At 37.4% G+C, this 144179-nt stretch overlaps 2 protein-coding genes and 1 long non-coding RNA gene across 5 annotated transcripts; 2 read left to right on the top strand and 1 right to left on the bottom strand.

Moving 5' to 3' along the window:
- Nucleotides 1-7875: 7875 nt before the first annotated feature.
- On the bottom strand, nucleotides 7876-93962 carry SLC30A7 (solute carrier family 30 member 7). Of its 2 annotated transcripts, XM_032303836.1 has the most exons (12): nucleotides 93676-93960; nucleotides 93356-93457; nucleotides 78723-78836; nucleotides 74505-74592; nucleotides 73678-73804; nucleotides 65450-65593; nucleotides 61703-61753; nucleotides 57909-58044; nucleotides 28263-28353; nucleotides 21975-22124; nucleotides 13527-13617; nucleotides 7876-10396 (listed from the first exon to the last, which is right to left on the bottom strand). In XM_032303836.1, exons 1-11 carry the CDS (start codon nucleotides 93753-93755, stop codon nucleotides 13570-13572), a joined length of 1131 nt encoding a protein of 376 aa, XP_032159727.1. In that variant the 5' UTR covers nucleotides 93756-93960; the 3' UTR covers nucleotides 7876-10396; nucleotides 13527-13569. The 2 variants fall into 2 exon arrangements, with proteins under 2 accessions (XP_032159727.1, XP_032159728.1); XM_032303837.1 differs by lacking the exons at nucleotides 7876-10396; nucleotides 13527-13617; nucleotides 21975-22124; nucleotides 28263-28353 and adding an exon at nucleotides 46307-47078 and having other exon boundaries at nucleotides 93676-93962.
- Nucleotides 93963-94837: 875 nt separating this feature from the next.
- Nucleotides 94838-114201, top strand: EXTL2 (exostosin like glycosyltransferase 2). 2 transcript variants are annotated; one of them, XM_032303838.1, is made up of 5 exons: nucleotides 94838-95218; nucleotides 97452-97530; nucleotides 109141-109568; nucleotides 110213-110283; nucleotides 112683-114201. In XM_032303838.1, the coding sequence occupies exons 2-5, from the start codon at nucleotides 97526-97528 to the stop codon at nucleotides 113169-113171; spliced, it is 993 nt and encodes a 330-aa protein (XP_032159729.1). In that variant the 5' UTR covers nucleotides 94838-95218; nucleotides 97452-97525; the 3' UTR covers nucleotides 113172-114201. The 2 variants fall into 2 exon arrangements, with proteins under 2 accessions (XP_032159729.1, XP_032159730.1); XM_032303839.1 differs by lacking the exon at nucleotides 97452-97530.
- LOC116568287 lies at nucleotides 97564-99408 on the top strand. The gene is made up of 2 exons (XR_004276535.1): nucleotides 97564-98861; nucleotides 98966-99408. It is a non-coding gene; the product is annotated as an uncharacterized LOC116568287 (long non-coding RNA).
- Nucleotides 114202-144179: the final 29978 nt, after the last annotated feature.

The raw sequence follows: 144179 nt of genomic DNA on the forward strand, positions 1-144179 counted from the left end.
GAGAGAGATCACAAGTAAGCAGAGAGAGAGAGGGAGAGGGAGGAGGAAGCAGGCTCTCTGCCTAGCAGAGAGCCCCATGCAGGACTCAATCCCAGGACCCTGAGATCATGACCTGAGCTGAAGGCAGAGGCTTAACCCACTGAGCCACCCAGGCAACCCGGTGGTTTTAGTTTCTTACAAATTAAATCCTGTGAACTGGCAAGATCAGTTCTAGGTATTTACCCAAAAGAAGTGAAAACATTGACAAAAATTATACAAGAATGTTTATAACTGCATATATTTATTCATAGCCCCAAACTAGAACCAAGCAATGTGTCCATTAATAGGAGAATGGATTTTAAAATTTTGCTGTATTTTACAATGGAATATTACTTAGCAATAAAACAGAACAAACCATCGACTTCTACATGAATTTAATCATTTAAAAAATTTTTTTTAATTTAAAGATTTTATTTATTTGACAGAGATCACAAGCAGACAGAGAGGTAGGCAGAGAGAGGGGGCAGGAAGCAGGCTCCCTGCTAAGCAGAGAGCCAAATGTGGGGCTTGATCCCAGGACCCTGGGGCCATGACCTGAGCCTAAGGCAGAGGCTTTAACCCACTGAGCCATCCAGGCGTCCCTCCTACATGAATTTAAATACAAGTGAAAGAAGTCAGACACGAAAGAGACTTATAATTCCATTTATATGAAGCTTAGCAATAGGAAGAAATAATCAAAACAGGGTTTGCCTGTGGAGAGAATGAAGATTGTCAAGGGATAAAAGGGAATCTGAAGGTAATGGAAATGTTCTGTATCTTGATTGGGGGTTGGTTGTATGGATATAACCATTTACCAAAACTCATTCAAATATATAGATTTAGGATCTGTGTATTTTTCTGTATAAGGATTGTTAAATACAATAGGGTACCCAGTTAAATTGAATTACAGGTAAATAATGAATATATATTCATTTTGAATATATATATCCCATTCCATATTTGGGACACATTTATGGTAAAAGAATGGTTATTTATTTGAACTGAAATTTAATGGGGCTCCTTTATTTGCTAATTCTTGTGACACTGTTCTGTGTGTAATTTAACCTCAATTTAAATGAAATTACAGTGGCACCTGGGTCGCCCATTCAGCTAAGTATCTGCTTCTCGATTTCAGCTCAGGTCATGGTCTCAGTCAGGATCTTTTTTTTTTTTTTTTAAGATTTTATTTATTTATTTGAGAGAGATAGATCACGAGTAGGCAGAGAGGCAGGCAGAGAGAAAGGAGGAAGCAGGCTCCCCGCTGAGCAGAGAGCCTGACATGGGACTTGATCCCAGGACCCTGAGATCATGATCTGAGCCAAAGGCAGAGGCTTAACCCACTGAGCCACCCAGGCGCCTTTCAGTCAGGGTCTTGAGATCAAGCCCCACTCTATGTTGAACATGGAGCCTGCTTATGATTCTCTCACCCTGGGGCACCTGGGTGGCTCAGTGAGTTAGGCCTCTGCCTTCGACTTGGGTCATGATCTCTGGGTCCTGGGATTAAGCCCCACATCCGGCTCCCTGCTCGGGGGAAGCCTGCTTCCTCCTCTCTCTCTCTGCCTGACTCTCTGCCTGCTTGTGATCTCTGTCAAGTGGATAAAATCTTAAAAAAAAAATTCTCTCACCCCTTCTGCCCCTCCACTACTCCCACATTCTCTAAATAAATAAATGAAATTGTAAAATGAAAAGTGTGCATTATGCATCAGGAAAAGGAACACTATTATCTTTGGTCTACTATCTTGAAATCCTAGTATTTGATAGTTAAATTAGAAACACCTGAATACTACGTTTATTTGTTTAGTAGTTTCTAGCTCTTTAATAGTAAATTCTCAAACAGTGAAACCACCCCTATAATCTAGATGCACAGAGTTTCAACACCAAAAAAACTCCTTCCCACTATCCCTTTATATTCAAGCCTCTACCCACCCACCTTTTAGTGACTATATATAGAGTTAAAAGATTCCCATTCTGGTTTTTTTTTTAATTATCTTTTTTAAAGATTTTATTTATTTATTTGAAAGAGAGCATGAGAGGAGAGAGGTCAGAGGGAGAAGCAGACTCCCTGCCCAACAGGGTGCCCAATGTGGGGCTCGATCCCGGGACTCTAAGATCATGACCTGAGCCAAAGGCAGTTGCTCAACCAACTGAGCCACCCAGGTACCATTCAGGTTTTTAAGTGACACGAGTTTTTATTTTTGCAGAGTAGATACTCAGGAGTGGGATTCCTGGGTCATGTGGTAAATGTATATTTATAAGGAATCACTGAGATGATTTGCAGAGTGACTCTATTATTTTGCATTCTCACCAGTATTGTAAAATAATTCCCATTGCTCTGTATCTTTGCCAGTATTTCATATTGGGAGTATTTTTTATTATAGCTATTCTGATAAGTGTGTTGTGGTAGTTTTAATTTGCACTTTGCTAGTGCAGTGATGGTAACATCTTTCACATGCTTATTTATCATTTTTATATCCTATTTTTTATATGCTATATATCCTATATCCATTCATGTCTTTTGTTTTCTTATGCTTAAGTTTTGAGCATTCTTTGCATATTCTGGATACAAATTCTTTGTCAGATAGATATGTGATTTGTAAATATTTTCTTCCAACACATAGCTTGTCCTTTTATTCCCTTAACCATCTGGTAAAGCAAAAGTTCTTTATTTTGATGAAATACAGATTATGAGTTTTTTGTGTAGATTATATTTTGTTACCATATCTAAGAAGCCATCATCAAACTGAAAGAGATGTAGATTTTGTCCTATGTTTTCTTGTAAAATTCTTAATAGTTTTGCATTTTGCATTTATTATTATTTATTTATTTATTTATTTAATTTTTTAAAAAGATTTTATTTATTTAACAGAAGGCAGAGGCTTTAACCCACTGAGCCACCCCGATGCCCCTGCATTTTGCATTTAGATCTAGTTTTAGGTTTTATTTTTGTATGAAGTGTGAGTTTTAATATTGTTTCTTTTTTTTTTTTTGCATACAGATGTCCAATTACTCCAACACCATTAGTTTTTATTTTTATTTCTTTAGCTTTCACCATTAGTTTTTTAAGACTGTCCTTTCTTTATTGAACTGTTTTTGCACCATTGTCAAAAATAGTTGGCCATATTTGTGTGGATCTTTTTGCTGTTTTGTTAATTTATGTTTCCCCTCTGTGATACCACATTATCTTGACTAGTTTGGGTTTATGGTAAATCTTAAAAATAGGGAATGTGATTCCTCTCATTTTATTCTTCTTTTTTTGAAATTGTTTTATCTATTCTCATTCTTTTGCTTTTCCATATAAATGTTAGAATGAACTATTGTTATCTATAATAAAGCTTGTGAGATTTTGATTGAAATTATTTGACTATGATGTGTTTAGGTGTGGGTATTTTGGGATTTGTCATTTTGGGAGTTTCTTATAGCCTCTTATAGCCTCTTGTAGGTTTATTTGCCAGGTTGGGAAGTTTTCAGCCATTATTTCAAATATTTTTCCAGCACTGTCCAGTTCAGGATGGTATGCAGAGTCTTTTCTTTCCAGGGGTCTGATAACAAATGTTAGACATTTCTTCTTATGCCACAGGTCCCTGAAATCTGTTTTTTGTTTTTTACTCCAGTTTATTTTCTCTGCCATTCAGAGTGGATAACTTTTATTGCTCTATCTCCGAGTTCCTTGACTCTTTTCCCATCTTCATTTTCTGTTGAATCCCTTCTGTATGGTTTGGGTTTTTGTTTGTTTGTTTTTGTTTTGTTACTGGTATAAAATTTCCATTTGTTTCTTTATATCTTCTATTTTCTGTCTTAATATTTGTTGCAAGATTATTTCTGATGGCTTGTTCAAGTATTTTTATAATGGCTGCTTTAGAGTGTTTGTCAGATAATTATAGTATTAACGTCATCTCAGCCTCATCTGTTGATTTTTTTTTCTTCCACTAGTTGAAATTTTTATGGCACTTTGTGGAGTAATTTTTTATTGTAGTGGGACATTGTGAGTATTATGAAATTCTGGATCTTGTTCAGATTCTATGGAGAATGGCAATTTGTTCTAGTAGGAAATCAGCCTGATTAGGTTCAGAATGTAATTGCTAATTAACTTCTGTGGGCTATGGTTCCTGTATCAGTTCAGTTTTCAAGGATTGCTTTTTTCTTTGGATTTATTTCAGGTTTGTGCCCCTCAGTAAGGGACCTAGACAGTTTGGGGCCTAGCTGATTGGATAGTTTAGTTCTGAAGATGTTCTGGTATGCTGAATAGGGTCATATCCAAGCATTAGTGACTTGAGGGTTCATAAACAACTTTATGCGGTTGCTTTGCTGTGTCCTTCCCATGCCATGATCTCTGCTGCTTCCTGGTTTCCTAGGGTCCCCTTCTCAAACCTCTGGCCATAAACTTGGGTTTCTTGTTAATCTACATTGTTGCTTTGTCTCATACCTTCATCCTTAGCCTACATCCTAAGCCATGTGGAGGGACAGAAAGAAAAATAGCAGAGGGACTTGTTCTACACTTTTGAAACTACAGGTCCACTAAACAGAGAAAACTTCCCTCCTCTTGTATATAGCTCTTATGGGATTTCATCATTTTTGGCCACCACTGCAGAACTGCTTGGGGGAGAAGTCTTTGGACGCCAATAGGAAGTCTTTGCTCCAACTAACAGAACTATAAATGTAGTAACTTAGTGTTGTTTCGAAGTTCTGTAGAAATCTATGATCTGCGTAGAGATTATTGCTCAAGGGGAAGTAGTATGAGACACATACAGGACAGATAACCCCTGTAAAGTTGAACAACAGTTTGATCTAACTTAATGCCTATGGTGGGAAAACAGTGATGGCTCATCAGACAGTTACTATTTTACTTATCATTTTGGAAGTGGTACTATATTTTCAAAAGTCCAAGCCAAATGGTAGGGTTTTAATTGTTGTGAAACTATGATTAGATGTGAATCTGAATTTCATGTTTATTTATACAATGTTACCCTTTAAAAATACTACTACTGTCCGCCTATATTCAGGAGATACTCTTTTGAATGCCTTTGTTTTTATATTTTTTGTTTTAGCAGTTGCTGTCTTACAAAAAGAATGCAGTTTTCTTTAACAATGCATACAGAACCATTTTCCAAGGAGGAATTAATCTTCATATTAAATTCATTATTTTTTTCCAATAAATTTTGATTGCCTAAAGTGTGCCAGACTCAAGGCATTTGAGTATTATCTGTTAACTTTATTATTTCTCTTGGTTATAGGAATTTAGCAGATTAAGTTGAAACGTACATCTAAATGTTAGTAGTATGTGCTAAGCCTGAACATTATGGTAGAGTTTTTTGTTTTGGTTTTTGTTTTAAACCTGAAATAGGGCTGATTGAGCTAATAGATTGTTTGAACGAACTGGAATCCCATTGATAAGCAGTTTTCTTTTTCTTTCATTTCTTTCCTTCCTTCCTTTTTTCATAACGAAAAATATTAAAGTGCTGTCCTTCTATCTGCATCCATTGGACCAGTTGGTCTCTGCCTGTCTGCTCTTTCTGTGGTTTAATGACAAGTTTATTGTCATACTGTAGGTAATGAGATTGGATAAGGAGGAGAGGAAAAGCATTACAGTTTCTAAAGTTGTTCAGAGGATTTGTATTTGATGAGCATTAGGAAGGTGCTCGATTCCTGAGCTGGAGGACTGAAAGTGGAAACTGAGAAGCTTACCTAGTCTGTCAGTACAACATATGGTGGCTTCTGTGGGGAAGGAAACAAAACTCTAGATAAAGATTGGGTAGTGAGGTGTTATAATACATAACTTGCTTATACCAGCATGTAAACAGAAGAGGCTGCTCTGAGGGAGTGGTGATGGGCCACTGCAGAGTTCTCTTAGGTGAGAGGCTAATTCTAGAGAACACGGGAAAGACAGGGAGTCCCTCATAGGTGCTCGAGATCTAGGTCAAAGTCCAGTGTGCAGAAGGGCCAGCAGAAGGTAATCAGGAAGCCAGCATAGAGGAAATGTTTCCAGAGTATCTGGGTCAAAAAGTCTGATTCAGCAAAAATTCCTCGTACTTCCTGCCTAAGGCCAGAATTGTTTGTGCTGACAGTTGGAGGAGAGGGTGTCATGGACATGGCTCAAGCCATGGCTCAAGCCAGGCATTCCACAGTGACTGCATGGAGTCATCAGTGATGTCCTAGAATAAGGCATTGGGAATGAAAAGGTGAATATAAAATATTTCAAAGGAATGAAGGGAAAGACTTCACAATAGGGAATCTAGGAAATGAAGGGGAGAAAGGCAATGTTTAGTTGTCCAGGAACTAAGTAAGGGATTCTGACAGAAATTGGTGGTTGTGAAGCTACTTGAGTGGAAAAAATAAATTATTTTCTCTTTGCTGATGTTGAGATGTTAGTAGTTCTGCCATGGATGTGACAAGAAGCCACTAAGGGCCTTTGATTAACTTCTACAAAATAAAGAGGACTGAAGCCATATTAGTAGGAGCTATGGAAATAGTTAGAAAGGACACATTAGAAGCACATTCAGACCACATATGAGGTATTCAACAGCACACACACTGAATATAAAGCTGTTATTGTGTGGCAAAGATTGATAGTAAAGAGGCAGCTTTGATAGAAGAGTATGTTTGAGAAGGTGGGATAAATGGGATCTGGGGTTTTGTGGAGAGGTAAAAAAAATAAATTAAAAAAAGCTTTTTTATTGCTTCTGATTAGAGGGGGAGAATTTTGGAAAGATAACAGAGGCTCATGTTGGTTTTAGTCTTTATTTCCTATAAATTGAGGTCATGCATAGAGAATGAGGTAAAAGAAGAATTTGGAGTTAATGCAAATATCTGGAAATAAATACTGCAAATGTCTTTATAAAGTAAAGTAACGGATAAGAACCACAAGGAGGACCTTCACATATTAAGACCTTTCCAATTTCCTAGTATCTCCTCCCTCTGGTGAGTTCTCCCATTTTCTGGTCCTGAACACCATTCTTTCCCTTTCATTCCTCAAGTCCTCTAGCTCTGAATCCAGTAATTGTTAGGTTCACAATATTCCTTTCAATTGATCAAACTGATAGACAGAAATCAGGTGAAGATTTTGAAACAAATTTTATTGGAAGAATTTTGATACAATTATTTATTCTTTTTAAATACACCTGAAGTTAAAATATATACATGAATATCTTCAAGTAGAAAAAAAAATGAAATATACATGATGGATTCATTGTATATTTAGGCAAATCATAATTGCTCACTTTAGCACATCCAAACCAAATTACAACACAGTCCTTGAAATCTGACATTCCAATCTAGCCTTGTATTCAAATGTTTGTTTAGAAATGTCTTGGTGCCAAAATCTTCATATAGAAATCAAATCCAAAGTCAAACTTGGCCACGTGATTAGAAACCATTAAAGACAGGGAGGTAAAGTGTTGTAGGGGTGTTTGGAATATATCGAGAAGGGATTTGGCAATTTTTAATTCACAGTATTTCCGATATTAAAGATCAATTCTGTTTATTGATCAAACTCACAAGTGTTGGGGCAAAATATCACTTGGGAAGAAGTATCACAGAATTTTTGCTATTAGAGGAAAATGTGATTATTTGGCAAACTCCTGACAGGATACATCTAGTTCAAAACAGAATCTTCACTGAGGCTAACTGATACATGGTATGTGGTACCTTAAACAAAATTCCAATATTAAAATTCAAAATAAAGCTTTTTCCTTTTTTACTAGTAAAAAGGGGGAAATTTTACCATGGCAGCAGCAATTAAAAGATGAAAAATAAGAAATATAGAGAAGCTCTACTAAAATTTGGTATTTAGAGGGGAAAAAAGAAAAAAAGAAACTGTTCTAGGAATATTTAAATCACTAAATGAATGTATGTAGTGTTTTGTTTGTTTGTTTGTTTTTTAGAAGCACCTTCAGGTTATACCCCTGAAAGAGTTTTGGATAATAATATATCTGGAGATAAATGAAACAAGGTATGTCATACACAGATCCTTAAAGTAATATCAATATGGCAGTTTTCTATAGAAACCAAGGAGGCAATGTGGTTTCTCATTTGGCAATACATAATGTAAAAATTCAAGTGACCCAGCTTCCAGTCTCAGTTCTGCCAAATTTCTATCCAAAAACATGGATAACACCTCTTTATGTCTACTGTGCCTGGATTAAAATAGCGAAGCAGCTCACAAGGCTCCTTGAAAAATAATGGCCAAAGTGCATACAAAGTCACTTTTTTGTGCAAAAATGCCAAAGAAAAGGTGAGGTGTCTTCTGTAATAATAAATCACTGATTCTATCTGTCCCCAACCATGAGTTTTGTATTCACTACTACCTACAATATTTACTCACTAGGTAATCATTTACTGAGCATGTAAGTGGAAGTTCATACTAAGTTTGGGGATAATGAGATAGATGATGAGACAAAGACATTCTTTTCTACAAACTTTCCAATATCATCAGATTTGCCAAGTACTAAATTTTCAAAGCCACGGAAAGAGTTCAAAATTCAATACTATTACTAAGCATAGACTGCTACTAATTATGAAATAGATTTCTTCCTCGGAAAGGTATCTATAAAATGTAATGTTGTACATCCTCAGATCCCTCTCAAGCAGCACAAATTATTCTTGGAAGATAATTCCCTCAACAATCATGTTAACCTCTCTTAGCCAGGATGGAATCCGTTTCTCTTTACTTACAGACTGGCAAGGACTCGCTTCTGAGTCAGTCCCTTTTTTAAGCAACTTTGAGCATCAATAAAACTTTCTTTTGTAAAGGTTTTAAAAATTCTTAAAGGAGTTCTGATTATTCTTTTTAGTCTGCAGTTTAAATTCAATGGCAAAGGTAGGAAATAAGCATGAGAGCACTGAATGAAGGAATGAGTTTAAGCAATGTCTATGTAACAACTGCTACCCCATAATCAGTTTTGTCATGCTAATTGTTCACTGATTTTATTGGAGAGTCTGTTCAAATCTGCTACAACCTCTTGTATTTTTTTTTACCACTGTAGAATGATATACATAAAACGGAGCCGTCATCAGAAAAAGCTCTGGATTTAAAGTCAGTGCGTTACCACTGGCTATCCCTTAGGCAAGTCATTTAAATTCTCCCACAACAGCTTCCTCATCTGTAAAATGCGGTGATGGTTACGAATTCCTTCCCCAGGGAGGGAATTTGAAAATGCTCCGTCTATCATAAAAGCATGCAAAATTTCTTTCTTTATTGAAATGTGAGGCTTTCAAATGTGACAACATGGAGAAGACCATACAAAGACACAGAAATACTTAATGAAGGTTGAATCCCACCCTTTCCATATAATTTGTAGTTGGGAAATAGTTAAATACAAACCAAAGATGTCCTCATCAAAAAGACTCACATCCATTTGGCCTTTACATATAATGATACTTCTCAGCAGATACCTTTTTTGATACATAATTTTTCACTGTAAATAAGTCTATCTCCATGGTAGAGATCTGGATCACTAAGGCTGCTGGTGGGTCATGTCTTGAGACAATCTTCTTCTATTAATAAAACTTTTAATGACTGTTCTCAAAAAATAAAATTTCTCTCTCTCTCTCTTTTTTTTTTTTTTGCCAAAGTTCTTGTGAACTGGAAAATTATTTCTGTTTTGAAGATGGTAACAGAAAGAAAAAAGTTCAATTTTATCAAGGTAATGCTTTTACGTTGAGAGTAAGCAATTTAACATTTGGGGTTCTGGTAAGACTTCAAAATTTCACCCTACTGAATTAAAAGACTTGTTTTGTTCTCTATTTCATTTAATGCCAAATTTTGTGTGGTTCTGAGGATAAATGTTAAAAATCCAAAAACCTCCCCAGTAAATGAAAACTGAAGTATCAAGACCGAAATGATATGACCTGTGAGAATTAGCCTGGTTTCTAGAAAGTACCAGCTCACAGACTATAAACAAAATAAAGAAACTTAGCAATCCTTAAACTGGATTTAGCCTTGGGCAATTAACAGAAAAATTCACTCACAAGTTAAAAGTATCCAAAGTACAGAAATCATCATATTTTAAAAATCAGGAACTGGTTTCATAAGAGTAAAAAAGTAAAAGTACAAAAATTATTATTTTCCATAAAGAATATTCTAAGCCTCATAATGGAAGTATGGAAATAATATTCTGAACTTCATATTTATGAAAAATAAGACAATAAAACTCCATTATAAAGTGCCTTAATGTACCAAAAATGGAGGTCAGCTTTCCTTTATTTACAAATGCTTTTTCATCACATTTACAGAAAGGCAAATATTACACTGGTGAGGCAGCACAGTAGAATAGAAAGAACTTGACTTGGAGTCAGAAGACCTGGATTCTAGTCTTGGCTTTGCCACTAATTATCTCTGTGACCTTGAGTAAATGACAGCATTTCTGGGCTTCAATGTTCTCATCTGTAAAATGAGAGGTAGAACGAGACTGCTTTTAAGGACAGTCCCTTAGATGTAAAATTCTGTGTTCAGCAATGACGTATTTTTGTTCTTAAATCCCAGCATTATATGAGGATGACACCATATTAGTAATCTTTATAAAATTGATAATTCCATAGGTAAAAACATTATAGAACTCTGATCAACTGCATTTGGAGTCACCAATTGGGCTGTTTTATAAGGTGCACAAGTCACAGTATTTTGGTTACTGGTGTCTACACGGAGGCTTTGAAGAATGCTGAAGCATCTGGAGACAAGGGACATTCCGATGTCACTAAACGTCTGCTGCTACTTGCTTATGCCTCTGCAGAAAACCGCTTGGCGATGACAGGAATACAGAGATACAGTTGAACTACACACTGTCCTTCACAAAGTGCACAGGGAGTCAGCAAAATAAAGCCACACATATGGTAAGCCCTTTGAGTAATATAATCTAGATTTTAAAAACACAAAACTAAAACAGGTGTATTTCTGTTTGGGGATGTTTACTAAGCAAGGTAAACGTTCCCAGAGCAAAACAAATTTGTTCTCCAGGGAATACTCTGATTTTTAAAATACCAGCAAACTTATACTCAGAGACTCACTGCCTAACCTTAGAGACATCTCCCATCTATTACAACAATCAGGTAGTTTCTCAGTGAAATTACCTACTTTAGCAATAGACCTGTGCCAAAAACACAGGTGAGACAGAATATTTGTTAGAATGAGAACAAAATTGCTTTTTCTCACACTCATTTGTTACTGCTGCACACACAGGTTTCAGGACATTTAATTGAAGCATAAATGTTAATGCCAACCTGCCAAATGATACGAGCTGGAAATCTCTTAAATAAGGTGCAAAATTAGAGTTCCATATCAGTCTAATCATCTGTATGCTCGATGCCTTATCAAAGACAAAACACATATGTATGCACTTGTGTATTCAGAGTATAGTTAAAATGATGCATACTTTCACATAGAATGGAGGGCCTGATGAAAGGCAGAATTCGACCTTCAGAATGCACTGTCAGGTATACAGGCCAGTGCAAATACTGTCTCCATATGTGAACAATCAGTACAATTAGATATAATACTAGCTTTTAAAGGCACACATCCTTCATCTACATCTGACATTTTCCACGATATGCCAAAATGCACAGAATATCCCAGGCTTGGTAGCGGATACAAACTTCCAAATGGCCATTTACACATATAATGAAAAAAACAGTATATTATCAGAACATTTCTTTTTATACTTTCCCTCCCCAAACTCTCAAGAACTGTTTTAGTTAAACACATTCTACTGCAGGAATTCTTAGCTTTAGAACTGCCTGGCAGCAAGTAAACATGTTTTGAAAATACTGCTTAATCTGCAAAAAGGGGACTATCAACAGCTCATAGCAATCTGCAGCAGTTTGGGAAAGCATAAAGAAAGTAGTCCAGTTCTCCTAATACACTTTAGTTCATAAATTGTAGATCAGAAATAAGGAGAAAGATATTCTAAAACTTACACAAAATCAACAGCGATTTCTGCCCCATCAGTGAAAAGTGCTTATTATTGGCCTACATTCTAAACAATCACATTTCCATCCTGCAGAGTTTTTTCCCCCCAAGAATTCTCGTTTTTTTTTAAAGTTAAGAGGGAACATACATTGTGATAAAATGAAGAACAATGGGTAAATAGCTTTCCAGATCAGTATTTCTTCAAAAACACAGAGAATATTTGAGTGTTCAAGCACTTGCATCTCAAATCACAATTTTATTTTTCAAATACACAAAAACCTAGAAATCAACTTATTAACTTCTAAGACACCTGTTTTATCACAACTGATCTGTATCTTCAATAGTTCAAACAATAAAATGTTGCTTTTAGGATTTCTGAAAGCAACTGTATTTGTGCAATGCTTGCACAGGAAAACAAATTGTATGACTTGGCATTTGAAGAATGAAAAAACAAAGTAACATTGTCATAACCATTTCTGCCTTCCCTCTACATTGCCTTTCGTTAATAAAATCCATAGGGGCTCCTGGGTGGCTCAGTGGGTTAAGCGTCTGACTCTTGATTTCGGCTCAGGTCACTGTCTCAGGGTTGTATGATAAAGCCTGGTGCCAGGCTCCATGCTGGGCGTGGAGCCTGCTTAAGATTCTTTCTCTCCCTCTCCCTCTGCACCCCCCACTAGAAAAAAATTTTTAAAAAAATCCATAAAAATAGCAAGGAGACACACAGGGAAGTTTTCACAGACACAGTAGCTTTCAGAGAAATTTGGGATTTAGCAAATGTTTTAAGTAAGTCAGAACAATCATCTATATAACATGTGTTTGCAGAGTTCTGAAAACACAGTCCATAGCATAATGTGATAACTGAATTTGATTTAAAAAGCAAAGTAACACCTACTTTTTGATGAGACCGAGTAGTAAGAGAAAACTTTTCATGTATTTAAACCTAGGCTGGAAGTACACACAAAGACAATCAGTATACATCACTTAGAAGAGTCTTACACTTTGTACAGATTATAGAATTATCCATTGGAAAAAACCATTCACATGACCTTTGATGGTACATTTTTATGCTGGCAAATACATTTTCTGATACAAAGGCACTTTGAAAACCCAATATGGTTTGGTTCATAAGTTTGCAAGGTACAAACAATTTTACAAACATATGATTATACTGAAGAATGTCAACCATTGTGACATTACATATAAAACGATTTCCATTTTTTTTTTAAATAACACTAGTTTTGTGTAAATGAAAGCAGTGGTTTCCAGCAGCTTCAGTGAAGACTTTCCAGATGACTGGACGCCCAGCATCTGGATTTGTACTGGCTAGGATGACGACTGGGAGTGAGGGCATTTTTGAAATGGAAAAAAAAAACAGTAAACAAAAAACAACATTCTGGGACAAAACTACAAACGTCAGAAATCAAAATGGTTTGGAGGGAAGAGCACAAAAGACAAGACCAAAAGTCCAAGAGAGATCCTCTTAATTTTGCTCCCTTAGGTGTGCACTCTTGGCCGAGCGCGGACACTACCTGGTCTACTTGGCGCTGGGGAATTGTAGTGATGAGTTTTCTGTTTTAAAAAGCTAGCTACAACATTTTGAATTGTACAGTACCGGAAATATTAGGTCCCCCAAGAAGGATAACTTCTTTCATTTGTTACATGGCCGCAAAATCAATCTGTACATAAAGCTGTCTCACTCCAGCCTGAAAAGTTAAAAAAAAAAAAAAAAATCAGAAAATCGAACCAACCAATAGCAGCCTATACATTTTAGAAAAGTAACAGAAAACAAAACAAAACAAAAAAATCTCATTTTTTTGAAAAAAGAAAGCATTATTTTTCTTTTCTGTCTCTGGAAAATAATTCTCCATTCTTCATCAGAAAGGGCCAGTCATTCTATCTTAGAAATAATTATATTCATAATTGCAAAAAGATCCTCCATTTACCTCTACAGAAGCCATGCTCTTCATTATAAACAGTGTCCAAGTGAAATCCAGAACAGTAAGGTTACCCAGCTACTGGTACTCTGCTAGCAAACAGCACAGTGCTTGCCTAACTGGCTACTAAAATCATAAACTGATTCAGTCTCAATCTTCCTATGACAGACGATGAGCAAACACTTAAGGAGGACCATCTGTTGGTTATTTAATTACATTCTAACGCCTCTCTTCAATTTTGGATATGAACCCGCTATTCAAGGACTGCTCTCAAAATTGCTCCCAGCTCTCCTATATTATCAATTGTTGTACATTTGTTGCCTACGATTCCTTTTCTCTGTTCTCTCTTGAACGCATTTCAACTGAACTTTTGCCACCCAGCACTTTGCAGAGCTGTTGGTCAAGGTCACCTCCAAGTTGCTTGGACCAGTGCTCACCTGTCCATCCTCTAAACATTTACTCTAAAGGCAAGGACACAGGCACATACTCTTCCCTACTGAAACACTTCCCTCTTGCTTGGCTTTCAGAGAAGACTCACTGGTAACCTTCTACCTCAATTATCAGTCTTCCTCAGTCTCCTTTGCTGGTTCTTCCTCCTACCTTTGAGCACTTAATACTGAAATACTTAAAGGCTCAGTCCTCACAGATTCCTTCTTTTTCTCCATTTGTTCCCTAGCTGGTCTCGTCTAGTATCCAGACTTTTAGTACGATGTGCATGCTCACACCTCCCACACTTGCACCCCCCCACTGGGACCTACCTGCCATCTACTTCACAGTTCTACCTAGATGTCTGACCTCCTCCCTGAAAGCCTGGTGATCTTGTATATTCTATGGCTCAATGCCATCCTCAGTGTTACAACATAAAGACCTTTCTTTCTCTCACACCCATTAGGAAATCCTGTTTGCCTTACTTTCAAAGTAGCCCAATCCCAGAACCTGACCATTTTACATCACCTCCATTGCTATGTTTACTGTCACTCACCCGTTATAACATAATCTCTACATAACAAGGATTCCGTCTTTTTTTTTTTCCATTGCTGATTCCTAGTACCTGAAATAGTGCCTGGCCCATAGTAATTGCTCAATAAATGATTACTGGAAGAACAAAAATTCTATTAAATTCCTTTCAAACAAAAATAACTTTTAAAAATTAAAGCATACAGTAGTTACAATAAGCATTTTCTTGCCAGTATCAAAGAATAAAAGGTAAATTAGAATATTAATGGAAAGAGAAAAAAATCAGGGATTAACACTACAGTAAATTCTAGCATGGCCTTTTTTTCTTAGCATTCAAATGGGCGCACAACACGAATCAATGTGTGAGAGGAGCAGGAACTTCTCAAATGGGATAAAAAGCTGAGTAGACCCTAGAAGCTTATCAGCACAGAAGAGGTTTTAGCTTTCTTGCCTCATTAAAAAAAGTAATAAAGGGGCGCCTGGGTGGCTCAGTGGGTTAATGCCTCTGCCTTCAGCTCAGGTCATGATCTCAGGGTCCGGGGTTCTCTGCTCAGTGGGGAGCCTGCTTCCTCCTCTCTCTGCCTGCCTCTCTGCCTACTTGGATCTCAGTCTGTCAAATAAATAAATAAAATCTTAAAAAAAAAAAAGTAATAAAAAGGAAAAAAATGATAGTAATAATAATAATAATAATAATAATGAAATAAAATTTAAAAATCCTTGCTTTGGTCAAGTTAAAGCTCTGCAAAACTGCTTGTTATTCAAATTTATGGAAACTACATTTAAGAGCAGCCTTTCCTTAAAGAGGCTTACGGCAGAAAAAAGACAACTCAACATCTGCATGATTTTGAGCTAAGATTTAAAATCAAATCTCAGTTTTTCTCATTTTAAAGCATTGATTCATACCAAGTTTCCCTATCTCATAAAATTGTTCTTTGTTCATCTAATATTTGACATGTATTTAATAAACCCTTGTTACATCCCAGGACTGTATATGAATATATGAGAAAGGATTTCATATGCTGAAAAGGCTATTTAAATAAACTATTATGACTCGTTGTACGTATATCTGATTTACTCAACTGAGATGGTCTCTGAAATAAGTAAGGAACTCTTCTGCAAAATTCTTCTATATCTAACCTTAAGAAAAAAACTACTGCCCCAAGTAAATTGGCTTAATTCCTTTTCTCCTTTTCTCTTTTAACAAAATTGTTAATGAAAGTAAAATGGGCAAAGTAAGTTGGTTTCCTATTACTATCCCTGCCACTTCCCTCAGCCCCAGCCTAACACAGTGAAGACAGTAATAAGAAATGAAGTTAGCCCAAGGCAATTTAAAAAAAGAGGAAAAACAAAGAGTCTAGGTAAATTGATCTTTGCATAATCATGAGTTAATTACTCAAGCTTGTATCTTTCCCCTGAGGGGGTACAGCTTTCCATAAAAAGTCAGTCTAACAGAAAAAGTCATTTTGCTTCATCCAGCTGTCCTGAGGGGGATGGCTTCAAGTTTTCCACCCTCCCATATTCCTTTCTCAATTTCCTTCAAAGTAGAAAGAAAAGCAGAATTTCCAAAGAATCCTATAGTGAGTCACCTACTCCCTGAATGCAAACTAGGTTTTCTATAGTTTATCCACACCATAAACACAAGACAAATACTCTAGCAGATCAAAACACGGCTCCGTTGCAGCAAACACTACTGCTGGGATGGCACTGGGAGCTGGAGCCTGGTCTTTAAAAGCCTTGTCTTTAACAAGTGAAAACCATATAAGATTGTGTCTTATATCATGGGAGTCATGTAAACCATGATTCAGTCAATACTTTTTGAATCATTAAGACATTTTTAACACAATACGCTCCTAAGACAATAAATGTGAACCTGGTGCCATAGACTTAGGATACCCTCATTATCAATATTCATCGCTGCGGAAAGGAAACAAATCAGGAGTAAAAAAAAAAAAAAAAAAAAAAGAAAGAAAGAAAAGAAAAAAATCACGCAGGAATACGGCTACAGAAAATTATTGGTTTGTCTATATTCTCTACCAATTCCACAGAAACTTTATACTTTAGTTTTCGACTGAACATATAACATTAATCTTTATCCCTTTAAAATGAAGTCTTGAAAACTGCCTTCGTCCTCCACGTGAAACCTAAATCGTCTCAGAATTAGTGAAACAGTGAGTGAGTATGATGAAACGGTAAGTCATGAGCAGTAACTTGGGCCTGGCTTCCTTTTTCTATAAACTACAAATAGCAGCACCTGTTCTGCAGGAGGCTGGGGCGAGGCGTTAAGCAGCTGTCGCAGCGCCTGGCACATGCTGGGCTCTCACTGAAGGCCCGGCTGCTGTTGCTGCTGCTGTTTCTGCTCTCTACCAACCAACCAGTGAGGGCTTAAACCTTGTGGCTTAATTAAAAACAACGAACCTAGGGGCCTGTTGGCCTCCCATCCCATGGCCATTTACTCCAACCTCCTCAGGAGGTTAAGTTCTGGTGGGCATCAAGCACACAGGATGAAGAAAATGGAAAACTGGCTAAGGAGAAGTTGCAGAGTTGGCAAGCAGAACTGACACTTAGGACAGATGAAAACCTTCTACAGACAGGAAAACAAACAAAGGGTGGAAGACTAGCTAGCCCCCAGAAAAGGGGTAAGTAGCTTCTCCCACTCTCTGCCCTTCCCCTCCAGCAGACGGAGGCTGGGCGGGGTCAGCAGTCAGGCCGGAAGGGATCAAGAGCATGGAGGCTGGTGAGGCTCCTGAAACTCGGGGAACTCCCATCTGGGCACAGGAGGAGGCTTTCTGGTTCCTTCCTGGGTATCAGTGTGAACTTCTATTTTGAGGCTAGAGACTACAGCACCAAAAGCTGAAGCAGGAATCAGGGGGTTCAGGACTTAATATGCAGAAGAGGAGAAAAGATGAGGAAATCACAATAGAAGTTCTATCAGGGGGGCGCCTGGATGGTTCAGATGGTTAAGCCTCTGCCTTCGGCTCAGGTCATGATCCCAGAGTCCTGGGATCAAGCCCTGCATCAGGCTCCCTGTTTGGTGGGGAGCCTGCTTCTCCCTCTCCTTCTACTGCTTCCCTTGCTTGTACTCTCTCTTTGTGTCAAATAAATAAATAAGATCTTTTAAAAAAAAAGTTCTATCAGGGAGCAAAGTAGGTTTGTCTTCTGTGCTTTGTGGAACTGAAGAGGGTACAAGCATATTCTAGATTTTTCTTCTAACATTATTTCTAACAAAATAGTATACTAAAAAATTAACAGATGGTATCAGTAAGTTTAAAAGACACATAAAATGTTAAACTGCCATCTTAATCTTAATCTTCTGGTTCATATATTAAATACAAAAAATATCTATTTCATCAATTCCTGAAGGATAACTCCTTTTTAAAGAGTTAGTGCAGGGGAGAATGGAAGAGAGAACTTTTTCTATGTCAACAGAAAACCTTGTAGTTTAAAAACTGGATTATCCCTTACCTAATAATCCTTAAGGAATCTTAGTTCACCCAGTCACTTATTTTACTCTCTAGTAATGCACAGCTTTAGCTGGCCATTAAAGACTTATACCAGGAAAAATGAGAATAAAACCATGCTTAATATTCAGTTCTAAAATAGTCATGCAGCTTCGAGTTTTATCAACAGAAAAGAAAGCTGTAATTCTCAAACTGATGTTGGTTTTTTCAGTTTTAAAGTTGTCTTCACAGATATTTTAACAAGGACAACTTTTTAAACCAAAACTATCATTTAAATTCTGATTTAAGATCAGTTATAAGGGTGTCTGGGTGGCTCAGTTGGTTGATCATCTGCCTTCAGCTCATGTCAAGATCCCAGGGTCCTGGGATCGAGTCCCACATCGGGCTCTCTGCTTAGCAGGGAGCCTGCTTCCTCCTCTCTCTCTCTCTGCCCGCCTCTCTGCCTATTTGTGATCTCTGTCAAATAAATAAATAAAATCTTAAAAAAAAAAAAAAGATTGTATCAGTCATTTGCACTTTAGTGAGAATGGTTAATCAGAGATTTTACTCAAACAGGTCATGATCTCAGGGTCCTGGGATCCAGTCCTGCTGAGCAGGGAGCCCGCTTCCCCGCATCTCTCTGCCTGCCTCTCTGCCTTCTTGTGATCTCTCTCTGTCAAATGGATAGGTAAAATCTTAAAAAACAGCAACAACAACAAAAACCAAAAAGTATTAACTTATTACTGAGTAAATCCTTCTTTTAGTCTTTCGGAGCTTCAATTCTGCATATGTTGGAACTAAAATAATGATCACTAAGCAATTTGAAAATAATGAAAGGTATGGAATATAAGTCATTAGTAGGGTGATTCCTCCTCCCCTCTGGAAAAAAATGTGTTGAACCATCTTCACTGTAAGGCCCTACTCTGCAAGGAATGAAATAGAGTGGGCTTGACCTTGGTTGATGAAAGGGCTGAAAATATTCTTCAGAGCTTAAAAATTTCAAAACCCCAATACAGATTCCAAAACCAAAGAAGCAGCTGAATAAACTTTCAGCTTCAGCCATTTTAAAAGCCAAGATGTCTAAGGTTTCCAGAAGAAGCCTCCTCCACCTACTGCAGTTGCGACTTCAGCAGTTCCTAAGCCCGGACACAGCTGCTTGCGCATTTCTAAACCTAGAAACAGCATTCCTTTTCAGAGGGAAAACCATGACTAAGTGCCCAAGTCTTAGGAGAGTACTGCGGCATGTCCGAGAGGTCAACAGAAGCTCACACTAAGGAGGGCAGAAGGACTAGGAGACAGGGGAAAGGAGAGAGCGATGATCTAGAAATGACAGTGAAAAAGCAAGGTTATTGCAGCCACATTCTCCTTTTGCCTCTAAAACTCCTCCTGTTTTGAGATGTGAGAAGGATTCAGACATACTGTGCAGGTCTTGCATGCCTCATTACGACATGACAGTCATACAGACTTCAAAGTGTCTGTTAAAGAGACCCAGTTCTTGAAATTCTGGAGTAAGCGGTACAGCATACAGCTTCCCAGTAGAGTAAGTCTTGCTGTTGCCTACATAAAATTATTTCATTATTTATCCCCAAAGGAACATAACCATACATTTCTCATTATTAGAGAAGAGAGATCATTTAATTTATGCTAAGATCCTGAATTTAAACTGCATATTATGTTCTGTTTTCCATGTCTGAAGATACAATGTGTCTGTTGCTCTTCCTCTCATCCTTTTCCCCACCTTCTTTCCCTCTTTGTGTGTGTGTGTGTGTGTGTATCTCTATTTCTATATATCATTACCACCTTTCATGCTGTGGTTAAACAGACCAATGGGAACCCAACCATATTTTTTCATACTTAGCACATGTAAAGATGGTGTTGGTCAAATACAGTTTGAAGAATTTGTTTATTTAACAAATTTTTTATACACATACATTTTTCTTAAGCATTGAGAATGGAAAATCATGACGTTCGGAAGAAACCTGCAGATAAATATGTGTATCACAAGATGAAGTTATGCAGCTTAGAGGGGTCTTTAGGCTTCAGAGAGAAAGTAACAACTAAATTGGGCCTTTATGTTAGAGGAGAGGATCTTTGTCCCACACAGAAAAGTAAACAGTCTACAGGGGTATGAGGTATATAGGAATGAATACTGGGAGGCTTGAAAAGTTAATGGGGTCATACTAGAAAGTTTGGGTTTTATCCTGGTGACAATGGGGAACCTCCAGTTTTTGTTTTTTTAACTTATTTTGAAAAATAAAATCAACTATCTTTAATATTTTTGCCACATTTGCTTTATTTCTCTATATTTACTTATGATCTTTGTACTTCTGTTGAAACATTTGAAATTAGACATCCTGATCCTTTGCCACTAACTCCTTCATGGATCTGGTAAGAATGGGGACATTCTTCGATAACCACAATCCATTATCACACCCAAGAAATCTAACACCTACACAATTATTATGAACTATTATGCAGTCCATATTTAAATTTCCCAATTACCCAATAATTTCCTCTGTGCCTGTTTTTTTCCCCCCAATCTAAGATTCAGTTAAGGATAAAACACTGCATTTAATTGTGAAGTCTCCTCTAATCTAGCATAACCTCCCACTGTTCTTCCCCCCTTTGTAGGCTAACAGTCTCGTACAAGTTTCTACAAGCTGGGTTTCTCGGGTGGTTTGCTACTGATTAGACTCACATTAACCATTTCCGGCAGAAGTACCACACACTCTCACTGCATCACACCAGAGGCACAGGCCAGTTTTTAAGAACACATTTTTAAGGCATGGAAACAGTTCCTCATTAGATCTACGTGTTAGATAATTTTGGCAGCAGTGTCAACAACCAGATTTTTCACCAAATATTTCCAGCAAACTAGAATGAAAAAAGAATTTGTATTCTCTCACTCTCTCCTTAGATGTTGTTGACGTGATGTTCTTATTCTCCCAACAGATACCTAGTTGATTATCAGTCATATGACTATGTCAACTTCAGACAGCATAGCATCAAGTAAAGTGATTTGGCTGCAAGCTATGCACTAATTTATGATTCCAAATACAATAGCATATTAAGCTTTTAAATCTCACAAAACTATGGCTTTGCTATCACACAAAAATGTTAACATAGTCTACTTTTAGCTAAAGCCACTGACAAGGCATTATTCTTATTCCAAATGTTATTTTAGTTCTTGGCTTTAAACAGCATTTAACATGTCTTATAAGGAGTATGCAGTAAAGGAGAATCTACTTTTTCTTTCTTTCTTTCTTTCTTTTTTTTTTAAGATTTTTATTTATTTATTTGACAGAGATCACAAGTAGGCAGAGAGGCAGGCAGAGAGAGAGAGGAGGAAGGAGGCTCCCCACTTGAGCAGAGAGCCCGATGCGGGGCTCGATCCCAGGACCCTGAGATCATGACCTGAGCCGAAGGTAGAGGCTTTAACCCACTGAGCCACCCAGGCACCCCGAATCTACTTTTTCTTAAAGGAATTCCAATCAGTATAATGACAGAACGAGACTATCTTCCTTAAGCGTATTAGCTAAAATAAGAACTCCCAATTTTGACTATATGGTTGAAAGAAAGTACTGTTACGTTTCCTTATAGTATTGGGGGTGTGTGTGTGTGTGTACGTGTATTTATATACATACATATTTAACATGCTAAGTAGTAAATATTTCTTAAACTAGTAGATAAGATAAATTCAAAGAGTTTTAAGAGTTAGTGAAAAAGTCATACCTGAGTAAAAATATTATGTGTTTGGCTTAAAATCCACCTGGCATCAGCATCAGGGGCTACTACTAATTTCAAGGTCCCAACATAAACATCAGAACATAAGGTCCAGAAATGCTGTTCTTGTAAACTGTAAACTCCTTGCAACTGCTGCACCTGGAAGAGAAAGGGCAGATATTAACACCGTAATCAAACATAAGGGCCCCCTTGTTTTATTAGGTATGCTGTTTTATTATTATTTTATTTATTATTATTTTACTGTTTTATTATTTTTATTAGTCAACAGTTCAGTAAACTATTTATTTAAAGATTTTATTTATTTATTTGACAGATAGAGATCACAAGAAGGCAGAGAGGCAGGCAGAGAGAGAGGAAGGAGGAAGCAGGCTCCCCGCCGAGCAGACAGCCCCATGTGGGGCTCCATCCCAGGACCCTGGGATCATGACCTGAGCTGAAGGCAGAGGTTTTAACCCACTGAGTCACCCAGGCGCCCCAGTAAACTGCTATTTAGATTATTAACTGTAACACTGTTATTATACGACGTATCAGTAAACATGGATTCTATTCTCTAGCTCAAAGGAGGAGTCAGAGATTATTTGAATTAGTTAACAAATACTTATTGAGTACTCTTTATGTGCCATGGCAGGTGTTTGGGAAATGTGAATGATCACATGCCAAAATCTGCAGGGCACAGCTGAGAGAGCACCTAGACAGAAATTTAGACTTTCAAGTACATTGATCAGAAAACAGGCATAAACTCATTTGCATTTAGAAACTAGAAGAACAAAGTAAATTCAAGGAAATAGTAAGGAAGGAAATAAAGGACGGAAATTAATGGTCTAGAGACTTAGGAACTATTAGAAATCACAATATCAAAAAACTAGTTCTTTGAAAGATTACTGAAAATAGAGAAGTCAGTGTTTCTCAAAAGAGGCAGATTTAGGACAGGACGGTTCTTCCCTGTGTCAGAAGCTATGGGACCCTTTGTATCTCCAAGCCCCCAGGGAGCTAAATGCCAACATATACTTTTCTCTGAATCGTGTTACAACAAAAAGAAGAAGGACATCTCTCGGTTTTTCCAATGGCTCCTTAAGGTTTCCACAGCCTAAGGCTGACAACCACTGGCAAGACAAACTTTGATGGAGGTTTAAAAACAAAACAGAGGGATGCCTGGGTGGCCCAGTCGGTTAAGCGGCTGCCTTCAGCTCAGGTCATGATCCCAGTGTCCTGGGATCAAGTCCCACCCATATCGGGCTCCTTGCTCTGTGGAAAGCCTGCTTCTCCCTCTGCCTCTGCCTGCCACTCTGTCTGCCTGTACTCTCTCTCTCTCTCTAACAAATAAATAAATAAAATCTTAAAAAAATAAAATAAAATAAAACCAAAACAGGAAAAGCAGAATGAAAAAGTAAAACTACAACCACTTTTAAAAACCATAAAAGGGAATACAAGATGAACGTGTAGCTTGTGAATGTACAGAGTGCTTCCACTAAGTGGAATCCAAACACCTCCCACCGTCTCTACAATAACTGGTCTATTTCTGGCCTTGCACCTTTTCCACCTATTCTCATCACTGTATCCCACGTGCGATCCTATTACCTTAGGTCAGATCCTGCCTCTGTTCAAAATCCTCCAATGGCTTCCCACCTTACTCCAAATTAAAATCAAAGCTTTCACAATGACTTATATGGGCCCATGTCACATGGCCCGCTTGTTACCTAATCACCTCCTCTCCAAGTAGGCATCCCCATGCTCTCTCTTTCTCAGCTAAATCAGCCTCCTCACCATTGGCTAGAAAGTTTCGCACACTCCTGGTGCAAGGTACTTGCTATGCCCTTTGCCTGAAGTGTACCTTCCTTCCACATTTCTACTGGGTTCATTTTGTCTGGGTTTTTACTCAGATGTCATCTTCTCAGTAAGCTACTGTAGCTCCTGTACTCTTGGTCTTCTATTACTCTACATAAAATAATAATGTTTTCATTTTTATGTTTCTTTGCCATGTTTTACTTTTTGGAGCATAATATCACACACTGTATTATTCATTTATATTATTTATATTTTTTTTATTGTCTGTCTCTCCAGCAGAACTTAAGCTAAAAAAGGCAGGGATATGTGTATTTTTTAATGTTTTGTATCCTTACCATCTAAAACAGTGTCTGGCCCAAGTAAGTGCTTAGTAGATTGTGTGTGTTTAAAGACTTAGAAACTCACTCCTTAGAGTACTTTTAAGAAAGGTAATTTTAAGGAGACAGTATATGTGTATAAGATACACACACACAATAAACACACAATTTTGAAAATCTAGACAAAATGGATGTTTCTGGAAATATAGAAAATGCTATAATTAAAAAAAAAGAAATGCCATAATATAAGAAAAATAGAAAATGTGAAAGGACCATTAAAAATTGAAGAGGTAAAAAAAAAATTCAAAAGGTAAAGGTTAATATCCAAAATATAAAAAGAACTCATACAACTCAATAGCAAAAAACCCAATCTGATTAAAAAATGGACAGAGGATGGGAACAGACATTTTTCCAGAGAAGACATACAGATGGCCAAGAGTAAAACGTGCTTAACTCACTAATCATCAGGGAAATGCAAATCAAAAACCACAATGAAATACCATCTCACACCTGTTAGGATGCCTATTACCAGAAAGACAAGATCTTTTTCAATTCTGAGATTCTCTGATTTTTAAGTAACCTATTTGGGATGTTAATTAAGAACAAGTTGACCTTAGAGCTATCAAAAATATTTATTTTTTTTTCAGAATTTGATTAATGTAGGCATTATTTTCTATAAACTCCAAAGCAGTTGGTAGGAAATTTGAGAAAATACTAACAATGGCCTTTTTAAAAACTGCTTTTACTGGGAAAAGTGGTCAAGGTGGACTTTTTCTTCCTCTTTCAGGACTCTGATGACACAGTGGCTTGAACCTGATATCACTCTACATGTTTCCAAATGGCATCCTCACGGGATGGTCTACTGTGAATAAAACAACCGACTGAATAGATCTCCTCTACCTCTAAGAGTGCAAGTACTCTTGTAGCTAAGACTGAGGAATGCTCCTATATACTCTGCTTCAAGCTAAATAATATGGGGAAAGCGTAGTCACAGATGCTTTTCCTACTTGGACAGTGTGGTATGACAGAAAGGGCATGAGCTTGGGAATCAGACAGATATGAACTAGAATTCTGGCTCAGCCACTAGCATTTGTGACCTTGGATAAGTTACTTAAATTCTCTTAACCTCGATTTTATCTATGGAAAGGAAGATAAAACTTAGCCTATATAAATATGGTGAAGACCAGAAACCATATATGTAAAACAGTTCGTTCAGGGACCAGCTTATAGTAAGCATTATTCAATAAACTGACCCTTTCTCTTCCACAGTTAGGATGCCTACCCTACCTTAAAATGATAACCACAAATGTCAAATGAGTAACACTTCATTTTCCATATCTAAAAAAACACCTTTCATACTTTCTTTTTCCTTCTTCCTCTTTCTTTCTCTCTCTCTCCCTCCCCCTTCCCTTTTCCCTTCATTTCCTTTCCTTCTTTCAAGATTTATTTATTTGGCAGAACATAAGCAGGCAGAGCAGCAGGCAGAGGGAGAGGAAGAAGGAGAAACAGGCTTCTTGCTAAGCAAGGAGTCCTATGCAGGGCTTGATCACAGGACCCTAAGATCATGACCTGAGCCAAACGCAGACACTTAAGACTGAGCCACCCAGGCACACCCTACCTTTTTTTTTTTTAAATTTTATTTATTTGACTGAGAGAGCACAAGCAGGGGAAGAGGCAGAGCAAGAGGGAGAGGCAGGCTCCCCACTAAGCTGAGAGCCTAACACAGGGTTTAATCCCAGGACCCTGGGATCACGCCCTGGCCTGAAGGTGGACACTTAACCAACTGAGCCACCCCAGGCGCCCCTCCTCTGGCATTCCAATCTGTTTGATGACACTGCCTTATAAATGATAAAATAGAAGGACATAAAAATCCCTTATCTTGGTACCACCAAATCCACCATTTGACCCTCATCTCTGTCAGCACTTTCTGCCTCCCTTCTAGGGGTACGGTAGCGCTGGCTCCCCTCTACACTGAATTCCTCCATAATGTTTCTGGTTCTACCATTTTTTTCTTCTTTAGTCAGAGAGAGAGAGAATACAGGGCTCCATGCAGGGCTTGAGCCCACCACCCTGAGATCATGACCTCAGCCAATCAAGAGTCTGACTCTTAACTGACTGAGCCACGCAGGTGCCCGTGGTTCAATACTTTTCATCTTCTCAAGAACTTCATTCCTGCAGTGGCCACCTTCACTACCATATCATTGATTTCTTCCTCTAGGATGGCCCGTTATCAACAAACATGCTCCAGAACTGCACTGTGTAATACGGAAATCACCAGACACCCGTAGCTATCTAAATACAGGAGAATGAAACTACATTAAAAATCAATTGTGCTACCCATACATCTTATGTATGCAGCCACATTTTGCTTGTGGTTTCCATACTGGGCATTGCAGATTATATAATATTTCCATTACTGGGGAAAGTTCCATGGGACAGCACTATTCCAGCATATCCTATTTTAAAAACAAACAAACAGCTCCTGCCATAATACTATATCCATACTCAGGCTGTCAACTCATTTCTTTGCTCCCTTTAACAGCCATACTTCTTAAAAGAGTTGTCTGTAGCTACTATCTCTACTTCCCCAACTCATTTTCACCTAATCTACTCAAATCAAGGTCTCCTTTCCAAATGCCTCTGAAACTGGTCTCATCAAGTTATTAGTGCTATTCTTGATGCCGATCAATGATCACTTCTCTTCCTACCTTGCTCGCCCCACAGAAAGGGCATCACTGCTTCCTTCTTCAGTTCTGAGAGACCACCTCTTCGGTTTCCAGCTCCCTTCCTAACTACTCCCTTTCCTGGCTTTCCACCACCTGTGCTGTAAACCTGGAGCTAAAAGTAAAGCTAAAAAGAGCTGAATTCTCCCAAGGAAATCTCACATAACCCCAATATTTTAAATATTATTCATATATCAATGACTCAAAACTCTCCCTAGTCCCAATCTTTCCCTAAAACACCAGATTTGTATATTCAACTACTTCACAGACATTTCCTGTAAGAGTATAGAAGGCATGTCAATTTTAACGTATCCAGAATAGAACTCTTGATCTGGAGGGAGCTTCCATCCTCAAACCTGCATCAACACAGCCTGAATCTTAACAAATGGTACCAGCATCTACCTCGTTGAGAGTCACCACTTTTTCTCCCCTTCACTAACATAATCCATCTCCAAAAATGTATCCCAAATGTGTCCTTATCTCCATCTTCACTATTCCCTCGGTAGTCCTAATCACCATTTTTCCCCACTTAGATGACAAGAACCTCATAACTGGTTTTCTTTGCTATCATTCTCTCTAGAATTTGTTCTCCAAATAGCAAGCAGAATAATCTTTTAAAAACACAAGTTTTATGACACTCTTCCCGCCTAAAAACTTTGTCATACTTTCCCCTGGATTAAGATTAAAACTAAACCTCTAAATAAGACCCAAATCTCTGAATGATCTGGGCCCTACCACTCTCTCCAGTCTTTCCAGCCACTCATCCCTTTATTGACTATGCTTTAGCCACAGTGGCCTTTTCTTCTGGTCTTCACAACTCTAAACTAGTTCCAGTTGTAGAACTCCCGCATTAGCTTTATAAAGAGTTCTTTGGTCTGAATCTCCAGATTTTCACAAGGCTGGCTCCTTCTTGTCATCAGGGTTTCAATTTCCTTGAGTATAACTTCCTTAGTCAACCTAACGTGATCATCCCTGTCTACCACATCACTTTGTTTATTTCTCTTATAGTAACTATCAAAGATATTTTCTTATTCACCAATTTATTGTTTAGTGCCTGTTTTTCCCCACTAAACCACAACCTCTTTGAACACAGAAACTCTTTTGTCTTGTTTACGCTTATTTACTTAGTACCTTATTAGAATACCTGGCACTAAGTAGGAGCTCAAAAAATATGTTGAATAAATGCTTACATTATCTGCTATTCATACCCGTATTTTAGAAGAACTGCTCAAATTCTAAATGAGGACAATCTCTGCCACATTTTCTTTACTGAAGTTCAGTATTTTCCAATGATTTTATTCTGGTTTGTACAAATGGCATTCATGGTTAGCATTCAATCTTGGAAGAAACACTAAATTATACGCATATGCTACCCATATTTGTAAAAGTTAAAAACCCTAACAGCTTGAAAACAACATAAAATCTAATGGTTTGGAAGCTTTGAAACTTACCCTCTGATAGCACTGAGGCAGAGTATTTTCCAACACCGGAGGAGTTCTCTGCATTAATATTCCAACAGACTCTCTTAAAAGAGGAATAACACTAAACAAAAGTAAAAAAAAAAATTATTAAAGCCACATTCTGATAGTCCCATTCTGCAAGAAAGTAGTCATATAATGCTTCTATAATAGAACATAACAAGATTTATCAGAATAATATGAGGAAAAAGAATCTAGTTATTATAAATTTTTCATATGATCAGTAAGTTATTATCTAAAATAAAAGAGCTAGGGGTGTCTGGGTGGCTCAGTCATTTAAGCATCTGCCTTCTGCTCAGGTCATGATCCCAGGGTCCTGGGATCAGGCCCAGCATCAGGCTCCCTGCTCAGCGGGAAGCCTGCTTCTAACCCTCCCACTCCCCCTGCTTGTGTTCCCTCTCTTGCTGTGTCTCTCTCTGTCAAATAAATAAATAAAATCTCAAATAAAATAAAATAGCTAGACCAAAATATACCAATGTATGAAACACTATACTACTGAATAGTATTGGAGCATCTAAAAATCTAAACACAGCAGTCATTCAACTACTATTTAAAATACAATTTCAATTGGCCAGAAGCTTCCAAAGTAATTTATAAGGTACATCATGGCTGACTGGTCCTTATTGTTTATCATATATTTACATGTATATATCTGAACAGGATATATACAAAATATATATTGTAAAGGAATATACAAAAAAATTAATATGGTACATTAGTCTATTCATCTAATATTTTTACAGCCCAATTATATATCAGTCTTCTTTCATTATTCAAAAAATACAGAAGCCTGGATATAACCACAGATCTAGTGTATCAACACCTTTAGTGATGGGGCCCAAATATCCATCTGTACTGATGTAGCTAGTCCTCCACCAGTATTTGGAAATTACTATTTTAAGCTATTTGGATGATTAAGTGCACAGAAACAAGTAACGTATAATGATAAGCGTGACTCAGTGCAATAGTTCTCTTATCTAGACACCAGGTTCACCTTAGTACAGTCTTATTTGTTTTCATTTCTGACATAAAATATCTGAGGGAAGGCCAAGGCATCTGTTTTTAAACAGCTCTCCACACGATTCCACTGAATCAGGGTGGCAATGCCCTGCTCTACTGCTTGAAGCAGACTGAGAGGTCAGACAGCTTCATTACACTTAATAGCTTAAACCAGTGCTCTCTTTCAAACGTGGAGAATCTCAAACTTCCCGAAGTAAAAACCCTCCTAATTATAGCTGTAGGAGATAGAGATAAAAGGAACAAACATACATTTCAAGAAAGGCAGAAGTTGAGACGTACCTTAAAAATTAGTGATATTTCTTTTTTAAGTTTTATTTTTATTTAAGCAAACACACACCCAACATGGGGCTTTAACTCAGGACCCCAAGATCAAGAGTCACATGCTCTTCTAACTGAGCCAGCCAGGTACCCCCCAAATTAGTGATATTTCTGACAGGTGGAAAGGAAGAGAAGACATTATAAGAACAAAGACAATGAGAACAGAGACAATGTTTGTCTTGTTTATAATTATATTCCCAAGGATGCCTAGTAAAATGCCAGTCACAAAGTGGGCCCACAGTAAAAACTGGTTGGTTAAATCAATGACAGATTTATAAATATTAGATGTTTTAGAATCTAGATTAAAGATAGGAAATAGCCACAGGGAAGCAATGACAAGTCCATTCCCACACTTTATGTGCACAGTGAGAAGTACTTGGATAATGAGAGTAAGACAGGAACAGAGACAACTAGGAAAATTAAACAGATACTGAGAGAAATAACCAGTGTCTAACTGGATATAGTAAAGAAATAGTAAAGCAACATCAAGGACAAGCCCAAAAGGCAAAATGTATGGAGGGGATGGCAATAGTGAAAATGAAATTATCAATGTAGAGAGGAGGTTAAGTCATATTCAAGCGAAAATATTCTTTAGTCAGATTAAGAGCTAAAAATAATTAGATACCACCCTTAATTCCTCCTTCTCCCTTAAAACCTCCATGCTCTAAATCACCAAGTTCTCATGATTTAACACCCTACATATTTCCTGACTCCATTCCCTCCCCTTCATTCTACTACACATGTCTACAATAATCTCCATATCTTCACTTGGATTATTATAATAGCCTCCTAAGTGCGCCATTTTTTAGTATATGTGCTGCTGAAGCAAGCACTAAGTGGGTCATTTTTATCTCTAGTTTTATTTCAAGTCCACTGTGATAGTCGGCTTCGAAGACGTTGCCCAACAGTCCATGTTTCCCTAATATTCACGTTCTTGTGTAATCCCCTACTCTTCTCTTAAGTGTGGGCTGGACCTAGTGACTTGTTGCTAATGAATAAAGTACAGCAAAAGTGACAAGATGGGACTTCTAAAATTAGATTAAAAGACTCCGCCTTCTGTCTTGTTCCCCTGCTCTCTTGCCCTCTCACTTCTTCACTCATGGCTGTCATGCTGTAAGCTGTTCTATGGAGAGGCCCAAGTGGCAGGGCACCGAGGGATGCCTCTGGAGAGGAACGGAGACCCTCAGTCCAATAGTACAGAATGAGCTGAATACTTTCAACAACCACTTCAGGGAGCTTAGAAATAGATTCTACCCCAAATGAACCTTGGAATAACTGTAGCCCTGGTTGACACCTTGACTGCCACCTTGTAAATGACCCTGAGCCAGACAGCCCCACTGGATATGACCAGGTTCCTGAAGCAAAGTAGACTATAAGATAATGCCTGTCATTTTAGCTACTAGGTTTTTGTATAATTTGTTATGCATCCTTAGATAACTAATACAACCATTCTTTATAAAACTATTAGATTAATTTATCTAAAATCAGTTACCTGATCCTGTCCCTTTCCCATTAAAAAAAAAATCCCTTGAAAGCTCCTCCATGACTCGGGGATTAAATGTAAACTATTTAACATGATATATTTTTAGATCTGCCCCACCTGGCTTCACCTTCTATCAATCCTTGCTTCACATTTTCAGCCCTCTAAATAAATATACCTGGACTTTACTTTTGGCTGTTCCTCCTTTGATCCTTTGCTCATGTTGTTACCTCTGTCTAGAATGTCCCTAAACTGCCCTGTAGTCTGGCTTCTATTCCTTCTTTAAAATCTCAAGTGTCACCCCTTCTAGGGTGTACATCCTGATCACAAACTGTTTTCCAAACTGTATGAAATGTCCTCTCTGTGCTCCTATTTAAAAAAAAAAAAGAAGAAAGAAAATCAAAATCTGATACCTATGTAATGTTAGACGGAGAGCAACTGAAGTGGAGTTAAGGATTTTGACAGTAAAAGAATATGGTTATTCCTTCAACTAACCTGAAGAGCAGTGTCTGTTTCTACCTACTGTGCCATTATTATACAGGTGAGGATGCCCTGGGTTTATAAAAAAGGCAAAGAAAAACAAGATGGAAGACTGATAAGGTACAATTCAACCATTATGACATTTTTCTTTCCTCTCTACTTCATTTTTAGGGAAAAAGTCAGGAGTATTTTTATATACCTTATAATTTTTATGTTTTCCCACTTTCCTTACTATTATTCAGAAAGTAAGGCACCAAAATGGTCCTCCTAGAATAAGAAAAAAGTTTGAGAATAAAAAAGTTTTTTTTTAATGCTTTCTCTAGGAGGCACATAGAAAAATTTCACTTTTTTGAGCATTTTTTCTTCAATCTTTATCCCAAGGAACTGCAAATAATGCCTAAAGATATCTGAGGTGCAAAATGCACTCGAATAGAAACCACTTGAGATACTTGAGATATACGTGGCAAACTGATTTACTCCATCATTAATTAAGTAATCCTATAAATGAATTTTTATTAAGCAACTGCTAAGAATAAGCAATTATTAAGCACTACTGTATACTCTGCTTGGCATCAGATTTTCTAGAACCAGATGGAACCCAACTCTTGAGTTGCAAATGAAGGTCTAGAACACCAAAGGAACCTGCCTTAAGACACAGCTAGTGAGGAGAGCCAGAATAATAAGACCGAGTCTTTTGGCTCTAACTTCAATTTTGAAAACTTAAAGTCAACAAACATTTATTATATGCCTACCATTTGCCGAGCACGTGCTAGGCACTGAAAATAAAAAGATAAATAATATACAATAACTACTTCAAAAGGATTAACAAGTTTTGAAAAAGCCTATAGACAGGTGACTGGAAATCAGGCAACAAACACTTATTTAGGGCCTACCATTTGGAAGAACGCACATATGAATGCAAAACAACTAGACACGATGCCTCTACCCATTTTCATTTCCCATGAACTTCTCGCAACAGTTTTCTTTATTACTATGTTGTAAACTTACTTTTAAATCTACTTTTAAAAATAAATAAGAGTTGGGAAAACTGGAAAAGAACCCAGCTCTACTATAGCAGAAGGCATACAATATGAACAATGATACTAAGCAACAGGTGTGAAACATCTTTTTGCAAACAATCTTAAAATACTTGACGTTTTAGAGTATCCTAGGCATATAGTCTTATATTTCTAATTTATGTGTGATTTAAAACACAATAAAGAGACGACTGAGTCCAAGCTATAATAATCCCTGAAGAGATTGGCTTTCAAACGTTAAGGACACTCTAATACACTCTCTCTCTCTCTTTTTTTTTAAAGATTTAATTTATTTATTTGGCAGAGAGAGAGAGAAATGACAAGTAGGCAGAGAGGCAGGCAGAGGGAGAGGGAGAAGCAGAGAGTCCCTGCTAAGCAGAGAGTCCCACGCGGAACTCGATCCCAGGACCCTGAGACCATGACTTGAGCCACCCAGGCGCCCCTCTAATACTGCGCCCCAGGAAAAAAAAAGTCACCCAGAACCATCTACAAATTTATCCAAATCTTTGTTCAAATTTTTATGTCTCTATTTCATGTATGTTGCCTCCCAAAGCCAGCTGCTCCTAACTACCACATCAGTTAAAAAGAAAGAAAGAAAGAAAGAAAGAAAGACCCTAATATTTTCCCTTTTTCCATAAAATTTGTTTTCACATGTGGCCCTTAGTTTGAAGATTGTAGAACTGGTGAAGAATTTCCATGATCACAGATAACAAACTATTAAAAGTAACAGGGAATTTAGAGATCACTCATTTTAACACTCAGTTCAAGAACTATAATGCATAATCCTGGTAGGCTTAGTTGGTTAAGCCTCTGACTCTTGATTTTGGCTCAGGTCATGATCTCAAGGTGGTGAGATCAAGTTCGTCTATAGCTCCACGCTCAGCAAGTACAGGGAGTCTGCTTAAGATTCTTTCCCTCGGGCGCCTGGGTGGCTCAGTGGGTTAAGCCGCTCTCTTTGGCTCAGGTCATGATCTCAGGGTCCTGGGATAGAGTCCTACATTGGGCTCCCTGCTCTGCAGGGAGCCTGCTTCCCTTCCTCTCTCTCTCTGCCTGCCTCTCTGCCTACTTGGGATCTCTCTCTGTCAAACAATAAATAAAAAAACTTAAAAAAAAAAAAAAAGATTCTTTCCCTCTACCCCTACCCCTGCCCATAGTGTGAGCAAGCACATGTGCTCTCTGTCTCCAAAAAAAAAAAAAAAACATAATGCAAATGAACATTTTAATCAAATTAATTTTAAAATAACTAAATAAAATTATCATAATTGATATAAGGAATTAATAATAACAACATATTTTTTTAGGTAAGTGTCAATGAGGTATTTACTGATTTTGCTGTTATTATAAAATTCAAAATGGTTGCCTGCTTCAGTGGAATTTTAGTAAAATGTTTACATTCAACAGTATTTAACCAAAGCACACTGATGTGTCACACTAATTTTGTCCAACAGTAATTCTGAAATTATTTAAGGATTTCAGCTGTATCTGTAAGTAGGTCATGAAACTGTGGTGGAAAAAGAAAGGTGCTTGCTAAGTCGCATGGTGATATAGCAAATTGGACCAAAGGTCAATTTCTATAACAATTTCAAAGATCATAAAATGTAAAAGAAGCCTGCAGAAATTTTATTTTTGCCTTTTAAAATTGTGTTTAGCTCAGGAGTTTGTGTCCATATTTTTCTGATTAACTATCGTAATGGGAAATCATAAAACAGATTTTAGCATGCATCTATCTACCCATAATGAAAGGATATGGGGGAAAAGACAAGCTTAGCAAATTCCTGACTTAGCTAACACTCAGAGCTGCATCCAAACCCAAAAAGTAAGCATTTGGAAACAATTAGAGGTTCACTTCTGGTTGACTAACTCAATTCTAACTTTAACATTGAAACACCATTTTCCTAGCATATATAAAAGGCATGAGTCATTCGGTATATGAGTTTACCAGTAAAACAGGGTAATGGTTTAATTCTTCAAAAGCTGAAGGTAAATTAAATGTATAATCATATAGTGATAAACATAAACTTAATGTAGGCTTAAATGCTAACGGATTAAATAAGCTATAGTTACTACTCTTTATTGCCAGTAACTTTGTAAATGAAAATATATTCAAATTTTACTTGAGAAGCAGCTTTTAGTGAAAGAGTCTCACCATTTCAACTGTAAATTATCTAGCAGTAATGATAAACAAGCCAAACAAAAGAAAAGGGGATACATTATGAAAACTTCTGAAGAACAGACTAGTGATAATCGTAATGCTAGGCAATAAAAAATTTCAGAGCTGAAACTATTACTTAGATCTGAGAATAAACATCTATAATAATAATTAAAACATAATCACTGATTCAACTTTTTGAACTGGCTTATGGGCTCAGTCCTTCTGCATATTATCAAGGGTTCTTACATCTACGAACCTATAAAAAGATAGGTGTACTTTTTAAAGAACCCATAAACTTTGAAGGTCTGGTATATGTCATGCACTTGAAAATGTTTAGTGGACAAAAAGCCAAAGAAAACTGACCCAAAGTTGAAATATACTTTACATTTAGACACAGTAGTCCTAGGGCAAGCTGTAAATAAGCAGTCATATTTGCATAAATACGATTATTTCATAGTGATGAACAATCACCTATTAACACAGAATTTGAAGAATCATAATGCAGGGCTGTCTGGGTGGTTCATTCGGTTAAGCCTCTGACTCTTGATTTTGGCTCAGGTCATAATCTCAGAGTTGTGAGATCAAGCCCCAAGTGGGGCTAATACAGAAGAGATAACTCCATACCACAGGAACTGTGGTTTACCTTATAATTATGCTAGGTTTCAAAACCTACGGTTTAAAATCAATGCACACAGTACCTACTTTATAGTCAATAATGGTGATAACTGGATACCCTAAAATACCCCTAACTCAGAGCCAAAGTCACGAAAAGGTCACCCTTTCTTTAAACTTCTGGAACTTAGTTATAACACCTAATAAATCTGGTCTTTGGACCAATCATTAGTAAGTAATGTCATGTTAGTAAGTAATTAGTAATGTCTTTGTTTAGACAACACTTAATAGTGTTTAAAGTGTTTTCATAATTTTTTTCTTATTTGATCCTCACATCAGCCTTAAGTAACCTTAAGAAAAACATTCCATTCCAAAATGACAGAATGTCAGATATAGGCAAGATTTTAAGAGATATTAAGGCCAGCTCCCTCATTTTGCATAAGAGAAAACCATCTCAGGGAGATCAAGACAACTTGCTCTTTGTTGCATACTAGGAAGAGGCAGAGTTGGATGTGCTGATTCCAGTGCTAAAGTTCTCTGGACTCCACTACAGCGTCTCATCATGATTAAGTCCTCTAGAGTCAGAGATCGTGTCATGTTCTTTTTAGTCCCAGTGCCCAGCATAGTACTTGGAATATATAAGCACTTGGCACATGTCTGCTGAATATATAATCTATTTAAGAATTTCAAACACTCTGGAGGATTTTAAGATTATAGAATAGTCCTTGTTTGATGTGACTTTCAACCCTTCAAAGTAATAGCTAAATAGAAAAACAACAGGGGTCCCCTCAATTTAGTTACTCTCCCAAATAATTTTTTGTTGAAGATTTATTTATTTGACAGAGAGAGAGATTGTGAGATAGCAAGAGACAGAGAGAGCAGAAGCAGGAGGAGCAGCAGGCAAAGGGAGAGGGAAGAAGCAGGCTCCCACCAAGTCAGGAGCCAGATGCAAGACTTGATTCCAGGATACTGGTATCATGACCTGAGCTAGAGGCAGATGCTTAACTGACTGAGCCACCCACCTGCCCCTCCCCAAAGAATTTCTAATAAAAAGAAGCAAAAGTATCTTATCCTCTATTCAAGTACAGATGAGAAAGAATTAAACTCAGGCAGGAGCAATCATTGTTACCAATTCTTGATTTGCAATTTATTATCTTAATAAAAGCTCCTTTCTTTATTCTCATGAATAGAAACTAAAATCAGACCAGCTATATAAGAAAAAAATTATTAAAATCATTTATTATATATCCATAAAGAACAAGGGTGTAGATAAAAAAAAAAAAATGAATGCAAATTCACACTGATACCCTGTCAAGAGGCAGGGAACTGGAAAGAGACAATGGGATCAATGAAGAAAACGGGCAAAAAGCTCCACAAAGTACACAGTTTTCAGAAGATGGGGCAGGAATAAATTCACGTTATTTGTATTACATATGGTGACATTTGTATTGAAAAGATCATGAGACCTGGAAGAACCTCCCGACTACTTCAGTAACCCATTTGAAAGCAGCAGCTGGAGGACAGACAAAAGCAGGAGATAAAGTTCTTTAAGGAAATCTGCATTTTGCAAACAGTTTAGAAGTGAAGACACAGGATCTTGTTTAGAAAAACCAGGTAAGACGGCAGGAAGTATTTATCACCATTATCAAAATCAAATTAATTATCATTCACATAGGTTCAGTGATCACAAATTTTAACTCAGAACAAAAAGGACTTGAGGTCAGCAAGAAAAATGCAGAAGGACTGGAACCAAAGTGCTGATTAATCTCTAGGTTCAACAAGGTTATTAGGAATCTGGGCTAAACTCTCTGTCTGGTGAAAGTTAAAAAATGGTATACCTATGACTGATTCGATTTCTGTGCGGTATTCAAACCATAACATTTCCTCACCCTATAGAAAAAGAGGTTTGCCTCTAGATGTGTGTGTTCCTGTGAAGAACCTGGTATCCAGGAATGAGGGCAGAGACAAGTAGCAAAGGGCACTGTTAATATGCAGCAACTCATCTGACCTCTTAAATGATGGAAGCAGTCACCAACATACTATATTTCTTTTATTCTTTTATATTTCTTTTATTCTTTCCCTCCTTTCTCTCTCTTTTCCCTCACTTGATAATGAAAGAATGAGGCAGTTAAATATGGGGGAAGAAAAAGGGGCATGTGAGAAACCTTTTAAGTGAATGGTGCCTGCTTTCCAAAAGCATTCCTTTTGGGACAGAAGGGAGGCAAGCAATTAACACACAATTCTTCCCAATTTTTTGCCAATTTGTGCTAGACTTTATATATCTTAACCCACTTAATCTATACATAACAAATTATGAGGAAAGCATCACTGTTAACCCCACTCTAAAGCTGAAAAACTAAGGCATAGAGAGGCTAAGGCACCATAGAGCTAACTGGTGAGAACAGAACTTGAACCCAGGCACTTGGACTCCATAGCAAATGCTCTTAGCCACACTACAGTATTTCCTTCAATGAAGTCATCAACATGGCTTTGCTAGCTCTCACAAAGCACCTCTGCCTACAGGAGAGGTCTGACTTTTAGGAAAAGCTGACCCTCAGGGTGAATAGGAAGCCTGGACCACAAAAAGAAATTTAAAAGCTCAGGAAAAGAGGAGCAGTAATAACAATGTAAATGTTTTCCACCATCTGAGAGCTGACTGGTATTATCAAAACTTGAATAGAAGCAAATTCCTACACCTAGTTACCATTATGGGCCCATCTTCAAAGAGAACTTCCAAAGTCACTGTTTGTGAGAAGTAAACCAAACATGGAAATACAAAACAAAGGCAAAAAGACCCTTATTAAATTGTTTATACAAATCAAACTTTTAAAATACCACTCTGAGAACAGACCTTTTACTGAGTATCTCAAGGTAGATTACTAATTGCTACATTACACTGGATGACTACATGAAAATACTTAGTTGCTGAGATGGGGGGGGGGGAGATCATGTTTTCCAAGGATTAATTAAGCAAGAGAACAGAGTCACTTAACGCAGGCTATAGCTAGTGGGAAGAGAGTTTGAAATTAATTACACATAACTTAACAATTAATATTAAAACTGAAGAACCAAGAGGGACTATGATTTTTTCTTTTGGCTGCCAAGTGAAAAGAAGTGGAGAAAAAAAAAAAAGAGTAAGAATGAATAAGTGATTCAGAGTTGAAAAAACAATATGATTTCCACCTTTAAAGATTTATGTTTACTTTTTATTGTATTTTTTTAAAAGATTTTTATTTATTTGTCAGAAGAGAGACAGCATGCGCGCACAAGCAGGGCAAGCAGCAGCCAGAGGGAGAGGGAGAAACTGGCTTCCTGCTCAGTGGGGCTCAATCCCAGGACCCTGAGATCATGACCTGAGCCAAAAGCAGCCGCGTAACTGACTGAGCCACCCAGCTGTCCCCACTTTTAATTGTATTAAAAAAAAGTATTTTAATTCCAGTTAATTAATATACTGTGTTATAGCAGTTCCAGGTATACAATATAGTGATTAGAAAATTCCATATATTATTCAGGGCTGGTGATAAGTGTACTCTTAATCCCCTTTACCTCTTTCACCCATCCTCCCCCCTACTTTTATTTTTTTTAAAGGCTAAAAATGTCAATGATTCTAAAGTCAAAAGTATATTAAAATACACACACACACACACACACACACACACACACGTATATATTTGAAGTCTCACTTCTAATCCCTTTGCCAAGAGGTAAACACACTTACTTTTGCTTCATTCTTTTAGAGTTTCTTTTGGAAATTTATAGGAAAACATGCATGTTATATATGTATCTCTTCTCCTGCTTCTATAAAAGGTAGCATGTGGTGCATTATCAAGGCGTTGCTTTTTTTTTTTTTCTTTTCTTTTCTAAGTAGGCTCCATGCCTAGTGTGAAGCCCAAAGCAGGGCTTGAACTCAGGACCCCAAGATCAAGACATGAGCTGAGACCAGGAGTCAGATACTCAACTGACTCAGCCACCCTGGCATCCCTCAAGTGTTTTTTAAAAAATATATCTTGACAATCACATATTACCATATAGAGGTCTTCCCTATTATTTTTTTTTAAATGATAGACAACATTAAGTTTAATGTTAAGTTTGTCTTGACCGTTTCTTAGTAACAGCAGTGTTAACACTGTTGTGCAAAAGATCTCTAGAACTTTTTCGTGCTTTAACAGTGGAATTCCATACCCATTAAACACTAATTTCTCCTCCTCTCTGCTCTGGCCCTTGTCAACCACCTTTCTACTTTCTGTTTCTGTAATTCCGACTACTTTATCTATTTCATCTGAATGGACATACCATATAGTACTTGTCCCTTTTGGACTGGCTCATTTTGCTTAGCAAAATGTTACAATTCACCTACGTTTTATCATGTGACAGCACTTCCTTCTTTTTAAAGACTGCCTAATATTCCACTGTATGTATATACATTTCTGTTAATCCACTCATCTGTTGATGGACATCTATCTGGGTTACTTCCACCTCTTATCTCTTGCAAATAATGCTACAATGAATACAGGTATGTGCACATCTCTTTGAGATCCTGCTTTGAGTTCTTTGAGATGTGTATCCAGAAGCGGGATTGCTGGTAAATCTATTTTTTACTTTCTGAAGAACATCCATATTTTCCATATTGTACCATGCCATGCCTACCAGTACTGTACAAAAGTTCCAAATGCTCCACATCCTCATGAATATGTATTATCTGTTCTTTTGATAATGGCCATCCTGATGAATGAGTAATTTGGATTTCCCGAATGATTAGTGCTGTTTGAGCATCTCCTCTTATGCTTATTGGTCAGTTGTATATATTCTTTGGAGAAATGTCTATTCAAATCTTTTGCCTGCTTTTTCATCAGATTATTTGTTTGTTGTTACTGTTGCTTGAGTTGTACATTTTCCTTATATATTCTGCATATTAACCCTTATCAGATATATAATTTATAATTATTTGCTCCCATTCCACAGGATGCCATTTTACTCTGCTGATTGTTTCTCATGAGGCACCAATAGTTTTTAAGTCTCATTTGTCTATTTTTTATTTTGTGCTCTGTCCTTTGGGTTCATAGCCAAGAAATCACTGCTAAATCCAATGTCCTGAAGCTTTCCCCCTAAGTTTTCATCTAGAAGTTTAAGAGTTTTAGATAATATATTTAGGTCTTTAATCCATTTTGAGTTAATGTTTGCTTGTGGTTATAAGGTAAGGGTCCAACTTTATTCTTTTGCATACAGGTATCCAGTTTTCTTAAAACCATTTGTTAAAGACAGACTGCATTTTCCCCATTGTATAGTCTTGGCACTCTTGTCAAAAATCATTTGGCTATATACTTATGGTTTATTCCCAGGCTATTTGTTCAATGGCCTATTTTTATGCCAGGACCACACTATCTGAATTACTGTTGCTTTGTAGTATGTTTTGAAATCAGGAAGTGTGAGGCTTCCTTCTTTCTCAAGATCATATTGGCTATTCATCATCCTTTGAGATTCCATACAAATTTTAGGAATTTTTTTATGCAAAAAAAAATGTTATTGGGATTTTGATAGAGATTGCATTGGACCTGTAGATCACTTTGGGTAGTATATACATTTAAACAATATTAAGTTCTAAGATCCATAAACAAGAGAAATCTTTCCCTTTATTCTTCATACCTTGTTTGATTTCCTTTAGCAATGTTTTATAGTTTTCAGTATACAAGTCTTTCACTTCCTTGGTGAAGTTTATTACTAAGTATTTTATCATTTTCGGTGCTGTAGTAAATGGGATTATTTTCTAAATTTATTTTAGATCAGTCATTGTTAGTATATAGAAACACAATTGAGTTTTGAGTGTAGATTTTATATTCTGCAACTTTGTTCTTTTATTAGTCCTACAGCTATTTAATGGAATCTTTAGAGTTTTCTACATATAAGAACATGTCATGTGTGAACAAGAAACTTTAATTTCTTTTTCAATTTGTATGCCTTTCTTTTTCTTGTCTGATGGCTCTGGTTAGGAATTTCAGTACTATGGTTAACAGTGGTGGTGAAATTGGGCATGACTGCTTTGTTCTTGATCTTGGAAGAAAACTTCTGAGTCTTTTCCCACTGAATATGATGTTAACTGTGGGTTTTCATATATGGCTTTTACTACATTGAGGTAGTTTCCTTCTTAGTGTGTTAAGTGTTTTACCATTTCATTGCTGTTGAATTTTGTCACATGATTTTTCTGAGTTGATTTAGATGATCATGTATTTTTTCGTTCACTTTCCATTTGGCATATAACATCAATTGATTTTTGTATGTTGAACCATCCTTGCATTCTAAGTGTAAATTCCACTTGGTCATGAAGCAAGATCCCTTTTTAATGTGCTGTTGAATTCATTTTGCCTAATATTTTGTTCAGGACTTTAATATTAGTCAATATTCAAGACGAATATTGGTCTATAGTGGTTTTTTTCTTAAAGATTTTATTTATTTACTTGTTAGAGACAGAGAGAGAGCACAAGTAGGGGAAGCAGCAGGCAAGGAGAGAAGCAGGGTCCCTGCTGAGCAAGGACCCCATTTGCAGGACTCAATCCCAGGTCCCTGGGATCATGACTTGAGCCGAAGGCAGATGCTTAACTGATTAAGCCACCCAGGTATCTCTTGGTCTATTGTTTTCTTTTCCTGTCATGTTTTTGTCTGGTTTCAGTACCTGGGTCACTCCTGCCTCATAGAATGACTGGGAGTCTTTTCTCCTCTTTAATTCTTTGGAAGAGTTTGAAAAAAGAATTGGTGTCAATTCTTCTCTAAATGTTCGGTAGAACTCACCAGTAAATTCATCTGGTTCTGTGCTTTTTTTGTTGTTGTTGCTGTTGAAAAGTATTTAATTAGTGCCTTAATTCTTTAATTACCGGCTCCTCACTATAGGTTTGTTCAGAGTTTTTTGCTTCTTCATGATTCAGTCTTAGTAGGTTGGATGTTTCTAGAAATACATCTATTTCTTCTAAGTTTCCAATTGTTGGCAAATAACTGTTCACTGTAGTTCCTTATATTTCTTATTTTTGCAATATCAGTTGTAATGTCTCCTCTCTCACTGTTAACTTTAGATATTTGAGTCTTTTTTTCCTAAGAGTTTGTCTAGCTAAGGGTTTATCAGTGTTGTTGATCTTCTCAAGAGAACCAAGTCTAGGTTGTGTTGTTTTCTATTGTTTTTCTATTCTCGGTGTCATTTATCTCTGCTCCAAACTTTACTATTTCCTTCTTTCTGCTAACTTTCTAGTTTTTTAGTTTTCTTTTTCAAGTTCCTTAATGTATAAAGTCAGGTTGTTAATTTGAGGGTTTTTTTTTTCTTTTGCTTCACAAAATTAAAATGAGATAAAATAAAGTCATGTGACCATCCTGAGATTTTTAAAATGTAGGTTATTTATCACTATGAACTTCCTCTTAGTACTGCTTTCACTATGTCCTCTAAGTTTTGATATGTTGTGTTTTGTTTTCATTTGTCTCCAGACATTTTCTAAATTCCTTTGTAATTTCTTCTTTGACCTACTGGTTGTTAAAGAATATGTTATTTAAGTTCTACATAATTTTAGATTTTCATGTTGTTCTAGTTATTTCCAATTTCATTCCATTTTGATCAGAGAAGATATTTTGTATAATTTAAATCTTCTAAAATTTGTTAGAACTTTTGTTGTTACCTAACATGTAGTCTATCTGGCATATTGTTCCATGTTTGCTAGAGAAGAATGTGTATTCTGCTGTTCCTGGATAGAGTGGTATACATATTCTGTAAAGTCCAGTTGGTTTACAGTATTGTTCAAGACTATTCTTTTCTTATGGAACCTCTACTTGGTTGCTCTATCTGTAACTGAAAACAAGGTACAATATTCTTCTTTGTCTCTTGTGGCAGTTTTTGTCTTAAAGTCTATTTTGTTTGACATACCTATTTTGTGTGATGTAAGTATGGCCACTTCAATCTCTAGATTCCTGTTTATATAGAGTATCTTTTCTCACCTTTTCACTTTTAGTTTGTGTATATTTGGATCTAAAGTCCATCTCTTACAGGCAGAACAAAACTGGATCATGTTCTCTTTGTTTTTGTTTTTTTTTAATGGGGCAAGGGGCAGAGGGAGAGGGAAAGAATCTTAAGCAGGCTCCACACCCAGCACAGAGCTGGATGTGGGCCTCAATCTCACAACTCTGAGATCATGACCTGAGCCTCAATCAAAGACATTTGACCAACTGAGTCACCCAGCTACCCCATGCTACTTTTTTAATCCACTCAGTCAGCCTATGTCTTTTAATAGGTATGTTTAATCTGTTTACATTTAAAGTAATTACTGGTATGAAGGACTGCTATTCCTATTCATTGTTTTCAGTCTTATAGCTTTTTGTTCCTCTTTTCCTCTCTTGCTTTGTGTTTCATTGATTTTTCTGTGGTGACATGTTTTGATTCACTTCTCATTTCCCTTTGTGTATATTCTACAGACATTTTCTTTGTGGTTATCATGGCATGTGACAAGTTACTTTCCTCTTACTTTCAAGATTCTCACTTCATATGTGACATGTGACAGTTTAATTATGATGTGTCTCAGTGTATGCCTCTTTAGATTTATCCTAATTAAGTTTCCTGAATTTGTATGTCCATTTCTTTTCTCAAAATTGAGAATGTTTTGGCCATTATTTCTTCAACAGGTTCTCTGCTCCTTTCTTTCTTCGCTTTCTAGACTCCCATATCCGTAGGTTGTTGTTCTTGACCATCAATCCCTTTGGCTCTCTTCACTTTTCATTTTTGGCTTATCTGCTTTAGTAATTTTTGTTAAGTCCTGTGTTCAAGTTCACTGACTCTATCTTCAGTCTGGTCAAATTCACTAAGTCCTACCAGTAAATTTTTCAATTTAGTACTGTTATTCTTCAGTTTCATAATTTCTTCTTGGCTCTTCTTCCTAGTTTCTACCTCTTCGTTCATATTCTCATTTTGTTCATGCATCATATTCCTAATTTTGCTCATTTGTCTATCTATGCTTTCTTTTAAAAAAAAAAAAAAGATTTTATTTGTTTATTTGACAGACAGAGATCACAAGTAGACAGAGGCAGGCAGAGAGAGAGCGGGAAGCAGGCTCCCTGCTGAGCAGAGAGCCTGATGCGGGACTCCATCCCAGGATTCTGAGACCATGACCTGATCAGGCTCCCTACTGAGCAGAGAGCCTGATGCGGGACTAGATCCCAGGACTCTGAGACCATGACCTGAGCCTAAGGCAGCGGCTTAACCCACTGAGCCACCCAGGCGCTCTCTATGCTTTCTTTTTAGTTAATTAGGTATCCTTATGATGGTAATTTTTAATTATTTATCTGGCAATTCATATCTCCTTCTTTTTAGGATTTGGTTTCTAGAGATCTAAGTTACTTCTTAAATGTATTGCAGTTGGCTGTTTCTTCACATGTCTTATTTTTTGTTTTTGGGATTTTGGCATCCGAAGCATCAACCAACTCTCGAGACTTTATGGTCTGGTTTCATACAAGAATGACTTTCTCTACTCAGCCTGGCTAGAGATTCTGGGGGCCTCAAAAATCTTTTCTTGGTATGTGCCTTTTTTTTTTTTTTTTTTTTTTTTTTTTTACAAGTAATCTGTCCTGTTTGGAGAGGTTTCCTGGCTTCTACTCAGGAGCTTTTATGTGTCCGTAATAGTACAGCAAGCTAGGCTGTAGTAAATCCAGTCCTGGGGTTCCATCTAGTGTCTGTTGGGGGTACTGCAGACTCTAATGCAGGACGTTGTTCTCAGGGATGCCCAACTAGGCATCCTGATTGTCAGTACTTGGATACAAGCAAGCAAGACACTATCTCTCAGGCAGTACCTTCCAAAAGTCTGTTGGTGGTATGCTCAACTCCTTTCCCTCTTTAAGGATAATGTGGGAGTTGGGGTTTTCCTCCCAAACATTCCACCCTGTGCAGGGGTGGGGGTGGGAGTGGCTCTAATGATAGAGTTATGAAGTGTCAAACATTTCCTACCAAGCCTCCACATAGTTGTCTTCCTACTAGCCTGGAATGCAGGAAACTCTGAACTAGTTTCAGGATTTCTGCAAATCTATTTTGTCAGTTTGCTGTGTCAAAGTTCTGTCCTTAGTGAAGGAAAGAGAATTTAGGGCCTCCTTTTCTGCTATCTTCCTGATGTCACCTCTCTTCCCCCAACTTCTTTTTAGGACTGCACAGAACTCCCTTTCTGATGGACATTTGTGTTCTTTCCAATTTTTGGCTGTAACAAATAAAGCCACAAAGAATGACCTTATAGATATATTCTTTTACATTTTTGCCAGTTCATCTTCAGGATTCAAATATTTCTAGAACTAGGACTCCTTAATCAAAGATAAATGCACAATTAATTACGCTAGATACTGTCAACATTCGTTCTGCAGAAATAGTATCATTCTCATTTCTGTCGGCAATGTTCTGCCTATTTTACCTAGAGCCTTGACAAAAAATTATGCAAACTTTTGGATATTTATCCACCTGATAGATGAGAGGTGGTGTCTCAATGTAATTTTAATTTGTATTTCTTTTTTATAAGTGAGGCTGAACTACTTTTATATGTTTAAATGTAAATTCTATTTCTTTTCCTGTAAACTAAATGAACTTATATTTTTGTCAATTTGTTTATCAGGTTATTAAGTCTTTTAATTTTTCTTTTTGGAGCTCTCTCTATATTAGGGAGGTTAGTCTTTCATGTTCTAAGTAGCAAATATTTATCAGTTTATTATGTCTTTTACTTCCCTTTTAATTTTGTTTTTTATTTTTTAGAAATATTTTATTTATTCATCTAAGGAAAGAGAGAGACAGAGTGAGACAGAGCATGAGGGGAGGTCAGAGGGAGAAGCAGACTCACCATGGAGCAGGGAGCCTGACTCAGGACTCGATCCCAGGACTCCAGGATCATGACCTGAGCCGAAGGCAATTGCCCAACCAACTGAGCCACCCAGGTGGCCTTTGCTTGTTTTTTAACGTCAGAAAACCAATGTTTCATTTCTAAAATTCTGCCATATATTTCTAGGGGGTGCCCATGGTCACCTGCTACCTTTGGCACCAGGTTTTCTATGTGGCTGGCAAACAGAGGCCATCAGCAGACCAGGCCAGAGAGGTATACAAGGGAGCTCTGCCTTGCAGCTGGTATCAGTAACTTCCTACTTCACTTCCTACTATAAGATAATGTTCTTGCCTCCCAAGTCCCAGATCTTGATGCTGGGGCCCATGGCAATGCAGAGACAGTATTGGTTAGGACTGAAGCACAGGGCATTGATGATGTCCCCACCATCCAGCATATAAAGGTGCTTGCCTTCATTGAGATCCCACAGCATGGCTTGGCCATTCTTGTCTCCAGAAGCACAGAGGGACAGTCACAGAGTTCAGATAGCTGATGTGGCCAATGTGATTAGTCTTCAGCTTACAGTGTGGCAGCTTCCGTACCTTGACCAGCTTGTCCCAGCCACAGCAGATAATAATGGGATTGCTGCTACTGGATGGAAAGCAGACACAAGACATCCACTCCGCATGGCTCTCATAATGGACAGTATATTTGCATACAATCCATAGCTTGATGGTTTTATCTCAGGGGCTACTGACAACTTGTTGGTTGTTGAAGGCCATACTCAGCACATCCTTGGTGTGGCCTACAAATCTGCGTGTGGTGGTACCGTGGTACCTGTTGTGAGATCCCTGAGATGAAGGAGTCCATCCCAGGAGCCTGAGAGGGCAAAGCGGACACCTCAGGAAACGACCACATCACTAACAAAGTGGGAATGACCCAAAAGGGCATGCTGTGGGATGCCATGATCAGTCTTATCCCTGGTCAGCTTCCACATGATGATGGTCTTATCTCAAAAGATGGAGAGTATCATGACCAGGAACTGGGGAGTGGTGGTGATCTGGGTCACCCAGCGGTTGTGGCCCTTGAGGATGTCACCAAGTATCATCTGCTCAGTTATGGTGGCAGCAAAGTGCAAGTATCGCCGTGGTGACAAGACTGGAGTTAGATAATATTTACTGTAGGAGTGCTTTACTTGTTAATTTTGTTGTACCTATGGAAATATTTAAATTCTTTAAAAAAAAAAAAAAGAATCGATTTGGATAGCTGAGAGAGACTAGCACCACAGTTGTGGCTCTGCTGAGGAAAAGAACTTGACTTCCCTTTCGATGCTTTCTTTTCTATGCCAAAGTTTTTTCATGTAACTTAATTCACCAATCTTTTTTCTTACTGATTCTAGGTTTCAAGCCATAGTTATTCCCCTAATACTCTCTTATTAGAAAATAATTCAGACATGCTTTCTCCTAGTATTAGCATGGTCTAATGTTTTACTTTCTCATCAAGTTTGGAACTCGTCCAAGTATACATAGTATTAGCTACAGTTCCAAATTTATCTTTCTCCAAATAGCGGTCCAGTTATTAGAAAGCCTATCTTTTCCCCACTGAGTTGAAATGCCACCTTCATCCTTATTAAGTTTGTATTTGCACATAAATCTATTTCTGGGGGCGTCTGGGTGGCTCAGTCAGTTAAGCATCTGCCTTCACAGTGTCCTGTGATCAAGCCCTGAGCTGGGCTCTGTGCTCAGCAGGGAGCCTGCTTCTCCCTCTCCTGCTCCCCCTGCTTGTGCTGTCAAATAAATAAATAAAATCTTTAAAAAAAAAAATTATTTCTGGACTTTCTGATCTGCTCTGATAGATTTGCTTCTTCAGGTACCTCCCTATTTTAACTATAAAGGCTTTCTTTACATTTTATATTTTATTTTTCAGGGTTTTTTTGAGCATTCCCTCCTGTTTGTTTGTTTTTCCTTAAAAGCTTTAAAATCAACTTTTACTACCAACCTCCAGGAAAAAAAAACCTGCTGGTATTTTTATTAGAATAGTTTTAAGTTTATAAATAAATGTAAGAGTTAACATATTTATGATACTGATTCTTCAAAAACAAAAAAGACTCTGTTCAAGTCCATTTGTATTTTTTAAGAAATATTTAAAAACTCTTCCTCACACAAGTTGTGCACATTTAATCTATAGACTGAATTTTGCTTATAAATAAAGGGTATTAATTTTGTACATCAATTTTATATCTTTAACTGTACTAAATTATGCTTGCCAGTTTTCCCATTATTTTCATGAGTTTTACAGAAATATAATGATAGATTTTACATAAAATAATCTCTTCTTTCAAATTTTTTAAGTCTCAAACACTCTCTTGTCTAAAGTAGTCTCAAACACTCTCTTGTCCAATAGGCTAATGATCACTAATACATTACCATATTTGCTCTGCTCTTTCCAATAGTTATATATTTTTAAGATTTTATTTATTTGAGAGAGAGAGAGAGAGAGCGTGCAAGCGAGCCAGGGAGGAGAAGTTGTGGGGAGGGCAGAGGGAGAGGGAGAAGCAGACTTTCCACTAAGCAGGGAGCCTGATGCAGAATCATGAAGTAGAGCTGAAGAAGATGCTTAACATTCTGAGCCACCCAGGTTGCACTCTTTCCAATATTTCTAAGACTGTCCACCACCCTCTTAACTAGGATTCATGCTGTGAACTACCAAACACACAAAATAATTGGACTATTTCCAAATTTCCCCAAGGATAGTAACATAACCAGTACTTTTCTAGATGCATAGGTGAGAGGTTAATACTTATGAACAAATGAATTCCTTAGGGATTCTCTCCCAGAATGCTGGCTGAGAAAGGCTGTTAGACTAATTAGTGTTTATAAATGCTCTCACTATGATGGTTTTATGTATGATTTAAAAATAGTTACTACACAATGATGTTCCTATTTATTCAGTTTTATAATTTAGACACATATATAAATAAGTAAAAAAATTAAGAAACTGCTTACCTTACCCCAGAAGTATAGTTCATAAATTATAACCACTTGAAGGATGAGGCACAAAGGAAATTATTAGGCAAAACCACTTTTGATAAAAAATGCCGTAATTTCTTATGTATATGACTATTTGAAGATATGGCAGCTTCTTAAATGTTTTTAAAAATGCTACTTTTTAGTTAATAATTATCTATATATCTATTAAGTTAATAATTATATATTATCGGGGCACCTGGGTGGCTCAGTTAAGTGTCTGCTTTCGGCTCAGGTCATGATCCCAGGGTCCTGGGACTGAGCCCTACATTGGGCTCCCTGCCCAGCGGGGAACCTGCTTCTCCCTTCACACTCCCCCTGCTCATGTTCCCTCTCTCTCTGTCTCTCTCTGTCAAATAAATAAATAAAAATCTTTAAAAAAAAATAATAATTATCTATTATCACAAATAATTATCTATTTAACCACAGAATCAACAAGATTTATCAAAATCAGTATCTGGTCCAAATTCTGTATTCATTAACAATGTTGATCATCCATGATTTAGAATTTCAAGTACATAATTTTGTTTTCACTAATGTATATTCTTTCTATTTCATATTTCTATTTATGATTATAACTGTCATTTCTGAAGTCTGTACTTCAGTTTGCCCTCTGCAAGTTGGGCTATTTTTTTCTTCAAAATGATGAAACTAAATTACCTGAAGAACTTTTACACCTAACAAAAGACAATTTCTTTTGTTCAAAAGTTTTTCTTTGTATTTACAAATGATTACGGTAAGAATAATTCGTAAAATTAACCAATTAAAAATAAACCAGTTTCCACAAATGGGAACTGGTGAGTTGTAGAAAACCGATTAAGAAAAAAAATTCCAGCACAGCTTCAAAGATACCACACCAGAAACAAAGCTCATTTCTGCATCCTGTTTATGTATTTTTTCCCATCATACATAGGTACCTCTTTTATTTAAGTGAATCAAAAATCAAGCTACAGATCTATGTAAAAGGCATCACTTTTAAATAAATCACAGTGTGATTCAAAGCTACAACTAATTGTTCAAATTTCTGCATGCTAAGTTATGAATGTACTTGCCATTCCAACTCAACTACTTAAGGGAAAAGGAGCAAAATGACTCTGAAATCTCTTAAAAGAAATGTACTTTCAGAAGATAAAAAATGACATTCTCACTGCTGAACTGGATCGCTGCTTTTCACTGAGAAACAAAATTCATCACAGCACAACTCAGTTTTACTAAGCAATTTAAAGCATCCTTTGCCTGTGTTAGAAAATGTTGAAAGAAAAACTTTTTCTAAGAAATCACTTTCACTGTGAAAGTGAAAACGGAACACTGGCCAGCCTATAAGAAGAGATGCCTATTTTCATAGCATGTTCTCAATCGAGAAACATTTAGGTCCAGAAAACATATAGAGCCCTATTATTTCTTTTGCTCTTGATGAACTGCAAATACATATACAAAAATTAAGGGTAAGGAAAATTACTTCTTATACTCATTTTGTCAAGTTGCTAAGAGTTTTCATGTATTTCCTAAAATCAGTTTTGGCTAACCAGGCAAACTCTTACTTAATTTGAAAAACATCTCAGAGTGATCTGCTTACAAGTATTTCATTATCATATGAATATTTAAGCAAATTAAGTTTGCTCCCTTAACATAAAAATAGACAACTGGAATGTCTTTATTTTTGTACTCTAGAGCTATTACTTTTTTTATTACCTTCTATTTAAAAAAATATGTTTTTGAGGTAAAGTCAGAAATGTTAATTTGCCTTAGAGACGTTAGGAAAGAAGCACAATTTTAGAAATGCATCACCGCACCCAAAATAAATGTAAAATAAAATAGCACCCCCTAGAGAGACCCAAATAATGTTATATGTATATATATGCACTCTGATATTTTCCTGATACATATATACTTCATATATACTCTTATTTAATAATGAATCATTCTATGTGTTGCCCTGTACCTCATTTTACTTCTTATCATTGAATGACAGACTTGCTACCTAAAAAATCATTATGAAACTTTACTGACTTAAAATAATAATTGTATTTTTACTTTTCATCTAGAAACTTTGAATGCTTTAATGCTGACCAAGCTTAAAAATCAGCATATATAGTAGAAACTCAATGTAAACAAAACAAAACACCACTCTAAAAATAACTGTAAAGAAATGTTATTAACAGTGGTAATGTGACCTTCAGGTGTTGTGATCCCAACTGATTTTTCTTTATACTTTCTATTGTACATCATTTTCCAAGTTTTCTACAATGACTATGTATTATTAAAAAAAAAACTAAAAAAATTTTCTTAACAACGTAATTTTAAATACATGCTATAATCAGAAATACTCTTTTAAAAAAGGGGCTCAGAATAAAAGAAAAAAGCCAAAATAAAACCCACAAAAATGTTAACATGGTCCTTTTGGCTGGTGGAAGTATGAGAAATTTTTTTCCTTATCCTCTTCTATACCAAGTTTCTCTATCAATAAACTTATTTCCATAATCAAAAAAAAAAAAAAACTGTGTAATTTTCATTAAATCCCCAGCCTCTTCTCTCAATAGCAGGAGAAAAGAAAAAAAAAAACCCTGGCTATTGCCTGAGGACACTGTTGTCCCTACAGCAGTGTTTTCTCTCCCACACTCCAGTACTGCTGGCGTTAGTGATGAGGTAAATGTTCTCACTACTATTTCCAGATCTCTGCTCCACCTACTTACCCCCCAAAAACAGTTCCTTTAAGGCCTAGGCCATCAGATTATTCCACCTTCTACCCATCTTGACTCCCAGTGCTATGATTCTGGATAGCTCCCCTCTGTCACTAAAGAGTGTAGCCATGGGCTTATTCTCTTTCTCCCTCTACTTTTCTCATGACTCTTAGTTTAAATACCCATATGGGCAGCCCATCCAGCACACATGGCCTCGATCTGATGAATTTACCCTGGACCCACACCTACAGCCACTCCAGAGACCTGCAGATCCCAAGTTCAAGCCTCTTACAGCCTGAACCTCCCCTACTCAACCGCACTCACCCTCCTGCCGGAGTTCCGACCTGCTAACCCTCTCTCTTGCTTTTCTCCTCTTTTTCAGCATCTATTACCACCTTTAATCTTTATTTCCCACCGCTATAATCCCTGCTGTGCTCTGTTCTCACTCTGTCAGCACTCCTCTGACAACCCCAAACGGACTGAATCTATCTACTCCATACCCTTCATCAAGTAGCAGAGAAGACTAGAGAAAAACATACAATGGTGCTGGTGGTTTTCACTTTAAATTCATGACCACAGACCTCAGAGTGGGCCCCCAGCACTGGCAGGCAATCCTGCTGCTCCCCTTTACAGCAAAAGTCCTTAAAGAGGAGTTGACTACAGTTGCTAACCCCATTTCGCTCCTTCCCATTCTCTCCTGAAGCTCCTCTGAAGAGGCTTTCCTTCTCATTACCTCTTGGCTAAGTTACCAATTATCCGTCATCCTTCCGTGACCACCGATCCATCGATCCATGTGATCCATCGATCACTCCTTCCGTCTGAGACACTTTCTTCACAGGGCTCCTAAGACAATGTGCGTTTCCGACTCCTCCCATCTCACTGCCACTCTCCTTAGCTCGAGCTGCTGCCTGTGCCCTGCCTTTCTGGGTTCAGTCCTCAGACCTCTTCTCCTCTCTACCAGCTCTCACTCTCTGGGAAAACTCATCCAATCTCATGGCTTTAAGTATCATACACAAGCAGATGACACCAACCTTCCCCCTGAACTCTAGACGCTCTACACTCTGTCCTGTATGTTGCACTTCAGCTGTACTTTCCTTCTCACTGCACCTTACACAGGTCAGGCAGCTTCCCATCTGAGTATGTTTACCTGACGCTCCCTCTCCCAGGAATAATCTTCCTTTGAACAGTCGCCTGCCTTTCTCCTTCACTATTAAGGGCTCTGTCACCTTATGCAGAGTACTTTCCAAGCCCTTCTAAAATAACACCCCCTTACACTGCTTCATAGCATTCACCCCCCTAAGACATTACGTTATCTATCTGTACATTCATCTGCTTTATTCACTGTAACACCTATTAGAATATAAGCTCTGTAGGGGTTGGGTATTTGCCTGTGTTATTTACTGTCTAGCACAGAGTATGCACTAAAACATTTATTGAATTATTTTTTAAAAAGATTTTACTTATTTATTTATTTGACACACACAGAGAGAGAGAGAGAGAGAGCGCACAAGCAGACAGAATAGCAGGCAGAGGGAGAGGGAGAAGGAGAAGCAGGCTCCCCACTGAGCAGATAGCCCACATGAGGCTTGAACCAAGGACCCTGGGATCATGACCTAAGCCAAAGACAGATGCTTAACTGACTGAGCCACCCAGGTGCCCCATGATTTTTAAGAGATGTTAAAGTTTCTTGGTTTATCTCCAAGACGTGAGATTATGAGAACACTTCAATAGATAAGTTATACATTTCACTAATGTTTGAGTTTTTTTTTATAATTAAATGTATTATTTTTGTCATCAGAACAATGGAAAAGAACATATAAAAATATTAAAGTTTAACAATAATGAGAAAGAATCAAATTTATAAATTTGGGACTATATATTTATGTAAACTAGTGAGAAAACGTTTTACAAATAGACTCGAAAGAATTACATAGGGATGATACACAGGTTTTATCTTGAAAGCTAACTGTAGTTGACCGATTGTGGCTGCATGAAACATCATACTGAAAGGAATCCTGAAGCTAAATTGGGTTCTCCAGAATAGAAGGATGCTTTTCAGGAAAATGGAAGCGGTGTGAATTATGATTCATGCCAAATAAATGCCACTCAATGACTTTATATCTGTATGTGTACCATTTCCAATCCTTTGTATTCAGCTGAGTTCTCCCAAGAATTCCACATTTGTACATCCCTGCCTACGAGAGATCTCTAGACAAACATCTAGTGAGAGACCTCAAACTTGATCACAACCAAAATGGACCTTTTGATCTGCAGTGCTTTTCAAAAAGAAACAAACATCATTCTTCCTCTAGTCTTTCCTCTTGCATAAGGACACCTTCATGCACTAGGCTGCTCATGTAAAAGCTCTAAGAACTATCCTTGATTCCTCTTTCATTCAACCCTGTACTAAACATTCATAATCCATAAGCAAATCTTATTAGCTCTAAGCCCGAAGCATTTTCTAACTTTATCTGTATCTTTCCAGCTCCTAGATGAGACTGAGAAGTAAACGGGTAACATGAGCTACCATGGCCTTTCATTTCATCAACTCTAATAGGTTTCTAGCTGCTCTGCCGTTTTTGCACTCTTGCCCCCTGTAATCCATTACCTACATACCAGCCAAAGTAATTTTTAAAAATACAAACCAAATAATGTCACTTTCCTATGGTTTCCCACTGCAGTTGGGAAACTGCAGTGTTTCCCTAATCTTTGCTAATTTTCCCAGGTCTGTCTCTCCAATTTTATCACAAACCACTCTCCTCTTACTCCCTACACTCCTGCCATATTGGCCAACGCTGTTTTCACTATAGGGTTTTGATACTAGCTCTTTCTTACAGAATGCTCTTCCTCTGACAGGCTCTCTGGTGACATTCTGGTATCAGTTTAAATGTTCTCTCTTTAGAAGACTTCCTTTACCACTCAATCTAAAGTAGCAACCCAATCCTACATCCTATGTTAACTCTCTACATGCTACAAATAACTATTTGATATTTGCATAATTTATTGTTTGTTGTCTCTCTCGCTCTCCTACTGTAATGTAAGATTAAAACAGTATCATATCACCACTTTGGTGAGAGGGTCTATTTAATAAATATTTGCTGAAAATGATTTGTACAGTTTTTAAATGTGTCATATTCCAGTAAAAAAGTTGTGAGTATGTATTTTTTTTTTAACTGAATGGGAACAGAACTACATAAGAATTCCTTATTTGGGAAAAGAGAAAGTAATTCTCCAAGGCTAAAAAACATTAATTAATTAATTAATTAATTTATTTTTTAAAGATTTTATTTATTTATCAGAGAGAGAGGGAGAGAGAGCGAGCACAGGCAGACAGAACAGCAGGCAGAGGTAGAGGGAGAAGCAGGCTTCCTGCTGAGCAAGGAGCCCGATGTGGGACTCGATCCCAGGACGCTGGGATCGTGACCTGAGCCGAAGGCAGCTGCTTAACCAACTGAGCCACCCAGGCGTCCTGACATTAATTTATTTTTATTCAAATCCAAAATATACAAACTTTTTGCCTGGCAGATTCTGGTGCTGAATTTACAACAATGAAAAAACAACTTGCCCTCATGGAGCTTAAAAGAGAAGAAACAAGCTATTTCAATTTGGTAAGTAAATGCCACGAAAGGAATAGTAAAAAGTGCTATAGGTATATATATAGCCTGAGAGGTGGACAATCCGGAAATGCTTCCTGAAGAAAGGGCTGTTTAAACTGCAATCTGATCTGAAGGATAAGCAGTTATGATGGACATACTTGTGGGAGGAGGGAGACAGGCACTCAGGGTGTAAGAGTATCTTGGGCAAAGGAAATATGGTCAAAGCCCAGAATCCAAGCAGCTCATAACATATTTTCAGAAAACTTAAAGTAATTTAATGTGACTGGAGAAGATATAAATTGAGAAGGGGTGAGAAAGACTGAGAAGTAAGTGGGTAACATCATAATGCCCCAATGAGCCATTTAGACTTCTTGTGAAGGTAAGAAAGTGCCACTGAAGAACTTAAAGCAAGGTAATGTTTCTCCATTTACCATAATCTTCACTTAAGAAAGATCACTGTGGCCACATGGTAAAGAAGAGTTTAGAGAGGGACAGAGAAGCCTATCTCTTCAAAGTGACAACAGATAGAAGAATTAAAATAGTAAGAGCAGAGCCAAAGTTTAAAAAAAAAAAAAAGCAATTATTAAGATCCTACTGTAAGTATTAGAAGCAACTAAAACTTCTAATACAAAACAAAATAAACATGGGACATGCAAATACAGAGGTATAAAAGTTACCAAATCCATCAGGAGTTAAGTTTTATAGAATTCTCTGAGATGTTAGCTGAACTTTCAAGAAAGTATAGTTAAGATTTCCAAAGATAGGGGTGCCTGAATGGCTCAGGTGGTTATGCATCTGACTCTTGATTTCAGCTCAGGTCATGATCTCAGGGTCATGAGTTTGAGCCCTGCGTTAGGCTCCAAGCTGAGGATGGAGCCTGCTTAAGATTCTCTCTCTCAGTGGGCTCAGTCAAGTGTCTGCCTTTGGCTCAGATCATGATCCCAGGGTCCAACCATAGCTGTCTCCCCGCTCAGTGGGGAGTCTGGTTCTCCCTCTCCCTTTGCCCCTGTCATGGGCACACAAACACTTTCCCACTCTCTCTCAAATAAATAAATAAAATCTTAAAAAAGATTCTCTTTCTTCCTCTCCCCACCACTCACATGCCCTCTCTCAAAACAAAGCAAAGATTTCCAAACTTTCAAACTTTCTAAGACTTTTACATAGTAGTGTTGCTTTCTAGTATAAATAATTTGAAGAAACTTAAAAAATAATCTGCATGTTTAAAACATGTAAATTTTTTTATTTTATTTTATTATTATTATTTTTTAAAGATTTATTTATTTATTTATTTGACAGACAGAGATCACAAGTAGGCAGAGAGGCAGGCAGAGAGAGAGAGGAGGAAGCAGGCTCCCTGCTGAGCAGAGAGCCCGATGCGGGACTCGATCCCAGGGCCCTGAGATCATGACCTGAGCCAAAGGCAGAGGCTTAACCCTCTGAGCCACCCAGGCGCCCAAAACGTGTAAATTTTTTTTAAAGTAAGAACTCCAAAATCTGTATTTATGAGTAACTGATAAGATTATAATTCCTCATAATTAAATAAATGTATTCTATTCAACCATAATCTGTAAAAAATCATCATATGCCCTCTAGTTATCATCAGAAAGCAAGTTTTGCTGACAGTAAAATCATTATGGATAAATAAAAACAGTAAATCAAGACGTATGTATAGATATGTATATATAATTCACATAAAATAATTCAAGACTGAATAATTCAAGACTGAAAGGCACTTATTATTTCATTATTCTGATAAAAATTAAATCAGTAATAAAATATATTTCAGAGTGTGATAAATTTGAAATACTATTTAATCTAATTTAGCAAATATTTATCAAGAATTTATACACACACACACACACACATACACACACACCTTGCATACACATTAGCACAACAGAGATAAACTATACTAAGAGACAGACCCTTCCTTAAGAATTTTATAAAACTAGATAGAGAGAGAGACACTTATATACCTCAATAAGCATTTTTATACGACTTCTGCAATGATAATGTAACTTTATAAATTAAATCGTTATAGAAGAGGCTGTAACATTCTTTTGCATTTGTAAGATACAGATTAAGATTCTAACTATAGTTAATATATTTTATATTATCAGTGTTCTGCTCTACATATAAATGTTGGATTAAAAAATATCCTACTAATTTGGATTGCAAATCCAAAAGTCTAATTGCTAAATACCAAAAAGAAGCATTAAAACCTAAACAAGAAATAAATGGCAAAAGAAAAAAATAGGAAGATGCAAAGAGAAATAATCTACATAGGAATTTGTTAAAGGCCAAAAGAAAGCCAACACAATCATAATTTGTATTGTAGATCTGTAATTTAAGTACCACATTTCTCACCTCTCATTTTAATACCTGAAAGTAACATACAACACTTACCTTATAACTATAAGCATGGCTATCAGGATTGAACAAATAGGATCTGCTATCATTAGACCAAAATTTTGCATCATGATGGCAGAGGCAATTACACCAATACTCCCAAGTGTATCTGCCAGAATGTGTAAAAATACACCTGGGAACAAAGCATAATCAGAATCAAAATAGTATCTTCTGATCAATGAAAAATACAAATATTTCTTAAAACTGTATTCTTGATTTTATATATTAAAAAATTAAATACCAATCTGAAAATCAGGGAGAATTTAGATTCACTGCTCAGTAATGAAGTAATAATACTTCCGGAAATTGAAATAATCTTTCCTTTTTTATATCAGCAGGGGTTAAAATATCTGATTCATAAATTATACTTGTTTTTAATGTTCCTTAATATTTGATATAACATACATGAGGGATAACAGAAATAAGTTTATTTTAAGCACATTCAGCTCTGGTTAAAAAATTCCACAAGTTAATTAATAATTTGTTAGAAGAAAATGGTATTAGGCTGAAAGAATTGTTAGAAGAAAATGGTATTAGGCTGAAAGAATTGTTCAAGAACGCGTTTATGATTACAAATACATGGATACACAGAGCCCTCTGCTGGTAACTAACATTATTACTACTTGAGACTAAATTTCCTATGGACTGTGACTGTAAATCCTGATATACTTATTAATTATCCTGAAGGTTTTGTTACCTAAAATTATACCTTAATCTCAAACCTGATAAGAAAGAAATTAGAGATATGAATATTTAAAAGCAAATATAAAATATTTTAAAGACTTCTAATAAAAGTTAATTAAATTAACACTTGCTATTATTTAAATATTAGATAGGTAGGATACTGATATTCTGTCTTGAAACCTATATAATATTGTAATATTGTGATTATAATAAGAAATATGTATTTGGTCTTCATTCTGGTTTCTGGAAAACCCTTGGAACTTCCTAAGTGACAAAGACAAAGTTTCTCCAGTTAATGTTAATATACTTTTGGACCCCACCTAAGGATGGGAGCTGGCTGCCAGGAGAATCAATCATATGATTAGAGGGTTGGAACTTTCAGTCCCAGGCCCCTCTGACTTCTAGTTATCAGAAAACCGCTTGCTGGTATGAGAATACATTCTTCACTCCCCCATTGGAATTGGGCACAGAATTAGTTTGTGGTCAGAAGCGGGATCAGAACCAGAATCCATTAAATATTAACAGTTAATAATCGAATGGAAAACCATTAAAAAGATCAAGAAGTTTAAAATACATTATTTCTTAAACAGACTTAACTAAGACAATAAATTATTCAACATTTAGATCTTTAATAGGTAAAATTTACTGTATAGTAAAACATTATCTTTGAAATAAACTTAAATCATATTATAAAAAATGGAACATTTTAAAATAGCATTTATTCTATCTGAAAAGAAATAATAAATAAAAAGCATGTGTCTACTGTAGAAGTATTCTACTTTATTATTCACTGGACAATTAAAGGCAAACCATTTATCTTTGAGGTATAAAACAGATTTGCTAAAACTTGAAAACACTTTCTAATAATTTAAAAACAGACTATTACTGAATCAAATCTTAATGAGCTCTAGGAAATTATCTTTGTCGACTACTGTGTAATTTTATATCAAGTATTATACCAAATATAATTCATCCCACCGTACTTAATATACTTCTTCATTCATATGGAGTATTGACCTTTATAACTATTCTTCAAAAAGCTAAATGGCTCCATTTCCTATAACAAAAATATGCTGAAGCTTACTTAGAGACAAAAAACTCTTCTTCTAGGGTATTTCAAATAGCAAAGAATTAAACAGACTAATAAGTGTCAAGGCCACATTAAGTTTAAAAAATAAAACTGAAGAAAAATACCCATCAATGTAGATTGAAGGTATCTAAGCTTCAAAACTCTTAAGTGACATGTGATTTCAAGTCTTTATATTCTTTAATCAGTGTTTCAGTAGGATCAGACATGAAAACAGCTCTAAATACTGAAAGGGAAGAGAAAAGAATCATTTGTTCTTGATTTTTCTTTGACTGAAAAGTCCCCAACCTGAAAACTGGCTCTATTAGCAAGTGTTATTAATTACCTAAACCCTGCTTACTTTCTAGTAACTGTTTCAAGAAGAAAAATCACTGAAGAAAAAAGTTTAAACCCATATGTTTAACTGATAGAAAAGTTAAGAGCTGGACTTGGTAGCATATGGATATTTTCACTGCCCAAGAACACTCTAGACAGAGGTCATATATATATTTTCTTAATTTTTTGTACTTCGTATCTGATAATTTTAATATGTGAGTCACTGGGGTTCTAAATCTTTGCTTTATTGTTGTTGATCCTTTCCTCTAGCCAGAGGTCGTACTGAAGATGCTGCTAATAACTGAAGAACTCATTTATCTCAGTTTTCATGTATGAGTATCCACATGGAAACTTTGAATGCCAGACACTTTTCCCTATCCTTGAGATACCTACTGGGCTGCTGCAGACACCATAAATTGATGGATACTCAGAAAACATAAAGTAATTTTCATAACAGGTTATATAAAAGATAATTAGGAAGGCAAATCTAACCTCCCTTCTCTCAACTTGTGACGATTTCCAAAACTAAAAATAAACTCATATTATCAAAGCTAATTTATAGCATTGGATATAGATGCATTACATATGCATGATTACAAGCTATTTCAGCAAATGCTATTCTAAACCAATTCTATATATTTTGCAAATGGAAAACTAGTGACTGGAAGACACATTTAAGCCTCCTGAAATAAACTCCTCAGTATGGAGGAGCACATTCATAGTGGGGGAAAAAAAGAAAAGCTAGAGCTATATCAAGAAATAGTGGAGAAAAATAGGTACACTAGGACTGGATCACAAGATACTGAGGGAGTCAGAGTGAAGTCAAAAGTTAAAAGCAGGAAGGTGGGGAGCTGGGAATTAGGAAACTTTGATGATGAAGTCTAAACAGAAATTCAGAGCCAAAGATCGGCTCCTACCACAAAAAGAAAAACTGTCATAATTCACAGATAAAACTGATTTTCTCTGCTTTATAAAATTTTGTAATGTACTGTTTTACATGGCATGTAAGCTCCTGCTTAGCCATCGTCATTTGATGCCAGTGGATATGACGACAAAGGTTTCACTTTGCATTTTACATAGAAGTTAATATTAATATAACAGAGTTAATTTTTTAGAGCACGTTTCATTCATAGCAAAACTGAACAGAAGGTAGAGAGATTTCCCATATATCCCTGTCCTGGGCATAACATTCCAAATTGTCAAAATCTCCTAGCAGAGTAGAACATTTGTTACAAGGGATAATACTACACTGGTGTCATTATCACCCCAAATCCAACTACATTAGGGTTCACTCTTGGTCTTATACATTGTGAAGGTTTGAATGCATTTCATTTTTTCCTCTAAATCTTTCCACAGTGTAAATACATACTAAATACTGAACTTGGAAAAAATATTTAGTAATTCTATGGAGGCAAATATAATTATACCATGATATTACTATAGTCATGGGCATGACTATTATTTATAGTTAAGCAGTATAGTTTCTAACCTCTGTTATCTTATTAAATCTATGAAAATAGCCAAGTGATAGTTCAAAGAATGTAGGCTAATATGCCTAATAGTATATATTTTAAAAGTCACAAGGAAAGATAATACAGTAGACACAAATACTTCTACATATTTTTCTTACAGGAAAATTTCAGATAGCTCAACACAATGAAACTTGTTTCATAAAACTGAGAAATATACAAATTGCTTGTCATACCTTGTAAAATCTGTCTGCTGGGTCCTGCTGTTTCTTTTAAGGAGGGACCATCTGTAGAGAGTTAAGTTATTTTAAAATATATCTTCAATTACCAATTCAATTTTTCTGATTCAGAGAACACTTCATTCAAATATATCATGAAGGATGCATGACTATATACAGCCACAACAGACTTACAAAATTATTTTTTAAATTTAATATAATAATTTAATGGAGATAGACATGGGCAACTTCAAAATGCATCAATGGTACATAATATTTAGGAAATTATTATATCAAGCAATCTGGTAAAAAATGGTAAATTAAGAACATAGTGAAAAGTCTCCTGCTATTCATAACATATCTTATACTACAGTTTGCTACATTAATTTTACAACTGGAAAACTGAAACAAAACGAAACTACTGCTGAAAGTTACAAGAAGTCCAAGAAATGAAGCCAGGTTAGCACCCAGGGTAACCAGACTGTGGCAAACAAGAGTTTTCCAACAGCTTCTAGATGGATGTGGCAAGCTTTTCAAAGAAAGGAGATAAAATACTTTCCATTTTACCTTTATGATGAAAAAATTTAAAAATACTGTAATTTCTATACTGACTCTGAAGATACTATGAGCTTTAACATCAAAGCAGAAAACATAAGTAAATGATGTAAAAGATCAGCAATATTGAGATCATCAGGAGGCCTGACAAACTTTCTGAACATATCTAATAGAAAGCCTGCCTGGGGTCATGGTTCTTGGCCCACAGTACCAAAGAGCTAACATGGCCTCACTACAGCTTTGATAAGAGACGGTAACAATGCTAGAAGATGTTGCCCAGTGATATGGCACTGCATACAGTGGGGAGAAAGATGCAGTCACCTTAAAAAATCGTGCTGATTGTCAAAAGGGTTAACTGTCCTAAAAATCCAGCTCTTGATCAAGGCAAGAGATTTGTCTAAAGGTAGTAGATCCAGATAAAGACAGTAATTTTTTACATAATTATGTGGAAAGGTATATTCTGCTATACTAATATAATGGTTGTATAAAACAACATTAACTCCCACGTACCTATGTAAAATCTGAAAAGTCCTTCTGGACAAAAAAAAATCTGTTATCTGTGGTAGAGACTGGCTACTTGTTTATCACCCATTTCTTCTTCTTTAGAGACTGGCTACTTGTTTATCACCCATTTCTTCTTCTTCTTTGGTAACAAATAAACTACATTTCCCATGGCCTCTTAAGTTATATATCTAACAGTGTTAAGCAAAGAAATATGACAGGTAGGGTGCCTGGGTATCTCAGTCAGTTACATGTCTGTCTTTGTGTCGGGTCATGATCCCAGATCCTGGGATCTGGTTTGCAGGGAGCCTGCTTCTCCCTCTCCCTCTGCCTGGCACTCCCCCTGCTTGTGCTCTCTCTCTCTCTGTCCAATAAATAAATAAAATTAAAAAATATATATGACAGGTAAACCACTTCTAGGCTCATCAAAAAGCCCCACATGATATTCTATGTACCCTATCTCCGGGGAGATATAGGGAATCCAGTGAAGAATTCCAAGGGTCAAGAATCCCAGGGATGAAAGGAACCTAGATCCCTGAATTGAATGAGAAACACCAACCATCCTTTACCCTGTTAACCCAAGAGCAATATATATACTTTTACTGTTTGGGTCACTGAGATAGGAGCAGTTAAACCAAGCAAACAAAAAACCAGTTAGTTTAACTGACAGTGTAGCATTTCAATAAATATAAAGCTCAAAGTATTTCCCAGTGAGACTATGATGTCTCCCAAAATGGAATCATGGCCCCTATTACTTGTGTATCCTCAGACTGGCTAATAAACAGTGGAGGCAGAAATAACAGTAAAGAGAAGATTCTGGAGTCAGATTTTCTTTCTTTCTTTCTTTTTTAAAATATTTATTTTACAGAGTATGCAGGGGGTGAGGGGTGAGGGGAAGGGAATGGAGGAAGAATCTCCAGCAGACACCCCACTGAGCAAGGAACCCTATTCAGGGCTCAATCCTATGATCCTGAGATCATGACCAGAGTCAAAATTAAGAGTGGGACACTCAACCAACATAAAAAACTAGGAGGCAGATGCTTAACCGACTGAGGCACCCAGAAACCACTGGAGTCAGATTTCCTTGTGTTTGAAGCCTAGCATTTCCTTTTACTAGTCACTATGATCTCCATGTGCCCTGAGGTCATGTAAATTCTTCTTTGCCATTTACCCTTCTCCCCCTTGGCTAAAAAAAAGCTACCTTTCACCTATTTAGATTCTTACTGCAGTGCATTACTCAAGGTATAAAAAAAATTCTAGGGCAACAAACAAGGGATTAATTGCAAATATTGGTGGTAATGCTACAAAAGTAATGACTCTGTTGACTAACCAGCAAAATCCCTTTGTAAGCAATACAGTTTCCAATTGTTTTTAATAGAATTCTAATGAAACTGTCAATCTATAGATCATCAAAAATAATTCTTGATAACAGATCACTATGTAATTTTTGGAATGTAATTCTGAAGGTGTTCAAAGAATTGACTAGAACTGCTATAAACACAATTTCTTCTATTTAAGGTTTCTTATTACTTACATTATAAAGCTAGAAAATAGGAACAGAATTATTGGCAAAACCTTTTTATATTGATAAGTGTCATTTATCCATACACTAATTGAGGAAAAAAAGAGCTCAAATTATCTCACTAAGATATGTATTTTAAGTGAAAATGTTGCCTTTTACGATTATACATGTATCAACATTTTTCAAGTAGAATTACTTTGACTTTTAGTAATAACTATAATAACTCCATCCAAAAGAAGTGTTTAAATGCTAAATCTTATGTTTCTAGGAAATAAAAAATTTAAATTTATATATGCATTTTATTGCCAAGAAGTAGAACACATGATTAATCAATAACTTAACCTAATATAATCCATTATTATAAAATGCTGGAATGAAAATAAAAATTCAAAGATAAACAGGATGTTGTTAAATTTATAACTATAAGTTTTTGAATGGGTGAGAGTAGTTCTCAAATCACTAAGTTATTTGGAGTCCACAATATATTCCAGAGTAACAGAGAAGTTCCATTCTAGGGGCACCTGGGTAGCTCAGTTGCTTAAGCATTTGACTCTTGCCTTTTTTACAGTATGTTTCTTATAGTTTCTCAAAAAGTTAAAAATGGAACTACCATATAATCCAGTAATCACACTACTGGGTATTTACCCAAAAAATACAAAAGCACTAATATGAAGGGACATATGTACCATTATTTATTGCATCATTATTTATGGTAGCCAAATTGTAGAAGCAACCCAAGTGTCCATCCCTAGATGGATAAAGAAGATGTGGAAGGGAAGTATCAGGCGATATTTACCAAAAATGACAATGAAAATGTGCAAAACTGAAAACCGTATTGTATTTTTATAAGCCTATATGTAGTACAAAAGGCCTTATCATACTTCAAAAAATTATAATATTCATTTGCTAAAATGTAATTGTTTCTCATTCACTGACACTCATTTAAAATAGTGGCACAAAGTATAATGTAGTCACTGAAAAAAAGCTATATCCACAGCATTATACTGAGTTAATTTCATTATATACTAAACATGAATTAGCCCTGGGAACCATTTAGTCTGATTCATTAGAAAGGCAGTTGATTACAAAACCTTTTCAAGATACTCTTTCAACTAAGAGAGTAATCTATACAAAAGTTCTGTGTATTTGGAAGGCTGTCCATTTGAAAATATTTTGGCTGTACTCACCATGAGAATGAAAGTGTCCATGCCCATGAGCATGATCATGACTATGTGCAGCACCGTGTTTCAATTCGTGACTATGGCAATGATCCCCATGGCCATGTGCCTGATCCAGAACACCATTAAAAAGGGAATGACTGTGTCCATGGCCTAAAAAGTAGTTAGAACAAAAAGTATGTAAAAACAGATTATGAAAATGGTTACAGTAATACTGACATTAGTGAAAAGAACTAGCTTTAAAAAGAGATTCAATTAAATATTTACTTGTAAAAAGTGTTACAGATTAATTAAAACGGACTGAGTTCCTACCATGGAATATGGGAAAGAAATGAAATATGGAGGGAAGTGGTAGACTTTACTAGAGATGAAAATAAGTGAGAAGTACACAGAAATATTTAGAGATTAGATAATGTTACTCATTCATTCAGAAAATACTTATTTGGAAGATACTATGTTATAGGTACTGTTCCAGGCACTGGGGATAAAAGACCACAGATAAAAATCTTAGCTAAAACTTTGTGAAGTACTACTATATATACAATCGAAGATGAAACAAAATGTATGCATACGGTCACTTTGAGGCAGAGGCAGGGAAGCTACTGTATTTGATAAAAGATCAGCAGAATTACATTACAGCAGGTAGAATCTTTAGAAAAAACAAAAACAAAATAATGCTGAATCCTCTGTCCATAGCAGACCTAAAAAGTATTAAACCACCAAAGAAACATCTTATACAAGATATTCCAAAGCACAGAAAAAGATCAGATGTTACCCAACTCAAAAACATCACTAATATTCACAAAAATCCTAAATACCAGTAAACCAAATCCAGTATTGCGTTATATGGAAAATCACGAATAAGGGGGAGATCAACTCCAAAATGGCAGAGAGGTGATACTGGCAAATTAGCTCTCTCTCTAAAACAACACAAATATAAGGAACACATCTAAAAATTAACCAGTTCAGAACTCTGGTAATTAACCAAAACCAGAAAACAAACTAAAAAGCACCCATCCAAGAAGAAACTATCAAACTTCCGTAAGACTAGATGGTTTTTGCTATTTTTACTTGGGGCTATTCCTATTTCACCTCCTGTACCAGCTCAACTGATAGTAGTTAAAAGCCAGCAGCACTGCATACAGTGGAGAGATCTGACTTCTTTGGAAGCTGTTAAAAGCAGCATCTCCAGAGCACAGTTAAGTATTTTGTTCAAACTTGCAGTTCCTTAGGAAAACCTCTATTCTCAGTGTGGCGAATATTAGAGTCAGCTCTAAAAATTCAGTGGCCATACACTGCAGGAAAGCAATAAATCCAAGACAGTCATGCAACAAGAAAAACAGCAATATTAGCAACAATAAACTTTGAAGGGAGAGGGTAATGACACCAGTGTCATTATGATATAAAATGTCCAGTTTTCAACAACAAAAATTATAAGACACGCAAAGAAAAATGAAAGTATGCCACATACACAGAAAAAGCAACCAATAGAAAACGTTCCCAAAGGAGACCCCGATTTTAGACAAAGACTTTATTTAAATCAGCCATTATAAATACGTTCAAAGAAATAAAGAAACCCATGTCTAAAGAATGAAAATATAACAACAATAACTCACCAAATAGAGCATATTAATAAAGAGAAATTATTTAAAAAGAACCAAACAAAAAATTCTGGAGTTAAAGAAATATAATAACTGAAATAAAATATTTATTAGAAGTGCTCAACAACAGATCTGAGCTACAGTTAGGCAAACCTAAAGGATCAATAGAGACTGTCCACTCTGAGGACCAGAAAAGAAGAAAATTAAGAAAAATAAGCATAGCCTTAGAGACCTGTGGAAAATCAAGTATACCAAATTAAGCATTAAGGAGTCCCCCAAAACCAAAAGGAAGTAAGAGACAGAAAAAAGTACCTGAAGGAACAATGGCTAGAAACTCCCCAACTTTGTTAAAAAAAACAAAAAAAAACAAAAAAAAAAAACAACTAATCTACACATTCAAGGAACTTAGGGAAATCAAGAAGAATAAACTCAAACAGAGCCATACCTAGAAACATCATAGTCACACTGATGAATGTCAAAGAGACACTGAACACTGTACACCAAGATAAAAATAATTTACCATATATAACAGAACTTGACTAAGATTAACTGGTGTCTTCTCCATAAAAACGATGGAGGTCAAAAGCCAGTGGGATGACAAAATCAAAATGTTAGAAAAAGACTCAACCAAGAATTCTAAATTCAACTCTCTCCATTCAAAATAAAGGAGAAATAAGATATTACCACATAAACGAAAACACTACCTGCAAATGAAATGAAAGAACACTAAATAGTAACCAAAATCCACACAAAGAAATAAAGAGCACTGGTAAAGGTAATTATGACAGAGGATAAATGTATTTTTAAATTTGTGACTTGTTTCTTCTCCTGTATATTTTGAGAGACAAATGCATTAAGTAATAATTTTAAAACTGTACTGATGAACATCATAAAAACACGCAATTTGTATGATAATAACAGTACAAAGAAGGGAGGTGAATAGGGAAGTATATTGGAGCAAAGGTTTTGCATATTACTAAATTACTATTAATCTGTACTAAACTGATTTAAATTAAGATGGTACTTGTAATCCCCAGGACAACAGTTAGGAAAATATTCAAAAATATATAGTAAAAGAAACAAGAGAATTAAAAGGTATACTAAAAAGTATCTACTTAAAAACAGGAATCAGGGAATAGAGTAACAAAAAGGACAGAAGATAAAGAAGACAAATATTATAATGGCAGATGTAAATCCTACCTTAATAGTAATTACATGAGATGTAAATTGTTTAAATTTCCCAATCAAAAGACAGAGACTGTCCGAATGGATTAAAAAAATATGATCCAGTTACATTTTGTCTATAGGAGACATACTTTAGAGTCAAAGACATAATAAACAGGTTGAAAGTAAAAAAGACAGAAAGAGAAATACACCATGCAAGCAGTTAAAAAAAAAAAAAAAGAGCTGGAATGGTTATCATAATATCACCCAAAATAAACTGTAAGTTAATAATTACTTTAAGAAAAAAAGAACATATATAATAACATGTTCAATCTATTCGGAAGATATGACGATTATAAACATAGTGCACTGAACAACACAGCTCCAAAATGCATGAACCAAAACCTAAAATAACTGACCGAAAAAATATACAATTCAATAGTAACAGCTGGAGACTTCAATACCTGCTTTTAATAATAAATAGATAACTAGGCAGAAGAGCAACAAAAAACTAGAAGATTGAACAACTATGGACAAATTAGACCTAAACAGACACCTACCGAACACCACAGAATACATACTCTTCTCCAGTATATATTTGTCCATACAGATCAAACACTAGGTCATAAAATAAGACAGTAAACTGAAAAGAACCTGAAATCCTAAAATTGTATCATCTGATCACAATGGAATTAAATTAGATATCAATGACAGAAGAAAAATGAAAGACAAACTCTTAAATAAGAAATTACAAGGGAAATTGAAAAATACTTTGAGATGAGCAAAAATGAAATGAAAAACATGACATACCAAACTTAAAAATTATATTTCAGCAGTGCTTAGAAAAATATTTCCCTATGACCAAAGGGGCATTCTTAAAAAAAAAAAAAAAAAAAAAAAAGGATAAACCTTTAACTAAATTAGCCAATAAAAAAATGGCAGAAGGTACTAATTACTAAAATGGGGACAGGAGGACTTCACAACTGACTCTATGGAAATAAAATGAACTTTTTAAAAAGCCATACTAAAGTAAACAAATAAGATAATTTAGATGGAATGGACAAACGAACATTCCTAGAAATCAAATCTGAATAGAATTATAACAAGAAAAAAAAAAAAAAAGAATTTAAAAACTTCAAAAAAGGAAAGCCCAGGCCCAGAAGACTTCATTTGGAACTCTGCCAAAGATTTAAAAAATACCAATACTGCACACTCTTCCCTGCCCACCCCCTTAAAAAAAATAAACAGAAGAGAAGGGAACACTTCCCAACTCATTACATAAGACCAGTATTATCCTGATACCAATACCAACCAAAGACAACAAAAGAAAACTACATGCCCAAATTCCTTAAGAATATAGACACGAAAGTTTTCAACAAAATACTAGCAAACCAAATGAAGCAATATATAAAAAAGATAAACCATGGCCAAATGGAATTTATCCTAAGAGTTAAAAGGTGGTTTAATACCCCAAAACCAAGCAATGTAATACGTCGTCTTAATAGAATAAAGAATAAAAACAAATTGATCATCTCAAAAAATGAAGGAGAAAGTTGTGACAAAACCCAATACCCTTTCGTGATAAAAAAAAACAACAACCTAGTAGACTAGGAATAGAAATGAACTCCCTCAATCTGATAAAGTGCAATTCTGAAAAATACAGGGCTAACATAGCTAACATCATATTTAATGAAGAAGAAGAAAGCTTTATCCTAAAGTCAAGAAAAAAAATAAGGATATCCTTTCTCACCACTTTCTATTTACTGAAATATACGGTACTGAATGTATGTACCAAAGCAGGGCGCCTGGGTGGCTTAGTTGGTTAAGTGTAGGACACTTGGTTTCGGCTCAGGTCATGATCTCAGGGTAATGAGATGGAGCCCTGCCTTGGGCTCCATGTTCGTGGGGAGTCTGCTGGAGATTCTCTTTCTCCCTCTCCCTCTGCTCCTCCCCCCACTGGCATGAGTGCATTCTCTTTATCAAATAAATAAAAAAAACCTTTAATATTGTACTGAAACATCTCATCAGGGCAATTAAGCAAGGAAAAAAAATTCAGATGCAAAAGGAAGAAGTAAAATTATCTCTATTTGCAGATGACATGATACCAAAAAATTCTACAAAATCCACTAAAAATGTATTAGAATATTGAACAACTTCAGCAAAGTGGTAAGATGCAAGATCAATATCCAAAAATGAACTGTAACCCTACACATTAGTAAAGAACAATCAAAAAATGAAATTAAGAAAGCAATCACATTTACAATTAGCTACAACAAAAAAAAAGCCTAATTGTAAAGTTAAGAAGTGTGAAACATGTACACTAATCATAATAAAACATGTTGAAAGAAAATAAAGAAGCTATAGTAAATGAGAAGGCATCCCATGTTTATGGATCAGAAGACTTAGAATTGTGGGGCACCTGGGTGGCTCCAGTGGGTGAAGCCTCTGCCTTTAGCTCAGGTCATGATCCAGGGTCCTGGGATCAAGCCCTACATCGGGCTCTCTGCTCAGCGGGGAGCCTGCTTCCCCCTCTCTCTGCCTGCCTCTCTGCCTACTTGTGATTTCTCCCTCTCTGGCAAATAAATAAACAAACAAATAACTTAAAAAAAAAAAAAGACTTAAAATTGCTAACATGACACAGTACTTTCCAAACTGATCGACAGATTCGATACAATTTCTATCAAAATCCCAACTGCCCTTTTTTGCAGAAATTGATAAGCTGATCTTAAAACAATTTTTTAAAGATTTACTTTAGAGACAGAGTACACATGCACACATGGGAATGAGCAGAGGGAGTGAGTGGAGGAAGAGGAAGAGAGAAATTTAAGCAGACTCTGTGCCGAGCAGAGCACGGGGCTTGATCTCATGATCCAAACTGAGATCATCACCTAAGCCTAAACCAAGAGTTGGATGCTTAGCCAGATGCACCATCCAAAAGCCCCTATATGGAAATATATGTAAGTAAAATAATCTTAAATTAGTAAGGAATAGGTAAAATTATCTTAAAAAAGAAGAATAAAGTTGGATAACTCCTATGTTCCAATTTGAAACCTACCTCAAAGGTACATTAAACAAGACAGTAGAATACTAGCATAAGGATAAACATATAGGATCAATGAAATAGACCTGAGAATTCGGAATAAACTCTCACATTCATGATCAACTGATTGTTGACAAGAATGCCAAGACAATTCAGTGGGCTGGGGAGGGATAATCTTTAACAAATGGTGCTGAGATAACCAGAAATCTATATATAAGAAAATGATATTGGTCCCATACCTCACACCATATATAAAAATTGACTGAAAATGCATCACACACTTAAATGCAGACCTAAATGGATACATTTTAATGATAAAATTTAAGGACAGTTTCTTAAAACTATCAATGTAATTACAAATTTTAAATTAACTAAAGAGAAAAAATGATTACTTTAGATGCAGGAAGAAAAAGTAATATCCTTAACTTGATAAAATAGTTTCATTAGAAACAGACCATAAACATCAGACCAAATGGTAAAATTTCAGTAGCATTCTTCATTGACTTAAGAAGAATGCACATTAAAGTCATCTGGAGAGCATTAAAACATGCTGATGTTTGGGGCATCCTCCAGAGATTCTAACAAAAATGTTCTGGGATAAACCTGGGCATCAGCATTTTTTTAAGTTACTTGGGTGATCATTCAGGGACACAAGGATACACACCAAGTATATCTAATCAACACTGTGCTAGAGGTCCTAGTTATGCAATAAGACAAGCAGGAATAATAGTTTTTACTCCTAATAGCAATAAAAACATTCAATTACCTAAAAATGAACTGACCAAAAAATACAAAGATCTTTATCGAAATAGCTAAGACAATTTAGTAAAAGACATAAAAATTCTTTTATGCATTCCCAGTCAAAATCCCCCAAAGATTTTTCATACAACTTGCCAAGCTGATGAAAAAACTAGTTGAGCAAGATAAGCCCAAACAACTTTGAAAGGTAATTTAATATAGGCTAAAAGTGTTCTTTTACCTCAATGGGGTAAAAGGCAGGTTAATAATTGGTGCTTGGAAAACTGCTTATTCACACTGAAAAAAAAACAAAGTTAAGTCGTAACTCACCCCATTATGAAAACAAATTACATACAGATGAAGGAACAAAATGGATGAAGAAAAAAACCCTGACATTTTAACAGTATTAAAATATGAGTATATGTTTATGACTTGGGAATAGGAAACTTCTCAAACAAAGTAGAAAACATACCAGAAAAAAAGTAAGACAGAAACACTAAGACTACATCCAAATTAAGAAACCCTATATAAAAATTTAAAGATAAACCACAGATTGGGAAAAGATGTTTGCAACACAAAAAACAAGTGATTAGTATACAAAATATATAAAAATTATTATAAATGGATTAACAGGAAGACCATAGAAAAACAAGCAAAAATAAACAGACAATTCTAGGAGAGGAAAAACTTGAGTGGCCTAAAAACACAGAAAGATTTTCAACCTCACTACTAATCAGGGAAATAATAAATAAAATGAGATAATATTTTTATCAAAGTGTTAACAAAACAGTGTTAAAGCCATAATAGTAAGTTTTGATGTGAATGGGATGAAATCAGTACTGGCATTCATTGCTGGGGTAAATGTGGATGAGTCATTCTGGAGGGCAATTTGCCATTGTCTATTGAAACTAAAAAACTGTGTTTCCTGTGTTCCAGCAACTGTACGTATATTCCAGCACATTGCAATGCAAAGAACTTTGAGTGGTGATAGACATGTTCCACATCTGCTATCCAATATGACAGCCCTATGTGGCTCCAGAGCACTTGAAACATCACTAGCCTAATTGAAGAAATGAATTTTTAATTTTATTAAATTTAATTAACCTTAATTTAAATTTAAATAGCCACATGTGACTAATGGCTACTAAATGGGTCAATATAGCTTTCGAAAAACACTTGTACATGTTCACAAGGATATGCTTCATGTGGAAAGAACTTTAAAGTCTATATACAGAAGACCAGTTTAAAAAAGCCATCGTATCCCACACCATGGAGTTTTATGTTAACAAAAGAAGGCAGACTAATGTATACCAAATAGAAAGATCTCAAAGACAGAGGGTAAAATGAATCATACCCACATACACTCTAATTTTTAGGAACTAGATTTGTTTTGTGGTTTTTACGTTTATTTGTTGGTTTCATATAAATGGTGTCATACTAAACAGATCAGCTGCAGGGTTCTGGAAGAATCCATACCAAGCTGAGAACATGTGTAATCTTGAGATGGCACTCAGAGGAAAGAACATGGAGAAGGGGGAGTGATGGTTCAGGAAGACATTAATAGAAGTCTATTAACATTTTTTTTTCATTAAAAATCAACATAGGCTTTAACTTTAAAATTTATCAATTTTCAAAAATGACAATTATGAGGGAAAAGAGAAAAATGAAGAAACGTAGTGTTCTAACCATCATACCAGAGCCATGAGAATGTCCATGACCTCCATGCTTGAAAACAAATATTCCTACTAGGTTTACCACAAACCCAAGAACTGAAACAAGAAGCAGTCTCTCATGGTGTACATCAGGAGGGGCTAATGCTCTCTAGAAAACACATAATACAAACAAAGAGCATTGATATAATTTCTGATTAATCAACTGGTAAAAACAAAAAACATTCTTTAAAAATTTATTATTTTCAAAATTAAAAGCATTCTGAAAATATATGCCAAGACAGTTTATAGGGAAAAAACAAAAACAAAAACAACAGTGCTCACTTACTGTAGGCAAGGTAATAATTACTATTTTTAAATATTTAAAATATTTAAATAAATAAAAAACCAGATATTTAAAAGCATGACTATTTCATCTAAAACCTATCTCTCTTTGGTATTTTAAATAATATTGCCATTCATTTTAAGTTCACTGATCTTTCAATTTTCTCTTTCCTTTTTTTTAATTGTACCAAATATTAAAGATTCACCGGCAAAACTCTCAGGTTCTTTTTAAGAACTCTTTCCAGCAGACCTCACTACCCAGATTGTGCTTTTATTTTTCATAGAGTAAACACTTCATTCATAGCCTATAAAGCACTATCATTTAGTTGTTTTCAATTTCAAGTAGTTTCACATATACTTAATTTTTTCAACTATTTTATAAGCTCCTTTTACATAATATTTTACCTAACCTGAGACTGTCCTCAATCTTTAATAGCGTGAAAGAGCTCTATAACATGTATTTTTAGTTCATAAACATTTTCATTATAGAAATGTAATTGAGTGAGTCTAATCATTATTTACAATACCTCAACTCCTTCTGAGAAAATAAAAAAAGCAGTGAAGATCAAAAATAGGCCATTGACAAAGCCAGCCAGAACTTCCGCTCTAACATACCTAAAGAAGAGCAAAGCAAACAACTGAATTATTATTTCTTAAAAATTAAATAATAAATTTATACATATTCAGAGGTTCTAAACCATATTTATATGGTTATAAGCAGCCAGCAAAGTCCTAGTATTATAGTAGAATGTGTTTTATTCTACATATATTGTAGAAATGAGGAAATGAATTTAATTATAATGAACTATGTATAATAGCACAATACTGCAAAATACATCCATTTCTACAAGCCAATAAAGACCTTCTTAGAATAAGCAGATTCAGAAAGACCTTTCACAGAAATGTAAATCTCAAGTTGCCCCTGGAGAAGGAAAAACTAGACTAGACAAGTTGGCAAAGGAAGGATCTAAAGATAAAAAGGAGAAGAAAAGGACTTGAAAGAGGGATTTTTCTAACTTACTGGTTGCTTTTTTTCTAAGAATTCCTTACATTTTTTTGTTTTCTAACTTTCTGTTCAAATATTTGGAAAATGGAGCTTTGATCTGGAGGAAAATAAAATTATTTCTGAATTACCCCAGAGATAACTTGAGATTTATATTTCTATCACTCTTTTTTCTAAGATAAATATATTAAACAAAAACGTTTCAATTACCTATTTTTAGAATCAATTCTAGCTTCACATAATACTAATTAAACTATGTTAAAAATACCTGTCTTTTTCTCCATGGACTTCTGAAGCTTTCTGCTTCCTACCTGCGTGAAGCATCGGGGAAAGATTTTATTTTTTCCATAAGGTACTATTTGGCTTAGTTAAAGTCATCAGAAACAACTTTAACTTGGCAGTTTTACACGTCCTAACATTATTCAAACATTATTCATTAACTGCTGACAGCAGTTAATCACTCTGGTCCTTAAACAATATAATAGGAGAATCAGAAACACTGCTTCTTCTAGATTTCTATGTCAATTTCTAGGTAATACAATTTTTACTATAAGAACTATGTTTAAAGTAAGGAGAACAAACTCTTTAAAAAGCATTCTATTCAGTCCTGTTGGGAGTTTGCTCTGTCAGTACATTCCAACATAGTACATATTTCTCCACTCAGAAATAATGCATACTTCTACCTTCTAACACATACGAATAAATTAAATTTACATAATATTTGTCAAAGCATATGCCTTTTTATTTTTCAGGAGAACTTTCATTAAATTCAGCTGGCTTTTCATAGTAAACACTGAGGAATTGATCTAATATATCAGCAGGGTTACTAACCTCAAAATGAAAAGCACTTTCTTTTAGCCCACTCTTCTACTCCCATAGCTAATACCTGATGGAAAGCCTTTTGTCCTTGAGTTCCATTAAATTTCAAGATCAAAGGTAGGAATGTTATCCAGGTGTCTTTTTGTCTCTAATGCCTAGCTTAATAGGTGCTCCATAAATTCTGATAAACTGCTGGGCTAAAGTGACTTCATTAAGCTTAATATATTTGCTAAACTTGGTTGCAGGATTGAAGTAAAAACCAGACATACTTGCCTTTACAAATGACTACATTTACTTGAATACAGTGAGTCTTGGAATGAAAACAGCACATTCATGAAAGTGCTATTGCCTAATGAAGTATGACGGTATCTGAATTCTTTAGCCAAGGCAACACAAGATACAATGATACATACATACATATAAAGGCATGTACAGGTGCATTTATCTACCTTTCAGACATATATTCTTTTATGCTGGCATTGCTATTTCAAAAACAGGAATGTGACCAGACAGGAAGATGACTTTTCTGTAAAGAAATACTGAAAAGTCTTCTGCTTCTCATATTCCTCCTGTTACTCTTCTACCAGTCAGTCTGCTGCCATGATCATACTGAACTGGTCGGTTAGGGATTCATTCCCAGGCTTAGCCTATTCGGTGTCACTTTGATGTACTGGTACCTACATTTTACTACTGCTGCTACTCACTACTATAGCAACTATTAATAGTTTCAAATGCTGCATTAGATTTTACTAATTTTTCCCTTCTCAAAAGAAAAAAGCAAACAAGAAGACAAAACAAGAAATAAAAAGGTGGCAAGAATATCACTCTCCTATATTAACTAGTTAGAGTTAAATAGTTAAAAGATATGATACTGAGGTATTCAAAGCTGTTCCTAAAAACCATCTTAGAATGGGACACTGTGCTTTATAAATAGAAAACAACAGGTACCCTAAGATTTAAGGTACTGATAATTTTAATTGTCACCTGTTTATCCTGAATATGTTTTTAAATTTTTTTCTGAAAAATTGTTCAGTAAAATATTCTAATCAGATTTTTTATTTATAGCACATATGAATTACTAATTTTCCAACATAGGATTAGAACTTTACATGCAACCTTTCTTTAATGATCCAAAATACACTTGGGAATCTTTTGATTGCATAATGCCATGGAAAATGTTCTCTTCTGAGCTATTTGGATTTATAGATATAGAGATCCCTCACTGTAGTCAATAGAAACAGTATATTAGTGTTTTTTGTCTCACTTTTAATAATCTTACAAACAGCCACATCACTTTGGTTATACCCCAAATCAGCAAGTTCTGTCACAGAGTTTCATCTTTCCTTTTTTTTTCATCTATCTTTCTTTTGGCACTTGTCACAATGTACAGTTTTTATGGTATTTTTTACAGCATTGTTTCCTCATTAGAGCACAAGTTCCTCCAAGGCAGAAGCCATGTTTTATTCATCTTTAAAAGTAGCAAAGCGCCAGACTCATATGGGCCCTCGATAAATATCAGAAGAGAACAAGAGCACATAAAAGAGAAAGTGCATGCGTTCTGGCTTGAGAACAAAAGCGATGGTGGAGAGAAAGAAGAAGCAGTGAGGGAACAAGAGTAAAAGAGAGAACAGGAAACAGTGTGCATAAGACTGTGGATGTGAGCAGGTAGGACAGAAGGAGAGACACTATAAAGGAAAGGGAACCTTCCGGAAGGAGGATTAGTGAAAAAAGGAACGAGACTGGGGAAGGAAGAGAAGAAAGAACTAGGGCTAAAAGTTAAGAGGGAGGAGGAATAAGAGCCTGAGACAGACAGTGGCCGAGGGTGGAGATAGAGAGAGAAAAAAAACAGGAGAAAAGAAAGATAAAAGATGTGTGGGAGAGAGAAAGAGAGGAAGGGGTGTGAAAGGCCCAGGAACAGGGAGAGATCATGAGCAGAGGCACAAGGAACTGGAAAAAAAGAACAAGAGAAGGGAGGCGGGAGTTCAGGACAGACGGCAGAGAAGATGAGGATGGAGATGAGAGTGAAGGAGAAAAGAGGTAAGAGTGAAGAAAGGAGATAATGTGAGAAAGCACTCACAAGGGAGGGGGACAGAAGAGAAAGAGTCAACAAGTAAGAGGTGAGAGAGGGGAACAGGAAAGAGAAAGAAGGTGGAGGGACAGAGAAGGAAGGTATTACCCCTAAGTGCTGCTTACACATAAATATAATTACACTGCCAAATACTCTATGAACTTGAAAAAGAAAACATTCAGGCAGAGTCAATCAAACACTGGACACTCCAATGCTTCTCCCAATCAGAGATGGCAAAAGGCAAACTCTGCCTCTAAATAGTACTAGGCTCAGAAGTGAGACCAGATGTTCCAATATAGTCTCTCCAGCATAAAAACACTCTCCAATATTTGACTAATTATCCAAATTGAGCAAGAGTACGAAAAGAAACATTTTTCATAAAAGCATAGCTTGAAGAGGGTAAATAATATAAAATCTTATCATGAAATGATAACTTTAAATAAGTCAGTAACAAAATATCCGTCTAAAAAAGAAACATGACCATTTTTATATACTGAAAGTTTCTTCTTCTCCCCCATCCCCCCCCAAAATAGGTTAAGCAAAAAATTTCACTTAAAAATTTTTGGTAAAACCAAGATGTCCTATCTCTAAGCAAAAGAATGCAAAAGAACTTAGATACAAAAAAAAAGTACATGCTGTAGATTCCAATTAAACACCGTTCCAAAACAGGTGAAACGAATCCACCGAGTTAGGGAGTACTGCACAGGAAGGACCCAGAAGGAGGCGATGGGGGGCAGGCGGGTTAAGGGCTCAAGTTACACAAATGTGTTCAATTTGTGAAAATTCATGTGCTTAAGATTTGTATTTTTTATGTATTTCTTATGCTTTAATAAAAAGGTTTTTAAAAAGTCTTACCCATAAGAGAAAGCATCATTATCTCTCCATTTTGAAATAACAGATGCTGCCAATCCAGCCAAAATGGCAGTGCTATCGAAAAACATGTGAAAAGAGTCGGAAATCAAGCCTAAGCTGTAAAAGAACAGACATATTGGCATATTATAATAGTAACCAAATAGTAAGCATCCTTCTCTAAATTCTCTCAATGTCCTTCTGCTTATCAGGAACTAATCTTCTAAAAAGACAACCTTGAAATACCATATATAGAAAAATATTAAGGACAAATTTTAAACACCTAAGAAGGAAATCCTAACTACCCTTGCTCAAGGGGGAAAAAAACAGCTTCTACTGAAAGAGGGGTAAAAACAAAGCTAGCTGCTACTGGAGAAGGGGCAGGAATTTGTCCACCCTCTGGTCACTGGCAGAGGTCAGCTGCCACTGAAAGAGAGAGAGAGAAAAACCCAGCCATCTACTGCTGGGGGAAAGTCTGAAGCCACATTGGGCCCAAGATCTTACACTGATAAAAAGCAAAGGTCTGCTGCTGTTGGAAGAGGGTAAGACAACTGTTTCTTCTTTTGATAAAAGGCTGTGGGGAGAGGTGGGAAAAGGGGCAGGAACATTAATAATACCCACTCTGGCTCTAAGTATGAAGGGACTGCCTAAAAATTAGGCTCCAGCACGAGAACCAAATTCTCTCTCCCCTGCAACCAAAGCCCTGACTAGAGTACAAAACAATAGCAATCTATCTGGAAGAGCTGAGCAAGGGCAGACTCCCCTGGGGCAAGCTGTGCAGGGCTTGCTGAAAACTGAGAGTGGAGCAAGAACACTGAAAAAATCCTCCAGGACCCCAAGCCCTACCCTAAACAGAAGGTGGTAAAAGCCACTCAAAAAATCTGAAGTCAGTGGCTTGTTGCTAGTCAACTATTGATCAGAGACTCAAAACCCCCACACTAATGGCCTGACAAAGTAACAGGTGTGCACATTTCTGGGCATCAATACTACTAACCTTGGTCCCTATTATTTTTTTAAACATAAATTTTACCAAACATTTAAAGAACAATAAATACCAATCCCTTACAAACTCTTCCAAAAAAACAGTTCATGAAGAAATGCTTCCCAATTCACTGTATAAGAGCAGTATTACTCTCATACCAAAATGCATACCAAAATGAGACAAAAGACACCGCAAGAAATGAAAGAGACTAATCTTTCTCAAATATACATACAAAAATCTTCAACAAATACTAGCAAATGGAATCTAAGAATATATATTTTAAAAAGTATACAACACCGTGACCAAGTGGGATTAATCCCAACAATGGAAGGTTGGTTCGATATATGAAAATCAATCAATCAAACACATTATATCAATAGGATAAAAGACAAAAACCACAAGATCATCTCAACAGGTGCCAAAAGAGTTGGACAAAATTTAACATTCCCCTTCATAACAAAAACACTCAACACACTTGGAATAGAAAGAACTTCCTCAATTCTTAAATGGCATCTACAAAAACCCCACAGCACAATTAATGGCTAATGACTGAATGTTTCCCCCTAAGATCAGGTATAAGATAAGGCTGTCCCCTCTCACTACTTCTATTTAACATTATACTGGAGGATCTAACAAGGGAAGTTAGGAGGAAATAAAAGACACCCAGACTGGAAGTGAAGGAATAAAACTATCACTATTTGCAGATGACAGGATCTTATATATATAAAATCTTAAGGACTCCACTAAAAACCTATTAAAATAAATAAGTTTGGCAAGGGTGCAGGACATAGTTATCAACATACAAAAATGAACTGTATTCCTATATAGGAATGATATAAAAAATAAAATAAAATAAAATTTCCACTTGCAATAGCATAAAAAAATACACATTTAACAAAAAAGTATAAAATTTATACTCTAAAACTATAGAATACTGATGAAAAAATTAAAAAGACCTAAATAAATGGGAGGACATCCATATTTATGGATCAGAAAACAATACTGTTATAATGCCAATACTTCCCCAATTGATCTACAGATACAACTCACTCCTATCAAAATCCCAGCTGACTTCTTTGAAAAAAGTGATATCCTTAAAATTCATACAGAAAAGCAAAGGTGGAGGACTCAAACTTCCCAATTTCAAAGTTTACTACAGAGTTACAGTAATCAAAACAGTGTGGTGCCGGCACAAAAGTAAACCTATAGAGCAATGGAACAGAATTTAGAATCTAGAAACAAATCCTTACATTTATGGTCAACTGACTTCTGACACGGATGCCAAGATGCAAAGAACAGTGTTTTCAACAAATGCACTGTTACACCTGGATACCCACATGCAAAAAATGGTTTTTGCCCTTACTTCATACCATACACAAAAATTAACCCAAAATAGATCAAGACCTACGCATAAAATCTAAAATATTCACCACCTTGGATTGGGCAACAGTTTCTTATATAAATAAGACATCAAAAGCACAAGTAAGAGCAAAAACAGAAAACACAGACTGGACATCACTGGAATTTTAAAATTTATATTCCTCCAAGGACAATAATAACAAAGTTAAAAGATAATGCATGTGTGTGAGGAAGTATCTGCCAATCATATATTTAACAAGGGGCTTGTATCCAGAGTATAGGAAGAACTCTTTTTCTGTTTAAAAAAAAAATTTTTTTTTTAAGATCTTATTTATTTATTTGACAGACAGAAACCACAAGCAGGCAGAGAGGCAGGCAGAGAGAGAGGAAGAAGCAATCTCCCTGCTAAGCAGAGAGCCCAATGCGGGGCTAGATCCCAGGACCCTGAGATCATGACCTGAGCCGAATGCAGAGGCTTTAACCCGCTGAGCCACCCAGGTGCCCCTTAAAATATTTTTTTAAGTAATCTCTACACCCAACAGTGGCCTCGAACTCACAACCGTAAGATAAACAGTTGTGGGCTCCACTGTCTGAGCTAGGGAGGTACCACTATATGAAAAAATCTTAAAACTCTTCAAAAAAAAAAAAATCCATTTTCTTTCTTTCTTCCTTTCTTTTTTTTTTTAAGATTCATTTATTCATTTGAAAGAGAGCGAGCGAGCTCCAGAGGGAGGGGTAGAAGGAGAGAGACTCTTAAGCAGTCTCTGCACTGAGTGTGGAGCCTGATGCAGTGCCAGATCTCATGACCCTGAGATCACAACCTGAGCCAAAACCAAGGTGTCACTTAACCAACTATGTCATCCAGAAGCCCCAAGATAAATAATCTAATTTTTTAAATGAACAAAGAACCTGAGTAAACATTTCTCCAAAAAAAAACCACAAATGGCCAATAAACACATAAAAGATACTAAACATCATTAACTACCTTTCAGGGAATTGCAATTCAAAACAATGAGAAACACCTTCATACCCACACTTTGATAACTAAAAAAAAAAAAAAAATCAGTAAGAAGTGCTGGTGAGGATGTAGAGAAACCAGAATTCTCCCACACTGCTGGAATATTATTTGGCAATAAAAATAAATGAATGCTCACACATGCAGAATATGGATGACCCTTGAAAACATCATGCTAAGTACAACAAACCTGTCACAAAGGATCATACATTATGATTCCATTTATATGAAAGGCCAGAGTAGGCTAATATATACAGACAGAAAGTAGATTAGTGGTTGCCTAGAATTAGGGCAAATCAGGGGATAAGGGAATTAGAGGGCAATGGCTACAGGTGCAAGGCTTCTTTCAGAGAATAAAACTATTCTAAAATTTATTGTTGTGATGGTTTTACAACTCTGTGAGTATATTAAAAGCCATTTAATTATATACCTTGTAATCAGTGAATTGTATGGCATATGAATTATCTCAATAAAGCCCTTTTTAAAAAAAATGATAACTATCTAAGGCAGAGATCAGCAAGCTATGGCCCAGATCACCATCTATTTTTGTAAATAAAGTTTTACTGGAACACAGTTAAACTCATCCATTTATATACTGTCTACCGTTGCTTCTGTGCTGTAACAGTAGAATAGAGTTGTGAGAGACCTTATGGCCCTCGAAGCCTAAAATATTCACCATCTGCTGTTTAGAGAAAGTTTGCTAACTCCTGATATAAAGCAACACAGGTGCACTGTATTATGGAGTTTCAACGCATAAAAGCGAAATGAATGGCAATAAGCGCTTAGGACAGTAGAAAATAGAAGTTTTTTAAAAAGGATAAACATACTTGTGGGAAGTTAAAAATCCCTATTATGCATACTAAAGCAACCACTAAAAAAAGTCACTAAAGGAGGGACACAGAATTCTGCACCAACACAAAGCAGATGTTCTGCTACCACTGGAAAAAGAGCAGGAAACTCACTCTCACCAGAGACTATCCACATGTACACAGCAGAGTTTTGCTTTCACAAGAGGGGCAAAAATGTTGAAAACAACACAAAACATACTCCCAAGGCCAGGTTCACAGGGCCTGCCTAAGACTGAGGCAGGGTTAAGTTAATGAATGCCCCCTGCTGTCACTAAAAACCTAGCGCTAAGTAATAAGAAACAGCAGCCTACAGCTTGGGGGGAGTACTAACAGGGAGGGTGCGAATGCCATGAATATGAAGAGAAAGCTTCTGTGACACATGCAAAAACCTAGCCAAATAATGCCTTGACAGAAGAGGCATATCTATTTCTAGTTTATAAATACTATTATCTTAATAACCACAGCTTTTTATTCACTATGTCCAGCCTTTGATCAAAAATTTCAAGATAAAGAGTAAGAGAAAGAACTCAAGGCGAATAAAGCAGTCACCAGAACCAGACCAAGATACTGGAACTATAATCACTATAATTAATATGTTAAGGGATCTATGGGAAAAGGTGAACAAAATATATGAATTACTGGGGAATTCCAGCAGAAAAATATGAGATTTTTAAAAAAAGATTTATTAATGCAAGAGAGAGAGAGAGAGAGAGAGAGAAAACATGAATGGGATGGGCAGAGGAAGTGGGAGAGAATTCCAAGCAGACACTGAGCTGAGAGGGAGCCTGACATGGGGCTCCAGCTCACAACCTTGAGATCATGATCTGAGCCAAAACCAAGAGTCTCATGCTCAACAACTGTGTCATCCGGGAGACCCTGAAAAAAAAATTTTTTTTTTAGATTTTATTTATTTATTTGACAGACAGATCACAAGTAGGCAGAGAGGCAGGCAGAGAGAGAGAGAGGAGGAAGCAGGCTCCCCGCTGAGCAGAGAGCCTGATTTGGAGCTGGATCCCAGGACCCTGGAATCATGACCTGATCCAAAGGCAGAGGCCTTAACCCATTGAGCCACCCAGGTACCCCGACCCTGAAATATTTTTTTATTTTTTAAAGATTTTTACTTATTTATTTGACAGACAGATCACAAGTAGACAGGCAGGCAGAGAGAGAGAGGAGGAAGCAGGCTCCCTACTGAGCAGAGAGCCAGATGCGGGGCTTGATCCGAGGACCTTGGGATCATGACCTGAGCCGAAGGCAGAGGCTTTAACCCACTGAGCCACCCAGGTGTCCATGAAATATTTTTAAAAAAAGTAAATGGAAGGGCACCAGTTGTTTGAGTATCCAGCTCCTCATTTCAGCTCAGGTCATGGTCATGGATCCAGCCACCATGAGGAGCTCTGTGCTCAGTGAGGAGTCTGCTGGGAATTCTCTCTCTCCCTTTCCCTCTGCCCCTTCCCCTGCTTCCACATGCATGCATGCACACATTCTCTCTCAAATAAAATCCTTATAAGAAAAAAATTTTGAAAAATAAAAAATGAAAATTAAATGGAAATGGGAGAAATAAAAAACAAGGTATCAGTGCTGAAGAATTCTTCCAACTGGTTTATGAGAAGACTGGACACAGTTAAAGAAATAATTCAGTGAACTTGAAGATAGCTCAATAGAAATGTTCTGAAAGCAAGCATATCAACAGCTCAATATTTAAAACTAAGGTGTATCAGAGTGGTTAGGAGCACTACTTCTGAAGTCAGAGTACCTGGGTTCAAATCCCAGTTCCATGACTTACTAGTTCTGACAATCTCAAATTGCTTAACTACTTTGCTCCTCAATTTTGCCCTCACTTAAACAGGATAATAATAAAAATGTCATAAATGTTATAATGATTGAATTAGTATCTGTGAAACATTTATCACAGTGCTTGCCACAATTAAGCTATATTAATATTCCTATTATTGCCATTATTATTAGATGCCTTTATTAATTACTAATATCTCATAATACCTAGTGTTCCCACCATGACCTATAGCTCTTGACAATTTGGCCAGATGCCAGAGCCTTCAGTTATAAGTGCTACAAACTAAAGTGAAAACCATTCCTCACCTAAGTAGAAAAAGCAGTTTTAAAATGTTCTCATAATCTGGGAATAATTATAAAATTAGAAAATGAAGTAAAACAATACAATACATTAAAAAATACAATAATTTTTTTAAAAAGATTTATTTATTCTAGAGAGACACAAGGAGCGAGCGAGCGAGGGCAGGCAGCGGGGAGGAACAGAGGGGCAGAGACAAACAGACTCCACACTGAGCATGGAGCCCCACCTCAGGGCTCAATCTTAGGTCCTGACATCAGGACCTAAGTCAAAACCAAGGGTCAGGGGCTTAACTGACTGAGCCACCCAGATGCCCCCCAAAATACAATAACTTGTAAATCTCTTTCAAGTCATCAAGAAGTATTTTGGAAAATGTCTTAAATTTTATCTTAAACTTTGTATACTTTATTCAAATATAGATGCATAATATAGTTTAAGCACTGTTTGTACTCATTTAATACCCAACTCAAAGCAGAATGAGAATAAAGGAATAAATAAAGACTAAATAAGAAAACTGATGCCTGAGGAGGACACAGTAAAGGTTCAATTCTCTCAGATCTGTTATTTTATTATTATTTTTTTTTAAGATTATTTATTTATTTATTTGACAGATAGAGATCACAAGTACGCAAAGAGGCAGGCAGAGAGAGAGGAAGGGAAGCAGGCTCCCAGGACCCTGGGATCATGACCTGAGCTAAAGGCAGAGGCTTTAACACACTGAGCCATCCAGGTGCCCCTCAGATCTGTTATTTTAAAAAACTTTCCTTGAATAATTGGATCTCTACAATACCACTTGAACCTTATAATACTTGAACCTTAATAGTCATGTAACACTGAAAATAATAACTTTATTATATTTTCAAATATGAAAGACCCATTTGATGAATATCTCTGTACTGTATTATAAAACCACTAGTAAAGACATTGCTTATGATTTTTTTTTCTATGCTGTGACAAAGGACTAATATGGTAAGTTACTTTCAAAATTTGGTTTCAGAAAATGATCTATACTGATAAAACAAAGTAGTCGTTTTGTAGTAAAACCAGACAATGAAAATTTTTACCCATCCTCCCTTAACTTTATGGAATTTTACAACTAGATTTAAAAGTCAATTTTAGTAACTACCTTAATTTACATATTTAGTAGGCTTATTTTTTTCACCCTATACATGGTTCTTAACAGTTTTCTTTCTTAATTTAAGGATTTTATTATATATGTGATTTCTATTTTAAATGGCCATAAATTAGTTGTAGAAGGTTCAGGGTATTCACTCTAAATAAATATAAATTAAAAAATATTTACTGATATACAGATGTATGCATATATTTAGTAAAACCTGTATGGGTTGAATTGTGTCCTCTTCCAAATTCTTAATTTTAAGTCCTACATCTCCAGTACCTAAGAATGTGAGCCAGTTTGGAAACAGGGTCACTGCAGACGTAATTCATTAAGATTAGGTCAGTAAGGTGGGCCCAGATCCAATGACTATTGTCCTTAGAACAAGGGGAAACCCGGAGACAGACAGCACCCACAGAGACCACTGAGTCAAGATAAAGTATCAGATGAAACTTCTACAAGCCAAGGAATGTGAAAGATTGCCAGCAAAGCAACTGAAGCTAAGGGAAAGAAAGCATAAACAGATTCTTCCTGGCCGACCTCAGAAGGAACTAGCATGGCCAATTCCTTGATCTTAGAATTCGAGTCTTCAGAACCAGAAATTGTGGTACTTTGTTACAGCGGCCCTAGCAAATTAATACACACTATCTTTTTTTATGACAAATTTATTTTAAATATATTTAGTGGACATCACACATTGCCCTAAGAGGGGAAAGATGGTGAATGTCTTCTGTATACTACACCAATTAGGTTCCCTTTTCAAGAGTTTTAAATATAGCTTGGGAATTTTAATACTCATCAAAATGAGATTTTAATTTTATTTAAATTTTAAGTAACTTTAATTTTCATTAAAATGTTATTTCATTTTCAGTATACTGTAAAATATGAGTCTACCTGAAAAACTATTCTCTCTTCTAAAGTGGAAGAACATCATGTTCTTAAAGCATTGCAAATGGTCTTTTTATTTAAACCTGGTATCATGATTTGAAAATACTCAGCGGCAACTCTGTAGGCAAACTCATATGAAAAAGTATATTTCTAGTTCTCTATTCACCTATCATGTATCAAAATACTACTCCTTAGGAAGGTCAATTTTATTGTTCCTCTTCAGGATTAGCAAATGTTTCCTATTTTGAATTATCATTTAAACTACATGGCATAGGGGCACTACATGGCATAGGGTGGCTCAGTGGGTTAAAGCCTCTGCCTTCGGCTCAGGTCATGATCCCAGGATCCTGGAATCGAGTCCCGCATTGGGCTCTCTGCTTAGCAGGGATCCTGCTTCCTCCTCTCTCTCTGCCTGCCTCTCTGCCTACTTGTGATCTCTGTCTGTCATATAAATAAATAAAAATCGTAAAAAAAAAAAACTACATGGCATAAATTTCCTGAAGACAGCACAGAGAGTATTTCACAGTATCTGATATATATACCAAATGTAACCTGATGAAGAAAAATTAGTTGCTAAAAGCAGCACTCTTGTTTTAGGCTCCCATCTTTAAAAATTGTCAGTTTCTCTATGATTTTTTAACTTTTTTAAAGTGACTACTTTCTAAAGATATTTTAATAATGAAAACTTCTTAGGATACAAAAGAGAAACCTGATCGTTGAAGCAAAATATAATAAATGTAAATAGAACATTTAGCAAAAGAAACTTTCGAAAAAGATTTTAAGGTCTACTAGAGGCAAAAACAAGGGAAGGAAGAAAAAAGCCCATAAATTGAGACTTAAGAGACATATCCACCAAATACATAGATCTTGTTGGGATTAGATCATGTTTGGATTCTGATTTATTACAACAACTATAAAAAGAAATTATGAGATAATAAGGGTCATCTGAACACTTATTAACTAGACAACTGATATTAATAAATTGCTAATTTTTTAATGTTGCCAATTTTTAAAGATGAGAATGGCATTGAGTAATATTTTTAAAAAGGGGGTGGGCTCTTATTTTTTAGACACTCATTCTGAAGCATTAGTATTTCTTTTGAAAGAAATTACAGTTGGTACCTGTGTTAAAATAATCCAGTGGTAGGACAAGTAAAAGCATAAGGAAGGTAAAGGCAAGAGGAAATGGAATAAGTTACATCGACAAATGTTAAATCTGGGTGATGGGAAGGGACATGAGGTTCATTAAACTCTCTACTTTCACTTATGTTTAAAATTTTCCATACTAAAAAATTTTAAAAAAGGTCTATTGGTAACCAAGCTAACAGTATATTTACAGTAGTTGTTAAAGATTAATTAAAAATTGAATATAGGGAATAATCAAGATAGATTTTCCTTAGATGGAACGGAGAAAAGAAACACTTAACTCTCAATTTATTACCAAGAAATCAGAATCCTGACATTTGTATAAATTGTTAAACTAATGAGAGTTACAACAAAAAACCCTCAACTCCACTACATTCCATTATATAATCCCTTACTTAAAAAAATTCTCAGCAAAATGGAATATTGATCTGCATTTTTAAGATGAAAAGTAAAACTGTAGGAAAATAAAAGTCATCACCATGGACTGGGAAGCAATGTTGTCTTTTGAGAGAGGAAAAGCTGATAGAAGATTAAGATACACATGTTTTAATTCTATAGAAAAATGCAATTAATAGTGTTTTCTTTACCGAGGAGTTACTTTACAAGCATATGCTATAACATATTATACAGAAATAGGAACAAATCTATGTCCGGTATGGCCTAAAACATTTCCTCAACAAATATTTACTTTGGTAATACAAAGACATTTATCTTTAGAGTTGTATGACTTCCCTTTATGTCTAAAGGGAAAATGATTGTAATAGCCTTGGTAAAAAATATTACTGAAATTAAATTTTCTAACAGACAGTGAAGTACACATAAAATAAAACAGAGTAAGAACAAAGGAAACTATACTGAGATACTAGAAAAAAAAATCGTGGTGTAGTGGAAAAAAAAACAAAAATGAAAACAAAAAAAATGAGAGGTGCTTCTAGGCTCTCTTGTTACTCTAGGGGAAAAAAACTCTGGGCCTCAGTTTTCTATCTATAAAAGAAGTCAACCTAGCTTATCTCTTTCTAGTCCCACTTGCTGAGCCTACAGTATCTTTCCTAGCAAAGAATCTTTGACTTTCAGCAGAATACCTGTTTGACTGGAACAAAGACATTTGCAACCAGGCATGACCAAAATGATAAAGGTTTAGCCACTGAAATATAAGTCAAAGTGCTCTACGTCTGTCCAGATAAATCACCTTAAAAGACACTATATACACTTTTTACCAGTTTTTCTCTCCATTCTGAACAATCTACTGCTAGGAATGGCTGGAACTCTAATAGCCATCCTGGAAATAAAGTTTTGTCTTATTTAAGAAATCATTATTTGGAGACTTTTCTGTAATTTCAGAAAGAATTTAATCTTTGTACAAAACCAAATACTTGGGGCACCTGGATGGCTCAGTCGTTAAGCATCTGCCTTTGGCTCAGGTCATGATCCCAGAGTCCCTGTATTCCCTGCTCAGTAGTAAGCCTGATTCTCCCTCTCCCACTTCCCCTGCTTATATTCCCTCTCTCCCTATTTTACTCTCTCTGTAAAACAAATAAATAAAATTTAAAAAAAAAACATACTTATACTATATTAATTTGAGATTTAGTAGTTACTCAACAATAAATAGCAATGAAAATGCTAGAAGGAAAGAGAACTCTATAGAATGAAAAATCACATATGGTACTCCTACTATTTTCCTACCAACTTCAAAGAATAAGAGAAAAGAGGAGTTTAATGATTTCTCCCCTCTACTAGGGCTAGTTAGTATATTTAGTGTAGGTAGATTAATTCCATATATTCATTATTCCCTCCTTCTTCATTCAGCAAATATGTATTAAGCACACTATGTGCCATGTATGGAGGTGCCTAAGACAGAAAAGATCCATACTTTAATAAATTTTACATTCTAGTGGAAAAATAAAAAGCAGTGGATATTTAATGGTGGAAAAATACACAAAGGGCTTAGCTATTCTTCCACTGATGACACATTCCCACCATCAAAAATATAAACCAACTATAACTAAGTTCTTCTTCTTTTTTTTTTTTTTTAAGATTAATTTATTTATTTGGGAGAGAGAGAGAGAGAAAAAAACGCATGCACATAGAGGGAGAAAGAAAAGCAGACTTCCCACTGAACAGGGAGCCTGATGCTAGGACCCTGAGGTCAGGGGACCTGAGCCAAAGGCAGACGCCTAACTGAATGAGACACCTAACCAAATGGCCTAAGTTCTTCCTTTAAATAATAAAGTCTCCAGAAGAGACTGTAGACTCAGAAACAAACTGAGGGTTTTGGAGGGGGCAGGGTGGAGGGTGCAGTGAGACTGGTGGTGGGTACTATGGAGGGCACGTATTACATGGAGCACTGGGTGTGGTGCATAAACAATGAATTTTGGAACACTGAAAAAAAATAATTAAAAAAAAAGTCTCTAAATAAAAAACAGAACTATTTAACATTTTTTGCAACTAGTTCAATTGTTTCCATAAACCTTTATTTGTCAAGAGAGAGCATGTTTTATCCATCTTTTAATTCCATAATAGAAAAAAACTGACATTTCATGTTCACTTCTTGAAGCTTAATTTTTATAGAATGAAAATGAACACAAAAATGACTACGATAAAATAAATTTTGGTGAGGTCTTTTTTTCAAGTAACTTAAAATGTAATTGAAACTTCAGGAACAGAGATAATCTACTCAAATAAAGAAACTGTTGATTAGTCAACAGAAGGGACTAAAAACTGTAATATCTGAATAAGACATAGAAATCCAGATTATGAAAAGGCCCAAGCAATTTTTAAATATGCCAACGCTTCAACAGCTATGTATCGAACTCTCAATCCTCTGATAAAAATTAGTATTAGGGGGCGCCTGGGTGGCTCAGTGGTTTAAAGCCTCTGCCTTGGGCTCAGGTCGTGATCCCAGGGTCCTGGGATCGAGCCCTGCATCGGGCTCCCTGCTCAGCAGGCAGCCTGCTTCCCTTCCTCTCTCTCTGCCTGCCTCTCTGCATACCTGTGATCTCTGTCTATCAAATAAATAAAATCCTTAAAAAAATTAGTATTAGGTAATAAGTGATTATGGGTATGGAAGTTAACATAATGATGAATACCTACTAAATGATTTAGGTATGACAAATACTAGTTCAGAGCTAGATTTCAAATGCGGAAGATAAAACAACATAATCAGAGAGAGTAAACTGGAGGAAAAGAGATCCTAAGGTCAGGAGAACAAGCCACTAAAGGGCAGAAGAAAAAGTCATGTACCACGATGTTTTTCTTGTGTACTGATGCATGTAGACAAATGACTTGGAAAACAATGGTTTTTAGTACAGTTGATCTATGCACAACACAGGCTTGAACTGCTGGAGTCCACTTGTACGCAGATATTTTTCCATACATTATAGTACCATAAATGTATTTTCTCTTCCTTATTATTTTCTTAATAAGATTTCTTTAGCTTACTTTATTGTAAGAATACAATGCATAATACATATAACATACAAAATACATATTAATCAACTGTTCATGTTATCGCTAAGGCTTATGGCTGATAGTAGGCTATTTGAAGTTAAGTTCTGGGGGGAGTCAAAAATTATACACAGATTTCTGACTGCACAAGGGTCATGCTCCAATCCCCATGTTGTTCAAAGGTCAACTATAATTTCCTCAATAGACCTCTACAGATAAAAAATTTACTTTACACTTAACTTTCCATGAAACAAGTGGTTTAGGCACTTCAAATATAATATCCTTGATCAAGACATTTCACACAGTAATTTATGCATGGAAGGCCACAGTGTATTATAATATAAAGTAACTGTAGCTAAAGTGTACATATGCAAACCAAGTTATAGTCTTGATACAGTTAGTACATATGCCACGATTTGGCATAATTTAAGAAGAGAAAAATAAATTATAAATACTGTATATTTATAATAAAGTTTGATTTACAATACATCATAGTGCTTTTACTATACACAATATATCGAAGGACAGTCCTATTATAGGATACCTATATCAGCTTCCCAAAAAATTTAAAGTGGTTATTATGTATACTAAGATTTTATTATGTTTCAATATGCCTTTTAAAGAGGTGACTAAATCAATAACCTTCATAATGTACTGAGTATTTTTTAAAAAATTGAGTTGACATCTGAACTGAAAAGAAGTCCACTTTTTCACACAAAAATGTAAATGTCACAAAAAATGGTGATCTTATTTAATGTCATTGTTCATTCTTAATAGAGATTAAGATCAAGGACAGAAAGTCTCTCTGAAAATGGACTAAGGAAAAAAGACTAACTCTAATTAACAGAAAATAAAGTATAAATGGCATGGGTTCTTAAGCTGCGGTTCAAGATGTATTTCAAGGAACACAGTATCACCCTGAAATTTTATATAAAATTTTAAGTGTTGGTTTTTATCAGATTCTCATATGAGTGTGAGATTTAAAGAGCACTCAGCACACTTAGAAGTGTAATGACCTTATTGTTAGATGAAGAATTTTACAAGCCCCTACGTTATTCAACAACAAATACCCAAACAGTGCTTCACTTACAGAATCCCTGAATTTTACTCTTCCTAAAGAAGTGTCAAAAACAAACAAACCCAAAGATGGCACATACAAACCCATCAATTCAAGAGATGTAAGTTTGTAGAAAACTATATGGGATTTTCTACTGCAGTCAAAATCAAGAGGAAAATCACAAGACAGTTGTAACATATTTCTCTGGGTATACCCTTTATAAAGCCCTTTCCCACCCCAAGACCTAATAAATTAAGCTGAACATCTCAGATACTCCCTCTCGGAATCTTAAGGGTGAAAACCAAATGCCACTCCCCCACGAGGGAAGCAAGGAACACTCCCACCCCCAAAGAGGCAGGAAACAGGTTTCTCCCGATTTCAAGAAAGTGAGCAAAGCTAAGGTTTGTAGTCAAGGAGGACTATCAGCCAAAATGAAGGAGACTTGTCACTCTTGTTTGACGGGAGGGGTGGGAGGGCGGGACCCAAATCTTAATGCTACTGCACTCGATGGGCCCCGGATCTTCAACGTAGCCTTTCCAGATTGGTGTGGAACTGAGAAAGCCACTCAGCAGCAGAGCTGAATGGCAAAGGCAAGACCTGAACCTCCTGGTGAGGAGCTACGTGGCACTAAGCAAACAGGGCTTCGTCTCCCCCACCCCCTGCTTCCGCCCTGCTTTTCCCTTTTGGTTACCAGTTGCTCCAGATGCCGTAGAGTAGTTCAACAAAAGCGAAAGAGAGGTTCAGGCACAGGAAGAAAAACAGGTTCCGGGACGTCTTGTCCGACAGGATAGACCTGGGAGTGATAAAAGTGGAGAAGAGGCGGGAGTCAAAGCGGTGCCAGGACCCGGAGGTTGGGTGCCCTTTCAAGACCCTCCCAGTCCAAACGCTCCTTTCCTCACAGCGAAGGAAGCTGTCCCTGACGCTCCCGCCCTGTACCTCGGGCCATCCTTAGGTCTGGGCCTTCTCCCCTTCGACCGGATACCCCCTTCCCGCAAAAAGAGCACCCCGCACCTAAACCAGCCCGAAATCTTGCCGAACAGATTGAACTTGGGTGGTTTGTATTCATCGTCCTTGATGGACAGGGGCAACATCTTCTCCGCCCGGCGAAAGGCCGGGTCTACTCCCCTCTAGAAGTGGATCCGTGGGTGATGGCAGTGACAGTGGTGACGCCTCAGACGGGATTCCCCAGCGTTTGTCCCGGGCCGCGCGCCGCTTCGAGACACAGACAGACACAGACACACACCCGGGAACTCGCCGACTTCCGGCCCGGGCCGCGCAACGCGTCCTGGGACGCGAAAGGGAGAGGCGGGGCCGGGGGCGGAGCCAGCGCGGCGGGGGAGGCGGGGCTTACGGCGGGGGCGGGGTGGGAGCTGCTAAGAGGTAACGGGGCAGAAAAAGGTGGCAACTGCTGGGTAGTTCGTGAGCCCCCCCTGAGATGTAGACACGAATAAAATCCTAAGGTGGCGGCCCACAGACTGGGATGGCTGGGAGGCTGAAGGCCCGCTCTCGCCCACCCCGACCGCTACCACTGATATTCCCGGATGCGCGGGCGTCCAGCGCCTGCCCTTTCGCCATTTCCCCCTATTGGCATTTTTAAATCCCGGGGTCCGAGATGGCAATGCTTTAGAACCCAGGCGGCAACCTGTACTGCAGCGCCAGTCTGCAGGAAGCGCAAGTGATGGTTTTGCCGGGGGAACTCGGGGCGCACCCAAGTGCTGGTACGCCAGTCCCCCGAAAACAGAGCCTGGCCTTCCCTACGGCCAAGTGTGAGGCAATCAATACATGCCTTCCGAAACAATGTTAAATGAATCCAGGAGAAGCCCTTTAAAGGAAACCCCTCAGAGAGACCGTGTTGGAATTGAGGTTTGGGTACGGCATCGCCTCCCGGACAGTCTCAGTCCGCGAGCCCCTCAAAACTCTCGAGTTCGTGCAGGTCCCCTTCACTTCCAGGTCATCCCGGGGGCCGCAGCCGCGGCTGTAATTCTTGTCAGACCCTCCCTGCGCCTTTGAGGGAGGTGCTGAAGGAGCTGACCCGCCGGTGGGGCGCGAGGACGCGCGGGGCGCAGAGAGGCGAGCTCTCGGGCTTGTCCCGGGCACCCACAGTCGTTGGAACGTTCCCGCGGGCGCCTTTCCGGAAAATTGTTGGGATTAGGTCAGGTGGCCCGTCACGTGAATGATTAAAAGTTGTTACCTTGGGGAAGAAATGGGGGAGAAGGAGGACTGGCTTTTTTGGAAGTGGGCTGGAAACTACAAAACCGAGCTTCTTGGGAACTGCCTTTTAGTCTAACAGGAAGTGGAGCGTCACCGGGAGGGCGGGGCGGCCACCCGGGGACTGTCCCCTGCTTCAGGCGCTCACTTTGCGGGCGGTGTGTTTTTCAGGTTAACCGCTCAGCGTGTGAGGCAGGGCGGTTGCACGCGGCTGGGTTTAGAAAACAAACAAACAACAAAAACAAACAAACAGAAAATGAGCAAGCGAGACGCCCCTTCCGTTCTATGAGAACCAGGCTGCAAGCACATAAATCGGCTGGCCCCGCTGCAATCCTCTGCACTCGAGGTAGGGATATAGCAAATGCTCTCGTGTTAAAAAATGTTTTGCAGTGAGGATATATACATGTTTTACTCTCGTTCTTGGAACTTTGTGTGAATGGGGTAGTGATTCGTTGTCTTTATTTTTGGGAAAATGTAATTTTTTTCAGTGTTCATGTTAACGAAAACTGCTGTGTAAAACAGCTAAATTCCAGAAATTAAGTTCTGAGAAGAGTATTTTTGCCTCTCTTGGCCTAGGTTTTATTATTTTAAACATAGAAGTATTTTCAATTAGTAGAATTTACTTATTTTTTTAAGGAGGCTTTTATATGAGCCATAGACTTTGAATTTTACTCTCCTGCACTGCTGGGGAAATATTAAGTAGGTGCAAACTAGGTTAAAGATAAATATTTCCATGGTAATTGGGTTTTTCTCCAAAACGGCTTTATTTCAATATGATGTAACTGGGGAGGGGTGGGAGATCTATAGAAATAGCCAAATTTCAGTAACTGATTTTCCGTATTTTCTTAATTCATCAAGGTCAGCTGCAATTTGAGCCTGTATTTTTGCATTCCACCTCTGAAAATGAATTCTGCATTTTATTCCATATTGCTATGAATGAGAAATTGCTCAGCTGGTTTATGGAGAAATCTGCATTACCCCATTACTCCTTTCAAATACTTTTGAAATAAGTTGGAGAAATTGAAGTTTAATTTCAGTTATATTGGTTTCCTGGGACTCCCAAATTGCCCCACACCCCACCCTCAAAGATATAGATATTCCCGTGAGGGTCTTCTCCTTTCAAAAAGTGACGATGGCACTTCACGTCTCTCAGTCTTAGATGACATAATTAGTAACTTTGATACTAAAGGCATTTTATTGGAAACAAATTGAACACTAGTGAGGAAAAGTTCTACAAGTGGGAAATGTTTGCATTTCACTTCTTTTTTCATTCTGAAATATTTTGTCCATATTTGTTGACCAATATATATATTGTCATATCAAAGTTGAAGTTAGTTTGTTTCATTCAGGAGTCATTTAATGAGTTTCTACTATCTGCTATGCTCTGTGCTGGTAAGGGTGGGGGGAGGAAAATAATTATAAAGCCAATTAAGTCCAAATTCTTTCCCTGGAAGAATTTTTTTGGGAAGAAGCAGCTGATGTGAGGAGAAGGGGTGACAGGCAAATCAGTCTAGGATTTTAGAATTGTGTGATGTTTCAGATGTGCACTAGGTAAGCCCTTGGTGTATCACAGGGAGAGAACTGTCACTCAGTGAGTCTTGATAATATACCAAGCCTTTTGTCCCAGCCATCTTGTTGCCCCTTCAGATAACTTGTTTCATGAAAGAACATTATTTTGGAAAATCGAAAAGGATTCTTCAGCTCAATTCAGGTGGTCATCACAGATGCAGGATTTTGAAAGATTCCAATCATAATTCTTAATTCTTTCTTGTCTTAAAAGATTAAAAAGGGGTTTCTTAGGTCATAAAAATAGATATTGTAATAAACATTAAAATTAATAAATGGATTTCTACCCTGAACTTTGAAATATTTGTTTAGATCATTTTCTACTAGTTAACTGCCTTACATTAACTAGGTAGACTATACGATGGAAAAAAACCCAGCTTCTAAAACATGTGATTGAGGACTGTGAGAAATGAATGCAGAGCGGATGAAGGGGCAGACGCTTATCTCCAGTTAGGGTTCCAGCTCCTTTCAGGCAGTCGTCAGTAAGGAATAGGAAGGATGCCATCTGTCATTCCTTAGTAATCAACCCTGGTATTTAACTGCAGCCCTATTTTAGACCCCATGATTTTTTGGATGCTTCAAATTGAATGCCCTGTGAACCTTGACTGAATAAAGAAGCTGTGATGGTGGATGAAACTACAGATTCTTAAAAATCTAGAAATCGAATGTCAGGGTAAATTGCTAATGCATTCCAAGGTTTTCCTCCATGGTACATATATATGGCATATAGTTTTCAAATGTAAAAACACATCAGACAGGCGGGATGATATGAGTTTATTCTGCTTCTGTATACTTCCCAGAGGTGAACACAAAACATAGCAAGGTTAGCTCCAGGCTCACAGGAAGACTTTACCTATCTCACTGCCTAACTGTAATTTTTAGAACACAGAGTAACTCATTTTAATTTCTAAAAATAATCTGAAGCGTATAGGCCATGGCATTGAAAGCATTTTTAAAAATTTCCTGATGGTTGACAAAAACATCACAGAAAAATCTTTGATTTCCCCTAATAGCACCAAGAGATCCTGTTCCTATCAATTACAGAAGCCATTAAGAAAATTTTTTAAAAAGTTAAAACTTTATCATAATGAGGTAAGTACCAGTATGGGATTTTGTTTGTTTGTTTGTTTTTTAAAAATTGTGGTAAAATACACATAACATAGTATTTGCTATCTTAACCATTTTTAAGTGTGTAGTTTCAGAGTATTCAGAATATTTACATTGCTGAGCAGCCATTCTCCAGAACTTTTTCATTTGGCAGAACCAGAATGCTACACTCATCAACCAACTCACCATTTCCCCCTTCCCCCAGCCCCTGGCAACCACCATTCTACTTTTTGTCTCTTGTGAATCTCTAGATGCCTCATATCAGTTTGTCTTTTTGTGACTGGTTTATTTCACTTAGCATAATAGCCTCAAGGTTCATCCATGGTATAGCATGTGGTAGAATTTTCTTCCTTTTAAAGGCTAAAGACTATTTCATTGTACTTATATACCACACTTTGCTTAGCCATTCTTCTGTTAATGGATATTGGATTGCTTCCATGTTTTGGCTCTTGTGAACAATGCTGCTGTGCACATGAGTGTACTACCAATATTTTTCTCTAAGAAAAATTATTTCCTCTAGAGATACTCTTGTTTCCTTGGAAAACTTGAGCCAGGGTCTGTTAGAAAACTCTTTAAGGCCTCCTTTAGTCTTACCCATTGAAATAGTTCAGCGTATGGAATAAAGCCAATACCCATAAAGTTGAAATATTCTTGTAGACTAGAACAAAGGTGAAGATAAGAGACTACACAAGACACTGAAAATACAAAGTGGCAAAAGTGTGGAGTTTGGTGTGACCAACCACTCTTTCTGTGGCTCAGGGAGAATCACTTCATAGTCTCAATCTCCGCCATCCCATCTCTAAAATGGGGGTGGATATATTTTAATTTCCTTGTCTCTTAAGATTTGAAACCTTAATGATTTGAGATATTATATAACACACAGGTGGCAGAAGTCTGACAGTTTTCATTACTATTGCTAAGCTCTGTGAGGGCAGAACTGGGTTCTCTTTGCGTCACCATCCCTAGTGCCTGACAGTGCTGGGCACGGGGTAAGTACCTCTAAATGTTTGTTGACTGGTGGATATTTGCCATGGGGATTCGGACCTTCCTCTAATAGTTAGAAAGCTTGTATGAGCCAGGATTGCTTTGATGTAGGTATGATATCTGAAACTATTTATAAATTATAACTCATATGTATGAAATCTGTTTCTCTTAGCAATTTTGGAATGTGAGTTTATTGCTGAACACCACTGTTTTCTAAAAGAGAAGTTTCCATAGAATATTCCAGAGATCCGTTGCCTAACAATCTTGCCTTCTCTCCGTTTTCCTGTGACTGAAACAGAAGTTCAGATGAAAAACTCTATTATGCTAGCATGGTAAAAGTAATATATTTGCAGATGTACTTGGTTTCTTTTGACCCATTTCTGGAACTAATTTTGCATGGCACTGTACTGAGCTAAAAATGCTTTTCTATTTCTAGGCTTTCTTCTAAGGATGCATTGACTCCTTGGATCCTTACAAGTCATGGATGTTCCTCTTAGAAATAAGGCCTTTCCTACTCCTGCCCTAATACATGTCCCTGGAATTGGTCCTCTCCAAACATCATCGTCACCATTATCTTCATCATAGCTGCAATTAATTGGCAATTCCAGGAGAAAGATCCAAGGCTAAAGTGAACTCTCATCTTGCATAGTTTTATGTAACATAAGCTGGGCGCTTTGAGGGTAGAGAGGAACTTGCTGTCTCTCTCAGTAACAAATGGCTGGATTAAAGGAGGAGGTACTTAAAAAAAAAAAGTTCCATATAATACTTATGTGTTATTTCCTCTTAAATCAGTGATAATGAAGCAAATCCAGTTAATAGATAGTAGCTGTCTGAGAAAGTATAGAAAAGGAATCTGATGCTTTTACAGGCTTAGGAGCTAAAAAAAAAAAAAAAAAAAAAAAGCCAGGACTGTTGGGCAGCTTTTGCTATGAATAAAGGGGTGGGAATGGGGAGAGAAGTGGAAACACAGGTACTTACTGTCCGCTATCCCTGCTTTAAATGCTACCCTTGGTGTTTATTCAGACTTGATTTACCTATAAAGGAATGGCTCACTCTGCCTGGCTGCCAACAGGAGAACGTGATCTTTCATGTACCCAGTATGGAAATTCTTTCCTTACAGCCTGAAGTGAGAAATGACCTGTCACAGCATCTATCTAGTCAAATGCGATATTGCAGTACATGTAGCTATTTATCCATCTGCTTTAGCAATACTGTTGCAGAACTACAATTTCAAAATGCAGTGAGGGCCAGAACTAAGCCTTCTAAAGGACAGGCTTTAAACTGGCTGTCAGTGATCTCATATATGTAGCCAGTTTTACTGTGACCAGAAAAGACTAATTGTATTTATCCGAACAGCCAGTCCATGACTCATTTGGTCCAGAGTGTGGTCACCTAAATGATCCATTCTGAACACTATATAATCGATCCTAAGTACAGCAAAATCACAAGTTGAATCCCACAGTATGGACACTATTATTATTTACTATTACTGTAAGTCTGTCCCTACTCTTGGTTTTCCTATTCCTAAATAATTTCCTATTCCTAAATACGAATAATAAAGAATATTTATTGGTAACACAAAATCAGTTAACTTATTTTGATGTGTTTAGACCTGTGAAGAAAGTGATGGGAGTTAGGAAGAGCCTTGTAAGAACAGATGGGTTCCCCAGGAGGAAGAGTGAGGGAAAAATCATTTAGGAAGCAGAAGATAGCAGTTGGTAAAGGATGAGAAAAGTGGCATGGCACTTCTAAAATAACAGTGAAAAGAATGAATTTCTTGAATATGTAGAAAATACTAAAGGCAAAGCTCTTCTCAGAATGCTGGATAGCACCTGGCAAAGACTTGTAAAGAAAAGTGACCTTTCGTGTGCTATTTCTGGCATTCTGTGTTTTGTCGGGAAGTAAATTCTTAGTGTGTGTGGCTTGAAATTTTAATGGAAGAGGCTTACTATGGGCAATAGTGAATGACATTTGGCAGCAGTGTTCTCAGTTTTCTTTTTCTGCCAATTGTCTTGAAGTCTAAGGAGTTTTTTTGGTCAGTGTCTGGACCCAATCTAAAATTTCATTTCTCAACTAGGTTATATTTTATTTTCTGTTGGTTTAAATCCTGTATGCTGCCTGCCAGATTAAGTCATCTAGCTTCTAATTTTTGTTAGCTCCTTGAAGTTTGGGGAAATTCACAAGGACAATATTATCTAGGAAGTGATGATTTTCCCCCAAGGCAAATCAGCTCATTCCCCCAAGAGCTTCCATAAAAATAAGGATGTGCAAAGGTATTTTAATGCAGAATATCTTTGAAAAGATTAAAAAAAAATGAGCGTTCTGGGAGGTTTTTATTTATCAAGTAGCTTGGCCACAAAACTGAAAGTAGAAACATGGCTCGTGCTTGAGACCACATTTCTGACTGGCTGTTCTAGTCACCAAATGGGGGATAACTCAGGTCTTTTGCATAGATGTTGGTTTCTTGGTTACTACCTAGTCTTAACTGGGCCTTCATTCACATTTAATTTAAGTCTTTTCTGTTAGTTTCAAGCATTTCTTATCCATTGTGGAGTTGAAGATGGTTTAAACAGAGTCCCTCACCCCATTTAACCACGGAGTTGACAGCACTCACTCAAAAAATGGGCCTGGTGCTGTCCTGGATGACAAAGACTAATGGAAACTGCCTTCCAGATACAGTCAGATTCAAAAAGGGGCATAGTCAATGGTTGTGATACCTGGGAACAAAGCCTAGTGGCACCATGTTCTGAGTTCCCAGGAGCACTGAGGATGGAGAGTGTGAGCAGTGTTTGCAGGGGAGGGGATGTTTGAAAGAGACTTGGGAGGGACCCAGGAGTGTGAGTTCATCAGGTGGGGACAGGAAAGGGCTTTGTAGGTGGGGAAAATAACATGTACCAGCACATGGGAGTCCTAGGCTGGCACACTGGCTGTTGGTATCGTTAAGAGCCAAGTCCTGGAATTTGGCACCATGTGTCCCTTTGCTGTGGATTGAGTCGTGTGTGTCATCTGCATGCCATAAACCTGGGCAGAAACTGCTCATCAGTTGCATAGCTGTCTCTTACAACTTGTGCACGTTCACAGAAGGAAAGCCCAGGTTCTGAATTGGCCTCTGCATTCCACTGCGGAGATGATTTTACGTCTTGGCAGCTGAAGGCCCTTTTCTGAGCATCTCTACTCTATAATCATCAGTTTTTCGACAAGTACATATTTTGCAGGAGGAACCAGAGGAGAAAACAATCTGTATGACATGAGACAAATCTAGTAGTGAAATGGCAGAATAGTTATCGTTCCTCTGCCATCTGTGGCATCAAAATGAAAATGACAGCTTCTCAGTGTACGACGTCAGACTGCTAGCTGCTTTTCTGCTTTTATGAGTCAGAGGACATAACTAATCTTTGTTCATACTATGCTCTGGCATATTTGTTTTCAGCTTCAGTCTGGATAATTGGTGCTTTTTCAGTCTGAAGGTACTAACCCCGAGGAAAGGATTATTCATTCAACAGCTTTCCTTCTAGGGAGTTTGGATAGATGATGTAAGTAAATAAGTGACTAGTGGGTCTTTGAAAATTCAGATTGCTTGGTCCATTTAGAGACACCCATTAGAGAATTTGCAACTGTCACTTTATAGACTATGCATTATTTACTTTCTTACTTTTATACCCACATTTAAGACATTTTTTTTAGCATCTTAAATAATGCTCTTCCAAAAGCTATTCAACTCTCAGATGTTAAAAAATTTCTGACATGGTGACCCCACAGTTCCACTCCTAAGTACACAGCTAAGAGAAATGAAAACATGGTCACATAAAAAACTTGTCCATGAATGTTCATAAGCAGCATTACTCATAATAGCAAAATGGGGAAACAACCCAAATGTCCAGCAACTGATAGATAAACAAAATGTGTTCTATCTATGTGGGAATGGAATGCTACGTGGCAATAAAAAAACATGAGCGAGGTACTGACATATATATATGAGGACATGGATGAACCTTGAAGACATTCTGCTAAGGGAAGAAAGCTGGTCACAACAACCACACATCTGATTCCATTTATATGCAATGTTCAGAATAGGCAAATCTATGGAGACAGGAAGTAGACTAGCAATTGCCTGGTGGGGGGGAAGGGCGAGGTTGGGGGAGATGAGAACAGGGTGTGGGGGGGGAATGACTGCTAATGAATGGGTCTGAGGCTTCTCTTGGGGATGTAGAAAATGTGTTGAAATTAGAGTGTGGTGCTGGTTGCACAATCCCGTGAATACAGTGAAAGCCACCGAAGTGTTTAGTTGACCCTCAAACAACATGGGTTTGAACTGTGCATGTCCCTTATGTGCAGGTATTTTTTAATAAATACAGTACAGTGCTATAAGTGGACTTTATTTTCCTTATGATTTTCTTAATAACATTGCCTTTTCACTTGCTTACTTTATTGTAAGAATGCAGTCTATAATACGCATAACATACAAACTGTGTTAATCCAATTTTTGTGTTACACTAAGGCTTCTGATCAACAGTAGGCTACTAGTAGTTAAGTCTTGGGGGAGTTAAAAGTTATATGTGGGTTTTGATTGTGCCGAGTAGAGTAGTTGGTGTCCCTAATACCTGTGTTATTCAAGAGTCAACTGTACTTTAAGTGGGTGAAATTTAGGGTATATTAAATAAATCTTAACAGAGTTGTAAAAAACACTCCAGCATACCAAGCATAAATATTTATATTATTGTACAGATAGTGACAGTCTTGTGTGGTGATACTTTGCTACACCATTGCAGAATTTACCATAACACAGGGGGAAGAGTTCTGGACGATGCCATCAGGAGATCTGGATTCTTGTGCTGGGTCTGCTGCTGGTGTGCTGGGTGCGTGAGCCAAGGCTAGTTTCTCATGCCTGGACCTTGAGTTCTTTCTGAACTAAGGAAGTGACTTAGAGCTCTGAGCTGTCTTTTGGCTTATGTGTTTGTACAGTAAAGTGTATAAATACTGGGGCAGTTTTGGATCAGTGGCTTTACCCCTTATTGTTCGAGTAGAACCAGGATGGTCAGGTGTTCAGAGGCCACCTGGCTAGCAGTCCTTCCCTGATCATGTTCAGGTACATCGTGTTATGTAAAGTAGTTGTAGAGCAGGGTTTTCAACCTCAACATTATTAGCATGTGAAGCTGGATAATTCTTCCCTTTGGAGGGGTGTCCTGTCCATTGCAGGATTTTAGCAGCTACTCTGATGTCTGCCCACTCAATAGCATCTCTACCTCAGTCCTGACAATCGAAATTGGCTCCAGTCTTTGCTATGTGTCACCCAGAGGATAGAGTCATCCCCCCATTGAAAACTCCTGGTGTAGAAGATACTAGAATAACAATATGAAAATAACTAAAAGGATATGCTCTCTACCTATGAAGAACTAGTAAGTTAACGTATATGCAAAAAGATCATTGGGGAGGTCTTTGATTTTTCAGATGATCAGGAGAAGAGGAAGGAAGACATTTTGTTTTGTTTTGCTGCCATTTACTGTGTTTATTAAAGTCACATTTAATCTATGGTAGTCATGGATTGGAGAAAGGCAGAGAAGGATTAGTTAAGCTGTCAGATCCTTTTTAGAATGAGACAGGGTGTCAGTAAATATATACAGACATTAAAAACAAACAAACAAACAAACAAACCAAGGATGCCTGGGTGGCTCAGATGGTTAAGCATCTGCCTTCTGCTCAGGTCATGATCCCAGGGTCCTGGTTTGAGTCCCGCATCGGGCTTCCTGCTCAGTGGAGAACCTGCTTCTCCCTCTCTCTCTGTCTCTCATGAATAAATAAATAAAATCTCAAAAAAAAAAAAAAAAAGTCTTAAGAAGAGGGCGTAGGAGTTGAGGGCAGAAGAACTGGGAGGAGCCTCCGTTTACTTCTGGTTCTTTCCATGTAAGATGTAGACTATCCTAGATGTGTTCTTCCTCATATCTCCTGTTCAAAGCTCAAAGCAGTGAATTTGGTGGTAAGTTCTTTCTCTGGAGAAAGAATAGAAGAAAGCTAGAACCTGAAATCCAGACAGCCAGTGGAGTCATCGTTATTCTCCAGCCTGATCTGAAACTGTTTCTAGAAGGTCTACCATGGAGTTCCAAACTTCACCTGTTCTCAAAGTATAGACTTGCTGCTTGCCCTGCAGTCTCTGAAGTTCTTGTTCTTCTTGCTTTTCTGTACAGATAAAAATTTACATGATTGTATTGGGTTGCATTATTTAGTAAATACCATAAGAAATATTTATGCTGTGTTTCTAAAGATAAATTACTCACATCTCCCAATACATTTTTTTGATATAGGTAAAACAGGGATTAGGAGTTATCTGAAGGAGGAAATTTCTCTGATGGTCATGGGGCTAAATCCTACTTAAAAGTATAGGTTAGGGGCGCCTGGGTGGCTCAGTGGGTTAAAGCCTCTGCCTTCGGCTCAGGTCATGCTCTCAGGGTCCTGGGATCGAGTCCCACATCGGGCTCTCTGCTCAGCAGGGAGCCTGCTTCTCTCTCTCTCTCTCTCTCTCCCTCTCTCTCTGACTGCCTCTCCATCTACTTGTGATCTCTCTCTGTCAAATAAATAAATAAAATCTTTAAAAAAAAAAAAAGTATAGGTTAAAGTAAAATACTTGTGTGTGTCTTCAACAATATCTATAGTAGGGTATATAATTACATAATTATATATAAATATAATTACATAATTATATTTATAGTAGGCTATAGTAATTAATTTCATTACTTTTTCTACACTAATGTTGCCAGATAGTTACCCATGTCTGCTTTAGAAACTAGAAACACCTTTGTGTAAGTTTTGCAATAGGCTATTCCTACTCGGCTATAGAAAATGAACACAAAGATCTTAATCAGGGTATATTTTAATGCAATTTTTGGGTGATTCTTTGCTCTGAGTGTTTATAGCTAGCCATTTTTATGCAGAACTGAAAATGTGTGTTATGAGACCTGCTTTTGATTCAATATATTAGAAGAATTTTCAAGGCCTTTGAACCAAGATTATTAATTCATAATGGTTTTTCCTTGGTTGATTACATTAACAGTATGTGTTGTTTTAGTAAGAGGGTATATGCAATGAAAAATATAGTATTCTACAGCATTAAATTACTGTCCTTGAAAAAATAATCATAATAAGCTGAGGTTACTTCAAATATAATTCGTTTTATTCATATCTTGAGTGAGGCCATGATAAAAGGAGAAACACAAAATTGCTTTTCTTAACAGAACATGCCACAGAGAAAGTCCAAGGGAGAATATTCTTTGAAAACTCTCTGAAAAGGTTACTACAAGGTAACATTGCTTTCCAAATCTGGACTATTGCCAAGTGAGAGCTGCTGAATGACAATGACCATCCCCTTGATCTTATACATAAGCTATTCTTTGCTTGCACAGGCCTCAATGCACTCTCCAATCATGGAGCCAATGCCCCTAGCCCTGTCAAAATTCTCCATTCCCCATTCTCATACACTTCAAATGGAGATGTTAAAGGCATGGTCCATATGGTCTCTCTATGTCCTTGCTGAACTGTATATGGAGAAACCATTTCTACAATTGCAAAACACTCCTTACCACATGAAACATGATCACGGGAGTGGGATTGTCACTTGAATTCCACCACGGCTAAATCTCCTCCATGAAAAACGAAAGGCTGGCTGAACATCAGTTGGAAATTAAAGTGAGATTTCACTGGGAATCTAATCTGGGGATGGGAAGATTTAGATTACAGTTTTAGGATTGGCTGCGGTACGGTGGTCTGGCTGCACGCACCCAGTTAAACGACAGAATGTGGAGTCAAGAGCATAGGCATCCACACACAACAAACTTTTCTAAGGAGACAGCAACAACCAAAACTAAACTGTGCAGAGGCAGTGGTACGCAAAACAGAGAGGGTGGCTTGGTGCCATTGGCATACCACTGCTGGGAGGGAGCAGTAAGTAGTTTCCTCCAGCTTTATCACATTTGTCTATATTGTGGAATAACTGAGAGTATTCTTTTATTGTATCATCTAAGAAGAGAAAATTTTTAAAGATTTTTAGAATTTATTTATTTGAGAGAGAGCACAAGCTGGGGAAGAGGCAGAGGGAGAGGCAGACACCCCACTGAGCAGGGAGCTCAATGGGGGGCTTGATCCCAGGACCCTGGGATCCGGATCTGAGCCTAAGGCTGTTGCTTAACCGACTTAAGTTGCTTAACCCAGGCCTCCCTAAGAAGAGAAATTGTATTAAAAATAATAAGAGAAGGGTGCCTGGGTGACTCAGTGGGTTAAAGCCTCTGCCTTCGGCTCAGTTCATGATCCTAGGGTCCTGGGATCGAGCCCCGCGTTGGGCTCTCTGCTCAGCGGGGAGCCTGCTTCCCTTCCTCTCTCTCTGCCTGCCTCTCTGCCTACTTGTGATCTCTATCTGTCAAATAAATAAATAAAATCTTTGAAAAAAATAAGAGAGTGTAAATGATGGATCCATTAAAGTCATCAAGAATAGTATCTCATTCTTTCCACTTCTAAGATCTATTTTTTTCTTAGAGGTTTTTGTTTGTTTGTTTGTTTGTTTGTTTTTTTAAGAGGTAGAGGCTTTAACCCACTGAGCCACCCAGGTGCCCTTAAAGGTTTTTCTAAATGATTTTTGTTTTCTGTCTTTTTATGGGTAAGTATCTTTGAATATTCTTGCTCCTCATTTCTGGCTTTTGTACTTGAACAGAACAGTTGAATAGCTCTAGGATATATATGCTGAGATGTGTATGAAGGCTCAGCTGCCAAAATACACAATAAGGACTCACCTAGAAGGCTTATGGAGGCCTGTGGAGGAGCAAGTAAAGTCGAATCAGAAGCAGAACCAGCAGAATAGTAATGACAGCAGTAAACCCGAGCAACAATGGGAGTCGATAGTGTTCAGAAGAAGGCAGCAGGGATGATAGTGAACTGTGTTGGAGGCTAGGGAATCAGAGCTTCTGGGTTTCTGTAAAACCGCCTATTCGATTCTGTCTTTTCTTACATACGTGACTGAGAGGTCTGATCAGCCAGGAACGTGTGACCAGTGAATGTCCAGACCACATTCATCAGATGTTCACCTACTGTTCTGTGACCTTTGCAGGTGGATCCTTTAGGTATAGTGAAGAATAGGTGAGTATGTAGCTGCTTACAGTACCTTCTGAGCCTCCTGGACTGTGAGAGAGGGTGATTCGGAAGCTCCAGAGTCCTCCATCCATTCAGCCTGAATTTATATCCAGCAGTACTTTCCTTAGCCCATAATGAGGAACAGGCTGGCTCTGGCAGCAGATTTTCTTGGGTATAGAGTTCAGATCCATTTCTTAGTGGCTTCATAATCTTGAGAGAGATAGTTAACCCAAGTATCCAGGCTGTAGTAAAAGATAAACTAGATCCTGTCCCTGCCCTGATCAAAACCTTCTAATGGCTTCGCATCTCAATCAGAATAAAATCGATACTCCCTATTTGGCTGACAAGATCCCTGGTCATCCGGCCCTTACTCTGATGTATTTTCTTTGTTACCACTACACTAACTTATCTTTGAGCTTTCTTTTTGTCTGCCTCTCTCTACTATTTCCTCTGTGTCTAATAGCAGAGACTTTATCTTATTCATTGCTCAATTCACAGATCCTAGAACAGTGCCTGGTACAGTAAGCACTCATAACTATTTGTTTCTTTTACTGAGTGAATAAGTACATACCATGATATGCGAAGCACATAGTAGACGGCCTGATAAGTAGTAAACCCACTATAATTGTTTGTTGCTGGTGCTGCTACCATTATTACCTGTTTCTTTCATTAGGCTTCTGCCTATGATTTCATTTGGGAAGAAGTTTGCTACCAAAAAGTACTTTTAAATTTTGCACATTAGAGTGTAACTGACCTTTGAACAATGTGAGGCCAATGCCCCACACAGTCGAAAATCCACATACAACTTTTGACTCTCCCAAAACTTAACAACTAATAGCCTACTATTGACCAGAACGCTTACCTATAACATAGTTGATGAACACTTATTTTCTATGTGTATTATATACTGTATTCTTACAATAAAGTAAGTCAGAAAAGTGGAAATGTTGTTAAGAAAATCATAAGAGAAAAATCCACTGATGGTCCTGGGCTTGATTTACTGAAAAAAATCCACATATTAAGTGGGCCCATGCAGTTCAAACCTGTGCTGTTCAAGGTCCTGCTGTAGATGTGTATCAGAACATCAGGTCGTACACTTTAAATAGACACCATTCTTACATCACTGATAGTAAAGCTGTTTAAAGGATTAGTGCAGTACTAAGAGAAAGGTAACCCAATTTGAAAAGATTGTCCTCGGTCCAAATTCTTCATGCGAAAATGAGGGCAGATTTTAGAAATACACGGCCAATTCTTCTGGCTTGTGTGTAGATGAGCTTCAGTCCACAACCGCGAAAGCCAGCAGGCCCAGAAGGGCAGGTCTAGTCACGGCCACTTTTCATTTTTCCCTTAGGCCTGGTCGCCCTACCAAAGAGGCAGGGAGAACTGAATTCAAATCAACTCAAATAAGATTTACCTCCATGCTTCTTGAAAAAGCAAAACCGAAAACGTGGTAACTAGGAAGAGCGCTAATACTGCGTTTTATTGCGGTTTCTATTCCAGGTGTTGCCACATCTGCAAACTTCCCGGGCGAGTGATGGGCATTCGCGTGCTTCGCTTCTCTTTGGTCATCATCCTCGTGCTGCTGCTTGTAGCCGGGGCTTTGACCAGTTTACTTCCAAATATCAAGGAAGACAAGATGCTCACGTTGCGCAGGGAAATAAAATCCCAGGGCAGGTCTGCCCCGGATTCCTTTACTCTAATAATGCAGACATACAACAGAACAGATCTCTTGCTGAGACTCTTAAATCACTATCAGGCTGTGCCGTATCTGCATAAAGTGATCGTGGTGTGGAACAACGTTGGGGAGAAGGGACCAGATGAGTTATGGAACTCTCTAGGGCCTCACCCTGTCCCTGTGATCTTCAAACTGCAGACAACAAACAGGATGAGAAATCGACTCCAAGTCTTTCCTGAACTGGAAACCACTGGTGAGTTGCTGCTGGGGTCCTAGCCCGCCTGGGCTGTGCTCCCCAGAGCAGGGGGGCAGATGTGTGGCTTTCCGGCCTTCTGCTTGTCCTGACCATGTGGAGAAAGCAGGGAGAGGGAATCAAAAGAAAGCACTCTGGAAAACTTAAGGGACAGTTTTCAAGGTGCCAAGCAGCAGTTTCATAGGGAAGAGATCACAGACGTCTTGCAATGGTGACAAAGAGGTTAATGTGAATGAGATCTAATTACATTATTACTGTTTCACAGAAAGTAGTAAAATGCCATTCAGCTTACACTTCATGTATTATTTTTGCTACCTCCCTTTTCCTTCCATCCAGAGCAGTTTCAGAAGCATGGTAATTTGCTTAAAAGATGCTCAGTTTTATTTGTTTATAGGTTCATTTGTTTCTAGGGTAATGGATGAGAGTTGCATGATAGTTTTCTCCTCAGACAATTATTAATATCAATTACAATTCAAATAAGCACTTTTTCTGCTAGACAAATCTCTCCAGAAATACATTTCTTGTTTACCAATTTTGTTCAGGAAATTATTCATTTGAATAATCTATGTAGGCACCATTGTTCATTACTAGTTTTGTTTTCAGTTCCAAACTGTTGTGTATAAATTTTTTTCCTTTTGTTGCAGCGGTGTTAATGGTAGACGATGACACGCTAATTAGTGCCCAAGACCTTGTCTTTGCTTTCTCAGTTTGGCAGGTAATGTTGCTCTGTCCTTTATGACTTCATCAGTATAAAGTTTTCTCTAGGGTTTAGTCAGGCAGCGTGGTTTATTGTGGGAGTCATCTCAATCAGTGTAGACAGGATTTATCTTAGAGACAGATACATTTGTTGCATGGTAATCAACATGTCTCGTGTTCATTTAAGCCAGCCTGCAAGTTGTGGTATCTTTTATCTATATTCGATTTATATTTGATATGGGGGAGAAGAGCTAGAGCTACCTTCCAGAGAACAATGAGGAAATGATCTGGTATAGCAAAGACTAGAGTCTAGAGATATTTTTCTTTAAGGCCACAGATCTGTGTCTCAAATGAGAAGTATATTTCTATACAGAAGTATTAATATTATATATTACTTCCTTTAAATGAAAGCATTTATTACACCCACAAAATTTAATCCTATTGCTGGGACAACTTTTTAGAAATTAGTGATAGTAATAATTCCACATGCATCATTGTGGTGGTAGTTTTATTTATTTATTTATTTATTTATTTATTTAGGTTTTTTTCCCCTAAATCCTAGCTAGGATAAACAGGCATAAATTGTTCACTATTCTGTGAACACAATTCTTTGCTACTGAGTATGTGTATGTTTTCAAGGTGCCAAACTACTTCAAAGCCAACTACTGTTATGTCTAATAGTAGTTGGCTTTTACAAGTTGCAGAAACCAGGACTGCACACCAGTTTTCTGAAGATATGTCAAAGAATTAAACACTGTGCTACCCAATAAATGGTCTAATTTGTGCTACAGTAACCCTCCTTAATTAGTTACATTTATATAAGAACGTTAGATATTAATGGTAAGTGGTCATGGTACTCAGCAGATATCAGCACTCTCAAAACTTCAATTTCTGACTTTATGCCAAGATCAAAACCTTTTTTTCCCCCAACAGCAGTATTTCCAGCCCTGTAAATAAAGCTTCTTAAGCAAAAAAATTCTAACATAACATTCCAGCTGTGAAATTTCTATTTCAGGTAAAAAAAATCAATTTACCTTAAATGTCAGGGATGGGCAAGGTGGGGGAATAAAAGAACTGTGTTTCATTAGAAAATCCAAGTAATATGGATAAATATGATTTTGGGGTTCATAGAAGAATAAACAATAACAGTTTCAATCCATTGCCCAAGGTAACCTGATTCCTAAAGTTCAGTCCCATCAGTACGTGACATAGTGGAGTGATTCAGGGAATAGAGGCAGGCAAGGCTGGAGTGGACATCTAGCATGGCTTTGTGCTCACTGGTTACCACTAATTCGTGCTATGACTTTTCCTCCTTTGGACCTGTGAGGTCCTCCTTTGGACCTGTGGAACAAGATTCACCCTCCTAGATGATGTCAATGGCACTTCCTCTCTGAAGGCCCCCACACTTTATCCTTGACTCCCTGCCCATTCCCTTTGCCTCCCAGCAACACAGCTGTCACCCTGTCCTCAGTGCTTCCAACAGGCTCACCCAACTGTGCATACAACCATCTCACACTATGGAATTCCTTATCCACACAGCTGGATCATACCCTCCCCAGATGATGACTTGTTTGGAAAGGGATTTAACCCAGCCTGGTGTGTGTGTGTGTGTCCCTAGTTTAATGTCTGTTCAGGAAATGAGTGAAACACAAATTACTATGAGATTGAACTAAATTAACTCTATAAATTCTTCTTTTCTGTGATTCACTGGTTTTCTCTTGTTTACTGGGTTTTGTTTCAGTTTTAGTTACTCTCATCTTAATTTTATGGTTTTGCTACTATCCTTTCTTCAAAGATTCTGATGTGTCATTATATATATATATATATATATATATATATATATATATATATATATATATATATTTTTTTTTTTTTTACTGGTATCTTTAAAAAGGAAACACCCAAGCTGAGAAGAGAGAAAAATATAACATTGTTTAAGATCAACAGTGACTTTCAGGAATATTGAAATCAACATGGAAAAACAGTAGAACCCTACCCGTAGAGTCACAATTTTATATGCTCCTAAGAGATTGAAACAGGTTTTCAAAATAATTTATCTTCTTATCTCCCATAATAAATAGCATTCATACAGTCAGCTTCTTCTGAAGCAAATTTAGAAGAACCAGACTCTTTGGTGACTAGATTTTATTAATGTCAGAGAACGTTTGAATTTAGAGAACATTTGTAAGGTTAGAAATTTTGTTAGCAATTTGGGTTGCGATGGAATTTTGACCTGCAAATGTATCAGGGCATAGGTTTATGAAGTCCCCAGAGTTATATGAAATTGAGATGTAGAAGTCAAGAATAAAATAAAGTTGGTATGTCAGTTTAATTATCTCTGTAATAAATCATTGCCTTTCTCACCATGTCTGCTCTCAAGAAATGCCACCCTTAATTGTTCTTTTTCCACCTTTTCAGCAATTTCCTGATCAAATTGTAGGATTTGTTCCTAGAAAGCATGTCTCTACATCATCAGGTGTCTACAGTTATGGAGGGTTTGAACTGCAAACACCAGGGTTTGGAAATGGCGACCAGTACTCTATGGTGCTGATTGGAGCCTCCTTCTTCAATAGCAAATACCTTGACCTGTTTCAGAGGCAACCGGCTGCTGTCCATGCCTTGATAGATGAAATCCAGAACTGTGATGATATTGCCATGAATTTTATCATTGCCAAGAACACCGGGAAGACTTCAGGGGTATTTGTGAAACCTGTAAACATGGGCAATTTAGAAAAAGAGTCTAACGGTGGCTATCCTGGAATGTGGCATCGAGCTGAGCACTTTCTGCAGCGGTCTTACTGTATAAATAAGCTTGTTAGTATCTACGACAGCATGCCCTTAAAATACTCCAACATCATGATTTCTCAGTTTGGTTTTCCCTATGCCAACCACAAAAGTAAAATATGAAACTTAAACAAAATCAAACCTCCAAACTGCTTAGTATTTGAGTAGCTTCTCTCTGCTGGATTGGTGTTTTGTTTTGTTGGGGGGGGGGTGTTTTGTTTTGTTTTGTTTTGTTTTAAGCAACATCATGAAATTTTATCCGCTACAGAAAGCCTCTGCAAAGGAAAAAAATGTACCGTGCTTCTAGGACATAAAATTCCCAGGAACTTCAAAAACCAAGAAGCTGGTACTCTCAAGATAGATCTTTTTGCAAGGAATTTTCATCCCCGGATAGAACTCCTTGGTCAGCAATTTTATTGTTTACATTCTGAGACTGTTCTCCAATTTCTTTGACTCCTGGCATTTGCCTTAAGGACCCATAGCAAGTTGTCTCCAGGATCAGAAACTCCAGAAAAGCATTTCTCCACTTTCCCTGAAGGATGATTGTTTTCATTTGAAGCCTGAAATGCATCAGTGTAGAGAAAAGCCATGTGAAGGGAGAATAGTCTCCATCTCTTAGAAAAACAAGTGGAAAACTCATGAATCTCAGTGCTTTCATTGTGGTCTTTGCAAGCAGCCCTTTTCAGCACTAACTCTGCCGGCATGGTTTTGATGCAACCATCAGGGCTTTGATTTCATTGATAAGTCCATTGTGACTGGGAGAGTTCATTTTAGTAGCTGAAGGATGTCTAGCTGTTTGCTTGATTTTTGTGAATATTTACCGCATGGATCACAAAAAAATGCAGCCTGTGTTTCTTATGTGCAACTTCTATGCAGCAAGGAGCAAATGTGTTACCAGATTCAGGTAGTGCATTTTGTCCCTGAATCTGACCATGAGAGTGTACGTTAATTCTTATATTTCACATAAACTGTGTGTTGTTTAAGAAACTTAAAATCTTCCAAAAGAACGGTTATTAGGAACTGAGGAAAGTTACAATCCATAGTATCAAAAGATCTTTATTGTTAGGCATAGGTTACCTCATGGATACTAAAGAGTTGTGTATTATACACAAAGGTAATCTCTCGTATTCAGAGCTAGTGCTGCTTCCCCCCCCCCCCCAAAAAAAGACTCAAGGCATTCATCATGATGATATTTTGATTACATACAGGAAAGAAATAACTGAATCGTAACAGAGGAATTTTATAGGGAGTCTGCGTCGGTAAATTAACTCGCTCACTCTGTGAATTAGTATCTGTGTTCCACATGGTGTCTGCGTTTCGTCCTTGTTCACACCAGTAGCAAGGAATACTTAATTAAGCCCATCTACTTTCTCCTCTTCCTTTTCCCTCTCGTCCTCCTATAATGTCATTGTATTATCACATTTGCAAAGCTGTGAAAATATTATAATAATCATGGTTAATGTTCCAACAATGAGGTCTCGAGGTCTCTGTGCAGTTAGTGTAGTATATGTTGTTTCTTTACGTTGGCATGTGTATGTGTCTTAATGCAGTCAGATAAAGCCAGTAGAACCCAGAACCTCACTAAAAACCTATTAATGTTCACTATCTGCTTTGGCCAACCTTGGTAGTGATTTTTTGCCTCTTGGAATTCACCTGGGAGATAAATAAAATAAACTTCTACCATGCAGATGTTCTCTTAATTAAGCAGACTCACATTTTTGTTGTCCGTATTTTTAAAAATTTTTAAATAATCTATTGCTTGGGGTAAAGCAGAGGCATTGGCTACATTCCCCAGGGGGAAATTCTCCAGTGGGAAAATATTCCTGGATTTTATTTCCCATTTTGTATTCTCAAACTTGTCTTAAGCACCACGAAAGTTAATCATATCATGTTTTCAGACATAGAGCAAATATGATCACAAATTGAAGTTCACTCTATGATATAGAGGACTTTGCATTGTGGCTTTGATTCTACTGAAAATCTTCCTCTGCATGCCTCTTATTCTTGCTCCAAGTGATTGGGAGAAGAGATGATGCTCAGGTATGAAACTGCACGAGCAAAGCAATGTAGCTTAGAGGCTAGGTGTGCCAGGGGAGTATCTGGACTCAAATCCTTCCTAGATCTCACATTTACTTAACTTCTTGGAGTATTGGTTTCCTCATCTGCAAAAAATGCGAGTCCTCTCTATGTAGGGGTTTGCTTTAAGAAGTAAAGGGAATAACTTATTTCAACGTAGCACAATGCCTTGCCCATTTTAATGGCCAATAAATGAAGGCCTTTGGGGTAAGTTTTGCTAATAAGTGCAGTCAATTCTACAACTCAGCACCTAGGTATTAGAAAGCCCCTAGGCCCACCGGGTGAGATATTCAAGAAATTATTCCTGTATAACAATGGGCAGAGAACCACGGCAATTTTCAGGTCATTTTCTTTATTTCAAATGCCCCTCTTCTTATTCTTAAAACCGTAGCAATTTTGGCTTATTCAGAACAGCATAAAGAAGAAATGAGAAGCGCCCCACCACACTAATAATAGCTAAGCACATCTGTATCTATTCCTCCTGACTTTCCAAGGCATATATTTTAATAGAATGATTTATTTGGTATTTCATTGGATAGATAAACTCTGATTTATATAATTAATCCTACTACCATTTTGTTGGATTTCTTACTATCAGGACAACATTTGGGTAAGTGCCCTTCCTTGCCTTTGAGCACATCTATAATGATTCCTTTATAGTAAGACCAAGAACTTCAATACCTGGACCTAGGTAGTAGTATGTGTGTTTTTAGAGTTTTTGATACATATTGCTATATGCCTCCAGAAGCATTCCTTAGCTGCACTATTAGTATCACATCTGAGGGCACCTGTTTCCCATCGGACTTCCCAACATTGTATATTTAAAGTTTTCTTTCCTTTTTCCATGTATAAAATTCGCAAAGGTGGCAGGATCTGGAAGGACTTTGGCTGTGTCGAGAACTCTGTTAAGAAGGCTGAAAAACAGGAAGCCCAGCTGTCAAAAGATTCAAAGGCCATGTAAGCTTTAGGAAGCTTTTGAAGTGCTTCTAGAAACTCTTTGTTCCCAGGCTTGAAATATAGGCAAGGGACTGCTGACCCTTTGCTTGTCCCAGCAACAACAAAACTGGGGAGCTGGGGGCGCCTGGCTGGCTCAGTCGGTTAAGCGTTCAACTCTTGGTTTCCACTCAGTTCATGATCTCATGGATTGTGGGATTGAGTCCCCTGTGGGGCTCCATGCTCAGCATAGAGCCTGCTTGGGATTCTTTCTTCTCTCCCTCTGCCCTGCACCCCTGCCCCCCAATAAATAAATAGATCTGGGGAAAAAATGTTCATATTCATTCCTCTTGGAAAGACCCAAGACTGACTCAAAGATGGGTGTGCCTACTTCTTGTGTGCTTACATGCTCTATGGGATGTAGGGGAGGGCAGGAAGTAGAAGTCGGGAGGAGGAGTTGGAGTGGAGGGCTATGCTATGATGGGGGAGGGTTGGGGAGGTGCCAAGTCTCACTGGCTGCTAGGGCTTCAGTGGTGAGATGTGATCATCCCTTACTCCATGCTATGTCATAAACCAGTATTTAGTGTCCTGCTAGGGATCTCCCAACTTTGCACTCTCTCTCTCTCTACTCCCTTCCTCCTCACTTCCTATTCCTCCTTTTCTTCTTACATGAAGGTCCTCTCAATATAAGACCCAAAAATACACTTACTCTAGATGAAATAAAAAGAACATTTCATACATTGGAGACATGCACTGAGTCCCGGCTCCACTTAATTTCCTTCTCTGGAGAATGGGGATGAAAATACCTGCCTGAAAACTTCCCTGGTTGCTTTCCGTTTCAAAGAGCATAATGTGTAGAGAGAACTTTGTAGCATCAGGAAAGCACACAGTTTTTTTCAAAGCCATTACAGATAAAGAAAGCGCAGCTTGGCCAAGAGTTAAAGAAACTTGGTCGTGAGTTAGGAGCTGTGTCAAAATTATACCTTGGAGCATAAAGAAGCAAGAATGAATATGCAAGTACTAAAAACAATTTAAGGAACCCACTTTATTAACTCTGGCTCAGAATGGAATATTCAAATTAAGTGTTTATCTAAACTAGAGATGACTCAAGGCTTCTTCTCTTTTTATATGTCAATATTTTATTTAAAAAGAAAAAGAATCAAATTCTGTCTGAATATTTTAAGTAGTTTACAAAAATAAACCTGAAGGAAACAGCTTTAATTTACAGCAGTGGTTTTTAACTTGGGCTGATTCTACCCTCAGGGTTCACACGGCAAGGTCTGGAGACATTTTGGTTATTAAAACTGGGGGCATGCTACTGGCTTAGAATAGAGCAGCCCCCCAACACAAAGAAATAAACATCCCAAAATGTCAATAGTGCTGAAGTTGAGGAAAAACATGCTTAACGTTATATTATAGAATATATGGTTGGTAATTTATCTATATAGCACATACTTTACCGCAATGTATATTGCACTGCTGAAGTTTTATCCCATATAATAGTGCCTATTATATGGGACAGAAAACTAAAGGGGCAGGGAATGTATATATATTACTGATAAGAAATCTGGTGCATAATTCTGTTACGCTAAATCTGATCAAAGAGTCAGAAATTTTTCTAGTTAAGGTTTATTCCTAACTTTTTTTTTTCTTTCTCTCCCCAACCCCCAAATCTGTATGTCTTTATTTTCACATCTGAAGAAATAGAGCTTCAGTTTCTGGGAAGGACCTAGGATAGATACGTTATTTCTGAATCACTGCTGAGCAATATTACATAATACAGTGTGTATTTTAATAACACATCTCTATTTAGAGAAAGTCAGGACGACTGACTTAATCTAAGCTAAATATAAATTCTCAAATTATCATATTTGAGTGTTAAGGTATTTTTGGTTTAAGCAATAAACTTAATAAACAGTTGGGGAAGACAATTTATACAGGAAAGAATGATGCAATGGGAGAATTCGGAAACATTTTTCTCCTATCAGCTAGGTAATGATTTAGGTTATGTAAATTTAACTGGGTCTCAGTTTTCACATCTACAAAAGAGGGAAATGAACTAAATGATAAGTAAATTTCTTAACAGCTATAAAATTTGGTGACCCTAAATCAGTGTTGAATTGGTAGGTTTTAAAGGGATGAGGTTAGGGGCATTGAGTGGCTCAGTCAGTTAAGTATCCAACTCTTGGTTTCCATTCAGGTCACTGTCTCAGGGTGGTGGGATCAAGCCCTGAGCCGGCCGCCATGCTACATGTACTCTCTCTCTCTCAAATAAATAAATCTTTAATTAATAAATAAGTAAAAGAACCAGGTTACACTTTCTGACAAGAAAAAATAATCCCTTAGAGTTTAGCTCTGTTGGAGCTTAGTATCTTCCCTATACCCTCTGCCTTCTCCCCAGGAATACTTTCTCAAAGTGAATACCAATTCAGTAATAATTCAATTAATATGAATTCAACCAATATACATCATTACCGTTGTACTGTTTTTGAACCAGAAGACATAATGATTATGACGTGACAACGATGAGGAAGAAGATGATGCCATCAGTTAGTGGTAAACGCCGACTAGAAGAGATTATGATTTATTTAAAAGGCATGTTACTACTCAACCAAGCTTCTGTTGCCCTGGCCTTTGAGAAGATCCCAAAGAGATACACAACAGGGTAACAAGCCACTTGAATCGAATTGAACTCTGAATCAGAAATAATCGGGTACAGCCCTTAATTTGATAAAACCAGAATGCAAATACAAGTTTTGAAAACAAAAAAAATTTTTTTGAAAGACTGAACTGTGTGATTCCATTGAAATTTATAAAACACTACTTTTATGGAATTTACTGTGTTGCCAGCAGATGTCAGTGCAACCTAATGAACATTTTTAGCAGCTCAATTACCTGCCAGTAAACTGAGTGAAAAAGAGTCCTAAAATAGCAAAGTAAAAAACCAACTGTCAATGTTTTTGATTAAGAATATCTTCTTCAGGGGAGCTATAGGATAATATCGGTCTTTCAAGAAGTTACTTAGCTAAGTGGGCCCTGGTCTAGGTACATCGTATTACATAAATTGTAACACATTGGTATTATTATCATCATAGTTTATGTGACAACAGCATTTCTCCATGACCCATAAAAAACATGATCTTAATTAAGTACAAAAGCTAATCTGTGATAAAGTGTAAGAATAACAGTATTTTTAAAACCCACACATCATAGACACTAGTGCCAAACAAAACTCATTTGTCTCTATGAAACATATTTACAACCCTTGAAGAAACACATTAATCCCTAATGAATCCTGAAATATCTCTAGTGTGATTGCATTTGTTTTGGAGAATGTAGACTTTAGCTTTTAGCAAAAGTTGTTAATCCAATGCAGTACCAGCAGCACCTATTATGTGAGGAACACGCACTGACATGATCCTATGGGATTTTTGTAACAAGCCTGCAGTGCAGATACCAGGATCACGCACATTTGAGGATTTAGTAACTGACATTCAGGGAGGTTAGGTAATTTGCCTAATAAATAAAGGTGGCACAGCAAGTCAAAATGACAGACTGCAGTTGATTCCAAGGCTATACTCTTCTCTTAATGCACTACTCTTACCTCTCAGAAGGTAAGAGTATTGGGCCTATTTTAAAGAGGCTCGTGAAATAGCCTTTAATTGTTGCTTTCTCATCACACTTGGAGTTAAAGCTTTATTTCGCCCAAAAGACTTCTACAACAATGATATGGGACGCAATTAGAATTAGTCTAAAATATGGATAGAATAAAGAAGTATGTGTACAATTACTCTTAAAAAGCAAAAGCCAGTTTCTTGTAAAGTTAAATATGTATTTTCCATATAACCTAGCAATCCCATGCCTGGGTATTTACCTGAGAGATATGAAAATTTATATCCACACAAAGGCCTGTAGACAAATGTCTACTGAAACTTTATTCATAGCCATCAAAAGCAGAAAAGAACTCAAATTTCCAATAACTAGTTAAAGGATAAACATAATTTGGTTTATCCATACATTAGAATGCTTTTTAGCAATGAAAAGGAACAGACTACTGATACACACAGCCATAGGACTGAATCTCAAATCAGGTAAGCCAAGTGAAAGACGACAGTCACAGAAGATTCCATGTATAAGACCTTCTGGAAAAGGCAAAACTATAAGCATGGGCTTGTGCTTTCTCTCTCTGTGTCAAATACATGGATAAACTCTTTAAGGAAAAAACCCTCATAAAACCATACCCTTAAAATTGGTGAATTTTACTTCATGTAAATTTTGCCTCAATAAACCAGGCTTTTTTTTTTTTAAAGTAAACGACATTTGACAAAATTCAACATCCATTTATGATAAAAATTCAACAAAGTGTACATAGAGGGAATGTACCTCAGGCCATGGATGACAAAGCCACAGCTAACATCATACTCAGTGGTGAAAAGTTTAAAGCTTTTCCTCTAAGATGAGAAATAAGAAAAGGATGCCCACTCTCCCCACTTTTATTCAACATAATATTGGAAGTCCTAACCACAGCAATTAGTCAAGAAGAAGAAATAAAAGACTCATATAAAACATTAGCAATGTCATTAGCAGTAAAATTTATGAAAAGTTGAGTCCAATAACATGAGATAGAAGAGAAGTTAACAAATTGAATATTTGTCCTGGAAGATCTTGCCTAATCTGGAAACGCAGGAGAGAGAAACCAGGATTCTCATATCAAATGGCCAGCCCACTCGCTTGTGACCTTGAGCGAAACATGACTTCTCTCCAAATCTTAGGTAACTCACTGGTAAAGAAATTGCAATAAATATTTGAACTCTTTGACCGTCTTGAACTTCTCAAGCTAGAAAAACAAAACAAAGATCATATTTGCCATTTGGAAAAAAGGAAAACCCAGGTCTAATATGTAATTCCTTTGGTAGAGAAACGGAATTAATAAAATTAGCTTTATTACTCACCATTCCTTTGGAGAGGGAAATTTTATAATTTGGCCAGCAGGTGTCATGCACTCATCTAGGAAAAACTGACAAGTCTTCATATCGAGATGCTTTTCAGATTAATGTTTCCCTAATATTTTTATCTGGGGTGATTATGAATGCTGTTTCTCTGTACAAATGCGTAGAGGAAGGAAAATGTCCTAGAGATTCGATCTTTTTCTCTGTTCTAATAAAATATGGCAATTAAATCTGTATACCGAGATGGAAATCTCTTACTCCGTTATGTTTAATGTTCCAAGATTTTTAAAAAACAGAGTAATGGCTCTTGAACATTGCTTATCCAGTCTTGGCACACTCAGCCTTTTAATGGTATTTCCTTCACTTTCAGTGTCATCTCCAGCATGAAGCCTTCCCCTGGCAAATCACATACCATTATCTCTATGTATCCAAATAAAGCAACTGCTACATTCTCTAGTAACTCTTTATGCATAGGTCTGTGTCTTCTTTTTTGGCCACGCCTCAAACTATAAATTCCTAGGAGGTTCTTGTGCTGCATCCTCAAGTACGTAGCATAGTAGCTTGTGCTCAGTAATGTTTGTCAGTGTAAGTGAAGACGTGAACCAACGCTTGAACCAATTCTACCTTCTCCCAAACGAGTGGTTTTTTGATGACCCTGTGAAAAGAGAGAGGGCTGACAGGTGGTCAGATCAACAGAAATGTGCTGAGAGACACATGGCTATTTTCCCTGGAGAAGTATTTGGGACAATTGTAGCTTATCAAACAAAATAAGAGCAGTGCCATATAGAAACGAAAAATTTGGGATAATGGAGTTGGTGCATGGCTATGTAATGGACCGGCAGAAGTCTTAACCTTTTTTGTGCCAAAGACCCTTTTAACATCTGGGCAAGCCTAAGGATACCTTCTTGATTTTTTTTTTTAAGATTTTATTTATTTATTTGACAGATAGAGATCACAAGTAGGCAGAGAGAGAGAGTGCAGGAAGCAGGCACCCTGCTAAGCAGAGAGCCCGATGTGAGGCTTGATCCCAGAACCCTGGGATCATGACCTAAGCCGATGGCAGAGGCTTTAACCCACTAAGCCACCCAGGCGCCCTTCTTGATGTTTTTTAAAAGACATGCTTTTAAAAGACAAAGTAAAATACCTAAGATTACAAAGAAAACTAATTACATTTAAATACAGTTTTCAAAATATGTTTAAATGATTTGTTAATGAGATCTAGCAGTAGGTTTGATAACTACCATAATTTCATAAAAGTGATGAGTGTAAATGATATTTTCAGACATCTGTGACAACTGTAATATGATATGAAAATATGTTTTTGACAGTCAGAGGTACTGCTAATCCTTTGCAGTTTTGCCTACATTTATAATTGATAAAAATGCTAAATTTCAGGCTAGCAAAATTAAAGTTGTACTTCTTCCTCCCTTCTAAATGCACAGACCCCTTAAATTCTATTCATGAACCACTTGAGGGGGGGCTATGGACCAAAAGTTAAGAACCCCTGAATCAAAGGAAATTAAAATGGCAGAAATTTCGGAGTTATGAAATCTGAAGGAGCAAAAGGATTTTCCTTCTACTAGTAGTCTTCTCTTTTCCTTCGTGAAGTTCACAGTACTCACTTCCTCACCTCTCATTTACTCTTTGCCCCATCACAGCAGGGTTCTATCTCTGTCTTTTCATGAAACCAGCCTTTCCCACTTCTTGCCTGATGTCTAGACAGAACACAGTCCCACGGGTATGTCTTTTTTTTTTTTTTTTTTAAGATTTTATTTGTTTATTTGACAGACAGAGATCACAGGTAGGCAGAGAGGCAGGCAGAGAGCGAGGAGGAAGCAGGCTCCCCGCGGAGCAGAGAGCCCAATGTGGGGCTCGATCCCAGGACCCTGGGATCATGACCTGAGCCGAAGGCAGAGGCTCTAACCCACTGAGCCACCCAGGCGCCCCCACGGGTATGTCTTGCTCCTCACCTTGTTTGATTTCTCTTTGGCTTTTGTACTGTTGACTAAGTCTTATAAAACTTCTTTCCTCTTTTGTCTTGACTCTGTTTTTCTTGTACCTCTTTGGTTTTTTTTTTTCAACCCTCCTACCCATGTCCTCTCTGGCCTGTGGCTATGGGGGTCCTATCTACCTTCTGCTCCTCTTCTCACTCCGCATACTCCCTCTGGATAGTCTCATCAATCTAGACTACATCTTTAGGACAAACCTCTTTCTTGAACCTAAGACCTTATATCCATCTATCTATGACACAACTCTTCTTAAATGTACCAGGACATCCCTCAAACACTATACATCCAAAATTAAACTCACCCTCATCTCCTCCCTGCTTCTTCCCTATGTTCCCTGTTTGGGTGAATTGACACTGTAAGGCAAAGCTGGTCGAAAGTCTGGAAACTTTTTGATTTCATCTTTTCCCTTACTCCCAGATATAAAATTAAACGCCAAATTTTCCAGATTATCTACTTTAAGATCTCTCAAGCTTGTTCATTTTTTTCTAGGTCTACCATAACCTCCTTAGACATTTTGATAGCTACCAATCAATCATTGCTTATGATGTGTCAAATACTATGCCAAGTGTTTTACATACACTGTTTTATTTAATCCTCAAATCACCCCCTGGGGTAAAAAACTACTATGCCTAAAATAATAAATGGGGAGATAGAAGCAAAGGGAGGGAAAGAATAGCCCAAGGTTATAGGGCTTTTAAGTAGCAGAGTCAGGATCAGAGTGTTGGTCCATTGGACTCCAAAACCTGTGAGCCTCCTTGTTGCCCTCAAGGTCTCTGGGATTGCCTTCCTGAAATCCATTCATTATGGTACCACTGAAGTTCTTTCAATCACAGGCAAATCTGACTGCCTGTACTTCTGCAGTGTTCCTGAGACTCCTCCACTGGGCTTCCTGAATTCACCCCTGCTTACCTCTCCAGCTTCCTCTCTTGCCACCCAGCTTGCACTCCACACCTGGCTGCTTTTCATTCCTTCAGCACACTTCCTTCTTCTACCCAACTCTACCGGTCTGCTCAGGCTGCCTCAACCAAGTACAAGTACGCCAAGTACACACGGGGCGTCTTAAACAACAGAAACGGACTTTCTCACAGTTCTGGAGGCCAGAAGTCTGAAATTCAAGGTATCAGCAGGGTTGTTCCTTCTGAGGCTTTTCTCCTTGTCTTGCAGAAGGCCGCATCCTCCTCAGACGGTCTCCCTGTGCGCAACGCATCCCGGCTGTCTCTCTGTGTGTCCAAACTTCTTTCATATAACACCAGACAGAATGGATTAGGGCCACCCTAAAGGCCTCATTTTTAACTTAAACACCTCTTGAAAGGCCCTAACTCCAAATAGAGTCACATTCTGAGGTCCTGGAGGTTAGGGGGCTGCGCCCCATAAACTAAGGAGAAGACACAATTCGGCCCCTAACACCCACTCACCCAGCTAACTCCAACTTACATCTCTTGACTCATTCGTTTGTACCCCCCACTCTGGGAAGTCTTCTCTGGCTACCGCAGGTCTGACTTAAGGGCCTCTGCCATTAATACTGTTACTGCCCCTAGGCTTCTCTAGGATAGCATTTACCATTCTGTATTGTAATTACTTTTTCCCTTCTTGAAGCCCCCCCCATCCGCCACCCAGCACCTTGAGGGCAGAACACACCTCAGTATTCATTTTTTCTAGCTGCAGCCCAAAACCCGGTAGGAGGATCACATCAGCGTTTACCAACCCATTAAGTCAGTTCACAATTTGTTAGTTAATAATTTCCAGAAACTTATTCTGGTCAGGGACTTTTCAACAAAGGAAGGATATGGTGGTGAACAAGACGAACAACTCCTCTCATGGAGTTGGCATTTTAGCAGGCAAACAATAAATAGGTAAAAACAAACAAAAATATAAAAGTAGAAATCTAGTACTGATGAAGAAAATAAAATAGGTAAGTGATGGGGAGCAGCTTTAGGGGGCTTCTTTGGCTGGGGGTCCAGGGAAAGCTGGAAAGAGACATTTGAGATGCTACTTGAATGAGGAAATGTAACTTTGTGTGATCTGTGGGAAGAGAACTTCAAGCAGAAGGAAACATCAGAGGCACAGGTTGTGAAATGGGAATGAGCCTGGCAAGTCCGAGAGACAAGAAGAATGCCAGAGCGTGTAGAGGGCAGCGACAGATGGTGAGAGTAGAAGGACAAAAGGTCAGACGCTTGAACTGTGTTCTAAGAGCAGAGGAAGCCACTGAAAATTCCGCTGGGGCTGGAGACGTTATGATTTGTATCCTTAATAATATTGCTCTAGGGTGCAGGTTTTAGAAGGGCAAGGGTGCAGCTGGGAGACCAGTGGAGAAATTGCTGGCCATGACTTAGATCAGTGGTTCTCAATCAAGAGTGCTTTTGCACCCCTGGGCCCCTGGAGAACATTTGGCACAGTCGATAGAGATTTTTGGTTGTTACAACTTTGGAGTGGGCATATAGTGGCTAGAGGTCAGGGATGCTATTAAACATCCTTCCACGCACAGGACATCCCCTCATGACAAAGAATTATCTGGTCAACGTGTTGATAGTGCCAAGGTTAAGAAACCCTGATAAAGAGAGAAACGATGGTGGTTTGATTGGGTGATAGCAATTGAGGTTGTGAGAAGTTAGTTAGCCTTAAATTAAGATGCATCTGGAGATTGCTGTAAGCTGTACAGGACTTGTTAACTCCTAGATTTGGGAGTGATGAGGAACTGTGATGAGGAACACTGGGGATGAGTCATCAAAGCACAGGTGATATTTAAAGCTATGAGGCTGGGCGAAATCACCCAGGGGGATAATGTAAACAGAGAGGGGAGAAGGGCCTGGTGGAACCATGGGTCACAGCGGGATTAGGATCCTGTGAGAGGAGACAGAGCCAACACACAGGGAAGTATGAGGTCCTTAGGAAGGCCGGATAGGTTGTGTGCCAAGTTCAGGGGAGGGAGGCCTGAGGAGCAGGGGCATTTCTTCTACTGAAAAAGGAGGGAAGGCCAAGTCCATGAACAGAGATGTAGGCAAGCAAGTGGATTTCGTAGTGGAAAGGAAAGCAGTTACCACCTGATTGCTCTGTCATCGCTATGAACTGAGGTCAGGGTATGAGTGCCAGTTGGGTGTGAGTGTGAGTTTGTGCATGTGTGTGTGAGAGAGAGATAGAGAGAGAAACTAGATACTAGAGATGTGAGAAGAGAGGATATGAAACAGCTAAATTGGAGGGGAGTAAGAAGTCAGCATGGAAACAATTTAGAATGGCCTAATAGTGTTTTGAACCACTTGAGATTCACAGTCACAAATTTAAAGTAAGTACAGTCAGTACAACTTCTAGATTAAAAATTAATAACTTCTCTTGAATGAATAAAATGTCACGGTAACAATAATATTAACAGCTACCATTTCTTGACCACTTACAATAGAGCATGCATCATCTTTTACAGAACACTCTTTATATATATTTTATTATTCTCAAACAACCTTACATGATAGGCATTATTATCCTTAATTAACTGACAAAGAAACTAGGACTCAGAGAGATTAAGTAATTTCTTCAAAGCCGCACAGTAAAAGGACAATATTCAGAGAGCTGGGTCAGTGGACTCCAAAGCTCATATCCTTAACGAGTGTTTTCTCTCCTACTCAGAAAAACACTGTTCTGTGCAGGGCTCTGTAATTTCCCTATTCTTTTCAGTAGGCCGAAGATGTCAGCAATTCTCAGAAGAGTTGTGGGATTAATGGAGATCATGTTAGGGGAAAAAATCACCTTAGGTTCATTAAAAATGCATAAGATTGACTGGTATAATTTGTTCGTTTGTGATTTTTCTCTTTCAAGATCCTCCTTGAGGCTTACTTAAATCCAGTTTTACCTGTTTATCCAAATGGTCGAGGGAGGGCCTGCAGAGGGATAAACATACTGGAAAGGGAACAGGGTACAGCATGTGATTTGGCCTCAGCCTCCAACCCCCAGTGGGACAGTCTGGAGTTCTGAAAAGGGACGAAATTACTTCTAACAAGGAAACATTCTACTTCCCCCCACCTCCCACTCTGGTCGCAAAGGAGATGTGAGGGTTGAGAGTTTATTGAAGACCTCAAGAGATTATCTGAAAAGAATGCAGATTTCCCTTTGTAATTTGACCCTGACCGCACGTGCCGCTCACTACCATTCTTGGCAGCAGTGCGGTTCACAACAGGACAGCAGTTACAGACTACATGCAAATGTGACAGTTCCTTCAAGTCGGACCCACTGCAGCAAAACGTTCCATTGAGTGTCATTTAAAAGAGCTGTCAGCCATATTCTTGACTGTCCTCCCTCCAACAATTAAAAAAAATTTAGGGTCTGTGGATTTTCTTCTGTTTCCTCTCCTTTTTTGGTGAGGATACTGCGTAGAAGAGGACAAGGACTGGACAACCTCCAGATCTGATTAATTTCCATACAGCATTGCTGATACGACTCTATATCACGTGGAAAGTTGTGTTTGTTCTGGATCAGTTTCAGTAATATTTACCTACCACGTGCCATTAATCACCTAATGCTGCTCTATTATTAAAAAGCTATTTAAAAACAAACAAACAACAACAACAACAAAAAAAACCCTTCCAACTTTCCTGACACCTTTGTTTAAATACTTAAAGAAAGATCGAGGCTCCTGGATGGCTCAGTCGGTTAAACATCTGACTCTTGATTTCAGCCTAGGTCATGGTCTCCCTGTGTGGGACTTCATACCCAGTTCTGCTTGAAGATTGTCTCCCTCTGCTCTTCCCACACTTGTGTGGGCCCACACTCTCTTTCTCTCTCTCTCAAGTAAATAAGTAAATCTTTAAAAAACATTTATGAAAGATCAGTAATTCTCAGCATTTTAGAGTGACTTATTTGTTTTTTTCTCTGAGCCTTGTTTTGAGTAATTTGTCTATGTTCACCACAGTGATTATGAAATATGTTGACTAGGACAGGCACTGTATTTGACACTGGTGAGACAGCATCTCTCTTTTACACACAGCAGGTTAAGCCCCTATGTATTTGGTTTTTCTTCTCCAGGAAAGAGTTTAAGAAATCATGTACCATTCCACAAAATTTGTTAACCCCCTTCTGCCTAGCACTGTGTCATATGTTTGAGATCCAAAAGAGGAGAAGAAATGTATACTGTTCTTAAGGAATGGGAAAAGACAACAATATCAAGTGTGACAGAGTACAGGGAGCTTTACTAGAGGGATAGAGGGAAACAAAAAGAAAAAACACACAACCTACATAATGTTCTAACCTTTCTGTCCTAAGGTGATGCCACTGACCGTTTCTCACTCTGATGCTTCATGACCAACAGGGCTTTGCAGAGAGGCGATGGGCTGGTACCATTTACCATCAGGGAACCTGGGTTCAGGAGTCAGATAGACCCAGGTTAAAGTTACGTATCCAGCACTCAGTAGGATGTGAAGGTGGCAAGTTTGTTAACCTCAGTGAGCCCAAATTCCTGTATTTTCAAAGTAAATCTTATCACAAGGGAGGCAATATTGTGTAGTGTCTGCGAGGTAAAGCTCTGCTGCTAGGCTGCCTGGACTCCCAGCCAGCTGACCCTGGGTGAGTGATTTCATCTCTCCATTCCTCAGCTCTCCAAATGCGTGATAGGGGACAATAATTTTACCTATGTCATTGGTTCGGGGGTGGAGTAAATGATTAAAGTGCCTAGAACAGTGGCAGGCATATTATAACTGGTCAATAAACGTTAGCTATTACTATTATGGTTATTATTATTATCATTCCTTCAATTGTCATTGAAAATTAAAGGAAATAATGAAAGCAAAGTAACTAGCATAGTTCCTAACACCCACTAACTATGTACTAAATGAGATAAATAAAACTAATTGAATGAAATGCCACACTCTCACCTTTCTCTCATCAAGCCTCTAGCCATGATCTCAACAGAGGGAGCTTCTATTTTATTTTGATTTCTTTATTTACTTATTTTTTAGAAAGACATAGAACATAAGCAGAGGTAGGGGCAGGGGGAGAGGGAGAGCATCTTTTTTTTTTTTTAATTAACATATAATGTATTTTGGTTTCAGAGATACAGGCCTGTGATTCATCAGTCTTACGTAATACCCCCGTGTTCATCATTTCACATGTCCTCCTTACTGGAGAGAGAGAAATTTAAGCAGGTTCCATGACCAGCACATGGAGCCCGACATGGCCTTATGACCCTCAGACCATGATCTGAGCCAAAATTAAGAGTCTGACACTTAACTGACTGAGCCTCCCAGGTGCCCCAACAGAAGGAGTTTAAAAATATTAAGTCAGATGGGGATGCCTGGGTAGCTCAGTCGGTTAAATGTCTGCCTTCGGCTCAGGTCATGATCCCAGGGTCCTGGGGCGGGAGAGTCCTGCACTAGGCTCCCTGCTCAGCGAGGTGCCTCCTTCTCCCTCTACCTCTGTGTGTGCCCACACTCTCTTGCACTCTCTCTCTCAAATAAATGAAATCTTTTTTAAAATGTTAAAATCAGATATATATCACAATTCTTCTTACAGCTTCCAGAAGTTTTTCTGACTCACTCAAGAACTAAAGGCAAAATCCTCTGGGTGTCTTATAAGTCCCTCAATGACCTGGTCTGCCCTCCCTGCCTCGCCTCATAACCTACCATCCCATGTCCCACTAACCCTGCCTCAGCCACATGGATTCTGGGCTATTCCTTGAACACGCAAAGCCGACTGCCATCTCCGACTTGGGCTGTTGCTTCTCCCAGGAAGGCTCTTCTTCTCTCAGGTACTGGTGTGGTGGGCATCTTCCAGCTGCTCAGGGCTCTGCTCACGTTTCCTTTCCAGTGGGGCCATCCTCTTCCTGCTTCCCCTTATTCTGCTTCATGGTTCTGCTTAGGACACTGTTATGTGATATACCCTATGTTTTACCTATCTCTATATCTAGATCTTGTCTTCCTTCGCTAGAAGGTAAGGTAACTTTTGTAATTTTGAATTTGCTAGACATATCTATTTAAATATCTATCAATGATCAGTTTCAAAAATTGACTATTATCTAGGCCTTGAAGCAAAAGTTGACATATTTCAAATTATTTTCAAAACATGTTTACTCGATACAACTTAACTACATTAAAAGTCAACCATAACAATGAATTTTGGAACACTGAAAATAAAATAAAATGGGAAAAAAAAGTCAACCATAAAAGACAAGCAAAAAAATTCTTATATACTTGGAAAGGAGAAATAAGATGTGTATCATAAGTATTTATAACTAAAAATAATAAAAATATTCCATATCAGAATATAAGAGGCCAGAAAAAGTAATTTTTAGAAAAAAAGATACAGCTTTATATGCTCACATTAAGAAAGCATAAACAAGGGCGCCTGGGTGGCTCAGTGGGTTAAGCCACTGCCTTCAGCTCAGGTCATGATCTCAGGGTCCTGGAATCGAGTCCCACATCGGGCTCTCTGCTCAGCAGGGAGCCTGCTTCCCTTCCTCTCTCTCTGCCTGCCTCTCTGCCTACTTGTGATCTTTCTCTGTCAAATAAATAAATAAAATCTTTAAAAAAAAAAAAAGAAAGCATAAACAAGTTGTACATACAACCTAAAAAGAAAAGGAAGAACAGAAGAAAAACAAACATTTGAAAAAAGAATATAATAAAGCTAAGGAAAAAATGTATGGTTTAGAAAACATAAGATAGGGGCGCCTGGGTGGCTCAGTGGGTTAAAACCTCTGCCTTCGGCTCAGGTCATGATCCCAGGGTCCTGGGATCGAGCCCCGCATCGGGCTCTCTGCTCGGCAGGGAGCTTGCTTCCTCCTCTCTCTCTGCCTGCCTCTCTGCCCACTTGTGATTGCTCTGTCAAATAAATAAATAAAATCTTTAAAAAAAAAAGAAAGAAAACATAAGATATAGTAACTAGGATCTACAAAGTCAAAGTTGGTTCTTAAAGAAACTATTAGACAAACCTCTAGAAAGATTGATGAAACTAAAGTTGGCACAAATACATAATAAGGTTTGCAACAGAAAATGAAGATAAATTCATATCCTGGAAAATTTTTTAAAGATAATGATACTTCAGTTGATTTATGCTAATAAGCTGAAAATTTAGAAAATATATAACCCTTTATCAATAGTTCAATAACCATTAGAAGCACTAACAAAATAATTGTGCATCTCCCTAAAGAAAGCAGCAATCTCATATGATTTTATTGGAATGTTCTACCAGATTTTCAAGGCAAAATTTATTCTATCTTTTGCAAACTCTTTGAGAAAATAAAAAAAGAAGGAACATTCCCTACTGTATTCTGTGAGTTCCATATAACCTTGATAACAACCAAACAAGGACTGTATGAGAAAAGAAAATTACAGGCTAATTCTACTTAATGTAGATTGAAGAATCCTACACAAAATTAGTAAACTAAAACTGGAAATATACAGGGTAAGAATCATGATACATCATGATCAAGTTAGATTATCTCAAGAAACGCAAGGCTGATACAACTTTAGAAAAACTCTAGATGTTATTCATCAGAAGAATTAAGTAAAGCAGGTATATCCTATAAATTGTCTCTTGGAAATTTGAAGTTATCCCAAGGAATAATTGGGAAAGAAAAAAAAAATTGTTTGAATTTAAACCCAAAGTTCCTAAATTTGCCTGGCTCTGGCTAAACTGTTTTTTTGCTTTGTTTTGTTTTTTTTTTTAAACATCTGGCAGAATGAAGGAGTTAAAAATGAAAGCAAATTAGTCTCCCACATCTGAGTTTTGTTCTTCAAAACATCATGTTTCATATCATAAGTGTGCCCCTGGATATAGCTTTATTTTCTCTTATTGTGAGATTTCTATCCAAATTCACACAAACTTTATAAGAAACTTTTTTTTTTTTTTTAGATTTTATTTATTCATTTGACAGAGATCACAAGTAGGCAGAGAGGCAGGCAGAGAGAGAGAGGAAGGGAAGCAGGCTCCCTGCCAAGCAGAGAGCCCGATTTGGGGCTTGATCTCAGGCACCTGAGATAATGACCTGAGCCGAAGGCAGAGAGGCTTTTAACCCACTGAGCCACCCAGACGCCCCTATAAGAAACTTTTGAAAGGCATTATTTTATTACTAAGTTTGGTAATCAACATCTGCTCCATTCTTTTATTTTGCAATTTAATTTTAAAATATAAAAAGAAATTGTTACTTCTGGAACATGACCTGTGTTTTTTAAAAAAAAATCACTAGAATAGTCTATGATCAAGTTTCTTTTGCCAGATTTATGTAGGAATTTACTGAAATATTTATTGAGCCTAACATAGGACAGGCACAGGGCAAAGTGCCCTGCAAGCATGAACCTGTCTCTTAGAGAATTAAAGACACTGGCTCATGGTCACTGTTCCCAAAATATCTGACTTTAAAGATCAGCCTTTTTCTGCCAGATTTGGAAAAAGAAGTAGTGGACTGAGACATTTTTCTTGATAGTTACAGAAATTCAGTACAGATAGTACAAAATAGTTTCTTTGTTTCTTACGTATAGTTTCATTTTTCTTGGTTAGATATTTTTGTATTGGGACCTTAGCCAGATGATTTTTTCAATTTTGCTGGACACTCTATCGATCTACCAAAGTTTTATCATTGAATTTTATATAAATAAATACTTTTATATAAATAAATTCTCATTTGGATAAGCTCACTTAGCATCCTCCACAAATTATAGTAATTTGTGGTAGGATTTGGTTTGATATCAAAAATCATTGCTGGGTTTTTGTACAAGAGGGAACTTCCATGACCTCTATGTTCGAACTGTGGGAAGGATGAAAGGGAAGAGAATTTGTGTTTGACTTCATGGAATCTTCCAGGTTTTAAGACTCCCTGCATTGTATTCTATTACCTCTTGACCTTTCATACTCAGCCTAGATTTTATCATTAATGATTTATAACTTATCTTAATAACTTATGCAACTCTTCTGCCTCTTTGCCAGGGACCCACCCTACCTGAGAAAGCCCCAACGCTGGAAACCCTAAAAAATACTTTTGCTGCTATTCTATTCAGTCAGCTAAATTCTAAAGAAAAAAAGTTTCCCAATCATACAATTATCCCTCTGTAATTTTAGTTTTTCAAAATTTGCTGGGCATTACATACTGCTTACCAAACTATTCCTTGTTGGAACTAAGGTAAGCTGTATTTCTCTTTCTTCTTCAGCAACTGTCTAGAAGCTTCATTTTTTCTGCTCAAGACTTTATTTCTTCTCCACTCACTAACAGAAAAGAAATTCTCTTTCTTCTTCGTAGAAAATACTGAAGCCATTAGACCATCATTAGAGCTGTGCTTTAAAAGATTTACCTTCTGGGGCACGTGGGTGGCTCAGTTTGTTAGGCATCTGCCTTTAGCTCAGGTCATGATCCTGGGGTCCTGGGATAGAGTCCTGCACTGAGCCTGCTTCCCTACTTGGGGTGGCGGAGGGTCCTATTTCTCCCTCTCCCTCTGCTCCCCTCTCCCTGTCTCTCGCAAACAAATAAATAAATAATCTTTAAAAAAAAAAAAAAAAAGATCTTTCTTACATTGTTTGTTTTCATTCCCAGTTAGTTGCATGTATTTGTTGTTTCAAATGACATATCCCTAATATCATCCATAGAAGAAAAGTAGTTACTAAAGGTGTTTCTTTCTTTTTTAGGAAGCTATCCTAGTGTTTTTAGTCATCTGGATAATCCCCAGTTCTTGGTGAATCTTCAAAACCCATTTTAAATGGATTAGAAAACAGGTACACAAAGTCCCTTAATATATTATAATTAAGAGCAGCTAGACTGGTGAAACTGGCTACATTCCAATTATTTTACTTGCTATTATTTTATAATATTTGGAAAATAGTTATTATTTTTCAAGTGTCTTTTTTTTGCTAACACGTTTGGTTGAGTATAGGTAAATAAATTTAACTATTTATTATGATTGACACAATTCTTTTTATAAGACCATATTAAATAGCTCCAAAATAAATTTAATGGATCTCTATTGCTATAACTGATCTATTCAGTCTTGTGCTAGGAACTTCACTGGGCTTATTTCATGAACACCACTAAGATGGTCTTAGGTAATCACAGTAATGATATTTTGAGGCATCAGAATAATTACACACACACACACACACACACATTAAAGGTAGATTAAACCAGATGGTTTAATTTGTAAGCTGGGGTAGAGACTACATCTTGTGCTTTTCTCTGTGCCTCAGAGGGCATAATGCAGACAAATGAATACGGTAGTCACATTATGCTTGGATGAATAGTAAGAGGGGCTGAGGGTATCAGTAATGTTCCTATGACTCTGAAACCAGTTGCTTGCAGTCACATCCTGACTCCATTACTTCTTAGCTGTGTGACTTTGAGCAAATGATAAAACTCTCTGAGCCCCAGATTCTCAGTCATTCACTGTGCATAATAATTAGATCCCCCTCACTGTGGATTTTTGTGATTCATTTAAATGAATCCATACGTGTAAGTATTCAAGATAGTACCCAACACATAATAAGCTTTCAGTTAGTCTTAGCTGTTATCACTCAGAATAGATATGCCAAAGCAGAGCACTTCCCTTTTAATACTTTGCATATACATATTTTCTAAAACTGTTACTCCAGAATGATCTGCACAGAGCAACTGGTCAATGAGATTCTTCCTGCTGTGAGGGCTAGATGAATATTATGACTCTAGATCAGTTCCTGACACATAGTAGACATCAATAAATACCACCTTGCTTTCTCTCTTTTCTCCTTTATCTTTCATGTCCTTTGCTTCATATCTCTTTCTGACAGCTGCTCTTACTATTATCGTATTGTGAATAACTTTTTGGCATTGGTAATCCTGCAACTTTGATCTCAAGATGTCTATTATTCTTTGGATCTTTCATCTTCATTTACAAGAAAATCTTGGCTCTGTCATCAGATACGCCTGAATTTAAATCTTGGCTCTGCCACTGAATCTCAGTCTTTTTTTGCTCATTGGCAACAAGAGGATAATTTAATCTATTTTACAGGGTTGTTGAGAGGGTTAGGGTGATTATATGTTGTGTTCCTATTAGGATGCTTGGCACATAGTGGGTGATCAAAATCTATTAGTTCCTTCCCTCCATAAACTGATTTCCCTCATTTCGTATTTTTCTGTAGTAATTTATTTCTCTAAGGGATGGAGATAAAATTCTTAATTGATGTTATCCCACATCTTTTTCACAGGACTTCAAATTTTCATTTTCCACAAGAACCAAAGTAGTTTTGAATCCTCCAATGGCTTTTAAGGAGTGGGTGAGGGCGTATACGAAATACAGAACTTTATAATAAAATAAACCTGCAATTTATTGGTGGTTGCAATTTTCACTTAAATTATTATTTAGGGGCATTAACCATCAAATTTCTCATACATATTGAGTGCTAAGTGTGAAGTTCTCAGATTACAAATCTGAAATTTTAGGAAAATAATTTTATTTTCCTGTAGCAACTTCGTTTCTGTTGCAAAAATTCCCTTAGGAGGACGATCTCAGGCTGTAACTGCGCTTCTCCATTTATACAACCACCTCTGCTAGTTAGCCTGCCAAGAATTTGATGTCCTTATTCTCTAGTTGTGCCACAACTCCCTCCCCTTCCTTCTTCCTTGCCCCTCTCTTTGGGGGCAGTGGAACAATCCGGTCTAGCAGCCTGCAGAGAACAGATGAAGGGTGAAGGTAACATGGAGGAAAAACAATTAATCCTACACAACATCATCCCCCAAATAAGGATTTTATCTAGATTTTTAAGTATTTCAGTCTCAGTTGGATTTAGGTTTTCTGCGAACCCAAAACACATGTGTGAGACTGTAGTTTACATTTTCATATGGAAAGATCTTCTAGTAGGCTTTGATTTCTGACAATAGACTTAGCTGCAGAATTTTTGTGTCCAGATAGTGCATGCTGGACAAGTATACTCATGGAAAGTAACTTAAGACTCTTCCATTTTCAACAATCTGGTTCAGTGTAATATTTGATATTTTTAATTATTTAGTCCGAAAGTCTTCTTTGACGCATCAAGAGGAAACTTTATACTTCCAGAGTTCCAAGTATTATTTCTAAGGTAGCATTTAACACTCTGTTTGCCATATCCCTTAATAGACGACTCATTGAAGCCCTGTTCAGTGTCTATTTCACTTGCATCCCTAGGGCCTAGCCTAGTGCCTGGCCCATACTAAGAGTACAGAAACTGCTTAAATGAATAAGTGAACAAATTCATTGGTATTATTTAAAACTTTTCTCATCTATCCTCAATATATGAGAGGAAAGGAATAAGTATAAGAAGTGTTGTAGAGGTCTTTTAGTCCAATCATCTTACTCAAAGTAAAAATCCTATATATAGAATCTCTAAAGAGTTCGGCTTTTGCTAAAATATTTCCAGAAGAGGGAATATAATTAGCTTTTTCCTTTTATGGGTAGTTCACATTTTTAGAAAGTGCTTTTTTTTAATTGAATCAAAATCTGCCTCTGTTTCTAGCTGCCCTTCGGAGTTTTGTAGATTTGAACTTCTATAGTATAATTTTCCAAATTTGTTCAAAACACACATAATCAAAAACATTCAGAAGGTGGTAACAACAGTTCCTCTTTGATAACAGAAATCACCATCAGCTGGAATATCTACTTTTTTTCCTCCAATAAAATACACAAGTTTTGCTTTTGGACTAGTCATAGAAATGTCAGAAATGGAAAAGGACAGAAATACTGGTGGGCATGGCTATCATAGTCAAGAAGGGGAAATCAGCTTCGATGCGAGAGAAGCATTTCTTAGGTGCTTTGTGATAGATTATATAACACAAGATGTGGATTCATTTCTGGTTGTTGTGGTATCTTATACTAGAAAATGCTCACCAGAATTTCTCTAGATACTCCCCAGATCTGTACTGCCTAGCTGTCATTCTCACCTCAGGTTCTATGTTCGATGAAAGCCTAAAATGACCTTCTCTTCTTAACCAGCTACTTCTACCAACTACCCTATCATTGGCATCATCATTTCCCTGGCTTTGTAAAATACGAGGTCGGCTTATCCTGCCCATCCCCTCATCCTGTCAGCTGCCCAATCGTGGCCATGCCTCCCCTGCTGTGCTTCTCACATCCACTTCCGCCTCTCCAGTGAGACTGACCAGTGGCCCTCACCGTTGGTGTGATTCAACTTCTGCTTCCCTTCCTCACTCCAGCTTCCATCCCATTTTCATCCAAAAGGCAAGCCACAGCCATACTAGGTGTGTCTTGAATTCTTCTGTCATCGGTCTGTCACCTGATTTAAAACCCACGACATATGGATGTCCTGCTGCACCAGAGGCTAACCTCCTCTGTCTCCTCCTTTTCTCTAACCCTCTACCCCCCCGACTCTCACACTGTACAGCTTTATTTTAGCCACTGCATCTCCTAACCACTCCCCACCCCAGACTCCAGGTCCTCTACAGTGGACACCCTCCCTTCCTGCCATGTATCTGCACCCACCCACCCACAACCATGCTACATTTGCATTTCTATGATCTTCTCTGTCTTGTGGGCCTCTGTTCTTAAGCCCACCCTCAGTCCTATTTCTTTCACAAATTTTTGTTCCAGTGATTCCAGGCTCTATTCATCTCCTTCCCTTTCTCTCCTTTATCATTTTTATCGTGAATGGCTAGCAAAAGTAAATAAAACTTATGTGTACAGTTTAACAAATGCTTGTAAAGAGAACACCCAGGAGATCACCACTCAGATGGGAAAGAGACTATTACTGGAAAATACTGGAATATACTGAGAGCCTGCCCCTTGCTCCCATGTGTCTCTGCCCACCCAATTCAACAGTACTAATAGTCAGTACCTCATAATTTAGCACTTAAAGTAATTAAGTACTCTCTTGATTTCCTTTATGGCTTCAGTGTATTGATTTTATTCCTCCTACTCAGTTGTAGGCTCTCGAAGAGCAGTGCCTATACTGACTATTCTTTAGAATAACACCCCAGTGTCTCAAGCAGTGTTAAGCGAATATGAGTATTCAACAGATACTGGCTCATTGATTATAGACTAAGAAAAAGCAACACTGAGAACAAACAACATGTATGTTTATGTCCAAGAACTAACATTGTTATATATTTCAAACGCATGTGACCTTTAGAAAATGGCACAGTTCTATTCTGCTAAGTTCTTTTCCAACGTATTATGCCCCCTGGTTTTAGGGGCTTTTCCCCCTGCTTTAGATGGCATTTAGCTTTCCTGGAGATTCCTCAGGGAATTTCCAGTTTTGCAAAGCACAGTGTACTAAAATACCTTACCAGTGAATAGAAGTCCATGACAACACTACAAAAACACCAGAGATTCTTTCCCTTATTTCAGTTAAAAAAACCCAAAACAACAACAACAAAACTAAAAACCCTGCTATAATCAAGAAATTGCCTTTCTCTTCCACTGCACAATTCTCTCAGGAAACAACTTTCCATGGTATCCAAATGTCTTTAGAGTTAAATGCCGTTGCAAATGTTGGTAACATTTCTTATGTGGAAAGTTTCATCACACAGAACTTCCAGGAAAAGCTTCATGCCAGTAAAAGGGAAGAAAAGTTAAATGTATAATAAACAAATAAAGAAAAGTAAACATAGGAAATACATATAAACAAACAAAAAAAAAGAGATATCTGTGTAAGTAAAAATGGGACTCAAGGAAATTATGCAGTGTACATTACATAAAAGATGCACAAAGTATGCCAATGATGGCACATCAAAATACAGCATATATATTACAAGACCCTTTTAATTTTAAAATTTGGTCACCTCTCTGAACCACGGAGGTGTTGGGTTAAAAAGGTTTTCTTGCATAGGAGAATCTGAGATTTAGCAGCAGAAGGAAGGAAACCCGTATTTTTGTCTTATCCTGAAAACTTCAGTGACTAGGGCAAAATTCAATGCACTGAAGAATTATTTCTGGCTCAGGCTAATTATAATGAAATGGGAGAGATAAGCAGGAAGAAAATCACATTTACTGAAATGGGTTTCTTTACAACAGCTAATGTCATGCACCGGCCACTGAAACATCTATATTGAGGGAGGACAGTAAGCTACTAAACTTACATCTGACAAGCAGCACCCAATCCATTCAACAACTGAACTAAACTGTCAAGCTTCATATAGCAAGAGAAGGACAGACATGACTCAGAAGAGTCAGTTGTTTGTTCATTCAATAAATACTTGTTGAGCTTCTACCTTGTGCCTGGCTCTGTTGTGGCTACTTGTGATATATCAGTGAGAAAAACAGACCAATGTCCTTTTTCTCATGGAGCTACATTCTGGTGATAATGACTTGTACAGTTTGATATGCCACTTTTATGAATTTCAAAAATATATATATACATATATATGTGTGTGTATGTATATATGTGTGTGTGTATATATATACTTAAAAATATATATATTTAAAAAAGAGCAAGAGGGCAGGGTGTGGGACAAGAAAGTTAACCCATGCAATTATAAAACGGCTAAGAAAGACTTTTATTATTCCTTTAAATTGCTATTTTACTTTGTATAAGGTATAATTATTTTTGTTACTATTTTTAATAATTTATTCTATTTAGAAAAGCAAGACTTATATTACCAAGTGGCTATATCCTAGACAGCACTGTCTGGAAACAGACCCTTTATTAGTCATCTTGGGCTGCCATACCAAAATACCATAGACTTTGGTTTAAGCAACATAAATAAATTTTCTCACAATTCTGGAGGCTGGAAGTTTGAGATCAGGGTGACAGCATAATTGGGTTCTGGTGGGAGCTTTCTCCCTGGCTTTCAGTTGGTTGCTTTTCCACTATGTCCTCCCGTGGGGAAAGAGAGTAAAAGAGAGTGAAAGAGAAAGAGAGAGAGAGAGAGAGGACAGCACGCACGCTGTTTAGGTCTCACTTTATAAGGCACTAATCCCATCATGAGGGTCCCGCTTTTTATGACCTCATCTAAATCTAATTCTCTCCCAGGTCCCATCTTCAGATACCATCATATTAGGGGTTAGACCTTAAAGAATGAATTTTGGAGGTACACAAACATTCAGTATGTAACAGACATGTGCAGAGGGTCTTTTGGGGAGTGCTCGCAGGAGATATACTTACAAGGCAGAGAAGAGTAAGGACTCAGCAGAAGGAAAAAAACTGACCAGCAATGGAGTTGAACGGAGGCCTCAGCCAAATTTATGAGGACCTATGGAGCTGGGATAACCCTCCAGAAATGTAGTGAATTAAGGCAAGGGGGTAGTCATTGGCCTTTAGCCACTCCTTGAAGGGCAGAACCCTGAGCAAGACAGTACCAGAGAAAGAGACAGTTATAAGCCATCAGTAGCTGATTGTTCTGGCAGATGGAAGAAGAGTGTGTAAACCCTAAAGAAATGATGTGGAAAATCACCACCATGTATCCTAAGTTTTCAGAAGCTAGAACATCATGATAGTTAAAATGGACTGAAGTTAAAATTTGAGGTCTGGGTGACCTTAAAAAAGTTAGCTGAAATCTGTAAAAAGTGGTTGTAATGATTCTAAAACAAGATTATTATACGGATTATATAAATTTTAAGATAAGTAAAGAAGCTTGTATAGTGCCTGATCCATAATTTTGATAAATAGGAGCTTTTACTACTACTCTATTCATAGCTTACATTCCTTCAACAAGATTGGACATGTGCAAATAAACAATCAGGTTCTCTGATATAACATAATTTGAGAAGTTTTTGGTACCTATTGACGTCAGCGTCTCCGAAATGTTCTGAGTTGTAGTCAAAATTAGCAGACAAGTGTCTGAGATGACAAATGGATTTAATCTCAAATTCCAACCAAGAGAATGGGGAGTGGCTGTTGAAGAGTGTGGTGTGAGGAAACTTTCTGAGGAGTTGCAGTTAAGACGCAACTGGATGTGAAATAACTTTGTGCAAGAATAAGTTAACAGAAATTATCTAAACCAAGGAAGATAGACAAAAATGATTTTAGAAAATGAACAAAGCATAAGGAATTGTGGTATAACATACGTGCAACTGGAGACCCAGAAAGGGAGGACAAAGCCAAGGGGACACACAAACATGTCTGAGGCAGGAGTGGTCTAAGATTTTCCAAAAGCAATGAAGTAATGCATGCTCATTTTAGGTTGCTGACATATAAGTATTTGATATATCAACCTACATTTTTACTTAATTTTTTAACTCTCAATATTGAAAAGATTAATGTCCAAGAGAACAGGTTTTGGAATCCGGCTACTTGTGTTTAAGTCTGTTCCATAATAATTCATGTGTCACCTTCAGCAGGTTTCTTTAGCTCTCCAAGCTCTGCCTACTCATCTGTAAACTGGATATAACTGCATATGTATGCCTTATAGAGAACATTACAAAATAATAAGTATTACATTTTAAGCGTAGTCCCTGATGCTTAGAAAAAGCACAGTAAATGTAAATTTTCTCCTCGCCCACCTCTCCTCCTCCTCAACTTTTCCTCATCTTCCTCCTCATCCTCCTTTCTCTTCCTTCTCCTTCATCGCCTAGGAAATTCTGAGCAGTGGCCATGCCTATGCCCAAACACCAAGCTCATATCTGACACAGAAAACTGTAAGGCTATTCCCAGGTAACCATAATTCAATGAAAAGTTGCTTTGAATACATTATAAATGAGGTACCATATATGCACCATCATCGAGAGAGGGTGAGCCAGCATTTACATGGGAGACTGGAATAATCAAGTCTGTCCATATCTGAAGACATATCCTCTGGTCAAGCATACTTCTCTGCTGGACATACCACAAAGTCTGGAGAGTAATGCCAAGCAGCCCACCACTCTGTGACTAAGCTTTAGTTCTGAAGAGAAAGCAAGACAATTCAAGTAGCCCACCACCAACATTACGGTTTCCCACTTCCTTCCTAACCAAGTTTAGCATTTAGTTTGCATTTCTGGGACAACAATACACTAGAATGATGTCTTGTTTGGTGAGTCTATACCAACATTCGTTCCCTCTTTAATGGCCAGTGATCCTTTACGTTTGCATTGTTTTTCTCTATTATACTATCTGGCATTTATTCATATGCAAAAATAATGTTGATTTTCTTACATATGCAGTATTAAAATTTTCATACTATTTATTTCCATTGGTTCTCAATTTCTTAGGAAGAGCTACATGTGTTCCAAATATTCCAAAACCCAGAAAAATTCTCTGTGTTCTCTTTTTTCCAGATTACTTCTAAAAATGGTAAGAGAGAACAGTACTAGTTTTTGTTCTTGAGGAACCACTGTATACAGTTGACCCTTGAATAACATGGGTTTGAACTGCATGGGTCGACTTGTACATGAATTTTTTACAATACAGTACTGTAAATGTATTTTCTCTTCCTTATAATTTTCGTTTCTCCATTCTTTTCTCTGGCTTTTTTTTTTTTTAAGATTTATTTATTTTATTTGACACAGAGAGCAAGATAGACAGTGAAAGAGGGAACACAAGCCAGGGGAGTGGGAGAGGGAGAAGCAGGCTTCCCGCTGAGCAGAGAGCCCAATTCTGGGTTCGATCCCAGGACCTTGAGATCACGACTTGAGCCAAAGACAGATGCTTAACCAACTGAACTACCCAGGTGCCCCTCTAGGTGACATTCCTGTAAGAATACATTATATAATACATATAAGAGAAAATATGTTAATCAGCTGTTTGTTATCAGAAAGGCTTCTGGTCAATAGTAGACTATTAGTAGTTAAGTTTTGAGGCAGTCAAAAGTCATATGTGGATTTTTGACTTGACTGGATCAGTGCCCCTAATCCCTGCATTGTTCAGGGGTTGACTGTGTTTCCCTCTTCAAATTAGTGTTTATTACTGCCTCTGGTTGTGATCTTCAGATCAATTTATCAATTCACACATTTTAATGCATTTAGTTAACAAATATTTATCAGATACTCTTCTTAGTGGTAGACAGTATTAATGAATATACCGAAAACATGATGAAGATCTTGCTTTTGTTGAGCTTACAGCTTAGTGAGGAAAAAAGACACAGTAGAACATCACCCCTGATATGAGAACAGTAGCCTGATGGTAACAGCCTAACCAGCATCCATGAGGTCAAATCGTTGTATAAGGTCAAACTGTTGTAACAAATGGAAATCTCTAAAAAAAAAAAAACTTCCTGATGGTTCTTCTTCTCTGATTGAACCTGACTGATACAAGTGTTGAGCAGGTTTCCCTAGGCTTTCCATACTCGAAGGAGGCAGAGATTCTCCAGGTAAGGCAGGTAGTGAGAGGCACACAGGGAGAAAGTTTGCTCCTACACTAAATTGGTTGAAGCCAACCTTGGACAGGTGGCTGCAGTGGTGGCTGGAAGGGGAGGTGAAGCTTGAGAATCTGAAATGGGGCACAAAAAGCATCTGACACAGCATTCCATAAATAAGAGGGTTTATTGGATGCTCAGGAAATGCCTAGTGCAGTTAGGGATGGGAATAGGAAGGGGGAAATTTATGATTCTCTATCCCTGCAGCACACTGTCCTCAAATAAAAGTCATCACATTACTAGGGTAATTGTAACATTCCCTTTTTCTCATTAAAGCTTGTTCCTTACCTTAGTCTTGGATGATTTCAGGTTTCAACTGAACATCCATATTTGGTAAGGAGGCTGATGTTTCTGCTGCTGTAAAAAGTGCAACTTGTCGCCATAAAGTTGGAAAGAATTACGAATGTTCTTCATTTGGTGGTGTGAAGCACTGAGTTCATAAATTCAATAGCATGGGACCTCTGGGAGTCTCTAAAAGTAGGATGGCTTCTTCATGTTTGAATAGCCTCCCAGCACTTGTCTACTAAATGCAGATTCTGACACTGCTCTTATCTTTTAACTTTCACCCCTTTCCCATTCTTAACTCATCTTTAGCAAGAGGAGGGGATTATTGCAACTGTAACAACAATATGACAAAAAAAGGTGGCCTGGGCTTGGTATATATTCACAGAATGTGTGCAATGTTTGCAAATTTCCTGCTATGTTTTGTCCAACTATAAATGTTTACAACATAAACCCATGCTTATTGTAAACAACTATTTTTATACTACTGAACAGAAACTAGGAAATCAGAGCTTTTGTTAACTAGCTTTATTTCTTTGGGTAAGTAACGTAAACTGTCTGGGCTCCGGCTTCTTTTTTTTACATATAAGGTGTTTTGGTTAAATAAATTTTCTTCTCTTTAAAAAGGTTTATTCTTGGGGTGCGTAAGTGGCTCAGTTAAACAACTGCCTTTGGGGGCGCCTGGGTG

Source organism: Mustela erminea, chromosome 10 (assembly GCF_009829155.1).
Source record: "Mustela erminea isolate mMusErm1 chromosome 10, mMusErm1.Pri, whole genome shotgun sequence".
Lineage (NCBI taxonomy): Eukaryota > Metazoa > Chordata > Mammalia > Carnivora > Mustelidae > Mustela > Mustela erminea.

Excerpts from the sequence above, each read along its gene's own strand:
- SLC30A7 (XM_032303836.1), bottom strand. The coding sequence starts at position 93,755 with ATGTTGCCCCTGTCCATCAAGGACGATGAATACAAACCACCCAAGTTC. Across the intron at positions 78,837-93,355 it reads TACGGCATCTGGAGCAACTG|CTTAGGCTTGATTTCCGACT; the intron begins GTAACCAAAAGG and ends GTTCTTTTACAG. Across the intron at positions 73,805-74,504 it reads TTTTCTCAGAAGGAGTTGAG|AGAGCATTAGCCCCTCCTGA; the intron begins GTATTGTAAATA and ends TGTGTTTTCTAG.
- EXTL2 (XM_032303838.1), top strand. Across the intron at positions 109,569-110,212 it reads TCCTGAACTGGAAACCACTG|CGGTGTTAATGGTAGACGAT; the intron begins GTGAGTTGCTGC and ends CTTTTGTTGCAG. Across the intron at positions 110,284-112,682 it reads TTGCTTTCTCAGTTTGGCAG|CAATTTCCTGATCAAATTGT; the intron begins GTAATGTTGCTC and ends CCACCTTTTCAG.